Source organism: Xenopus tropicalis, chromosome 5, assembly GCF_000004195.4.
Source record: "Xenopus tropicalis strain Nigerian chromosome 5, UCB_Xtro_10.0, whole genome shotgun sequence".
NCBI classification, from domain to species: domain Eukaryota; kingdom Metazoa; phylum Chordata; class Amphibia; order Anura; family Pipidae; genus Xenopus; species Xenopus tropicalis.
Genome location: NC_030681.2, coordinates 13,717,120 through 13,861,298, shown reverse-complemented (window position 1 = coordinate 13,861,298; position 144,179 = coordinate 13,717,120). Strand labels below are relative to the sequence as shown.

Sequence of the window (144,179 nt, the reverse complement as noted above, 5' to 3'; positions counted from 1 at the left end):
TCAAACCAATCAGCAGGTAATGTTTAATAGCCTTATAGAAAAGCAAGAACTTGTGGTTCCCAAACTGTGGGTCTGCCCTTCCTAAGGAGGCACAAAACATTAGTTTATAGTTGGTTTATATATGTCTGAGGGCCAATGAAATGCTTAACCAAAAATAGGCCTCAACCCAAAATGCCGGAAGACCTTCAGTGTTCAGAGGATGGTAACACAAATGTCAGAGGCATCACAATTTACCATCACTAGTGCCCATTTGAATTCCCACACCTTGTGTCTCAACCCTTTCTCCTTGTAGATTGTAAGCTCTTTTGGGCAGGGCCCTCTTCACCTCGTGTATCGGTTATTGATTGCTTTATATGTTACTCTGTATGCCCAATGTATGTAACCCACTTATTGTACAGCGCTGCGGAATATGTTGGCGCTTTATAAATAAATGTTAATAATAATAATAATAATAATAATAATCAGAGGCTGTAAGTAACATCTGTCCCAACTGCTTCACTCAATCAGCCCCTATGGTTCCAGCAACTGTAAAACTGGAGTTTTTAAACATAATAAAAATACCTGTGCATTTCCACCGCTCAGCCCTGACAAATGTGGCCATGTTGGCTATTGCCTACAACTGTATATTTAGTATAAATATATTTATTGTCCATTATTGCGACACAATGACGGCTCCCTTGGCAGCGAAGGAGTAAAAAAAATATTCTGTCTGGTTCTCAGACAATTGCTCCCACGGTCAGTGAAGTTCATGCCGTTGGCTGGGGGGGAATGAAGCAGAAGCTAAAATGGCACTTCAAATGCTCTCCTCGCCCTTAGGTAATTTATTTTGTACATCTGTGTTTTTACAGAAGATCTTGTGTGTTCTTTTTATTTCAGACTATTATCACAGTGCGCAGAAGGGTCAAGAATGTCAACATTTGTAGTGATCTTCCCCTAATCAATTGTCTTTCCAGCCGGTGGGCTGAGAATCCATCTTCCCTGCACACTTATTGTACTGGTGATGTCTACATAACTTGGCAATGACTGACGGGCAGTGAAAACAAATAAGCGTTGTGCTTTCAGCTGTAGTCTTGACTTATTTGCACCATAGGATTCGTCCCAATTCATGTTACTACTACAGGTATGAGATCCCTTGTCCAGAAACCAATTACCCAGAAAGCTCCGAATTACGGAAAGGCCATCTCCCATAGACTCCGTTATAACAAAACATTCACATTTTTAAAAATGACTTCATTTTTCTCTGTAATAATAAAACAGTACCTGTACTTGATCCCAACTAAGCTATAATTACCCCTTATTGGGGGCAGAACAGCCCTATTGGGTTTATTTAATGGTTAAATGATTCCCTTTTCTCTGTAATAATAAAACAGTACCTGTACTTGATCCCAACTAAGATATAATTACCCCTTATTGGGGCAGAACAGCCCTATTGGGTTTATTTAATGGTTAAATGATTCCCTTTTCTCTGTAATAATAAAACAGTACCTGTACTTGATCCCAACTAAGATATAATTACCCCTTATTGGGGGCAGAACAGCCCTATTGGGTTTATTTCATGGTTAAATGATTCCCTTTTCTCTGTAATAATAAAACAGTACCTGTACTTGATCCCAACTAAGATATAATTACCCCTTATTGGGAGCAAAACAAGCCAATTGGGTTTATTCAATATTTGAATGATTTTTAGAAGACTTAAGTTATGGAGATCCAAATTAAGGAAAAATCCCTTATCCGGAAAACCCCAGGTCCTGAGCATTTTGGATAACAGGTCCCATACCTGTACTCATATTTTTTACTTATAAGAAGTCTATTAACTTCCTAAATCATACATGTTTAAGAATGAACCTTTACCATCCTGTTGACTGCAACTTGGCCACTTCTTTTTGTAAGAGCCCAACTTACCTATATCCATTTAAGGCACTTCCTTGCATTGGCGCTCAGCAGTCTGTTTATATGAATTGTGAGCAGAAGCACCAGTTGTGGGCAGTATCAAAATGCACAGTATAATTGTGCCAAAAAAAATCTAATGTATCCTAAATTATGTTTTTTTACCCATTATGCAGCAACCCCCATCCCCCCCATAATACCAACTTGCGCTTTGGTGTAAATCAGGCTCAATAGCACTGAAAGTCCAGATAGTATTATTTCAGAAGCTCAGCATGGAATTGGCAACTACACTGTGCCAATGGACACAGAGCAATGCAGGAATCCCCTTTAAGACAGGGCTGGCATTCCTTTTATCAGATCAGTGATCCCAAACCAGTGGTTCACCAACAACGTTCAACAACAACAGTTTTGGAGTCATAAAGACCATGGTACTGCCATACAGAGCCTCCTGCTGTCTGACAGTCCACATTGGGCTACTGAATAACCAATTACAGCCCTTACTGGGCACTCCCTAGGACCATTTTCATGTTTGCTCCTCAACTTTTTTTAATATTCAAAATTTTGTTCATGGATAAAATAGGTTGGGGACCCCTGCCTTATATCAGGCTTTAGGTGGTTGGACATTGTTCATTTCAGCATCATCAGAAACCCATTTGGCCTGGTGGAGGCCGCATAAAGGTAGGATGTGAATGTTCAGAAGATGAACTGATACACACTATGGTGGGGCCTATTGGTCAGTCTAGTTTGCCTTGTTGGCTACATGATGCTGGTACAATTTAACCAAATACGTCTGCTATGGCTTCAGTCATGTTTTGTGGTCCATTTATTTCCAAAAAACATTTCAAAATATCTTGAATTAGTGCCCTACATTATCTTGTTCCAGCACTGTGGTCAGTTTAATGCACTGCAGAAGTGTTTAGTACCCAGTTACTATGCAGATTGGACTCATCCAGACATATTTAGATATATATACAATCAGGCACAACAGAGGAGAGTTTACTGTAAGTTAGTGATCCCCAACCGGTGGCTGAGTAACATGTTGCTCACCAACCCCTTTGATGTTGCTCCCAATAGCCTCAAAGTAGGAGCCATTTTTACATTTCTGGCTTGGAGACAAGTTTTGGAAGCCCAGAGACACAGTTTTACCCCAAGCAGAGCCTCCTGCAGGCCACATGGGGCTACCAAATAGCCAATCACAGCCTTTATTTGGCCCCCAAAGAACTTTTCCCATGCTCATGTGGCTCCCCAAAACTTTGTCGGCTGTAAGCAGACAGGACCATATTTTGAAACCCATATCTGTATGAAACATTTAATGTATCATTGAGGTTATAGGGGTTATTCAACTTCAAATTAACTTTTAGTATGTTATAGAGAGTGTTATCCTGAAACAATTTGCAGTTGGTCTTCAGTTTTTATTATAAGTGGTTTTTGAATTATTTAGCTTTTTATTTAGTATCTCTCCAATTTGGGATTTTAGCATATATTTGGTTGCTAGGGTCCAAATTAACCTAGCAACCAGGTAGTTATTTGAATGACAAACTGGAATACGAATAGGAGAGGGTCTGAATACAAAGGTAAGTATTAAAACGTAAGAGAACAATGAAAGTAAGAGAACAATGAAATTGTAGCCTCAAAGATCAATCCTTTGGTTGCTGTTGGGGTCAGTTACCCCCTTCGGAAAGAGTTAAAAAAAGGAGAGCAAATAATTCAGAAACGATTAAAAAAAATCAACACCAATTGAAAAGTTGCTAAGAACTGGCCATTTTATAACATACTAAAAGTTAACCTAAAGGTGAGCCGCCCCTTTAAGGCCCTTCCCCTTTGTGTTGCTTTGAATTTTATACACAGACGTGATTTCCCAAGAAGGAAACTTGTGAGTAAGCAGGTCCCATTGTGCGCTGTTTGCTTGGAACAGCAGATACTTTTCAAAGAATCATCACCAATGGCTTTTGCTAACTCTCACTGTGCTGCTATAACTTTAAGAGAACAAAAGAACAGCTCGGCCTCATCTCTATCCATAAGAACAAGCAGGGATCAGGAGCTCTCAATTCTGAATGCAGAGGCTTTAAACCTCAAATGGCCCTCCTCTGTTACATTATGTAGAACAATGGGTGTGGGAGCGGGGAAAGAAAGGGCAGAGCCAAAAGTGTGCAAAATATTGTGTACTGGTATGGGATCCCTTATCCAGAAACCCGTTATGCAGAAAGCTCCAAATTATGGAAAGCCTGTCTCCCATAGACTCCATTTTAATCAAATAATTTAGATTTTTAAAATTGATTTCCTTTTTCTCTATAAAAATAAAACATTTCCTTGTATTTGATCCCAACTAAGATATAATTACCCCTTATTGGGGGCAGAACAGCCCTATTGGGTTTATTTCATGGTTAAATGATTCCCTTTTCTCTGTAATAATAAAACAGTACCTGTACTTGATCCCAACTAAGATATAATTACCCCTTATTGGGGGCAGAACAGCCCTATTGGGTTTATTTAATGGTTAAATGATTCCCTTTTCTCTGTAATAATAAAACAGTACCTGTACTTGATCCCAACTAAGATATAATTACCCCTTATTGGGGGCAGAACAGCCCTATTGGGTTTATTTCATGGTTAAATGATTCCCTTTTCTCTGTAATAATAAAACAGTACCTGTACTTGATCCCAACTAAGATATAATTACCCCTTATTGGGGGCAGAACAGCCCTATTGGGTTTATTTAAGGGTTAAATGATTCCTTTTTCTCTGTAATAATAAAACAGTACCTGTACTTGATCCCAACTAAGATATAATTACCCCTTATTGGGGGCAGAACAGCCCTATTGGGTTTATTTCATGTTTTATTGATTTTTTAGTAGACTTATGGTATGAAGATCCAAATTATGGAAAGATCCCTTATCCGGAAAACCCTTGGTCCTGAGCATGCTGGATAACAGGTCCTATACCTGTACTTACATACCAATAACGTATAAAAAGCACATTACCATTCAGCTATCATGGATGTTACAGACTGTGATATGAGGAGGCCCAGGAGGCCAGTAACAACACTTCCATAGTTGTTTCAACAAATGGTACAAAAGGGGTCAGGCAGAGGCGCCATCAGAGTCAGGCAAAGGGTCAAAGGGCAGGCAGCAAAGATTTGGTGTAAAAAAACCAGGTGAAGAGTCAAAACCAGCGGAACAAACAAAGACAAGGCCTAACTAGGGTCTAGAAACACAGAGCCAGCTCGGGCAATGAAAACAGGCAAAGGCATGATATTTAAGTTTGAATTTGGCTCCAAAGTGAGGTCAGCGCGTCTGCTGACATCACAACGCTTCACTAATACACACATCAAGGTGTGGCCCTGCCCCAGGATGAGTCCAGGTCTCCCAGCACTTTTAACAGTGGGCTCACCATACTTTGCTTCATCAGGGATGGACACTACCAATGCAGTTGAGGAATTCCCAGAAAGCACTGCTCAACTGAAAACATGATGGGGTCACTGTGATAGTGATGTGTTTGTAACATGTTTTAATACAAATCAGCTATTTTCTATTTGGTTGCAAGTTGCAACTCATGGCCAACAAGCACAACTCTGAGTTGGTGTCCAAGAGTGGTGTCTGGGAAATTCATGTTCATCACTACAGACAAAAGCATGATCTAAAGCCTCATATGGCCTTTGTACATAGAGTTCCATAATGTCATGTAATCATCATAAATATCTGTGGTGTTATATGATCATGTGTAGGACTATCCTTCATCTCTGGGATAAACTGCACCTAAAATGATGGTTTGTGGTATACTGCAAAGTGCTAAAGAGCCAAGGAAAGAGGGTCTTCAGTTGAATTAGGTGTTCTATGATCATTCACCTATGCCCTGTAAGAGAAAGGTTTCCTTATTGGCCCAGGGATTTAGTGACTCTTTCCTGCTCTTAGTTTATATAAGGGATTGAGAATATTACTCTTTCTCTCTTCCTGGACTCCATCCTCGTAGAAAGTGAATCTACTAGAAAGCCTGAGGAGACGGTAGGCCTCAGTAGGAGCCCAAGTGAGCCTAAGGAAACCCAAGTCAGATAACAGGTGAAACAAGGTGAAGTCAGTGGATAGCAGATTTTGTCTAAACACCCTCTTAGGAGAAAGTAATTACTCTACTACTTTAGCGCGAGCAGCTCTTGACTCCAGCTCTTCCAGGCAATACCTTGTCTAAGGGTATGGGGACTCAGCTGCAAATGGAGTCAGATTTGTTCTACACCCTAAGAAGATACTGTCCACTAAAGGTCTCTCTTTACTGTTGATCTTACACCTTATTTCCTTATGGACAGTGGCACATACAGTATTTGTATCTTGCTTAACCTGTACTTATAATTCTGCTCTGTTAGTCAGAAGCTGAGGTCAAAGAAGGGACTTTATCCTACCCCAACATATTGTTTCTACCGGTACATATCCAAAAGCCCCCTGCAACATTACAAATACTATTTCTACCTTTTATTAGACAATTTAATATCAATATCAGCTGCAAAGCTAAAAGATCTAAAGTCTAAAGTTTTCTACCCTGGTTTAAATAATACTGTCATAATACTATCAAGTCCCAACCTTCGGCCAACAGTTGGAATTCTGGGTGACCATACTTTGGTCTTTAGTTATTTTGACCAGTATACTCAATTTGGTTTCCTCTCATTATAATCTCACTCACAATAACGCTTCTCAGAAAGGAGATCCATATTTGATTTTCCCAGTTATAGATACCGTATATACTCGAGTATAAGCCCATCCGAATATAAGCTGAGGTACCTAATTTTACCTAAGAAAACTGGAAAAACTTATTGACTCGAGTATAAGCCTAGGGTGGGAACTGCAGCAGCAACTGCTAAGTTTCATCAAAATAAATACCAATAAAATTACATTAAATGAGGCATCAGTGGGATATATGTTTTTAAATATTTATTTCAAATAAAAACTGTAAACTAGCTCTGTAAGTGGAGGGTCAACAAAAACAATTGTTTTATCAACAATGATACCTTAAGAGTACACAGCAACCAAGCTAAAACACAAAGAGTTAAAATCCTTCAAAACTTTATATAGTTTATATAGAATATAAAGTGAAATGTCTAGTCCAGAATGGGTCTAGTACAGAATGGAAGATGAAGATGAATTTGGGAGCGGGCCAGGGCACTGGAGGGTCTGGTTGCGGGAGGCCTAATTTGCACCCAAAGGAGAGAGGGTGCTAGTCTGGAGGGACTCATGGCACCCGACTCGAGTATAAGCCGAGGGTGACTTTTTGAGCACATTTTGGGTGCTGAAAAACTAGGCTTATACTCGAGTATATACAGTAAATGAATATATATTCCCAAATATTTATGATAAAGGCTACCGGCCTAGTGACGAGGAAACTTCAGCGCTCACAATATTCATTTTCCCCTGTAGAAAACATAATTTGCCAATTATTTTTCAATTAAACAGTTCATACAATCAAATTCATGGAAGCTTCTGAATAGACAAGAGTGATCATTAGGGTTCCTTGTTTCCCCACAAAGAAGGAAGAAGATCTCGTATTCTGCCCGTTCCGGATGCAGAGAGACAACAGGATGATCTTTCTCAACATTTTCGCTGGGATATCAACAGAGCGCGCAAACCCGGGCAGTTTATACACACAAAAAAATTGGTCTGCTTTATAAAAGATTATCCTTTTGTAAACATGCTACAGAATACATAAAAGCAAACAGAGAAGAGCACATACAACAGGAAAGATGCTGTTAGCCGGGAGATTAATGCTGAATGGGCTGCAATGAATGGCGCTTACCAAAACGAGGTCCAGATACTTTGGCTGCAGTGAAACATAAATAATGGGCACGACACATTGTTTATTCGGGATAAAATAGGACAAGAGATTAAAGATTAAATATCCATCTACTGATGAATTATCTGTAGCAAACTTTAACCTGTTCCTTCCAAACGCACATTTCCTTTTTAGGGGGTTTTGACCAGTGAAAAAAGAAAAACTTCATTTGGAAACCCTGTATTTATTTTTTTTCCTGAAATAAATTCATATGAAATAAATCATTAGCCGTCATTTCTTACAAAATGCAATAACAAACTTTATCTTTTTTTTTTTTATAGATAAAATACCTATTTTTTAAAAAAATTGGTTGTACAAAGTTAATGTATAATTTCATTATATTAAAATTATATACACCATTTTTTTTAAACCAGCAAAAATATATATTTTAGAAATTTTTAATTTATTTTCTATTATTTTCTACATGGAAATTATTAAAATTTTTTAATTAGCAAAAATTCAGATTTTTCTATTTTTTTTATGCTTTATTTTGGGTTCTACATGGTTAGGTAATGTATTTTTTATTATTAAAATTACGGATAGAATTAAAAATTATTTTTAAATAATTCTACCTGGTTAGCTAATAGATTATTAATAGTGAGGGGCAAAATAATTTGGCAGACATGGATTCGCGGCGAATTTCCGTGTTTTGTCATTGGCAGACAAAATTCAACGCAAAAAAAATACAAAAACTCTACATTTTCGACCTTTCACGAATTTTTCGCCGTTTCGCAAATCTTTTCAAAGATTTAAATAAATTCAACACGGGAAAATTTTCCACGTGACAAATAATTGTCACCCGCATAAAAAAATTGTCGCCCACGTCAAAAAAAAAATTGTCGTACGCGTAAAAAAAAGATGCACAGCAAAAAAAAAAAGATCATAAAAAAGACGCACGTGAAATTTTTTTTGCCGCTCTACATTTTGGACCTTTCACAAATTTTTCGCCATTTCGCAAATTTTTTCAAAGATTCAAAAAATTCAGCACTGGAAAATTTTCCACGTGACAAATAATTGTCACCCGTGTCAAAAAAATTGTCAACCGCATAAAAAAAATTGTCGCCCACGTCAAAAAAAAAAAATTTGTCGTACGCTGTCGCACAGCAAAAACAAAAGATGCACAAAAAAGACGCACGTGAAAATTTTTTTTGCCGCTCTACATTTTCGACCTTTCCCAATTTTTTTGCCATTTCGCGAATCTTTTCAAAGATTCAAAAAGTTTGCCATGGAAAAATTCGCCAGGACAAATAATCGCTGCCCGTATGCGTAAAAAAAAAGTGCAAAAAAAGCGCGCAACTATTTTTCTTGCCGCACAAACAGGACAGATTCGCTCATTACTAATTGTTCATTATTAAAATTACCAAAAGTATTTTTTTAAAAACAGTAAAAAAAAATTGTAATTTTTTTAAATGGCTGGTTTTGGGTTCAGCATGGATAGGTGATGTATTTTTAATTACATTTTTAAAAAACCCAAAAGGTTGGCTGTGTATTTTGCTCGGTGTATAAAGTATAGCGCAGTGTGTAATTAATAATGAGGAGCCACATAAAAATGATGAGCGCAATAATAACGGTTCCTAATGCAGGAAATGGCGTCGTATAGATATACATGGCCCTTATTTCCTTATGGTTCTCTGCCGCAATATAAAACAAAAAGGGGCCACAAAAATGATTTCAAGGCTCCTCTAAAACCGGTTGACAAGACAGTTCAATCGCTACACAGGGACTAATTAAACTGCAGAATTGGCAACCAAAAGCTGAAGGCTAAATTGTAACTTTTCTATAGAGAATTAACATCGCGGGTTCACGATAAATTGGCTGAAATTTGAATTACTTGAATCAAAACACCATTCAGCCCCGTTATTACGGCGGATAATTTTGCAAATGACATGCATATTTACATTAAAGAAACGGAGGCATCAATCGCTGGCAGAAACGGTAATAAATGGCGTGATTTTTATTTCATAGCTGCAAAAGGCGAAACAATTGGAGGTTTCTATGAGAAGCTGCCGACTATAGCCAATCAGTATCAGGGGGTCCTGCACATACAATAAATGTAATCTTGCTCCTCTATTAACTAATGGAAAGGAGGAAACACAATTTTGTCTTTTCTATTATATGCCTTAATATGAATTGGGTGTTTCTTTTAATTATCTTGATTAAAAAAAGTCAAAATCTCTATGGAAAACCAGCAGGCCAGCTGAACATAGTAAAGGCCTCAGCCCTGACTAAGTCCTTAATGCAATCTAAAGTTCTTCACCTATTTCCTTCCTTCTCCTTCAGAAAGATGCACAAGTCTGGGCAAATCTGCACCTGGGCAGTAACCCATGGCAACCAATCAAATGTTAGCTTACATTGTTTTACTTGCAGCTGGCTGAAAATAGCTAATTACTGACTGGTTGCTATTGGCTATGGCCCAAGTGCAAATATGTCCAGTGAAGATAAAAGACCCCACTGACTAAAGGTGGCCATACATGTGAAGATCCGCTCACTTGGTAAGGTCACCAAGTGAGCAGATCTTTTCCCAATATCCCCACCTACGGGTGGGCGATATCGGGTAAATGTAGACCACAAGTCGATGCGGTCCCCAATCCAGCTAAATCTTTTAATCTGCCCGATCGATATCTGGCCAATTTCAGGCCAGATGTCGGTCAGGCAGGCCCCTCGTTCTTGCCCCTACACGGGCCGATAAGCTGGCGAATCAGTCCAAGGGACTGATATCGTCAGCTACAATCGGCCCGTGTATGGGCACCTTTAAGCTCCACCTTAGCCCTTTATGCTTCTCAAAAAAGTCACTTGATTTTCTATCTGATACAGTATATACTTAAACCCCTGGGGATACTCTAATAACAAACTCTAAGGGCCACCAATCATGAGGCCCTGGGTTCTCCCCCCAGAAGTTCCCAGTTATTAGCCCATTGGTCATCTGGGACCCCTGGCCATGGGCCCTACTAGCAGGTAGAATGGAGCCCCAGTGGGAAAAATACCAAATCCATACATGGCCACACCCCAGAACTGCCTTGATCATTCCCCATAATGACAAAATCCTGCTCATAATCTACCCAACGCCTTTACACTCCCTGTAAGAGTGGCCATACACGGGCCAATTCTAGCTGCCGATATTGGTCCCTTAGACCGATTTGGCAGCTTATCGGCCCGTGTATGGTCACTACCGACTGGCCTGCCCGACCGATATCTGGCCTGAAATTGGGCAGATCTCGATCAGTCAGGCTTAAAAATTAGTCGGATTGAGGACCTCATGGGCTCGTTGATGCAGTCCCCAAACCAACAGACGCCTATACCCATCGTTCTAATTCTAAATCGAATTACCACAATATTGCCCACCCGTAGGTGGAGAGGATCTGCTCACTTGGTGACCTCACCAATCTCCAGTCTACTAAAAATAATTTGAACATGAAATAAACCCAATAGGACTGTTCTGCCCCCAATAAGGGGTAATTATATCTTAGTTGGGATCAAGTACAAGTACTGTTTTATTATTACAGAGAAAAGGGAATCATTTAACCATTAAATAAACCCAATAGGGCTGTTCTGCCCCCAATAAGGGATAATTATATCTTAGTTGGGATCAAGTACAGGTACTGTTTTATTATTACAGAGAAAAGGGAATCATTTAACCATGAAATAAACCCAATAGGGCTGTTCTGCCCCAATAAGGGGTAATTATATCTTAGTTGGGATCAAGTACAGGTACTGTTTTATTATTACAGAGAAAAGGGAATCATTTAACCATTAAATAAACCCAATAGGGCTGTTCTGCCCCCAATAAGGGGTAATTATATCTTAGTTGGGATCAAGTACAGGACTGTTTTATTATTACAGAGAAAAGGGAATCATTTAACCATGAAATAAACCCAATAGGGCTGTTCTGCCCCAATAAGGGGTAATTATATCTTAGTTGGGATCAAGTACAGGTACTGTTTTATTATTACAGAGAAAAGGGAATCATTTAACCATTAAATAAACCCAATAGGGCTGTTCTGCCCCCAATAAGGGGTAATTATATCTTAGTTGGGATCAAGTACAGGTACTGTTTTATTATTACAGAGAAAAGGGATTCTCTCTCCATGCTTATAATGGAGTTTATGGGAAATGGCCTCTCTGGATAATGAGTTTCCGAACAATGGATCCCATACCTAATCCTATGTAAAATTATAAGAAATGATTGATTAAATATCCTATTTAAAGGCCTAGCACTGCTATAATCTATGGATACGGCCATGGAGCTTCAGGAAAATTAGCTTCACTGTAAAACTGCAAGCAAAGGTAAATAAAAGATGCAATGGAACAAGACAGTCTATCTGTATTCAAGCATAAATGACATTACACACAGGATTCCTAACACATTGTGTGTGTGTGTGTTGCCTGAAACTTGGAAAAGAACAGCTGTGCAGATTTATTTATCCAATCCGCACAAAGATGTATTATCCCCATGATGGAACGAGGAGGATACACTTGAATGGCAAATTACATTATGATGCCTGAGAGAGTATCCCAGTAGGCAAAGCATTTGTCTTTGAGGTGAGAAATTCCCATTGGGGATTCCCTTCCAAATCACATTTATCTTGAGATGTAATATTAAAACACATAAAACCAAGGGAGGCTTTTCAATATTTAAATAAATAGGCAGATAAATAGGCCATTTTTCAGCACCAAAGGGGGTAATAATATAATAATGAGGTCAAAGTTTACATCATTAATAGCAATAAATAACAAGCTTATTAGAATACCATAAAAGTTTTACGGGTTAGTTTCCCAACCAATCAGATACTGCAAATGTTACACTCTAAATGGTTGCTGTGGGTTACAAACTTTCCCCCTGCCTCTGGATAGACAGGGGGATACAGGTAGGAACAAGGTATTACTGGGCCGGTGGGACACCAGGAAAAAACAGCCTCTGATGGGCCCCACCAACCCGGTCCCAATCCTGACCTGCCAATCCTTGCCACTCCCTGCTGCTGCTCCCCCACTGCTCTCCCACCCTCGATTGAGGCAAATTATAAGGTACACACACTGGGGGGAGAACAGGCTGGCCTGTAGGTGGCCCCTGAGAGAGTGTGGGGGGCCCCTGGAGTAGCGTCCCCAGTGGGCCTAGCAAACCCCGGTATGACTGTGGGTAGGAAGCAAATAACATGGCTAGGAGGAAGCATGAAGCGGTACCAGGTTCTGGGGGAGGAGAAGGTCAGTGTCGGACTGGCCCACCAGGTTACCAGGAAAACTCCCGGTGGGCCCCAGGTGTCAGTGGGCCCTCCTGCTCCTGACCATTTGGCCTGTTTCATGGTCATGACCTATTTCTGTATGGGGACAAAGAGAAGAAATAGATGGAGGAATAGATGCTAGCATGTAAATAAAAGAGACTAGGAGAATAAAGAGGTTGGGGGAGGAAAGGAGGAAAAATAGTTTGGAGAGTGGGCCTGTAGTCTATGGTTTTCTGGTGGGCCCCTGGGGTCCCAGTCCGACACTGGAGTTATTGGCTCCTGATAAAACTGTAAAAATGTTATAGGGACCATTGTAAGCTCCACTGGGGCAGGGACTGATGGGAATAATCTCTGTAAAGCGCTGCAGAATATGTTAGCACTATATAAATAAAGGAGAATATGGATCCATGCTTAGAGTGAATTTTACTTAACAATAAAACTTGAGTTTTTGTTATTAATTCCAATGCAGATAGAAAAATAATGTAATACCAAAGCTCACTCATAGGCCTGCCTTTATTATGGGACACCATATTATTATTATTATTATTATTATTAATAACATTTATTTATAAAGCGCCAACATATTCCGCAGCGCTGTACAATAAGTAGGCAAGCAGTTGGCCCCCCACCCAAGCACAAGTGTAGGGCTGCCGTTCCATTCCATGGATAAGCGCCGAGGCTGCTCTAGACTCCGTTGAAAGGCTGATTAAATGGTAATTATAGCAGATGAAAGTTTGTGTTTTTTCTCGCGTACATGTATTATTCTGAGTTTTGACAGATACCGCTGGTTTTGCCACATAACAGATGACACATTTTGTTCACCCTCTTGAAGTGTGTGTATGTGGAACAGACACAAGCCTTTCTTATTAATCCGAGTAGGCACACAATGTAGGTTCTGTTACAATCTGGCACTGTGATTATTGAAGAAAATACGCCGCGTTGTTTCTTGTTTGAATCCCATGTGGCTCTCTTCTCTGGTGCCAATAAATGAATGGCCAGATAGAGAACAGGGTCCCGGATTCCAACAGAAGGCTGTTAGGAACTAAACATTTACAATATTTTCCTCTATATTAAAGCCTTTCATGGAGCCGAGTTAAAGAGAGCCTATTGCAGCTCAGAATTAGAGATAAATCGGTTCTCTGGGAGATTGTTTGGGCAATGGGAATAGTAATATGTTTTTATTAAATACTTAGCTAGTGCTCCCACTCTTCCCTGTGCATCTATCTCTAAATAACAGGCAACTATCTAGTGTTACCCATCCGCATTCCTGTAGGGAAATTAAATCAGGGCAGTAAATGACCTTCCCAACACTTTCCCCTTGTCTCTGTCTCTACCAGATTGTAAGCTCTATGGGGCAGGGACCTCCATCCTCTTGTGTCTTTGGCTCTTACCCTCCCATATAGATTGTAAGCTCTATGGGGCAGGGACCTCCATCCTCTTGTGTCTTTGGCTCTTACCCTCCCATATAGATTGTAAGCTCTACGGGGCAGGGACCTCCATCCTCTTGTGTCTTTGGCTCTTACCCTCCCATATAGATTGTAAGCTCTACGGGGCAGGGACCTCCATCCTCTTGTGTCTTTGGCTCTTACCCTCCCATATAGATTGTAAGCTCTACGGGGCAGGGACCTCCATCCTCTTGTGTCTTTGACTCTTAACTTATTGCAACTGTATCTTGTATTTATTTGTATTTATTGTTATACTGTGTATTTATCTATTATTATCTTAATAACCCCCTGTCTGTATTAATGTATTCTACTGTACAGCGCTGCGTACATAAGTAGCACTTTATAAATAAACATATACATATATACATACTCCCTGTGTCTGCAGGTAAAAGTAAAGTCAAGCAAGTAGTAAGGGTCACGTAAGAATACACCCCTGCTAACAGTTGCCAATGCTTCCATCCTACCTCTTTTGAGGATGCTGGGAAACCCTGTAACCAGTGCCGGGCCAAGCTGAATGGGCATCCTAGGCAACCTGGCCAGGCACCTCGCTTATAGCACAACCCCCCTTGCACACATGGTGCAGTGGAGGGGCACACACATGATGACTACATGCTGGGGGACAAGGACCGGTGTTATGCCAATGGTGGGGGGGTGCTGGAAGTTTGGAAAAGGGTGCTGCATTATGGGTAAAAAAACATGGCAACCTTTTTATGCTGCACGTCCTTTGGTCTCACCAACATGTGTCCTTTGGTCTCACCAACATGTGTCCTTTGGTCTCACCAACATGTGTCCTTTGGTCTCACCAACATGTGTCCTTTGGTCTCACCAACATGTGTCCTTTGGTCTCACCCTCATTATTTCTTGGTGTTTCAACTTACTCTTTACAGCAGAATAGGTCTAACAGGTCTGGGAGGTCAATACTATTTGAACCAGGATTCAAAATAGGCCCTGGCATTTCAACCCTACCCACCTCCCTAAGCAGGACTGGGATTCAAAGTAGGCCCCGGCATTTCAATTACATAGAGGCTAAACAGCCCCCCCCCAGCCCAATAAATAGTGACTGTCTGTGGCACCTTACAGCCCCCCTGGCATTCCCAGTACCCAGAGGCCCAAACAGCCCCCCCCCCAGCCTAATAAATAGTGACTGTCTGTGGCACCTTACAGCCCCCTGGCATTCCCAGTACCCAGAGACACAAACAGCCCCCCCCCAGCCCAATAAATAGTGACTGTCTGTGGCACCTTACAGCCCCCCTGGCATTCCCAGTACCCAGAGGCACAAACAGCCCCCCCCCCAGCCCAATAAATAGTGACTGTCTGTGGCACCTTACAGCCCCCCTGGCATTCCCAGTACCCAGAGGCACAAACAGCCCCCCAGCCCAATAAATAGTGACTGTCTGTGGCACCTTACAGCCCCTCTGGCATTCCCAGTACCCAGAGGCACAAACAGCCCCCCAGCCCAATAAATAGTGACTGTCTGTGGCACCTTACAGCCCCCCTGGCATTCCCAGTACCCAGAGGCACAAACAGCCCCCCCAGCCCAATAAATAGTGACTGTCTGTGGCACCTTACAGCCCCCCTGGCATTCCCAGTACCCAGAGGCACAAACAGCCCCCCCAGCCCAATAAATAGTGACTGTCTGTGGCACCTTACAGCCCCCCTGGCATTCCCAGTACCCAGAGGCACAAACAGCCCCCCCAGCCCAATAAATAGTGACTGTCTGTGGCACATTACAGCCCCCCTGGCATTCCCAGTACCCAGAGGCACAAACAGCGTCCCAGCCCAATAAATAGTGACTGTCTGTGGCACATTACAGCCCCCCTGGCATTCCCAGTACCCAGAGGCACAAACAGCCCCCCCAGCCCAATAAATAGTGACTGTCTGTGGCACATTACAGCCCCCTGGCATTCCCAGTACCCAGAGGCACAAACAGCCCCCCCAGCCCAATAAATAGTGACTGTCTGTGGCACCTTACAGCCCCCCTGGCATTCCCAGTACCCACAGGCACAAACAGCCCCCCCAGCCCAATAAATAGTGACTGTCTGTGGCACCTTACAGCCCCCCTGGCATTCCCAGTACCCAGAGGCACAAACAGCCCCCCCAGCCCAATAAATAGTGACTGTCTGTGGCACCTTACAGCCCCCCTGGCATTCCCAGTACCCAGAGGCCCAAACAGCCCCCCCCAGCCCAATAAATAGTGACTGTCTGTGGCACCTTACAGCCCCCCTGGCATTCCCAGTACCCAGAGGCACAAACAGCCCCCCCAGCCCAATAAATAGTGACTGTCTGTGGCACCTTACAGCCCCCCTGGCATTCCCAGTACCCAGAGGCCCAAACAGCCCCCCCCAGCCCAATAAATAGTGACTGTCTGTGGCACCTTACAGCAGCCCCTCTGGCATTTGCCTGAACCCACAGATTGCTAGTCCAGACCTACTTTTTACTGTAGCAAATCATAGACATGTAGCACTGAGGATAAGGGATATAATCCTAATTTGTTTTGCACTCTGGGAGAAGCATGGATTGTGGGCTGAGAAGGAAAAAGGGCAAAGATGAACAAGGGCATTTAACGTGGGACAATGAGCAGAGAGGGGAGGAAATAGGGAAAGGGAAGAAGGGAAGGAAACAGGAATGTAAGTGGTACAAGAGGAAGGCCAAGTACATGTGAGCTCATAAAGGAGAGTAAATAAAGGTGATCATAAAGCACATCCAACTCCATTCCATTAATGCTTGGGCCTTTTATTGGCATTTGGAACCAACATGTGAGTCACTGGGGACCTTTTGAACCAAAGGCAAAGGGGCATTGCCCTCTGTGACACTAATCACAATTACTTGCAAGTTATAGCTATTGGTGAAGGCAGAAGGTTCACTGGCTGCTTCCACCATGGGCAGCCAATCATATTTATTATATTTATCTTGAATTCCTATAGTTGGCAAAGCAGACCGGACTAGCAGTTCCACCCTAGGGTGCGTCTTGTCATATATTGGTTGATTTTTCCTTGGTAGTGAACCACAGCATGTAGCTCATGTGGCTGCCATCTATCTGAGGGAACTTCTAAGGCCATTAATGAAAATAGATACCTGGATTGCACTGGATTTTCTCCTCTAATAGCTACTGCTAAGGTTCCCAAGTACAACAGCAATATACTGTACAACAAGGGCTGAATTTCCCATAAAGTCCTCTTGTGGATCCATGTTAGGAACTGTCTTTCTACTCTGGCGCCTAGTGTAACGGTGCCCATACACATTAAGATCTGCTGGCTTGGCAAGGTCGCCAAGTGAGCCCATCTTCTCCCGATATCCCCACCTACGGGTGGGTGATATCGGGCAAATGTAGGCTAATTTGATCGAATTCTAACAGCGGCAATGGGTGCAGTCGGTTCGGATCCGACTAAATCTTTTAACCTGCCCGATCAATATCTGGCCAATTTCAGGCCAGATATCGGTCGGGCATGGCCGTTGTTTCTGCCCCTACTCGGGCCGATAAGCTGCAGAATCTTTAGTTTCCGCCAGTGTGTTGCTTGGTGTTGCAAGATGCCGGTATCTATGGTCAACTACTGATCAAGGTGCACAGACCATGGCTACTAAGGGTGGCCACTAAAACACCTGGACCTGAAAAGTCAACAGAGAGGTAAATGTTAGGCAAATGCTATACAGGATTTATGTACCTGGGTTCACAAAAATTTGCAAATGAGATTGCGGTTTGCGTGTTTTTTGTGCATGAATATAATGCCAATTTTCGCTTTGTGAATAGAATTTTGCAACTTGCGAAATAATTTTAGCAAACATTTTATCCACCACCAAAGTTATGGTGCAATTTGGACGCTGAGTGTGCAGATAAATATTCCCAACTTGCGAATATACCAGATTTTAAAACTTTTGCACTGTGAATAAATAATTTGCAATTATGTTTGCACATTAAATGCTCCAGTTATGTCCAGCTTTATAAATATAAACATGGGTTTACATATGTTCACTGTGCAAATAATTGTGCAATGCACAAATTTTATAAATGATCCCCAGAGTCTACTTGACTTCATGGTCTTCCACCCTACAAGTGTGTATATTGCTTTATGGGGACTTATGTACTATGTGTAGTATAGCAACCTCTAAAGCAGGGATCCCCAACCTTTCTTACTCATGAGCCACAGTCAAATGTAAAAAGACTTGGGGAGCAACACAAGCACCATAAAAGTTCATGGAGGAGCCAAATAAGGGCTGTGATTGGCTATTAGGCAGCCTCTATGCACCCTATCAGCTTACAGGGGCTTTATTTGGTAGGAAATCTTGTTTTTATTCAACCAAAACTTGCCCCCAAGTCAGGAATTCAAAAATAACTCCCTGGTTTGGGGGCACTGAGAGCAACACCCAAGGGGTTGGGGAGCAACATGTTGCCCCGAGCCACTGGTTGGGGATCACTGCTCTAAAGATAAGTCTTTCTGTATCTCTGGGATGGAATAATGGGGAGTCAAATAGTACAATTATGCCCGGGCCCCATTTTGTCTTAATCCATCTCTAAGCAGTGGTAGGGAATTTATTTCAAATAAAAGCCCTGTGTGCTGCATGCCTATCTCATGAATAATATTCTTTGATGTCTTAGAAAATCAATGTCCGGCACTTTGATTCGACTCCAATGAATATGTGACCCCGGCCAAAACAATCCTTTAGTGTTTCACCTGTGATGTTAAGCGCAAACGCCTGGAAAATAATTCCCATTTCAGAACTTTTCCACATTACCGAGTGGCAGGAGTGGATGGCGCTTTGTGATTCTCATTGACTTCCTTCAGCTCTGAGAATTCACGCAGAACAGGATGTTATGATTTATTTCATGCCGATATGAGGCTAAGTACAAAGTAAAGCGTGCCCTTATGTAGAGTGCTTCGTAATATATTACCGTAAGCACATAATTCCTCCTTGGGGACCATCTAATTGGCAGCCCCCTCTGGAAATCATTTGAATCTTTAAACCGAGCAGTTGCTGCGCTCGCTGGAACTATGTCTACAAGTAAACGGCTGTGAGATCCAATTAATCAACTTCATTTATGGGATTCCACCAATTATTCCAGTGCCCAAAAAACAGAATACGTTTGTGGCTGGATCTTCATGGTTATTGTTATTATAAATCATGATATTGGGGACTCAGTAGCTCAGCAGCTATTGTCGGTGCCAGGGTCGTGAGTTTGAGTCCGACTTGGGCAAGGAGTTTTTATGTTCTATAATGTGTAAATAAAGGCTAATACTTTTTTAAATTCATTTGTAATGGTGGCCAGTTTGTGCCATTCTGACCCAAATCTGCAGAGCTCTGCTGGCCGAGCTGGGAATGTGCCCTCCTGCTTTGGACAAGCGCCGGGAAGGTTGAAGATCACTAGTGTAGAAAGAGCTCCTTACACAGGAAATACATGGCAATTAATATTACACATTCAGGTAACTCTCCCTACAAGTGGCTTTTTGCCTCCCCCTAAGAAACACAGTGTGAAGCAAAGCTAGAAGCTGCCTCTTTCTATGAGTATAAATTAAGGGTGAAGACACATGGAGCTACTTAGTAGCAGCTACTAAACACCAGAAAATCCCCTAAGGGGTAATTATATCTTAGTTGGGATCAAGTACAGGTACTGTTTTATTATTACAGATAAAAGGGAATCATTTAACCATGAAATAAACCCAATAGGGCTGTTCTGCCCCCAATAAGGGGTAATTATATCTTAGTTGGGATCAAGTACAGGTACTGTTTTATTATTACAGATAAAAGGGAATCATTTAACCATGAAATAAACCCAATAGGGCTGTTCTGCCCCCAATAAGGGGTAATTATATCTTAGTTGGGATCAAGTACAGGTACTGTTTTATTATTACAGAGAAAAGGGAATCATTTAACCATGAAATAAACCCAATAGGGCTGTTCTGCCCCCAATAAGGGGTAATTATATCTTAGTTGGGATCAAGTACAGGTACTGTTTTATTATTACAGAGAAAAGGGAATCATTTAACCATGAAATAAACCCAATAGGGCTGTTCTGCCCCCAATAAGGGGTAATTATATCTTAGTTGGGATCAAGTACAGGTACTGTTTTATTATTACAGAGAAAAAGGAAATCACTTTTAAAAATCAGAATTATTTGCTTATAATGGAGTCTATAGGAAATTGCCTTTCCGTAATTCGGAACTTTCTGGATAATGGGTTTCTGGATAAGGGATCCCATACCTGTATTAAAACTTTTGTCCCCCTCAATTCACATCCATTATACTCAAGTCACAAATAACCTGTAAAATATATCCTTATAGTGAGTGCCTAGTAATGTCACCTGTGTCACATGATTCTATGAACTGTCTAAAAGGGCCTGCAGTCCTTTGTCTTTATATGGCCATGGTGGAATCCCTTAGTGAATTTTATAGTTTTTTTTTGCTAAACTCAAATGTTTGCTTATTTATTAGAAAATTTGAATATAAAAACTTGATCAAATTAAACCGTATTCTACTTGGCATTGTCAATGGCTCTACAAACTCAAAATCTGGAATTGAAAAACTGTAATATACCTAGGGCCTAGGGCAACTCCCCTTGATTTCTACATGCAAGTTTTTAGATGTCAAAGTTTTACAGTTTTGTTTTGAGTTTTTCAGATTTTTTTGCACTTGAATTTGGGAGTTTTTGCACAAAAAAGTCAGATTGTGGTGAAAATTCAAATTCAATGATATATCAGCCCCATTATATTCTTATATTTTACCACAGCTGTATACAATTTCCATAGTTTATTGCTTGCAGTTGTTTAATAAGACAGGGATCAATAGGATTAAATAATATTAAGTAACTATGAATTTAAACTGGATAAGTTATACTCACAAATGATCTGTCTATTCGCCACTAGTAACGAGGGACGGGGCCCCAGTTTGCAGTGTTGGAATTGAGGCGGTTTGGAAGCATGAAACAAACAAGCCTTATTAGTTTGATACTTTGGGTTTCTATACCCAGAAGCAACGCCGCGCTGAGCGCTATCATGATTGTCCAACTTCAGAATGGGCCCAGGATTTCATGCTTCCGCCATAGCTGGGAGCTTTTATCTTCAAGGCTACTTCTAAATGGTGTCTAATTTGTATCTTCAGCACAGATCTGTCCTTCAGAAGCCTTCTTGTCAAAGACGCTCAGTGAAATAGCATGTACTCGGCTCGCCCCGTGGGAATCAATGTTCACTTTTAATTCTTGTCACGACCCAAAGGCCCCTCGGTGACTTGTCTGACTTGTATCTAAAGGAATTCCGGCACCTGGGAGCCGGGCATAAACATCATTCATTTGCCCAAAGTGCCCATGGAATGTCTACCTAAAGTCACTTTGTTTGAGTCCTTCTCATTCTAATTCGGCTTTTTAGGTTACATAGTGTTTAAGGGGATACTACTATATTACTATATATATACTATCATCCCACAACTTTCTCTCTTCTGTACCATTCACATTAGGTCAGGTTTTGGACCCTTTAGCCCTGCTGTAACCAAGTGTTTTGATTGGTGATCAAATCACAGAGGATCACAGTAAAGGTCCCCATACACCAGGGATCCCCAACCTTTTTTACCAGTGAGCAATATTTCAATGAAAAAAAAAGCTGGGGAGCAACACAGGCACAAAATGTTTCCTAGTATGTGACAAATAAGGACTCAAATTGGCAGGCCCGGATTTGTGGCGAGGCCACAAAGGCCCGGGCCTAGGGCGGCAAACATTTAGGGCCGGCATGCCGCCCCTCCGCACCGAAGTTCTGCTCCCATACGGAGCAGCGGGGACCTCTCCCCGCTGCTCTGTATGTGTTCATATCGGCGCCCGCAAAAATGCGCATGCGTGCGCTGAGGGGGGTGAGTTGCACATGCGTGCTCTGGGCGAGTTGCGCATGCGCGGGGGGGGCGTCTGAGTTGGGTGGCCTCCGGGCGCTCGGATTTTAAATCCGGCGCTGCAAATTGGTTAATTAGTAGCCCACACATGGTCTTCATGCCTCCATAACTTGCCTCCAAGTCAGAAATTCAAAAATGGGCACCAACTTTGAGGCCTCTGGGAGCAACATCCAAGGGGTTGGGGAGCAACATGTTGCCCCTGAGCCACTGGTTGGGGATCACTGCCATACACGGTAAGATCCGCTCGCTTGGCGAAATCGCCAAGCAAGCGGATCTTCCCCCGATATCCCCACCTACGGGTGGACGATATCGGGGAGCTTAAAGTTAAAAAAAAAATAATCCGATCGTTTGGCCCTGAGGCCAAACGACCGGATTATGTAGGCGGCAATGGGGCAGTCGGTTCGGGGACCGCATCAACGAGCCGTTGCGGCCCCCGATCCAACTGAATCTTTTAACCTGGCCGATCGATATCTGGCCAATTTCAGGCCAGATATCGGTCGGCCAGCCCGCTCGTTTCTCCCCCTACACGGGCAGATAAGCTGCCGAGTCGGTCCAAGGGACCGACATCGGCAGCTTCTATTGGCCCGTGTATGGGGGCCTTAAGTCCTAGCAATGAGGAGCTACACAAGTAGCCTTAACTCCACTAAACTTCTCTCTGCACTCTCTCTAAATTATACCTTTAGAGATAAAACACCTGCCAAGGCCAGTGCAGTTGTTGCAATGTGGTTGTTGGTAATCCCTTGGCCCTTAAGCCCCTGATCCACCCAGAACCCACCCCAAAATTACCCTTCCTCTTCCTTTTCCTCCTTCCCCAATCCTCCTCACAACGTCTGTCCGTAGCCCTACTCCCTCCTACATCACAAACCACCCCCTCCGTCTCTGCCCCCTGCTGGCCAGTCAGAATGTTGGCAACCCTAAACAAAACTCAACCTACATATTATCCAAAAGGTCTTTCAGACCATTGCCTTTCCCTTGGCCCTTAAGCCCCTGATCCACCCAGAACCCACCCCAAAATTACCCTTCCTCTTCCTTTTTCTCCTTCCCTGATCCTCCTCACAACGTCCGTCCGTAGCCCCACTCCCTCCTACATCACAAACCACCCCCTCTGTCTCTGCCCCCTGCTGGCCAGTCAGAATGTTGGCAACCCTAAACAAAACTCAACCTACATATTATCCTAACGGTCTTTCAGACCATTGCCTTTCCCTTGGCCCTTAAGCCCCTGATCCACCCAGAACCCGACCCTTGCTCTTCCTTTTTCTCCTTCCCCGATCCTCCTCACAACGTCCGTCCGTAGCCCCACTCCCTCCTACATCACAAACCACCCCCTCTGTCTCTGCCCCCTGCTGGCCAGTAAATTTATTCTAAAGTTGGCAATCCTACACAGAACTCACCCTACATATTATCCTAACGGTCTTTCAGATTTGGCTCCTTGGTTTTGGACACCTAGGGCAGGAATCCTCGTTGGGAGCTGGGGACTTAGTGTAATAAATTGTCTTAGAAAGATTTGCTTCTCCAGATAATGAATTGGCCGGCTGACTAGTGGTTAACTGACTTTAAAGAGAAATAAAACAATTGGATTGAGTAGCAATAATGATCCGTGACATTGTTTTATCCGCGTATAACTGCATCTTGGAAACGCGCTGCATGTCGAGCAGTTCCGATGTTCAAAGTTAGAGGCTTAATAGGATCAAATTTTATGTGGCCATTATGTATGCATAAAGGAAACAATCTTAGAGTCTTAACTGGATAGCAATTACCAGAAATTAAATGCTGGGGAATTCCAAATCTTTTTTTAATCTATGATATGTCTGGATGACTTTTGTTTTTTTTCTTTCTGTAATTACATACATGTTTTACATGGTACTTAGGACTCAATTATATTGCAATTAATGTAATTAACTTCAGTCATCCATTAGAAGTCAGTAGGAGGTCTATTCTAGCTAGAAAAGGAGATGGCTTTGGACTATGGAGGTGTTATTAACCTACACGGAATTTCACAAGACATTCTCTTTCCTTGAAACAGATAGCTGTTAGGCACGGTGTCATTATGATTCAGCCAGAACAATGGTCCATTAGTTTCCTTTATTTACAATTCTTATTCAGGTCTTCAGCTTCTCTGTTAAAAAGAAATCCAATTTTCATACAGAATATGATGATGGCTGCACTAATAATAATGGGTCAGCGCTCGAGTACTAGAAAATGAATATAACACTTTGTAAAAAGATGTTTTCTTTTGTAAGATATACTTTTAATTCGAGAACAATGGTTTCCATGGGGGAAGGCTCAGAGCTTTGGTGGTGTGGGCCCAGTCTGAAAGGCAGTTATTTATATATTTAATATATTTAGGGAGAATGTCTACTTGTCCTAGATACTTCTTCTGGAAGACCAGCTTGAAGGTCGATTAGAGCAAGATTTGGGTGGAACATATATATTGTTGAATTGATGGCTGCACGGGCGATACAAAAATATCCAGAAACCCATTGAAATCAATCAATCATGAGGTACCCAGTGACGCAACCCATCTTCGCTAGGTTTAGGGTGGCAGTAACTCCAGGCTTCCCCTAATGCACTGCGCCAATGTGCATTCTCCATTGCATTGGTTCTAGATCTCCTGCACTTGTGGCTGTATTCATAAATTAATAAATTACCCCTAATCCCCCCCAGTGAAATAAATGGTGGGATGTTTAAGAGGTGACATGATAACTATGTATAAATATATAAGGGGATCATATAATAACCTCTCTAATGCTTTAGAGAGGCTTCAGATGGGGTTTTTGCCTTCCTCTGGATCAACTAGCAGTTAGGCAGGTTATATATAGGCATTATGGTTGAATGTGATGGACGTATGTCTTTTTTCAACCTAACTTACTATGTAGTGTTTATGAATTTATGTTTTCTATATCCAATCTAGAACATTAACGGAAAGTTAATGGTTACAAGAAAATGATCCGAGGCATCTTGCACAGCAACACTGATTTAAAGATCTTCTTTATCATGGATTTAACTCACAGCGCCATCAATCCGCGGGCTCATTTCTAAGGACGGTTCTTGTCTTAAGAGATTTACAGATTGGAGCTTGTGTTGTGACAAGGAACAGATGTACTTTCTGATGGGGCAGATGACTCTAATCAAGAAAATAAAAAGAATTAGAGCTCAGAAAGGGAACGTTTCCTACGAGAAAATAATCAGCCATATTCTTTAACAGACCGTCAATCTGCATCATATCGTATTATGTTAAATATTCCTTCAGTCTAAGGTACCAGGAACGCTGAAACGATGAATCAAGTCTTATCAGAATTAATTACTAATTCAGAAACATAAACAACAGCTAGAAGGGACCAAGCTGAGCGTCGGCCCATGAAATGCCCCTTTTTTCAATCTCTGTTTTTAGATACACAGGATAAGATTTTTTACTTTTTGGTTACATTTTTTTCCAAGATAATAAAAATATTTTATCCTAATCGTTTGCAGGACACTGCGCCGTTTGAGAATAGGTTTATGCACAAACATGAGGAATGGAAACAAAGTAACAGCCAGGAATGGGTGGGCAAAAAAGTTGGAGCTTTAAAACCTTCTGTAATCTAAAAAGCTATAGAAAAAGAGATAGGGGCATTTACAGTTTCTGCAGAAATTCTTCAGACATATACCATGTTTTTGTTTTGCCCCATATTCAGCACCCCCCCCCCCATTCCAATGTAAATTAATACATTATAACACGTGTATTTTGACAAACTGGACAAACTTGCTGCCTAAAATTGTCGAGTGGGGATTGTGTATTTCCGCCCTGGCCATTAAAATGACATTTGTGCGTGATTCTTTACTTGTGTGGTGCTTACTGGTGTAGCCCATAGTGAGAACCATGGAATTATTGCCATTGTTGGGGTGGTGGTAGCTCAACTTAAGCCTAATTCATCAGGACAGACTGGAAAGACACTTAAGATGGCCATACATGCTAAGATCTGCTTGCTTAGCGAGGTACCAAGCCAGCTTTTCCCGATATCCCCACCTACGGGTGGGGGATATCAGCTAATTCGGTCGTTTGGCCCTGGGGCAAAATTATCGAATTAGAATGAGGGGTATAGGCGTCCGTCGGTTGCGGCTGATGTGGCCCCCGATCTGACTAAATTTCAAACCTGCCCAATCGAGATCTGCAGGTCAGATATCGGTCGGGCAGGCCCCTCGTAAGTGCCCATACACGGGCCAATAAGCTGCCGAATCAGTCTAAGGGACCAATACCGGCAGCTAGAATTGGCCTGTGTATGGCCACCTTTCGGGGGCCATTTACAAACCGTTTTTTCTATTCGGATTTTTATTGCCAATTTTTCAGCTGAAACTTGCCAAGAACATGTAACAATGGCAGATATCCCTTCCCTCTCCTGAAAGATCCTTCTTTTGCCTCGAAACGACAATACGAAAAATTCAAGTTTTCGGAGGGTAACAATTCGAAAAAACTTTTTCCAGCACTGACAGTTTGGATTTTTGAGTAAATGACACTTGTAAATGAGTTTAGTCATTTTAGTGTTTGGGTACTGCCTCCAGTGAATGGCATCAGTACACACAATAATTGCAGCCATTGTAAAGCCACCACACTTGTGACTGCGATTGTACATGAGCCCCATGGAAACTTTAGTGCTGTGAATTAAATAGAACGACAGCTCCTTCTAGCCATCCAGCCAGGGCCACAGTCATTGCCAAATAGTAATTGTGTGAATTTTTTTACATACTCGATGAAGAAGTTGATTCCAGCAGCAGAATGAGTAGTTTCAGCACTGGGGTTAAGGAAGCAGACTAATAGACCATTTGTATTAACAAATCTCTAACACTCAAGGAGATGCCTCTTAACCTATCCTGAGTAAATTAGCTTGGCCTTTGTAATATTTGTCCTTTATTATTCCTCATTGGCTGTTTTTTGGGGCAATATTTGCCCAGTTTAAGCATTTATAATAGCTAAGATATTGCTGGACATTTAAGCAGCAGCCACCTTGTATTTATTGCATGTTGCAGTATTGGGTAATAGAACAACAAGACATTATAGGGGTCATTTAATAAAAGTATGTGCAGCATTGCACCCATTATAGCACCATGCTGTGATGTCCCTGTACCAGTAGGCATTACATGCAGGGCTCCCTTATGTTGTGCCCACAGTCACTTGCTCTTGCACCTAGTGAATGGAGCCGCAGTAAGAAACATACAGGTGGATGCCCAGGTTCTTCATAGAGAGCAAAAATTGGACTCTGTTCACTACCTGTTTCCTCTAGACGCTGTGAAGGAATAATGCACTCGGGGATGTAATTCTCTATTCCCCAGGACGCAAGTACTAGTGCAGTGTTGGACTGAGACCCCAGGGGCCCACCAGAAAACCTTGGACCATAGGCCCTTTATCTAAACTATTATTCCTCCTATCTTCTCTCAATCTCTTTATTATCCAAGTCTCTATCCTTCAATCTCTTTTCCCCATACAGAAATAGGGAATGGCCATGCAATTGGCCAAATAGAATCAAGAGGGCCCACTGACACCTGGGCTCACCGGGAGTTTCCCTGGTATCCTGGGGGTGGGCCAGTCCCACACTGTACTAGTGCCCTAAGGGGTGCAAGAACACAGTCTAAATGCTCATCTGACAAGCACTTTTGCTCCAGGGTAAGTGCACTCCATTTTTCAATGAAGAACAGAGGTACTGCCTTTGGCTTTATGCATCCGGGGCCCTGTTTTTGTGTATCTGAATGATGTACCAGTTAGGAGGCAGGTATATGGCAGGAGAGGGGATACTTATATGCCCCCCTACCTGCCCACCCCTAACCCAGGCAGTCAGTTGGCTGCAAGTCTCCACTCTTGGAAACAAAACAATGAGGCCTATGGCCATTTGGCAAACTACCAGTTATGGTGGGGAAAGACAATGCACTTATAGGGGTCGGCAGCTATTAGGCAAAGGTAGAATGCATTGTGCAAAGTGCAAAAACAAGTCAAATTGTTGCACACTGCGTTCTGCATAGAAAATGACCCCTTGTGTGTGAAAACATTGAGATTTGCCCTTTGCACTGTGCGTCCCTCTGATAAATGAGCCCTGATGTCTTGCTCCTTTAGAATGCTCTATAAAAGCCCCGAGAGATGGGGCCTGTGTGATTTTAACATTTTCAAAAGGGCCGGTGGCATTGAGGCTTATCGGCAGAGGATCATTTGCTTACAGATTTGTCAGTTAACATTACTTCTGATTTAGCAGCAAGAAAACTCAAGGTAATCTTCCAGCGTGTGACACAGAGCCCAATGCTGTCTCACAGTCTCACAAGAGAGCAGTTATTTCACGCTGCAATCACAAGCGGCATTCCAACAGCTTAGGCTGAAACAACACTCACTTCCAGGATGGGAACGGCTCTCCCACCCCAGTCTTGAGTCTCACCAGTCCATTCCCAAGCGCCATATTGATCCTGTCGCTTTAACTGCCAACCCATAAATGTCTCCAACACAGCCAGAACCAACAGAACATACCCTGGCAATACCCATCTGTTCTACAATGGAGACATTTTATTGGATAACAAAAGACAGCTAGCAGAATATTTCTTTAGTCCGTTAAGCCAAAGCATGTATTTTTATCATGTATTTTTTTAGATGTAATATTTATTAAGTTTTTTTTTCCCTGAGAGCCTAGAGGAGACATTAAGAACTTCTACCCAATTCCAAGCATACCTGTAAACACAGATATATAGTGAGTAGGAGAGAAGGGAAGATAGACAATGATAGATAGATAGATAGATAGATAGATAGATAGATAGATAGATGATAGATAGAGAGATAGATAGATAGATAGATAGATAGATGATAGATAGATAGATAGATAGATAGATGATAGATAGAGAGATAGATAGATAGATGGTTAGATAGAAAGATAGATCATCATTAGATACTTAGATAGATAGATAACAGATAGATAGATCATCATTAGATAGATAGATAGATAGATAGATAGATAGATAGATAGATAGACAGATGATAGATAGATAGATAGATAGATAGATGATAGATAGACAGAAAGATGGTTAGATAGATGATAGATAGATGATAGATAGATAGATAGATGATAGATAGATAGATAGATAGATATATAGATAGATAGATAGATGATAGATAGATAGATAGATAGATAGATAATAGATAGATAGACAGATGATTACCCTTAGCCCTTATCACCATCCTACTCACTATCAATGAAAAGTATCTATTTCCCTGTACCATAGCAACTCTTGTTGATGACTGATATTTATTTTTCAGAAATTGTTTTTTATTTTTATTAATTTTTGAGATAAAGCTGTGACTATGCAGGTTCTCACTCATCCTGGTCAAGATATACAGTATCTGGTATTGATAGGGCTACAGTAAATCCAGTTGCTTTAGACATCAGTACTAGATACTAAGATGGTTCACTTAGCCTTACATTTGCTGCTGCAAATAACTTTAACCATTAAATAAACCCAATAGGGCTGTTCTGCCTCCAATAAGGGGTAATTATATCTTAGTTGGGATCAAGTACAGGTACTGTTTTATTATTACAGAGAAAAGGGAAATCATTTAACCATGAAATAAACCCAATAGGGCTGTTCTGCCCCAATAAGGGGTAATTATATCTTAGTTGGGATCAAGTACAGGTACTGTTTTATTATTACAGAGAAAAGGGAATAATTTAACCATGAAATAAACCCAATAGGGCTGTTCTGCCCCAATAAGGGGTAATTATATCTTAGTTGGGATCAAGTACAGGTACTGTTTTATTATTACAGAGAAAAGGGAATCATTTAACCATTAAATAAACCCAATAGGGCTGTTCTGCCCCCAATAAGGGGTAATTATACCTTAGTTGGGATCAAGTACAGGTACTGTTTTATTATTACAGAGAAAAGGGAATCATTTAACCATTAAATAAACCCAATAGGGCTGTTCTGCCCCCAATAAGGGGTAATTATATCTTAGTTGGGATCAAGTACAGGGACTGTTTTATTATTACAGAGAAAAGGGAATCATTTAACCATTAAATAAACCCAATAGGGCTGTTCTGCCCCCAATAAGGGGTAATTATATCTTAGTTGGGATCAAGTACAGGTACTGTTTTATTATTACAGAGAAAAGGGAATCATTTAACCATTAAATAAACCCAATAGGGCTGTTCTGCCCCCAATAAGGGGTAATTATATCTTAGTTGGGATCAAGTACAGGTACTGTTTTATTATTACAGAGAAAAAAGGAAATCATTTTTAAAGATTAGAATTATTAACTTATAATGGAGTCTATGGGAGATGGCCTTTCCGTAATTCGGAACTTTCTGGATAACAAGTTTCCGGATAAGGGATCCCATACCTGTACTAACAACAGCTCCCTTTTAAGTAGGCTGACATTGCAAGCATTTTTGGGCGGAAAAAGCTCTCACCCCTGAAATTCCCAGCGTTTTCCATGTAAGTGTATGGGAACCAGGAGAGATGAGGGCAGCCTCTTTTAATCTGAAAATCCCCCTTTCTGAATTTCTTTTACTGGGCATTTATTTGTACAGTGTATATTGGGCAGCAAACAGGGAACACTATATATAATGTCATAAAATGAGCAAGTTATTTTGGCATCACAGATCCCATGAATGGCTCCCCGGCTGTATAATCTTTTCTACACATATTCAGATTGCAAATATTTGTTCAAGAAGCCCATTATTTTTTATGGAAAATTCTGATGCTCTTATCTGCGGCCGGGTACCTATGCACTGAGATAGGCAAACCCTCTCTATCAGGGGATCAGGGCAGCCGAAAGCTAAATATAGGGATGTTTTATGGTGGGTGTTTTCTGAAAACAAAGAAGCTTGGAGCCGAGCTCCTACTGCTCTGACGTCATGTAAGTGCCTCGTTATGTGATTAATGCTGCCCCCGTTATCGAACAGGTATGAAATGTATTATGAGAGAGCAGCCTCGTTGTAAATGTAAATCATCATCAAGATTGCATGTAAATTACAGTTATATCCCCATATGTAATAAAAGGCCCCAGAGCAGTAATTCATAGCAACCAATAAGATGTTTGCTTTTAAACAGATGATCAGTAAATTCTACTTCCTGATTGGTTGCTACTATGGGTTACTGCTCCTGAGCAAACTTTTATTACATGACCCCCTTAATGTAATAAATTCCCTATATATCTTTACTGTTCCCCCATTGACCCATATAGAGATAGTAGCCACCAAAGTACTCCATGAACATATAAAGCTGCATATCCGCATAACAGCCTCCTGTTCTGCAAACAATGGTGAAATATTACTTTTATAATGCACAAATATTAATGTCATGTGACAAAAGTGATATCACTGAGAAGTGGTTATAACTGGTAATTTCAGTAAGCACTATATATATATATATATATATATATATATATATAGTGGCCGTTTTTTTGCGCCATTTTGTGTGGTGGGGGTATTTACTGTGGGTGTTGGGATATGGTCTGTTGGTTTGTCCCTGAGGAAGAGCACAGATTGTGCTCGAAACATTGGAATTTTTTCAATAAAACCCCTTTTTCTTTTGTATCAAGTCCCTATGTGTGCGGCACTCTTTCTATTATATTTCTGTTTTTGACCTGCACCAAGGGCATTTGGACTTGTATAGGGTGTGCTCCTCCCCGTATACTATATATATATATATATATATATATATACTGTATATATATCCAAAAAAAGACCAGCAACACTGAGTTATATTCCAAAAAAATCAATTGTGTATTAAAAACGCATGAACAGCCAACGTTACGTTTCGGTCCCCATCGGAACCTTTCTCAAGGCAACCATGCTAACCAACCCCATGTTCTATTTTTCCATAGTGAACCAGCAAATAGGAAGTGACATCAGTGCACACATGCCATAAAGTGACTGTTGCAGTAAAGCATGTAACTAATGCTGCATATATATACTGTATATATTGTATTTTACAGGTTATTCGTGGATCTTATGTATAAAGTATATGTGTATATACTGTGGGAATCCACTCATATTATCATAAGTGATAATAATGTTTCCAAAGTAAAAGCTCCCAGGGTAACATTAAGCAGGTAACCGTGTTTTATTCACAGCAGGGTTTTCCCACAATTGCACATAATATATGCAACAAGCAAATTAAAGTTTATTGCTCTGACTCCCACTATCCACTATTACGGCAAAGTAATACTTCAGGGGCAAAGTAATAGTTAATTATCTGTCCATATCTGGTTGTTTTACTTTATTCTCACAATAACTGCACAAGCTCCTTCTGCTCTTCCTAATTCCTGAACAGAGCTTGATCCTAGCCCCTCCCCTTTTCCACAGGGTCTGAGTGAACACAGCCCCTGATATTCTCTCATAGAGCATTCTTGAAGAGACATACTGTACCTATCTACTAGATTGGATGTAGGTGTTGTCGCGGGGTTCTGCACAGCAACTGGGTGCAAACTCTGTGTGAATTGCAAGCAATGTTGCGTCCATTGGTGGATATAGCATTTGCACCCAGCAATAATAAATCACCCCTGAAGTGTTCACTTCTGCCAAGGCCAGCTATTGGCAAATAATAACCTTCTGTTCCAGTTATAGATAAATCATCCTTCACCGAAAGGCCGTCATTCCCACACTAATCAATAGGATTTTCTAGGGAAGAAGTTCTTCTGTTGCCATTGAGGCCTGAGATGTGATTGTGAAGTTGAGCGAATAACCCAACTGCAAATGAGTGTAATTATCTGAGAAACCAGGGGCTCTGCTTCAGATGCACGCAATCTATATTTGTGGTTATTTAACAGGTAGAAGGAGGGGTCAAATTAAATCATTGTTACAGGGTGCAATTTGTTTATATGCAAGGCATCATACAATCATGTGGATACTCTAAGCTCCTATTGAGGGAGAAATATAGGTAGAAGGGAAAACTATTGTGGGTGATCAAAAGATTTGCCCCAAGATATAATCTCAACCAATGGAAACAATTCTGCTATAGATGGAGCTGGGGGTACTGCAGATATTCACATGCCCCAAAATAAAAATCTCAACCACTGGAAAACAATTCTACTACAGCTGGAGCCAGGGGTACTTCAGATATTCACATACCCCAAGATACAATCTCAACCATTTGAAACAATTCTGCTACAGATGGAGCTGGGGGTACTGCAGATATCCACATGCCCCAAGATATAATCTCAATCATTGGAAAACAATTATACTATAGATGGAGCTGGGGTTACTAATATTCACATGCTCCAAGATTTAACCTCAATGATTGGAAGCAATTCTGTTACAGATGGAGTTGGGGGTACTGCAGATATTCACATGCCCAAAAATTTAACCTCAACCATTTGAAACAATTCTACTATAGATGGAGCTGGGGGTACTGCAGATATTCACATGCCCCAAGATATAACCTCAACGATTGGAAACAATTCTGCTACAAATGGAGCCGGGGGTACTGCAGATATTCACAAGCCCCAAGTTAATATTTAAACCATTGAAAACAATTCTGCTACAGATGGAGTCGGGGGTACTGCAGATATTCATATGCCCCACAACAAAATCTTGTCCAATGGAAACAATTCTGCTACAGATGGAGCTGGGGGTACTGCAGTTTATCACATGCCCCAAGATAAAATCTCAACCATTGGAAACAATGAACAAATCCATTCCCCATGGATATCTGCCTTGGGGCACTCATGCCCAAACCCTGGCTCCATTTTGCCTAAAAAGAATAACAACAAAAAGCAAACTATCTTGCCTGCAATGCCTGCTTCCTATTACCCAGGATGGCACAGAGTTAAAAGAGGTAGAAAGTCTTTCGAGCCCCCCCTCCCTCCCAGTAAATATCATTTTCCACGCAAAGCCCTTTCCAAGCCAACCAGTTTTTTTTCTTTGTCATTGAATGCAGAGAATAGTTTTCTCTGTGATAAGCAGAAAGAGCAGGCAAATTTAGACAGATCGTCCAAAACACAAAATGGCATCTGCCATCTGGTGCCGCATATAAAAACAATGGGTAGTCCAACTCCATTCAGGACTTTGGCAACTAAAATGAACTTTTTTTTTAACGGCATCTTAAAAGAAACCTGCCATGGCCGTGCCTTAGGCGACGTTTAATGGCCGTGCCCAACAACACAAGGTGCTTACATGAGCCGTACTGTATGGGCCCCCGGCTGGGACCCTTCCTCTCCTCTTCCTCGCCCGTCGCCGAAGAGCCGACCCCTCTCTCTCCCGAAAGAATTAGGAATCTGGCAAAGGCAAGAAGACATGTGCGACTTACTTGCATCTGTGTCTGATTACAAAGCCGCTCCTCGTTTAATTGCAAGATTTTCGGCTGTAATTAAAAACTTTGTTTAATAATTATCATTAACCGTGTAATTAACTTTAATTACCATTACAATGCCGCTTTACCCATAAACAAAATAAACATTTTTTTTGCTGTTGTTGTTGTTGCTGTGTTGTATTAAAAACGTTTTCCTTCTATATTATGTGCGGCATGTAGGGAAAATGCACAAGTAAGGAGATTGTACGGAGATTTACCAAAATGCGGGCAGGTGGTGCCCATTGTCACTAGGTTACTGCAAGGTTAGATACAATGTGCATCTATAATTGATATGAAATATGGGGGAATCTTTAATTATGCAATGCAATATACAGTTCTAAATATGATATTGCGTACTCACACTGTAAATTACTAGGGTATGAGAAATTTTGGGCTATACAGGTTTTACATATATTATCAGGGATAATGTACCCCCTACTGTAAATGATAAGGATATTAGAAGTCACTGAGGGGTTCTGTGCCCATATAAAGGCACAAGGCTGCAGGCTGAGTTATACAGGGAACTCTGAGTATCACTCATGTATTATAAGGGATAATGTACCCCCTACTGTAAATGATAAGGATATTAGCAGTCACTGAGGGGTTCTGTGCCCATATAAAGGCACAAGGCTGCAGGCTGAGTTATACAGGGAACTCTGAGTATCACTCATGTATTATAAGGGATAATGTACCCCCTACTGTAAATGATAAGGATATTAGCAGTCACTGAGGGGTTCTGTGCCCATATAAAGGCACAAGGCTGCAGGCTGAGTTATACAGGGAACTCTGAGTATCACTCATGTATTATAAGGGATAATGTACCCCCTACTGTAAATGATAAGGATATTAGCAGTCACTGAGGGGTTCTGTGCCCATATAAAGGCACAAGGCTGCAGGCTGAGTTATACAGGGAACTCTGAGTATCACTCATGTATTATAAGGAGTAATGTACCCCCTACTGTAAATGATAAGGATATTAGCAGTCACTGAGGGGTTCTGTGCCCATATAAAGGCACAAGGCTGCAGGCTGAGTTATACAGGGAACTCTGAGTATCACTCATGTATTATAAGGGATAATGTACCCCCTACTGTAAATGATAAGGATATTAGCAGTCACTGAGGGGTTCTGTGCCCATATAAAGGCACAAGGCTGCAGGCTGAGTTATACAGGGAACTCTGAGTATATATATTTCCTGGCTAGGAATTCTTCAAGATTTAGGGAATATTATGTAAGGTTCTTTACTATGGAATGAGAAAACCATAAAGAACAGTAACACACAGACACACAGTAATGCTGCCATAGATGCGGAGAAGATGGTAACTCTGTGTCAGCGGTGTAGATTATACAATGCGCGGCACAAAAGACATTAAAGGATATCATAGTGTGAATGTACAAATAATATAATTTCATATAAAAGTAGTGAAGTGAAGCCTTTTAAAATAGGTTGCAGCAGGGAAAGCTGTATCTGTAACAGTGATGCACATTCAGTAATGGCTAGGGGGTGCACATTCAGTAATGGCTAGGGGGTGCCCATTCAGTAATGGCTAGGGGGTGCACATTCAGTAATGGCTAGGGGGTGCACATTCAGTAATGGCTAGGGGGTGCACATTCAGTAATGGCTAGGGGGTGCACATTCAGTAATGGCTAGGGGGTGCACATTCAGTAATGGCTAGGGGGTGCACATTCAGTAATGGCTAGGGGGTGCACATTCAGTAATGGCTAGGGGGTGCACATTCAGTAATGGCTAGGGGGCGCACATTCAGTAATGGCTAGGGGGCGCACATTCAGTAATGGCTAGGGGGCGCACATTCAGTAATGGCTAGGGGGCGCACATTCAGTAATGGCTAGGGGGCGCACATTCAGTAATGGCTAGGGGGTGCACATTCAGTAATGGCTAGGGGGTGCACATTCAGTAATGGCTAGGGGGTGCACATTCAGTAATGGCTAGGGGGTGCACATTCAGTAATGGCTAGGGGGCGCACATTCAGTAATGGCTAGGGGGCGCACATTCAGTAATGGCTAGGGGGCACACATTCAGTAATGGCTAGGGGGCACACATTCAGTAATGGCTAGGGGGCACACATTCAGTAATGGCTAGGGGGCGCACATTCAGTAATGGCTAGGGGGCGCACATTCAGTAATGGCTAGGGGGCGCACATTCAGTAATGGCTAGGGGGCACACATTCAGTAATGGCTAGGGGGTACACATTCAGTAATGGCTAGGGGGTACACATTCAGTAATGGCTAGGGGGCGCACATTCAGTAATGGCTAGGGGGCGCACATTCAGTAATGGCTAGGGGGCGCACATTCAGTAATGGCTAGGGGGCGCACATTCAGTAATGGCTAGGGGGCGCACATTCAGTAATGGCTAGGGGGTGCACATTCAGTAATGGCTAGGGGGCGCACATTCAGTAATGGCTAGGGGGCGCACATTCAGTAATGGCTAGGGGGCGCACATTCAGTAATGGCTAGGGGGCGCACATTCAGTAATGGCTAGGGGGTGCACATTCAGTAATGGCTAGGGGGCGCACATTCAGTAATGGCTAGGGGGTGCACATTCAGTAATGGCTAGGGGGCGCACATTCAGTAATGGCTAGGGGGTGCACATTCAGTAATGGCTAGGGGGCGCACATTCAGTAATGGCTAGGGGGCGCACATTCAGTAATGGCTAGGGGGCGCACATTCAGTAAAATGGCTAGGGGGCGCACATTCAGTAATGGCTAGGGGTGCACATTCAGTAATGGCTAGGGGGCGCACATTCAGTAATGGCTAGGGGGTGCACATTCAGTAATGGCTAGGGGCGCACATTCAGTAATGGCTAGGGGGTGCACATTCAGTATGGCTAGGGGGCGCACATTCAGTAATGGCTAGAGGGCGCACATTCAGTAATGGCTAGGGGGATGCACATTCAGTAATGGCTAGAGGGCGCACATTCAGTAATGGCTAGGGGTGCACATTCAGTAATGGCTAGAGGGCGCACATTCAGTAATGGCTAGGGGCGCACATTCAGTATGGCTAGGGGGTGCACATTCAGTAATGGCTAGGGGGCGCACATTCAGTAATGGCTAGGGGGCCACATTCAGTAATGGCTAGGGGATGCACATTCAGTAATGGCTAGGGGGCGCACATTCAGTAATGGCTAGGGGCGCACCATTAGTAATGGCTAGGGGGTACACATTCAGTAATGGCTAGGGGGCGCACATTCAGTAATGGCTAGAGGGCGCACATTCAGTAATGGCTAGGGGGTACACATTCAGTAATGGCTAGGGGGCGCACATTCAGTAATGGCTAGGGGGCGCACATTCAGTAATGGCTAGAGGGCGCACATTCAGTAATGGCTAGGGGGTACACATTCAGTAATGGCTAGGGGGCGCACATTCAGTAATGCAGGCTGAGGCTAGGGGATGCACTGAGTGGGACAGAAACAGTGCTGGAAACCAGTTACAGGCAAATGGGGCAATTCCAGGGGGCACGGGGCACTGGGGCAGGTTGGCGAGGGAGATATGGGATGTGGGTCGGGGACATGTAGGCCTGGGTTTTGGTGGAATTGTTGGGGAAAGATTATAAGACGGGGATAATAAGGGGCAAATTGTTAGAGAAATGAAGGATTAGTGAAGTGGTTAGTTAGGGGTAAGTGAAGGGAGGGTAAAAATGAGATGAAGCATTGTTACTGAGGGCAAAACTGAGGGCAAGTTCTTGGGGCTCACTGGCACAAGTTGGGTGTGTTGGCACCATTCATTAAAGCTAGTCCAGTTGCATTGTGCGACCATCAGGTGTATTCAATTAAAGGGGTTGTTCTTCTTTGCGTTAACTTTAAGTATGATGTAGAGAGTATTATCCTTAGACAGTTTGCAATTGGTCTCCAGTTTGGAGTTTTAGCACCTATCTGGTTTCTGGGGTCCAAATTACCTTAGCAACCAGGGAGTGGTTGGAATGAGAGACTTTCTGGCTGCTGGAGTCAGTGACCCCCATTTGAAAGTAGCAAGGAGTTAGAAGAAAGCAGCAAATATTTAAAAAACTATAACAAATAAATAGTGAAGACCTATTGAAGAGTTGCTTAGAATTGGCCATTCTGTAACATACTAACATACTTTGAAGGATTAACACCTTCATCAATGAGAATCTTGGTACCATTGTGATTGGATCATACCTTCTTACACCTGTCAGTTTCAGCCAACACCTAACTGAACAAGTTCAATGGAACCATTGTGATTGGATGTCTGTGACTCTACTACCATCAAGAGTTTAAATACCGGGGAATTCCCTACCAGTCATTTGAACTGAAGAAGCCACTTGGATGAGTGGTGAAACGTTTTCAAGAAAAAACTCAGAAAAGTCCAGTTGTTTTAGACTTAATTCTACTAGATACTGTATATCATGGCCTGGATGAATGAGAATCTTCATAGACAACATACTAAAAGTTAACTTAAAGACGAACTACCCCTTTATGGGCAAGTTGATGCCGGGGCACCATGACGCTACCATTACCTTAAACAAGATGGTGGTAACTCCAGCGTTCCCTTAGTGTCAGATTCTCTACTTGTTTCCATTCTACTCAACCCTAACTCATATGATCCAATTGGAGGGAAACATAATAAGAAAAAAGCCTGCCACAGATCTAGTAACCCATAGCAACCAATCAGCAGGTAGCATTTACCAGTAAGTTATTTGAAAGCAACCCCCTAATTGGGTATTATGTGTTACTGGGCCGACTATGGCTTTTATTACATCTCCCTATTACAGATTGCACGCTAAGCCAAACAAACCCATATGTGATAAACTTAAATACCACATAAGCTAAACAGAGAATTTAATTTATATAAAATATACTTGATTAGATATGAGTATAATTATGCACAGTCCATGACAGATCTGCTGTAATTGCAAAGAATGGCATATTATAAATATGAGGCAGCTACGGAAAGCAAGAACGGCTTGGGCGGACATAAGGCTTTCCTGTGGATTAAATAAGTCTGAGCTTCATAAGTAGATATGAGAATGGCCAGGCTAGATGGGTCAATTGCTTCTTATGTGCCATCAGAATCTATTTTATTTTAATTTATATGCTTTAATAATAGAAGAGCCATACAGCTCATACAGTACTTGGCCTTTTATTTTTTTTATTTGAAACTCATAGCACAGGAGACCCACAATGCCTTGTTGTAATAAGAGCAGCTTTTTATTCTGGATGGAAACAGATCTGGAGTAAAATAATGTATCCTTCTAAATCTCCAGGTCATTATCGGCCAATATATGTGACTACTGGATGACTCACTGGGGTTATTCTGTATACAGATGAGTGATTTTTTTGTATATACAGGTATGGGATCCCTTATCCGGAAACCTGTTATGCAGAAACTTCCGAATTACAGAAAGGCCATCTCCCATAGACTCCATTATAAGCAAATAATTCTAATTTTTAAAAATGATTTCCTTTTCTCTGTAATAATAAAACAGTACCTGTACTTGATCCCAACTAAGATATAATTACCCCTTATTGGGGCAGAACAGCCCTATTGGGTTTATTTCATGGTTAAATGATTCCCTTTTCTCTGTAATAATAAAACAGTACCTGTACTTGATCCCAACTAAGATATAATTACCCCTTATTGGGGCAGAACAGCCCTATTGGGTTTATTTAATGGTTAAATGATTCCCTTTTCTCTGTAATAATAAAACAGTACCTGTACTTGATCCCAACTAAGATATAATTACCCCTTATTGGGGCAGAACAGCCCTATTGGGTTTATTTCATGGTTAAATGATTCCCTTTTCTCTGTAATAATAAAACAGTACCTGTACTTGATCCCAACTAAGATATAATTACCCCTTATTGGGGCAGAACAGCCCTATTGGGTTTATTTCATGGTTAAATGATTCCCTTTTCTCTGTAATAATAAAACAGTACCTGTACTTGATCCCAACTAAGATATAATTACCCCTTATTGGGGCAGAACAGCCCTATTGGGTTTATTTAATATTCAAATGATATTTAGCAGACTTAAGTTATGGAGATCCAAATTACAGAAAGATCCCTTATCCAAAAAGCCCCAGGTCCCAAGCATTCTGGATAACAGGTCCCATACCTGTACAATCAATAAGGCAAATTGCTAGCTGCCAGCTCTTGACCCCACCTTTCTTTTCATAGTTGGTCAACTGTTACCTTTGCTAACCCCTTAAATCATGGAATTTTGGGGATGGAAAGGAGTTCCTGCAGGGCTAGTCACATGACATGGGCACGTGTTAACCCTAACCACTCCCTCCTTTGCTTGCATTCCTCTGCCGGCACAGCCTAGAACCCAAAGCAGGAAGGGTTCCCCCAAAAACTCAGTTGAGGTTGATTTCATCCCTGCCTAAATGCTGCAGGCCATGGGGTCTGCTAGCAAGAGGCAAAAGCCCTGCCATGGCATCACAGGTGGTCCTGACATACAAACCAGCCTCCGGCCGCCATCTTTGTTGCCCCAGGCCAGGTGTCCCCCTCTGAAACCATATACCTCTGCTTAAGTCAGCAGACAGAATTAGACCATCATTAGAATTGGACGCAACTGCACAAAAAATTTGTAGTTGGCATCATTTCCGGTGTTCTGTGTGAGAGTGATGTGTATGGCTGTCACTTTTGGTGCAACTGTCACTATTAGTGTTACCACCCGGCCAGTATCTGCCCGACCCTGCAAGTAAATCACCAGCCAGGGCCGGAATTACAAATTTATCAGCAATGTCATTATAATGTAATCACTTCCCTGACCCGCTGCATTAAAGGATTACTCCTTGTTAGCAATGAGCGAAATGCTTCGCCAGACATGGATTCCGCATTTCGGCATTGGCGAATTGTTTCGTGAAACTTCCGTGAAAACTCGGAGCGGAAAAATTTGGCACATGGAAATTTTTTTTTGTTGCGTGTCAAATTGGGCACGGTCGCGTAAAGAAAAAAATAGACGTGGGCGACAAAAAATAGACACGGGTGACAAAAAATAGACATGGGTGACAAAAAATAGACATGGGTGACAAAAAAAAACATGCGAGAAATGCGTTTCGCGAATTTTTTGCTGTTTTGCGAATTTTTCGCTGTTTTGCGAATTTTCTTGCCATTTCGCGAATTTTATGGGGAAGCAAAAAGGGACATATTCGCTCATCACTATTTGCCATGCGTCGTCCAAACATTGTCGCAAGAATAGTAGCGGGCGTCAAAAGAATAGTCATGCATCAAAAAAATTGTCGCGAGCGACCCTGCCCATTTCCCCAAACACTCCACCCATTTCCCAGCCCTGTGACATTATTGCCCCGCCCCATGTTACGCCTCCACCAACTCAACCGACACAAAGGCCAGAATTACAAGAAAAAAAAAGTGGCGACCCTAGTTACTATGGGAACCCTAAAGCTACCACCTGGATGAGCCGGAGGGGTTCCCATGGAGGCCAATAGGTGCACCTTGGCTTAATATGAAACAAGAGACAAGAGGAGGGCACTGGCGCCAAGTGCAATTACACATTACAGGTATAGCATCTGTTATCCGGAATGCTTGGGACCTGGGATTTTCCAGATAAAGGATCTTTCCTTAATTTGGATCGCCATATTTTAATTGCACTAAAAAAATCATTCACAAATGTGGATAACAGATCCTTTATGTGTATTAAAAATTGCCCCCTTCCAAAAATGATCATCTGCCCCAAACAAAAGGGAAAACTAAGATGTTTCCCTTTCAACCGATCTCTGCAACAAAAGTACAGTGTATAATGTTCTTACGTGATCTTACCCAGAAGAATATTTTATTGAAAAAAAAACCACAACAATTAACATTAATATAACACGACTAACTATTCTGCATTTAATATGTACAATTTAATGCTACAGCCAGCATTATTTAAAATACAATTTGCAAGGCTGCTTGGACTAAGGCTGCGGTAATTACGGAGGTGCTTTATCATAAATATAGAAAGTTCTAAAGAATAATAAAGTACTATGATGTTTTGTTGTACTCTGGGAAAGCTCTGAGTGCATATATTAATTGCTTGAGCTAAACTAACAGAAATTATTTTTAAAGGTTGCCTGAGATATCTTTTTATTCTCCAAAATGAAACATTTTGCATAGATCCCGTTATCCAGAAAGCTCCGAATTACGGAAGCCCATCTCCCATAGACTCCATTTTAATCAAATAATTCAGAATTTTAAAACTGATTTCTTTTTCTCTGTAATAATAAAACAGTACCTGTACTTGATCCCAACTAAGATATAATTACCCCTTATTGGGGGCAGAACAGCCCTATTGGGTTTATTTCATGGTTAAATGATTCCCTTTTCTCTGTAATAATAAAACAGTACCTGTACTTGATCCCAACTAAGATATAATTACCCCTTATTGGGGGCAGAACAGCCCTATTGGGTTTATTTAATGGTTAAATGATTCCCTTTTCTCTGTAATAATAAAACAGTACCTGCACTTGATCCCAACTAAGATATAATTACCCCTTATTGGGGGCAGAACAGCCCTATTGGGTTTATTTAATGGTTAAATGATTCCCTTTTCTCTGTAATAATAAAACAGTACCTGTACTTGATCCCAACTAAGATATAATTACCCCTTATTGGGGGCAGAACAGCCCTATTGGGTTTATTTAATGGTTAAATGATTCCCTTTTCTCTGTAATAATAAAACAGTACCTGTACTTGATCCCAACTAAGATATAATTGATCTTTATTGGGGGCAGAACAGCCCTATTGGGTTTATTTAATGGTTAAATGATTCCCTTTTCTCTGTAATAATAAAACAGTACCTGTACTTGATCCCAACTAAGATATAATTACCCCTTATTGGGGGCAGAACAGCCCTATTGGGTTTATTTAATGGTTAAATGATTCCCTTTTCTCTGTAATAATAAAACAGTACCTGTACTTGATCCCAACTAAGATATAATTACCCCTTATTGGGGGCAGAACAGCCCTATTGGGTTTATTCAATATTTAAATCATTTTTAGCAGACTTAAGTTATGGAGATCCAAATTACGGAAAGATCCCTTATCCGGAAAACCCCAGGTCCCGAGCATTCTGGATAACAGGTCCCATACCTGTATTTACAAGACCACTTGGGGCATAATATGAAGAAAAAGATTTGCGGTAAGGTCAACATCCCATTTAAAGATATCAGTGTCACAAATAAAGACATTGGGAAGTGTATTCATAACAGTTGTTGATCTCCAAGGTAACATACGGCATTCTTATTAAATATAAAAGCAAATACTACATTCCTATAATATATTCAAGCGCTTTGCGTTTATCCAACAGGAAAAGATTTTTGCCATCACTTTACAAAACTGATGAGACTGATGGGATTTATTACATGGTTAACATGTAACATGGTATTACAAGTAGCAATGGACTCCTGTGCTATTTATTATTTGTATAATATTAAAGAGAGTAGGCCTTGGAGTTGAGTAATGCCTGGAAGGTAAACATGTGAGGGATCTTTAATGCCAACCAATGAAGGACGTGCTTATTCTAAGACTATGAATGGATCTCTGATCCCAGTACCCAGTACCAAAAACTGTCATCTGGAAATAGGGCTGTCACATTGCTCGTATTATACTAACCTGGCTAGTATTATTAATGATGCTCGATGCTAATGGTATCTTTCCACCCTTTCTGCCCCCATTCATCTCTTTGTTTCCCAACATATCATACGTTCTTGGCTTGCCCTACTTATGGTGCATCTAACACCCTCCTTATGGTGCATTTGTACTGGGGTAAGAAAGGTATCTTTCCACCCTTTCTGCCCCCCATTCATCTCTTTGTTTCCCAACATATCATATGTTCTTGGCTTGCCCTACTTATGGTGCATCTAACACCCTCCTTATGGTGCATTTGTACTGGGGTAAGAAAGGTATCTTTCCACCCTTTCTGCCCCCATTCATCTCGTTGTTTCCCAACATATCGCATGTTCTTGGCTTGCCCTACTTATGTTGCAACTAACACCCTCCTTATGGTGCATTTGTACTGGGGTAGGAATGGTATCTTTCCACCCTTTCTGCTCCCATTCATCTCTTTGTTTCCCAACATATCCTACATTCTTGGCTTGCCCTACTTATGGTGCATCTAACACCTTCGTTATGGTGCATTTGTACTGGGGTAGGAATGGCATCTTTCCAGCCTTTCTACCCCCATTCATCTCTTTGTTCTACATGGTTTAGGCTTCCTGTCAAGCAACCAATTACCCTTTTTCTAACTCATCCAACCTACATTGTTTTACACACCTCCTCTTTGCCTTCATTACTATTTTATGGGGGCATTTACCATTTTCGTGTTTTGTGACTTCAAAACTCAATTTTGTTATGTGACAAAACTGCAACAAATCTGAATAGGAAAATATGCCGTCTAAAACCTGTTGAAGTAGAAGAGAATGGTAGATATCCTTTTTACAAGTGGAAGATCTTTCTATTCTTCATTGTTTTAGAAGTTTTTTTGGGGGGGGGGTCACGCTAGCTTTTGTGCAAAAATAAAAAAAGTTGCGGTTTACTTTATTTTGTTTGTGCTTTTTCAGTTCAGATCTTTTTGATAAATGACTGCCATTTGTGGAAATGAGTTTATTCGTGTTTTCTAAAAACTAAAAACCCACGAAAATCTGAATGTAAACAAATCCCCCCTCCCCCGGAACAAATAACTCATTAATTCATTATTCAGCCAATGATGAATAGCGATATCAAAACATGTCTCTATGCACAAATAAAAGCTCATAAAAAAAGTCTGGTCGCTTTAATTCTAGAGTCAACTCTACAAAACATCATTAATTTCAATAAAAAGACTTTCTGTCATTCTATAAAAAAAACTCCTAACTGCCATTTAGTTACAATTACAAAACATCTTCATTGACAAGCACAACAATAATGGGGAAACCACTTTATACCCAGAAACAAAGTCAGTTCTGACTTTCTAAGCTGCCTAAGTGCTACATTTAGTTTGCAGCAAGGTCTCTGTGCATTTCCCCAGTACTTTGTGAGCCCGGGCAGTGCAAAAGGACAATTTAAGATTGCTCATCAGATATCAAGCATCAAATTAAAATGACATTGTGAGACTTTAGGGTCTGGGTGGTTGTTGCTCTTACAGAAGTTGCTGTAGGCCAATCCTTGGAGTGTCACTTACATTAGCTCTGAGGTAATCTGCTTCCCACACATTGAGCAATGGATGAGAAGCCATGATCAGTTAATCAAAAGTGACAGGAGAGGAGGCCTCAACCTGATGTTTTGGAGGGAATTTCAAGATTATAATGCCTTTATTCTTCCTCTAAACGCCAGATTTCATGCGTGTTGAAAGCATTGTGCCCATCAAAAATTAATGTTGTTTAACCCCATCCCATGCTTGAGGAGACTCCATAGAACCAACTGAAGGTCCTTTCAGCCCTAAAGTGATTAAAGACATTCCCATTATTATGTTATTCTAGTGGAAACACCAAAATGACAGCATCATTGTATATATACAGCTATTACAGGTGCCTGGAAGAGACTGAGTGTAAGTGAGGCAAAGAGATTATTTATTCCGGAAAAATACAAAGAAGCACGACGCTATGTAATGAGCAGGGATAAAATCAAATGGAAAAAAATAAATAAATCAGCCACATAAAATGAAAATATAATGGTTCCGAATGTAAACAAGAGAATAACAGAACAACAAATGTTTCCTGGAAAGAAAGAGACCAAATAAAGTCGTATGGGTCATCTTGAGAAATGTTTGTTGAGTAACAGAATATTTAGCAAACCCTACTGAGCCCTCTGGTTAGGTGCCTGGGACAACACAAGGACTTAATGAAGCAGTTTTCATTGTTTCCATGAAAAACAAGCCAGCATTAACCCTATAAAAGCCAAGAACATTGATGGTGCACATTGGCTGTGAGCAGGCTTGATATTATTATTATTATTATTATTATTATTATTATTATTAACATTTATTTATAAAGCGCCAACATATCCCGCAGCGCTGTACAATAAGTGGGTTCCATACATGGGACATACAGAGTAACATATAAAGCAATCAATAACCGATACAGGAGGTGAAGAGAGCCCTGCCCAAAAGAGCTTACAGTCTACAAGGAGAAAGGGTTGAGACACAAGGTGAATTTTCTAATGGTGAAAAAAATTATGGGGAGGCCCATTTATCAACAGTCTCATTTTAGTGGTTTTAGAGTTTTTGAAACCACAAATAAAACCATTTTCAAAAACCATGATGATTTATTAAAACAGCCTTTTAAAAAAAGCTTTGCGCAAAGTTTGGCACACAAATGAAAGAGTCAAAAACCTGCAAAAACCTCTGAAACCACGAAGCAAAGAAAGATTAGGCAACTGGAAAAGACAGCTGCCGTTGACTTGTAGATGACCTTGACAGCTTTTAGATGGGGTATTTTTACTTTTTTTGTTGTATTTTTGTGCAAAAAAAAAATCAACTGAGAAAAAGAAAGCACGGCCTTTAGTAAATGGGCCCCATAGAGTTATATTGGGCATACAGGGGCTGATAAAAGCTGCTGATTCAATTCCTGAAGACCAAGACAGTGGAATATTTGTCTGTGTATAAGGTTCATCGACTGGCTGGTCTGATTGATTTCTGGTAGAAAATCATCCAGATATCTATTGGATTAGTGTATTGATTTGGCTCTCGACCAATGGATCTCCATAGGCTCCACCATGTTATCAATTGGCCCGGCTCATCTTGCCTGCTAGGAGTTCTACTTCTACTTCTACCATCTGTGGTCTGGTCAATATAGGCCGGATTCAGTTCTTGGACCTACAGAGTCCTTTAGATGAGGACCACATCAACAGGGCCCCCCTCATGGAATTTTTTAAACATACTCAGGGTATTGACTAAGTCTGAAGGAACTGAGTTGGCAGCTGTAATAGGCTCAAGTATGTCCAGCTTTGGGAAAGCACCAATACAAGGATTTGGTTCTGGATTCTTTGTATTCCAAGTTGGCTATGAGCTTGTATAGGTTGTATCTATATCATTATGAGCATCATGTGGGTGGCATGAACATTTACCCCTACCACTGCATGATCTTAAGGTTATTGGATGAATGATGAGAACAGAGGTGAGTGAGATGATTATTTTCATAGTGGCCCGTTAGTGTGAGGTTCTTGGACCTTGAGTATTCTTGTCTGGCACAGCATAGAGAAAGCCTGTGCTCGTAATTATCTACTTCATACTTGTCAACCTATATCAACTGTTTTTTATTCTGAATAAGACCATTCTACCTTATGCAACAGTATAACGAGCCAAACATAATTCAATTAGATAGCAATGTAGAGACATAAGAGAGGTTAACGAGGGATATGACATGGGTGACTTCTCTCAGCATAATAAACCTCTGCAACCTTCCATCTCCAAGTCAAGTGGCAGAGTATGTTCTACAGAATTATCAATTCTTCTTAATGTAACATAAAATTCTATAGATTATTTTCAAAATGAAATCTCTCTGCCTTCAAGAGATCTCTGAAAACACATTTATTTAGAGAAGCTTACCCTAATCTAGTTTAACATAACCTCAGTAGGCTGCTAAAAGCAATACCCTGTGCCCCACCTCTCACAACTCTGGTCTTGCCCATTCCCACACCTTGGGGCCGATTTACTACGAAAGCGCCCAAATGCGTTTTTTTCGTAATGATCGGTATTTTGCGATTTTTTTCGTCGCCGTCACAACTTTTTCGTAGCCGTTACAGCTTGCGCGAATTGTCGCGACTTTTCCGTAGCCGTCGCAAAAAAATCAGAAAGATTGCCCGCCGTTTACTAGCGCTCAATACGAAAACGTCACGACAATTCGCGCAAGTCGTAACAGCTATAAAAAAGTCACGACAATTCTCGCAAGTCGTAACGGCTATGAAAAAGTTGCGACAATTCACGAGAAAGTCGCGACGGCAACGAAAAAATACGAAAAAGTCGCAAAATGTTCGTTTCCAATCCGATTTTTTCCCATTCGGGATTCAGATTCGTGGATTAGTAAATGTGCCCCCTTGTGTCTCAACCCTTTCTCCTTGTAGATTGTAAGCTCTTTTGGGCAGGGCTCTCTTCACCTCTTGTCCAGTGTATGAAACCCACTTATTGTACAGCGCTGCGGAATATGTTGGCGCTTTATAAATAAATGTTAATAATAATAACATGTTGCTCCCCAACCCCTTGGATGTTGCTCCCAGTGGCCTCAAAGTTGGTGCTTATTATTGAATTTCTGAATTGGAGGCATAAAGACCATGGTGCACATTTACTAATCCACGAACTTCCGAAAGCGTCCAAATGCATTTTTTTCGTAATGATCGGTATTCTTGCGATTTTTTCGTCGCCATCGCGATGTTTTAGTATTTTGCGCGACTTTTTTGCCGCCGTTACGACTTTATGGTATATTTTCCGCGCCTTTTTCGTCGCCGTCGCGAAAAATTCGGATTGGTTTTTCCGCCATTCACAATTGCTCGATACGAAAAAATCGCGACGGTGACGAAAAAGTCACGCAAAATCCGATAAAGTCGTGACGGCGACGAAAAAGTCGCGCAAAATACGAAACAATCATGACGGCGACGAAAAAATCGCAAAATTTTTGTTTCCAATCCGATTTTTTCCCATTCGGGATTCGGATTCGAGGATTAGTAAATGTGCCCCCATGTGTACTGCTAAACAGAGCCTCTAGTAATCTACCAGTCCACATTGGGCTACTAATTAACCAATCTGAGTCCTTATTGGTCACCGACTAGGAAAGTGTTTGTGCTTGTTGGGGATCCCTGATCTCGAGTATGGAATTGGAAAAAGTCGAAAATGTGAGTTTTAGCACAAAAATAGGCACCATTCGTAGATAAGTGTATGCATAAAATAGCGGCGGTGTAAAACTGCAAAGTCAAAGGCATATATTTATTCCAAGGCTGTAGTGTTTATACTTGCCATTTTTATTTGCACTTTTAGTCGGAAAGGAAGCGCCTTACAATGCGGTCCTGTTTAAGAGCCTTGGAATATCTTACGCTTGTGATTACACAGAGCCGCATTAGCAAGCAAATCAAGAGGAGTTTATTAAGTTCAACCTTGGCGTCCACAACAAACTTTTCTCCGGAGACCTTGTCATGTCAGTGTTTAAATGAATGCCACAAAGACCATTTGTCTAGTGGTTAATGCCACAACCTTGAAGTGGAAGAACCTTTTTTCTTTGAATCCCAGTGTCAGTTCCTTCGAGCCTTGGTCTTGTCATTTTTCTTTTTCTACAACATTGTGCTCCGGGGATCAAATATTAGCAGTGCGGCTCTTCGGCGGGGCTAATGCTTTTAGCTTGTGAATATGTTACTATTATTGACTTCAAGGCAAATGAGCATTCCGCTTTCCCGGCTAAGAAATTGCCGTTGATTAAATCAGGGAGGGGAAAAAAAAAATGAAGAAATTCTTAGTGCGTTACAGCTGGGACGCCACTTACTGTACAACGCCAGCCTGCTCATTCTATTTATAATATTCCGGCTTCCAATTAATCATTTATTATTAAGCATAGGATAAGCTTCTATCTACAGGTTGACTAGGAATTCCTTTGATTACAGGGTAATGATTTATACCAAGTGTTAGCAATAAAGCAAGCAACATAAACTCCCTCTGATATGTACTTGGCTTCCAGCTCACACTTCAAATAAAACCAAAAATATGTACTTAACCTCAACAATAAGGAACTCAAAATTTGTTAAAGAGCCCCACAGAACACAGAAACCCCTAATATCCCTATCGCTGTAATCTGTTCCTTCAAAAAGTAGGAATAAATACCATTTTATATGCTGAAATCCAGCTGCAAAACAGTTCTTCTCTTTCTGCATCATTTGAAATCCTGGCAGGGGAGGAGGGACTAAAACACTGATGTTACAAATTGTAGCAACTTCTCCACAGCTTACAGACAGCATGCAGGAACTACATAACCCACAATGCATTGCACGGTGATGTTTCTTTCCTTGTTGACATCACGTGGGCAGGGGATTATGGGACTGGGAGGATACAGGCTGAAGGCAGGATGAGGGTTGCCTCTTGCCTCAGGTGACAGTGGATACAGAGTCACCCCTGCCAGGCAGTTTGTTTAGAAAAAAAAAAAATGACTGTATGAATAGAATAATTACTGTATGAAAGGTCATGGTGGTGGGATATGTTTGTACTGCATTTGTGCCTCCTGACAAGGTCCCAGTGGGGGACTGAAACGCTGAGGTTTGAAATGTAGTGATGAGCGAATCTGTCCCGTGAAACGGCGAAAATGATGCACGCAAAAAAAATTTGACGTGCAACTATTCTTTGACGCCGCAACTATTTATTCTGGCGCCGCAACTATTTATTCTGGCGCCGCAACTATTTATTCTGACGCCGTGACTATTATTTTGAAGCCATGACTATTCATTCTGACGCTGCGACTATTTATTTTGATGAGCGACTATTTATTTTGACGCACAACTATTATTTTGACGCGCGACTATTTATTTTGAGGCTGCAACTATTCTTTGATGCCGCAACTATTCATTCTGACGCTGCGACTATTTATTTTGACACTGCAACTATTCATTCTGACGCTGCGACTATTCATTCTGATGCCGCAACTATTTATTTTGATGCTGCATCTATTCTTTGCCGCCGCGACTATTCATTCTGACGTTGCAACTATTTATTTTGACGTCGTGACTATTCATTTTTCTATGGCAAATTTTGTCATCCATTTTGCGAAACAATCCAACAATGGCGAAACGCGGAAATTCGCCGCAAATCCAGGCCTGGCGAAACATTTCGCCCATCACTAATTGAAATGTTCCTTTTTTCTATTTTTCAATAAAAATTTACTCTTTGTACATAAGAACATAAGATTTAAATCCTGTGAGTGCTGACATTACTTTTATATATATATATTATAGTTATTGCAGGATGTATAGGTACAGAATTCGTGTTGTTGTGTAATACTTATGTATATTCATATAACTTTTTCTCCAACTGCCATGATTTTAGAACCCTAGAAGTTTTGGCTGTAATCTTTTTCCTATGCTTGAGTGAAGAGGAAAGGTATGCAAGGCATTCTGGGAAGCAGTCATTAAAACTGCCTTTTTTCCAGCTGAGATGCCTTGACCTTTCTGGCTGATAATCCTTTATTTGCTTAGACATGGAAGGGCACCTAATGCTGGGCCATCCACAATTAATCAGCTTGTCTCAGCATAAGGATTTAACCATTTTAGGCTACTTTCTTAGTTATTACCATTTGCCTCGAACTCTGAGTGGGCATGCGCGGAAAATCTTCAGAGGCTGTGTAATCCCAAGTATTAGCAGTCAGTAGGCGTTACAGAGATGGCTGAGCATGGGAATGTGCAAATGTATGGGGTAAATACTTAGACAGGTATGGGATCCGTTATCCATAAAGCTCCGATTTACATGAAGACTATAAACTATAGACTCCAATTTTATCAAATAATTTTTAAAATGATTCCCTTTTCTCTGTAATAAAACAGTACCTGTACTTGATCCCAACTAAGATATAATTACCCCTTATTGGGGGCAGAACAGTCCTATTGGGTTTATTTAATGGTTAAATGATTCCCTTTTCTCTGTAATAATAAAACAGTACCTGTACTTGATCCCAACTAAGATATAATTACCCCTTATTGGGGGCAGAACAGCCCTTTTGGGTTTATTTAATGGTTAAATGATTCCCTTTTCTCTGTAATAATAAAACAGTACCTGTACTTGATCCCAACTAAGATATAATTACCCCTTATTGGGGGCAGAACAGCCCTATTGGGTTTATTTAATGGTTAAATGATTCCCTTTTCTCTGTAATAATAAAACAGTACCTGTACTTGATCCCAACTAAGATATAATTACCCCTTATTGGGGCAGAACAGCCCTATTGGGTTTATTTAATGGTTAAATGATTCCCTTTTCTCTGTAATAATAAAACAGTACCTGTACTTGATCCCAACTAAGATATAATTACCCCTTATTGGGGGCAGAACAATCCTATTGGGTTTATTTCATGGTTAAATGATTCCCTTTTCTCTGTAATAATAAAACAGTACCTGTACTTGATCCCAACTAAGATATAATTACCCCTTATTGGGGGCAGAACAGCCCTATTGGGTTTATTTCATGTTTAAATGATTCTTATGTCTGTGTGGGAAATAGTTGTGGAAAAGTCCCCCAAAAAATAGATTTTTTTTATTTGTTGCACAATAACTACGACTTGCCACTTAACCAGCATCAAAAATCCGAAACGCTTTGTGTAATGTCATTGGCCAGATGGGAGGCATGTGGTTTTTTTTTTAAAGAGCTGGCAAATTAAAGTACTGCACCTTTAAAAAACCTCTAGGTACATTTTTTCCTGCGCACCTTTACAGTTATGAGTAGTTCTGCTTTACTATGGAATTGATGCAATCTCATTGATTAGATGGGAGGTTTGTGAAATTGGGGTAGACATATAGTAACATTAAGCTCAGCAGTTTTGAAAGCAGGTTGTGTTTGGTCACACCCTATGGAAAACTGAATCTGATTGGTCTCGATAGAATGGGGGCGATTGTGGATGGGGGTATTTTACTCTACAGTAGAAAAGTGCACTTTGTTTCTGGCTTTAGATCTTATTCCCAGAAGTGTCTTTAATGGGAAAGAGGACCTTCCAACATTGTAATAATTCACCCAAGAACAGTCCTTACACCAGAATGTATACTGAGTCCATCAGAGGTAGATTAATACTGTCTATGGCCCTAAATAGTATTTAATTGGACTCATAGGCAAGTGATGTCTCCCATTGCCAACTGGGGAAGCCATGGAAGCCTGTTACTAGTCTGTAATATCATTAAATATTGCATATTATATGATTCTGAGCCCAACTGGATCTCTGGAACCTCGGATAACATCCCAACCACACATCATGGTTCTCCACTTCAGAAGTTAGCAAAGGAAAATTGGGCGATGCAAGAAGGCAGGGGCAAATATGACTTAAATAGTACAAGTAAAAGAAACCTCGTGTTTATTGCAGAGAGTGCTAAATTGCCATTTGAATATGTGCAAAGGAAAACTACTTTGGGGACAGGAACGGCACTTTCTACGGATGTGCTAATAAAAAAAGGAGTCAAAATAAAACCAGTTTGGGGGATATTGTTGGTTTCTGCAAGATGTATCAATGTATACCTGTCAAGGGATAACGGAAACTGAATAGTGTTCCGAGGATCTCAGGGGGGTCAGTAAAGTGACCTGCAAAATGTCACAACACAAAGTAAATATACAGACAAATGCTCTTTGGGATTCTTAGCCCTACTGCACTTTAATAGGTTTACATTGTCACTGCTGTAGGTAAAGCTCACAAGCACCCTGAGTGTTGGGACCGTGCCACCTTAGTGCTGAGTTGGGCAAGGTTTGAGTATACATGAGTAATATTTCTTTATTAAAATGACAAAGGAGGTGCAAAGCCCCCCAAAACATGTTCTTTTTGTGGCAAATCTGACTTAATAAAGAAATATTGTCTCCTCTTTCTGGTTCAGCCTTAAGCATATATAGGTTTTGACCATAAGACCCCCAGCCATTCTAAATCATTAATGAAGAGTAAATATTGTTGTGCCTAGTGACTGATCCATGAACATTAGTCAGGAAGCCGATCACGACAGAGTGCACCAAGGTCTGTCTTGTTAAGCTCACCAGTGTGAATATCCTCAAACAGGAAAGGTGCCAGCAGCTCTATTGTTCAAGGGGGTCACAGGATGCTTGCTCACCCTGAATCACAGTGATCTAACAGTCTAAAGGGCAGCAATAAGTATTCCACGACCAGGACTGGACATTATTTTTTTTTTTATATAAATGCTAGAAAATTCAGAAGCACCCCGGAGCTTGATGTGTGCACTTTTCAGAAGTGTTATTGGCAATTGAGCAAGTAGAGGCAGTGCTCAAGGTCCAACACGTTGTGCAAACCCCTGACTATGTGAATTATTATTATTTTTATTATTAACATTTATTTATAAAGCGCCAACATATTCTGCAGCGCTGTACAATAAGTGAATGAAGAACATCCATTGTCTTCAACATAGTGATCTTTGGATTTGCAAGACAATAATGTGCATCAAAACAAATCTAGAAAATATGCTTTTGGAAAGTACTAAAGGGCTACCTTCATGGCAATACACTATGTTGTTTGTCTACAAAGAACCTGGACCATGAGTTTTGGCACCTACCATTGTGGGTGATAGTTCTTTCACCTTCAGTATGGAGAACAAAGATTTAAGCTTCACAATGAATGGTATTCTGGCAGGCTTAACTCTTGTACCCCATGTAAGGGCAGGTCCCAGGGCTCCCACATGCATGACCCTCACCTCACATATCATTATTGAGGCACATAAAGCAGCAGATGTGGCCAGAAAGAGTATCAGAAGCCTGGTACTAACACGTGGCAGGTATTAAGTACAGGGTACCCTTGCACTTGGTGCTTCTGCTTGATGTGGCAAACAAGGACCTACATGGGTGCAAGTCCTAATTTTGTGCCCCTTTTGAGGGCCATCAGCAATTGCAATTAAAAGTAAACAAGCCATTATACAGTGGCACTAGATCTTTAGATATTTTGCACCCAAGGAAGGTATCAAGTCTCTTTTAATATGATGTAGACCAGTAGTTCGTAACTAATTTTAAGGTTATAGATACAAAAAACATCTTACCACTTAGTCTTCTGTAGTTGCCTGGACATCACAAAATGTCATGGAAAGCAAAATAATATATATTTTTAAAAAGTTTGCATTTTTGAAAACAAACTAATGTACGCATGTATGCCAAATAAATGATCACTTACATGATATATGGTACAGTGGATATTTAATAATTGTTGACATTGGGAGGGAGAGTTGACCAGTGTCAGAATAAGGAATAAGAGTCAATTAAGGTATTTGAGCACCTTCTCTCATATGCTACTACTTGGAGGAATCCTTCTGCATAACACATCTTACACATTTCGCTTTCTCCAGCCTACCCATTGTTTTAAGTCTTAAGGAGGTCATAGAGTTCAGAGTAATTATTTTGAATTGAACAATTCTATCCCTAGTGGATTTTAGGGAGCTGTAGAGGTTATCAGTGACTTTCTTCTATTGGCCCCCCTATTAGTGCTGACCATTGGTCAGACTGGAGTGTACTATGCAGACTAGAGAGCAATGCTGAGGGGTCTGGGTCCCAGAGTCTGACCTCACAGGAGGGGAGCATTGGTGCAACAATATAGGAATTAAATTGGGCATAAAATGTGTATCCTAGGTGGAAATAGCAAAACAATTTGACTTTTTGGCAAATAAATGTGGCTTTTAATTGATCCAGCAACACTAAAGAATCCTTTATCAGTAGGTCATAAAGCACTTTAAAACCCAAATGCGGCTAATAGTGAAATATCAGTCAGATTTCTCAAATGTGGGAGGTTGCAGTTAAAAAGCAAAACAATATTTACCCCAAATATCACCCTAAATGGCTTACAGGCAGGGTCTCCATCCATAGCTTTGGAGCTCCTATGGAGACCATTCTTTAAATATTTGGCAAAAACATTTTTTTTTTTCTGATTAGGATCTGAAGAACCATGTTAGGACATAGATCTGATCACCTTCTCATTGAGTCTATCCCTTATAATTTGACTTTTCATTTAACAGCCCCATTTGGCCCACCACTTGGGTGATCAAATTGGGAAAATATCCATTCGAAGACCCTGCAAAAGAACCGGATCTATCTTTTTAGAGTAGCGTGACTTGGCCAACAGTTTCATAGAGGTTGTTGGGTAACAAATCGAATAAAGGTAATTATCTCATTATTTTCCAGAAAAAGTGTTGATGCATTATCGTTAGGTGACAATAATTTCCCAACAATAAAACAAAATCGTTGCTTAAAAAAACATTTGGAATCTGTCCAGCACACAGCAATAAACGTTATTCGCTCGTTTCTATTCAATAATTATTAGTTGCATGTACTTTCCAAATTATTCTCTTAACTGATGGCCATAAATATATTGTTTGTTGACGCTGAGGTTACGGCTTCCAGGCTTGTTTTTTTATTGAACACTAAAACGACACTAAGTTGGTGACACAGTTTAACCCCTATTGGCATAAAATGTGAATCACTGAAGGGTGATCCATCTGGAATAGAGTGAGATAAGAGGTGTCCTGTGTTAATAAACAGGCTTCCTCTACACCTCAGCAGTGCTTTCCTTTTCTAAACAAGCTTCCTTTAATGTTTCTAGACTGTTTTTCCATTAACTCAACCATCATGCCTTGGGGGAGGAAGAAAAAAAAAAAAAGGCTGGACGCAGAGCACGTTTCAAAATAAAGCTGGACACCTGCTTTGCAAAAGAAAACCAGGGGCCCTGTAGTATTAACTTCCTTTGCCCCTGAACCCAGAGCTTACACTCCGTTACCCCGTTCTAACCATGTGTGAGTGCAGGGGGTATGCAGTCATACTGTAAAAACTGATCATAAAAACAGAATTCATGCTTAATTATTTTATTATTTTGATTTTGTTGTTTAAATTTGTTGTAAATTGTACATTTGTATAAATTTGCAAAATTATATAGACCTCTACAGTGAGCACTAAATGTCTACACTATTATTAAATTGTATTTGGAAATTAATTCTTACTAAATCATTTTTAATATCAATGTTAATGCATTATTAGTATCTTTTTTGTGCTAGCATTGATAATTTTCTCTCCCATTATTAGTAATTCAATTTTGTCCTGTAGCTTGGATTGTCTTACTTATGTTTTGTTGGCAGTTATCAGATAATTGTTACTAGTACAGGTATGGGACCTGTTATCCAGAATGATCGGGACCGGGGGTTTTCTGGATAAGGGATCTTTCTGTAATTTGGATCTCCATAACTTAAGTCTGCTAAAAATCATTTAAATATTGAATAAACCCAATAGGCTTTTGATAAGGATTAATTATATCTTAGTTGGAATCAAGTACAAGGTACTGTTTTATTATTACAGAGAAAAGGGAATCATTTAACCATTAAATAAACCCAATAGGGCTGTTCTGCCCCAATAAGGGGTAATTATATCTTAGTTGGGATCAAGTACAGGTACTGTTTTATTATTACAGAGAAAAGGGAATCATTTAACCATTAAATAAACCCAATAGGGCTGTTCTGCCCCCAATAAGGGGTAATTATATCTTAGTTGGGATCAAGTACAGGTACTGTTTTATTATTACAGAGAAAAGGGAATCATTTAACCATTAAATAAACCCAATAGGATTGTTCTGCCCCCAATAAGGGGTAATTATATCTTAGTTGGGATCAAGTACAGGTACTGTTTTATTATTACAGAGAAAAGGGAATCATTTAACCATTAAATAAACCCAATAGGGCTGTTCTGCCCCCAATAAGGGGTAATTATATCTTAGTTGGGATCAAGTACAGGTACTGTTTTATTATTACAGAGAAAAGGGAATCATTTAACCATGAAATAAACCCAATAGGACTGTTCTGCCCCCAATAAGGGGTAATTATATCTTAGTTAGGATCAAGTACAGGTACTGTTTTATTATTACAGAGAAAAGGGAATTATTTAACCATTAAATAAACCCAATAGGGCTGTTCTGCCCCCAATAAGGGGTAATTATATCTTAGATGGGATCAAGTACAGGTACTGTTTTATTATTACAGAGAAAAGGGAATCATTTAACCATTAAATAAACCCAATAGGGCTGTTCTGCCCCCAATAAGGGGTAATTATATCTTAGTTGGGATCAAGTACAGGTACTGTTTTATTATTACAGAGAAAAGAGAATCATTTTTAAAACTTGGAATTATTTGCTTATAATGAAGTCTATGGGAGATGGCCTTTCCATAATTCTGAACTTTCTGGATAACGGGATTCCAGGTAAGGGATCCCATACCTGTAATATAAATGTCAAAAATGTAGTACAAATTATTTATATATTTAAAAAAATAATACAAATTTTGTGCTCATATAACTTAATAAATGGTGAACAAAAATCATAAAAGGTTTATTTAGGCAACAATTTGGTCCTTTAGGGGAACCTTCCATGTTTGTCATAAGGAAGGCTCCCCTGAAGAACCAAAAATGTAGATTAAATAAATTTTTTATTTTTTCATAATTTATTATGCCCCATGAGAACTCCACGGGACTCCCAGAACTCCATTCAATTTTATTTTTGTTTAATCAAGCTTATTTTCATGGTACCACTGGGGCCATTGAATTTGATGGACATGGAGTGCAATATATATTAACAAAAAATGTTCATTCCAATTTGTCAGTATTTTGGTCTAGGTTCTGGGACATTTTTCAAGTCAGAAATTCATATATATTCATATATATTTGTGTGTTGTAGTTGAAGACCCAAAGATGACTTTATGTCATAATGAAGATCGGATAAATATGAACATTAACTTGTTGAATAAAATATATGTTTTATTTTATTATTTCCAAAACGTTATCTTATTTTGGTTTCTTATTTGAATTATGTTTTACATTTATCGTATGCCTATTTTCAATTCAAACATGCAAGAGAAATTAGGCACCCTGAGAAAATGCACTGAGACTCAGCCGCATCTACAGAGCAATAATGTGAGAGATAGATGTGTTAACACTTGAAGGAGACGTTAAGGATTAAGATTGGAATACAGCGATGGAAAGTAATGCAGAGAGGAAACGGTGGTAAATACGCCTGTACATCAGCTAGTCATCGGCTAACAAGCTGTAAAGATTTCCACTGACAACTTGTCACATTAGTTTAGTGAAACTAAAGCAGCACTTATCCCCTTTCCTGTGTTTAATCTCTCCCTGCGCCTCACAGAAACATGCTACCGCGCTTAATAGGATTAGTTAGGTTCACTTTCTCCCTCTCTCCGTTTTTTTTCTCTTTTTTTGGTTTATACAATTCTATTTCCATCAATCCGAGGTCCTTAGGGAAGAAAATGTCTCCTGCTGTGCCACCTAAGCGCCACATTGAAATGGATCCTTCGCCACATTTTCTTAGTAGCAGCTTGGGATTTCCTTAATTTGATTTGCTTGCAGACAGTCCGTCTTGCATCCATCACATTTACTGCTGCCAAGATGCAATATTGGTGCTTGCAAACATATAATACACTTGGTAACATTATTAGGATTCTAATCAGGCCCGGATTTGTGGAGAGGCCACAAAGGCCCGGGCCTAGGGCGGCAGAAGTTTAGGGGCGGCATGCCGCCCTGCCGCAAGAACATTTTTTAATTTTGCTCCCATACGGAGCAGTCGGGACCTCTCCCCACTGCTCCGTATGGGAGTTAAAAAGAGCGTTCGCGCATGCGCTGGCGCTTTGCGCATGCGCAATGGGGAGCTGGCGCTTTGTGCATGCGCACTGGGGGCGCGCTTGCACATGCGCACCGGGGGCGCGTTTGCGCATGCGCACTGGGGTGCGCGTTCGCGCATGCGCATGGGGGACTCCCACAGGGGCGGCCTCGGGGCGCACCAAAGACAAATCCGGCCCTGATTCTAATACTTTGTCTTCAAAGAAATGCAGGTTCCGAGCCATAGAAAACAATTACTAATAGCACCAGATACAGACATACTCAGGTACTTAGTAACCTTTTCCCAATGGTTAATGGCTAGGACAGGTTTGCACTGATGGCATTCATGGCACAAAGGATTGACCACATAGTCAACTACATAGCCATGATGGCTAATTTTTGAAGTGTTCCACATAATGCTGGCAAGGGTTGTGCCATCAGGCAATGTCCCCTTAGATGCCACCACTCACAAAGATTAGCAGCAGGCCCTGAGCCTTCTTGGCTTCACAACAATATATTGAGATGCTTCCAAAATTTGGCAACAGGAGTGTGCAAAACAGACTATAGTGGGGAATAAACTTAAAATCTCAGCATTTCCCCAGAAGTTATCAAGTATCACTGGTAAAGGCCAACATACAGCCTTTAGTGGCAAATAAATCCAATACATAGGTTTAGGCAGATAATCACAAAACAGCCACGTGCCCAGCATTTCAGCTGCTTTGCTGCAGCTGCAGGAAAGGTGCACATACAACCCCAAACTATGTATAGAAAATGGGGCTCGGAAAAAAGTCAATTTTGTACCTTAATAAGAGGTAGCGTAGCCACTTACCATGGCTCTGGCAAAAATCAGTACATTTTTGCTTTTTGGGGAGATGGAAAGGACTTTTTATACTGTATATCAGCTTTAATACAATGATCATCATCTTCTTAATGGCTTCTTAAACCTTCTTAGCAACGAATGATTGGTACAAGTGAATGTACCCCTGTTTTGTGGATGTTGGTATCTTGGGAGTAGGTATGTTATGGCTACTAATCTGTTGAGCAGTTTTCTGATCACCATTCAGGGTACATAAAGTGCTGATTGGAACGTGTACACGTGGCATCTAAAAGTGGCCAGCTTATTGCAGAACATGCTCTGAGCTGCAGACACAACTAGGAAGAAGCCTATATATACAATATATATATACAATGTATATATAGTAATACATTTCATACAAAGTTTTAAGTTTTAATTTTCTTTGGAAACAAAACTGGAATTCCCTTTCGACCAAGTAGAGTTTTGCCTAATTTGACCAGCTATGTGGTGGGCTCTATTAGACTGATTCAGTCTTATATCTTTAAACCAACAGTTGGATGACAATAAAGACCCTTACGGACTCAACCTTATGTACAACCCAATGTGGTCCTAAGCCAACAAGGTCAATTGGCTGCAGACTCAAGATCTAGAGTGGCAGAGTTGACAGCCAATATCGGCCCATGGTCACCTTAGATTTTTTATATTTATGTTGTGACTGGAGCCTTAAGCTTCAGGATTCCACTTGGAAGCAAGTGAAGGAAGAAAGAGCTGAAATGTTACTAAGAAGATAGAGAATATTTGTGAGCTGCAGATTAAAGGGGGGGCTGTGTACAGAACCTGTGTTGTTTGCTTGTGATGTGTGAATGCCTTGCATCTGTCCCTATGAGAAGCATCTGAATGGCAGGCGAAGCAAAGGAACGGTGCTGACCCTTGCTAACCCTCACCTCCCCAATGTCATTATCTCATCCTGCTCACACACACAGTACCTGATGTAGCTTGTCAGCAGATCAGATGCTGGAGAAGAAAAGGAGAGATTTATCCAGGATGTGAATTGTCAACTCTCCTAAAATCAGCTGTGGCCTGTCTGAAGAGAGAAAAACAGAGAAAGGTCTATAACTAAAGCCTTTTGTCGCTGACGTCCTTTCTTTTTATTCCAGGAACAAAGCTTATTTGTTAATTTTCAGAATATGTTAAGCAAGCAGAAAACAAACAGTGTCACACAAGCCTTGATGTCTAGGAGCCATTTTATATTCCTTGAAAGAAGTAATTACCTTGTTAGCCCAACGCCACATTGGGAAACACTCACGCTATCAAAACCATAGGGATATTGGCCAAATTATATGACCACTTAGCAAAAAGGCACATGAGCAAGATGCACTAAGTGGATATTCTTAGCAAGATTTGCAGCCTATGGAATCAACTAGTGACTCTTCTTCTGTATCTAATATTTCCCAGAATGCAAAGCTGAAGTGCAGATAATAAGCTGATCCTATTGTAGGGGTAGGAATATATATCCATCTGTCCATCCATAGGGTAGCAGTGTGCAATTAAAGATGTGTTAACATATCTGCATGGACAGTAAGAGAGCCTAATTATTTGTGAATTGAGCAGAATATGCACATTTTTAACTAAATAGGAAATACCGGAGCTGCTGAAATATACGTACTTTCCCTTTAGAGGAAGGGAGGAAAATGTAAATGGCATCACACACTAGAGATATCCAGCTGGCTTAAGACAATAAAGTCTATGTATTTCCGTATATTAAAAATAGCAAACACTTCTATATCCATTACTCCCAGGGGAAGCAGATTCACGAGAGGAGAAAGTATTAGCAGGAAACATGCTTTTGTCAAAATGTTTATGGTCCAGCAAAGGGTAGATAGATAGAGACAGAACTTTCCTCAAATAGACATAAAAACAACTCTACCTGTAGTGCAATGGGATGGGCATGGGTGGAGAAGGTCATGACTAGACCCAAGGCATAGGGTCAGATAACATTATTGGACTGACGCTTAGAATGAGCCATTTGAAGAAAGGCCTCCATGTTTGAATTGACTCATTACCAATCCAGGAGATCTCGTTAGGCTTTAGTTGGCCTATCATAATTCTCTCAACCCAAGTTACATTAGAAGTTCCAAATATTTACCTTCTATAACCCACTTTGCACGTGACCATAGACACTATCAGAAATCCCATTTCAAGGGTACTTTAGAAGTAGGACACCATGAGCACCACCTTCAATGTATGTTTTTATAATTCTTTTTGGGGCTCACAAAATGATGGGAACTTTACACAAGTACCCTGCACAACCCGATTATGGCTTTTTTGTTTAGGAATCATGGGGTAATTATGTATGACAGAGATGGGAGAAATTGATGGGGGCAACCAACCAATTTTGACACTGTAGGTTTCCTGGAATGATGGTTTTGTTCCTATAATGTTTTTTTCCTATCAACATTTATGCATGAAGTTTGCTTGCTCTGGATGCCGTTTATGTAAAAGTAGCCTTTACTGGAACCTGCACACTGTGTGTTGGCACGCAGTTCTTTTGGTATTTGTAGTCAAACTTGCATAAGCATATTCTACATATAAATTACATGCTACTATGGTATAATTACCATAGTAGCATGTAATTTATATGTAGAATATGCTTATGCTGTATGTGTTTAAGATTGGCTCTGCTGAAATTTGGCTAAACTCGAACGGTTAATTTCAAGTGTAGTTCTCTTGGCCAGTGAAATCTATACGGTTATGATCTCAACTGATAAATTGGACACTATTGTATGATTAGATTGTAATTTGTTTTGAGGTGATCAAACACAGACCCTTCTTGAACCAACTAACAACCTACTTGCATGTGTATTTCCTGACTGGCATCTTCATTTTAACTAGTGTGCGTGAAAAATAAAAGACATTCAACAGGGCTTATAGGCCGGAACAAGCAGTCTTTGGTCTGTGCAATTCACAAGAGATCTTGTGTAATCCAATCCAATCAAGGCTGAATGCTTGGATCAGCCCAATTCAGCCCACCACATACTGTAGGTAGCTTTATATTGGCAGTGCCATGAAACATCAAAGTGTTTGTGTATATTACCTGCATTGTTTTTGTTGTAAGAAATGGAATGGTGCTGGTTTTAGAACTTAGCCTCTGAGCTGGAATAAAATCCACCCAGGAGCATTTTCATAAGGTTTCAGTTCAGACTTATTAATTGTCATCCTAGACTCATCAATTCCAATCAGTCCCTTACAATTTTGGGGGTTTATCAAGGTCATTTGGCTCAGTTTAGAAAGAATCATTCTTAATCATCACATTTGAATCAGTCAGTAGTAAAGCATTTTCACACTTCCCAGAAAAGTGGATTCTATCAATATATTAGTCCAAAATTATCCACAGGGACTACTGCAATCAAGTGTTATATAATAGCTCTCTACACAGTGGTATGGGGTCGCCACCTCCAAAATAATGGATCAAAATGTCTGGTGCAGAGGAAGGGCCCATGTGGTCCGAAACATGTAGTGCTATGCATCTCTAATAAAGTGGATTCCTTTTACATTTTGATGCTATCAATATTGATACTGCTCCAGTCTTTGATATATCTGCCCTATAATATTCGATAACCAAAAGCTCAGTAATCCATAGGTGGTTCTGTGTACTGGAAGTCTATGAAAAGCCAAGGAACAGATCCCGGGGGTCTTCTCACATTTCTCAGACACAAAGGAGTTGCTAGCAGTTAAACCTGTATGTTATGTTCCCATGCCCTGTGTGGCTTATTGCCTCAAACTACAAACTTGATATCCCTTTATACCGAGATAGTCCTGCATCTATAAAATGAATATTTGGATTCTCTTATTGTCACACTGGGATATTTCTCACAGGCCCAATGGAAAATTCATCAGAAATTTTGCCCATAAATTTGCCAAAAGCTTGTGTGGGCATAACCCCTGCCAGTCATGATCATGAAGCTGCTGCCAGGAAATATCCAAGCAATAAATTGTCCCACAGTGATCCATTCGTTGCATTTACTCTAAGATTACAGGATCCCATGAAAAATCAGGGACCAGTCTAATAATAAATGCAGTGCAAATTCAATGCAACCTGTGTTGCCCTTCTAGTTGCCTTGCCCACAAGATCTGGTAACTGTATTTATTCCACATTATTATCTGTGGATACACTAAATTCCATACTATTTTGGATGCCCCCCCACTAAATCTATACACATGAAGGTTTGACATTTGTAGAAGAAACAAAGGCAGGCAAATTTCTGTGAATCACAATGTACAGACTTCTAAAAATTTGAATCAGTGTCAGAGTCACTCCTTCTTCCCAGAGTCAGACTGGGCCGATGGGACAACAGAAAAAAAGCCTGGTGGGCCTCACCAACCCAGACCCGATCCCTGCCAATGCTCTCCCACTGACCTTCCCCGATGGAGCCTAGTTAAGTATGAGATATGTATGGTCGGGGGGTAGTGGCGGGGGCGGTGTGTGTGCGGCGGCAGGGGCCCCTGGGAGGGTGTGGGAGGCCCTGGGTGGCAGCCCTGTTGGGCCCCGCATACCCCGGTCCTACCCTGGTTTTTTAGTATAACCAATATGGTTTATAGGTACACATACCCTGAATTAATGTCATGGTGCTTGGTCCCCTAGGCCTATGGCGACATCCCAGGTCACCAATCTGACCCATATAAGATAAATTATAGATGTCTGCGACGCTCCAGATGGTGCTGAACCCAAACTCCCAGATTTGGCCACTGTAGCAAAAGTGTATGAATATCTTGCAGCTATCAGGATCTGTTATCCAGTATACTTGGGAATGCAAATCAAGATTTTTTTTTTAACCCATTCATTGCAACACTAGGATAGTGTGTTGCTGCATCAGATCCTGACGCAGAACAGAGGGGCCTACGGTAATTCTGATATAGTTGCAAGGTATTCATACACTTTTGCTACAGTGTTGGCCAATTCTGGGAGTTTGAGTTCAGCACCATCTGGTGGGTCGCAGACATCTATCATTTATGTTAGATTCCTCTGAATGAGCCTTATGGCGTTAAATAGGAAGCAGTGGGAAATAGCATTGCTTTATTTTCATACTTTCTGCAGATTGGTTTTCGCTAATACATTTGGGGTCCTATGTTCAGAACCACGAGCACACTACTTCCAAGGAGCCTGCGTTGGTTTCCTCCAGGTACGGCATTTTCTTCCCACACTCCAAAAACATACAGGCAGGTTAATTGGCTCCTGGCCCACTGACCATAGTGTGCATGAATGTGATAGGGACCTTAGAATGTTATAGGGGCATTAGATTGTAAGCTCCACTGAGGCAGGGACTGATGGGAATGTGATAGGGACCTTAGATTGTAAGCTCCACTGGGGCAGGGACTGATGGGAATGTGATAGGGACCTTAGATTGTAAGCTCCACTGAGGCAGGGACTGATGGGAATGTGATAGGGACCTTAGATTGTAAGCTCCACTGGGGCAGGGACTGATGGGAATGTGATAGGGACCTTAGATTGTAAGCTCACTGGGGCAGGGGCTGATGGGAATGTGATAGGGACCTTAGATTGTAAGCTCACTGGGGCAGGGACTGATGGGAATGTGATAGGGACCTTAGATTGTAAGCTCCACTGAGGCAGGGGCTGATGGGAATGTGATAGGGACCTTAGATTGTAAGCTCCACTGGGGCAGGGACTGATAGGAATGTGATAGGGACCTTAGATTGTAAGCTCACTGGGGCAGGGACTGATGGGAATGTGATAGGGACCTTAGATTGTAAGCTCACTGGGGCAGGGACTGATGGGAATGTGATAGGGACCTTAGATTGTAAGCTCACTGGGACAGGGACTGATGGGAATGTGATAGGGACCTTAGATTGTAAGCTCACTGGGGCAGGGACTGATGGGAATGTGATAGGGACCTTAGATTGTAAGCTCACTGGGGCAGGGACTGATGGGAATGTGATAGGGACCTTAGATTGTAAGCTCCACTGGGGCAGGGACTGATGGGAATGTGATAGGGACCTTAGATTGTAAGCTCACTGGGGCATGGACTGATGGGAATGTGATAGGGACCTTAGATTGTAAGCTCACTGGGACAGGGACTGATGGGAATGTGATAGGGACCTTAGATTGTAAGCTCACTAGGGCAGGGACTGATGGGAATGTGATAGGGACCTTAGATTGTAAGCTCACTGGGGCAGGGACTGATGGGAATGTGATAGGGACCTTAGATTGTAAGCTCCACTGGGGCAGGGACTGATGGGAATGTGATAGGGACCTTAGATTGTAAGCTCACTGGGGCAGGGACTGATGGGAATGTGATAGGGACCTTAGATTGTAAGCTCACTGGGGCAGGGACTGATGGGAATGGGATAGGGACCTTAGATTGTAAGCTCACTGGGACAGAGACTGATGGGAATGTGATAGGGACCTTAGATTGTAAGCTCACTGGGGCAGGGACTGATGGGAATGTGATAGGGACCTTAGATTGTAAGCTCACTGGGGCAGGGACTGATGGGAATGTGATAGGGACCCCCCCCCCCCCCCCCGCCTGTCAGTCAGCAATTTGCATCTCTTTAGAAATGCCCAAAACAGAAAGGAAAAACAAGGAATATATTGTTGTAAATAATGCAAAATTTCGATATTTTATTGTTTGATGACATATTTATTGCATTAAAGCAAATTCCTTCACACACAGTTACAGCCGCGTTTGTGCGGATCGGGAAGCGTCTGTTCTGTGAGAGAGAGCCCTCTACTGTCTGCAGCGGCTCACTGCATCTGGCTGCGTGTAGTCCCAGGCATTCACCCTCGGCAGGGACATACTACAGGCCTTTTATTCAAAGGAACGGGCAGTTTCAGTGAAGGCACGGTGGGCTGATACTGAACTATAAGTCTCTGCTTGATGGTGCACTTCAGTAACAGACGGGGCTTCAGATTTTTCTCAAGAACATTTGCTTTCTGTGAAACAATTTATATCTAGGATATTCAGGGTATTGTCACTGGAACTTTCCCTCTCAGCCATGCAGGGTATGTAGGCCTGCTGAGAGCTATGAGGGATTCCTCCTGCCTCAGGTAATGAGATTGTTATGGAAACAGGGGGCTATATACTCTCACCAGTTGGGGAACTACCGTTCAGAAGTTTATGGGGGGGGCTGCTATATGGTAGTGCCTCGCCCCAGCCCCTCATTGAACTTTATGTGCGCCCCCCCCCAAGATGTGTTTTGGAAGGGGCCAGCCATTATAAGTTACCTCACCAAGTCTCAACTTTCCTCCTGTCTGGGCAGGTACATTTGGTTTGTAGGCAGAACTCACCTTGCCCCTTACCTTTATCTGGGCAGGTACATGTGTGGTTACTCAGTGCCCTCAGTCTGGGCAGGTACATCTGTGGTTACTCAGTGCCCTCAGTCTGGGCAGGTACATCTGTGGTTACTCAGTGCCCTCAGTCTGGGCAGGTACATCTGTGGTTACTCAGTGCCCTCAGTCTGGGCAGGTACATCTGTGGTTACTCAGTGCCCTCAGTCTGGGCAGGTACATGTGTGGTTACTCAGTGCCCTCAGTCTGGGCAGGTACATGTGTGGTTACTCAGTGCCCTCAGTCTGGGCAGGTACATCTGTGGTTACTCAGTGCCCTCAGTCTGGGCAGGTACATCTGTGGTTACTCAGTGCCCTCAGTCTGGGCAGGTACATGTGTGGTTACTCAGTGCCCTCAGTCTGGGCAGGTACATGTGTGGTTACTCAGTGCCCTCAGTCTGGGCAGGTACATGTGTGGTTACTCAGTGCCCTCAGTCTGGGCAGGTACATGTGTGGTTACTCAGTGCCCTCAGTCTGGGCAGGTACATGTGTGGTTACTCAGTGCCCTCAGTCTGGGCAGGTACATGTGTGGTTACTCAGTGCCCTCAGTCTGGGCAGGTACATCTGTGGTTACTCAGTGCCCTCAGTCTGGGCAGGTACATCTGTGGTTACTCAGTGCCCTCAGTCTGGGCAGGTACATCTGTGGTTACTCAGTGCCCTCAGTCTGGGCAGGTACATGTGTGGTTACTCAGTGCCCTCAGTCTGGGCAGGTACATGTGTGGTTACTCAGTGCCCTCAGTCTGGGCAGGTACATCTGTGGTTACTCAGTGCCCTCAGTCTGGGCAGGTACATGTGTGGTTACTCAGTGCCCTCAGTCTGGGCAGGTACATCTGTGGTTACTCAGTGCCCTCAGTCTGGGCAGGTACATGTGTGGTTACTCAGTGCCCTCAGTCTGGGCAGGTACATCTGTGGTTACTCAGTGCCCTCAGTCTGGGCAGGTACATCTGTGGTTACTCAGTGCCCTCAGTCTGGGCAGGTACATGTGTGGTTACTCAGTGCCCTCAGTCTGGGCAGGTACATGTGTGGTTACTCAGTGCCCTCAGTCTGGGCAGGTACATCTGTGGTTACTCAGTGCCCTCAGTATGGGCAGGTACATCTGTGGTTACTCAGTGCCCTCAGTCTGGGCAGGTACATCTGTGGTTACTCAGTGCCCTCAGTCTGGGCAGGTACATCTGTGGTTACTCAGTGCCCTCAGTCTGGGCAGGTACATCTGTGGTTACTCAGTGCCCTCAGTCTGGGCAGGTACATGTGTGGTTACTCAGTGCCCTCAGTCTGGGCAGGTACATCTGTGGTTACTCAGTGCCCTCAGTCTGGGCAGGTACATGTGTGGTTACTCAGTGCCCTCAGTCTGGGCAGGTACATCTGTGGTTACTCAGTGCCCTCAGTCTGGGCAGGTACATGTGTGGTTACTCAGTGCCCTCAGTCTGGGGCAGGTACATCTGTGGTTACTCAGTGCCCTCAGTCTGGGCAGGGGTTACCATGCCTGTGGGTGGTTACTCAGTGCCCTCAGTCTGGGCAGGTACATCTGTGGTTACTCAGTGCCCTCAGTCTGGGCAGGTACATCTGTGGTTACTCAGTGCCCTCAGTCTGGGCAGGTACATGTGTGGTTACTCAGTGCCCTCAGTCTGGGCAGGTACATGTGTGGTTACTCAGTGCCCTCAGTCTGGGCAGGTACATCTGTGGTTACTCAGTGCCCTCAGTCTGGGCAGGTACATCTGTGGTTACTCAGTGCCCTCAGTCTGGGCAGGTACATGTGTGGTTACTCAGTGCCCTCAGTCTGGGCAGGTACATCTGTGGTTACTCAGTGCCCTCAGTCTGGGCAGGTACATCTGTGGTTACTCAGTGCCCTCAGTCTGGGCAGGTACATCTGTGGTTACTCAGTGCCCTCAGTCTGGGCAGGTACATGTGTGGTTACTCAGTGCCCTCAGTCTGGGCAGGTACATCTGTGGTTACTCAGTGCCCTCAGTCTGGGCAGGTACATCTGTGGTTACTCAGTGCCCTCAGTCTGGGCAGGTACATCTGTGGTTACTCAGTGCCCTCAGTCTGGGCAAAGTACATATCTGGTTACTTGGACTGTAAGTGCCACTAACTTTGCCCAGTCTGGGCAGGGTACATCTGTGGTTACTGTATAGAGTAGTACTAACCATGGCCTCAGTCTGGGCAGGGTACATCTGTGGTTACTGTATAGAGTAGTACTAACCATGGCCTCAGTCTGGGCAGGGTACATCTGTGGTTACTGTATAGAGTAGTACTAACCATGGCCTCAGTCTGGGCAGGGTACATCTGTGGTTACTGTATAGAGTAGTACTATCTGTGGTTACTGTATAGAGTAGTACTAACCATGGCCTCAGTCTGGGCAGGGTACATCTGTGGTTACTGTATAGAGTAGTACTAACCATGGCCTCAGTCTGGGCAGGGTACATCTGTGGTTACTGTATAGAGTAGTACTAACCATGGCCTCAGTCTGGGCAGGGTACATCTGTAGTTACTGTATAGAGTAGTACTAACCATGCCCTCAGTCTGGGCAGGGTACATCTGTAGTTACTGTATAGAGTAGTACTAACCATGGCCTCAGTCTGGGCAGGGTACATCTGTAGTTACTGTATAGAGTAGTACTAACCATGGCCTCAGTCTGGGCAGGGTACATCTGTAGTTACTGTATAGAGTAGTACTAACCATGCCCTCAGTCTGGGCAGGGTACATCTGTGGTTACTGTATAGAGTAGTACTAACCATGCCCTCAGTCTGGGCAGGGTACATCTGTGGTTACTGTATAGAGTAGTACTAACCATGCCCTCAGTCTGGGCAGGGTACATCTGTAGTTACTGTATAGAGTAGTACTAACCATGCCCTCAGTCTGGGCAGGGTACATCTGTGGTTACTGTATAGAGTAGTACTAACCATGCCCTCAGTCTGGGCAGGGTACATCTGTGGTTACTGTATAGAGTAGTACTAACCATGCCCTCAGTCTGGGCAGGGTACATCTGTGGTTACTGTATAGAGTAGTACTAACCATGCCCTCTGTCCAGGCAGGGTACATCTGTGGTTATTTTATATATGTGTAGTACTAACAGGGTCGGGCTGGGCTGTTGGGGCACCAGGAAAAAACCCAGTGGGCCCCAGCGGCCCAGACCCGGCCTCTGACGGTGCTCCCCCGGCTGATGGTGTCCCTCCCCTGATGTGTCACTTATGTGCGCTCAGGGGAAGAAGTCGGAACAGGGGCCCCTGTGGGGGTTTAGGGATGCTCTGTGGGGGCCCATGCAGGGGAAGCGGCCAAGGGCACCCAGGGGGGTGTGGGGCCCCTGGGGCAGCAGCCCAGTCCAACCCTTAATAATAGCCATTCCCTCTGTCTGGGCAGGGTACAACTGTGGTTACTGTGTATATATGAGTAGTACTAACCATGCCCTCAGTCTGGGCAGGGTACAACTGTGGTTACTGTATATATGAGTAGTACTAACCATGCCCTCAGTCTGGGCAGGGTACATCTGTGGTTACTGTATATATGAGTAGTACTAACCATGCCCTCAGTCTGGGAAGGGTACATCTGTAGTTAGTGTATATGAGTAGTACTACCCAATGCTTCTGTTTGGGCAGGGTACATCTGTAGTTAGTGTATGAGTAGTACTACCCAATGCTTCTGTCTGGGCAGGGTACATCTGTAGTTAGTGTATGAGTAGTACTACCCAATGCTTCTGTTTGGGCAGGGTACATCTGTAGTTAGTGTATGAGTAGTACTACCCAATGCTTCTGTCTGGGCAGGGTACATCTGTAGTTAGTGTATATGAGTAGTACTAACCATGCCCTCAGTCTGGGCAGGGTACATCTGTAGTTAGTGTATATGAGTAGTACTACCCAATGCTTCTGTTTGGGCAGGGTACATCTGTAGTTAGTGTATATGAGTAGTACTACCCAATGCTTCTGTTTGGGCAGGGTACATCTGTAGTTAGTGTATATGAGTAGTACTACCCAATGCTTCTGTTTGGGCAGGGTACATCTGTAGTTAGTGTATATGAGTAGTACTACCCAATGCTTCTGTTTGGGCAGGGTACATCTGTAGTTAGTGTATATGTGTAGTACTAACCATTCCCTCAGTCTTGGCAGGGTACATCTGTGGTTAGTGTATATGAGTAGTACTAACCATGCCCTCAGTCTGGGCAGGGTACATCTGTAGTTAGTGTATATGAGTAGTACTAACCATTCCCTCAGTCTGGGCAGGGTACATCTGTGGTTACTGTATATATGAGTAGTACTAACCATGCCCTCAGTCTGGGCAGGGTACATCTGTGGTTACTGTGTATATGAGTAGTACTAACCATGCCCTCAGTCTGGGCAGGGTACATCTGTAGTTAGTGTATATGAGTAGTACTACCCAATGCTTCTGTTTGGGCAGGGTACATCTGTAGTTACTGTATAGAGTAATACTAACCATGCCCTCAGTCTGGGCAGGGTACATCTGTAGTTACTGTATATATGAGTAGTACTAACCATTCCCTCAGTCTGGGCAGGGTACATCTGTAGTTACTGTATATATGAGTAGTACTAACCATTCCCTCAGTCTGGGCAGGGTACATCTGTGGTTGCTGTATAGAGTAGTACTAACCATGCCCTCAGTCTGGGCAGGGTACATCTGTGGTTGCTGATCCTTCATTTACCACTGGCCTTGCCTTCTGCCTGGGCTGCGTATACTTGTGATTAGCACTTGCCTTGCCCTCAGGTTACTTAGTCTGTATGTAGGGGTAACCTTGTGTCTGGGCAGGGTCCATCTGTGGTTATTCAGTCTGTAGTAAGGATCACCTTGCCCTCTGTATGGGTAGGGGACACAGATTTATGTATTGATCTTTAATGAATGCTGACAGGTTCATGAGCAGGAGTCTGGACAACACAGCAATGGGACACCGCGGAAATATAATACAGAAGCCTGCAGGGGGTTGGAGTAGTATTGCTGTAAGCCCGTCAGTATAGAGATTTTAAGCACAAAAAATGTGAGGTTCTCTTTAAATGAATTTTACCATTTATTACAGCCTCAAGATGTTGCTGAACTGAAACACTCAACAGATTGCCAACATGTCTATTTTAATTACATTATAATAATAATATTTGAATATAACCATACATGTTCACCGAATTTCAAATGAATTCTATAATCTACAGGAACTTTTACATCAATTTTCATCTTCAGAAGCTGCCATCGTACTCTAATGTAAAACACTTCCCCACACTCACTTTTTCCGTCTGTTTTTTTTTTTTAATGCAAAGATTAAATCAGTGCCATCAGAAAACAAATCAAGAAGTTAAGTTGCCTAATTGAATTGGTTTTTTTTTTTAAATTCCCCCCTACCACATCCATTCTCAGGTTTTACAGAACAATAAACATATTATTGAATGCAAATATTTTGTGTAATATTTCCTCCCCATTTTTTTTTTTTTGGCATCTCTCTCTTCCCCAAGGACATTTCCTGAGAATCGATGTCCAGCAAACACAACATTAAGCTCTTCTGTCGTTTGTTTTGGGCTCCCTTTATTTTAATGGGCCCTTTATTATATTTTTCTTTACATTTTTAAAAGTTTTTCTATTCAAAGGTGACCAGAAAAATGAACAGCACATTGTATAAGTGAACTGGGAAATTATGAGCAATACATAGTACATGAAATGCTTTTGGTTCATTTAATGTGATTATATTGTCTCTAAAATCATGTAAATATTAGACTTGAACATTGCAGTATATTCTTTAGACATAGGAAAGAGAGAGAAGTGTTTCTGATATGACACGATGATAATATAGAGCAATCTATATATATAGTATTGCTGGCATTTCCATAATCCTAAGAGCTATGTCATAGTTCCTATTAGGTTTCCCTGGTGGTTAATAAATAGTGGCTGGGCCATTGCATGTAGGAGACAATAGGAGGAACCTATGGTCCAGTCGTATATAGCAGCCTGCGATACATGAAGCTGAGAATCTGCTTAGTAAAGTTTCTAGAAACATTATATTATTCATATTTCAGGCTACTTAGCTCTGGCTACCAATATGTCTACAGTTGTGCCTATTTATTCAAATAAATTAACCACTATAATAAATATAAGACATTGTCCAAGAGATTGATTTAAAAAAAAAAAAAAAAAAATGGCTGCAGAATCATGCCCCCCCACGTAGATTATTATTTGGGTAACACACATCCCAGCTCAACACGGAACCCTACGTATAATATACACCACAAGCACATAATCACACTAAAACATAAATATCACAATTCCACAATAAGAAAGAAAAATATATATATATAAATGTTAATACGACGCTTATCGTGTGTCCGGTACTGGTGCCTTTAACCCATTCCCTTCTGGCGCTGCCGGATCCAGCATCGCCCATGCCCCTTGATTCCGATAAGGATGCTTTATGCATATTCTTGTTGAATTTTTAAAAAATAGCAGAAAAAAAAAATATTGAATTTTAAAAAAATCTATGAATAAAAGTCCAAGATGCCATGTGATTTTATTTTTATTATTTGATAGTTGACAGCAAAAATTCTACCAAAAAAAATCCTTTGCCTTGATAATGGGGCTTGGCTTGGACTTTCCTCCTCCTTCCCTGTCTCCCTTTCTGATTTCCCCCTTTTTTTTTTTTTCTCAACTCTCTTTTCCAAGTTAACTCTCCCACCTTGCATGTGGAGGGGCCTCCTGATTGGTGTGCATTCCCTCTGTGACGTCACTCAGACTGTGACGTCCATTCTTCCTGTTTCCTCCAGCTGTGTCTTAAAGTAAATCTTGTTGTAGTGCGGAGTCTCAGCTGAGCTCTGCTCTGCAGAAATAATACAATCCCAGGCAGGCAAACGGGAGCCACACAAAAGGGGTCTCTTCTCATTCTCTGCCTCTTTCTCCCTCTGTGTCTGTCTCTCTGCACTCTGCCTGCTGCTTCTCTCTGGCACACACACACTTAGTCACTCACTCACACACTCACACACACTCTCCCTCCCTTGTCAAATTGTACTATTCATCAGCAGATATCCCAGCCTCTGTGTTTTCTGTCTTTCACCGGCAAAGCGGATCAGTTTCATTGCTTCCCCTGAGTAAGTACCCTGGCTTTTTGAAATAACTTCTTTGCATTACAGCCTAACGAAGGTTCTGTTCCGACCGTTTTCACTGTTTGGAAACTTTGCCGATATAATTGCATGGACTTGATGAGTTGATTTTATTTGAGCTCCTTATTGTAATGAGTACCAATGTGAGAAATGCCCATGTTGCACGCTGCTTATCTTCGACCTTCGCTTGCCTTTACATTGGTCACTGTTGTTAGAAAATGTTTATATTTCTTAGTATTATCAGTGCCTGTCTTTGTCTTGCTTTGTACAGCTGCCCTCTTCTTCTTCTCCTTACCTGTGAAATTTGTATTTTATTTGCATGAAAACTTCCCCTATTTTGTTTTCTTCCCCCTGTTCCTATTTTCTAACTTTTTTGAAATGTGACTTCTATTTTCACTTATTGGAAATGTTTATATAGACAGATAAAGCACAGCAAATCCCAGGCAGCTACATGGGATGCTTAGGGGAAGATTCAGTTGTCCATCAGTCGAGGTGACTTCACACCTTGCCAAATATTGTTAGATCCGGGGTATAGATTATTTAACACCTTCTCATGTTGCATGGGGCACTTACCACAACATGGGGGGGGGGTCATGCAGTCTACAGACCCCCAGCTTGAAAAGGGTTAAACTGCGAATGTTTCCATGTAAATGTAAATCAGTATTTGGACAGTCCCTGTATGTTGTATAAATGTGTAAGTAGGGGGGCACCTCTAGGTCTTGATGATAAGATAAGTGTAGAGCTTCTAAGATCTCCACTTATGATACTTAAGACCAATCTGAATTTTTCTTTAGAAAGTTTGGAGGACGCAGTCGCTCTCCTGGGTTCATGTGTTTCCAGCAGCCCCCGAGCCATTGTCAGTGGGTGTTTTTTTCCCCCTGTTGCTTTTTGCATGAACGTCGGTGCAGTGAAAGGCAACACAACGATGACTAATTTGCTATGAAAGATTTTCTTCTTTTAATTCCTCTCCATCTAAACCCCCCCCCCCTCCTTCTTCTTCTTCTTTCTTTTTTCCCCCCTCTCTCCGTCTGGAAAGCTATTGTAAGACCATAACAAGGCGCGCATGGGCAAAAAAAAAAACAGACAGGTGCGTTGTGTCAAGAAAGACAGGTGCACTTTGCGTTGTGCCGAATCTTAGCAGGCTGTCTATTGTTGAGAGCTTTATGAATTTATGGTCAGCTTTGAGATAAGGCGTGCCAGAACAACAGGAACTATCATATTGTGCCGGGTGAGATATGGATTCTGTCAAGCCTATTTGCATGCTAAATGCAGGTTTCTTTAAACAGTCGTTTTTTACTTAAAGTAAAGGGGGGGCTATTATTTTCGCGAGGTTGCAGGATTTTACTGAAACCATATGTTTTGTATTGGGAGCTGTCACTTTACCTGCTCGTCACGGCTGAAAAGTGCAGCTGTTCCCTCATTTTTTCTCTCTCTCTCTCTCCGACTAAAAAAAATAGAAAAAAACCCCCATCTTTAGGGTTGATTCTGATTCCTGCCTTCTTTTCATTTAACGTTTCCCATCCTAATTGTGCCGCTCGTTCTCCTCTTTCCTAAGGCAAATCCGAGGCATGGGTTATTGCTCATTATTCATCAATGGGAAACAGGCGTTCAGCACAAATCACTGTAAAATCCTCCTGTTATTCCGAATGAAACGATCCATTTGCCCCAGAACGGCTGAACACATTTGCCTTAGGAAACGTGGCCTCGGGGGCTGTTAATTAAAAACCTGACTTTCTGGTGCGCTCAGTGACTTCTCTTAAGTTTTTCTCTGGAAAGATGACATTTGTATTGGCTTGGCTGCACAGGTCTAACCCCCGCTAACTATCACTGAACAGGGGGTCTTAATTGGAAATGTACGACTGGCTACTGAGTGAAGCAGTAGCTGTCCCTATAATCCACATAGCCTTGCTGATTTTTTATATTATAGAGGGATACATGGCTTGCGTGTAGTATGAGGGATACCGAAATTGAAAGTTTATTTTTTATTTAGGCTAAGATTTGATTATTTTTTGTCCGTTAGAAAATAAATAGAATTAAGGAACAACCTTAAATCCCCTACGTTGTTACTGATGCACATTGGCCTTTCTTAGTTTACACGGAACCTGTTTGCCCGGCGCCTACACCTATTCCTTTACATGACAAAAGCGTCTCGGTGACAGTTCCACCTTTCCACTTCCAACCCGTTTTTGTACTTCTGCTTTTTTTTATTAATCATCAACGGAGGATCTTTAGATTGAGAACCAGGTTCCACTTTAGCTCCATTTTCAGGCATTTCGGTGGGACGGGGACTTGTTTAGTTTCACTCTTTCTGTTTTGCAGCTTTTAGAATTTCTGGAGTTTGCCCTCAAAAAAAAAGTCAAATTTTTAAGAGTACGTACCTGCCCTCGTCACATCAAAGTGCAGGAGATGTTATAAAGCTAGTTTGATTTATGGAATTGGGCCGGTGATTGATTGTATTCATTTGTAATATGGGGGACGATTTGTTTTGGCCACTGGGATCTCGTACTTTCACTGTCGCCCTTATTTGCCCTAGTTCTGATGATCATACATGTAGTGAGTATTCTAACTTGAAATTCGAACTCGAGTATTTTCTTTCCATCACTTGATAGTCACTTCTAATTGAACCTCAGTCAGTACCCCCCCCCCCCCCCCCACAGCTTGCATGGGGTTCGAGGACACAGGTTGGAAATTCAGTTATGAAACCCACAGAGGAAAGATAAGTGCCAAATAATCACCCCAAGCCAGGTAGGTATATACATTAATAGGGAATGCATGAAACATATAAAATAGCATTGCAAGGCATCCAACCCACCCAAAAAATATAACGATGTAGACTTAAAAATACAAATACACATGAGCACTTACACTTACACTTACACATTTTTTTAGCCAATCAAAAAGTAACTCAAATATTTTATATTATATATATCTAGGCGACTGCGCCTGGGGATAGTTCTTGAAGACACTAACCCTGCCCTATTCTAAGATATTCACTATGTTTTAAAGTATTGTAAAACATAATAAAAGTAGCAGCACTTGTCCTTAAGAAATGACCCCAAATGCATCAAAATAAAACCTAATTTATCATGTAGAACATTGTAAATGTGTGTTAATGGACAGTTTAGGTATTGGCTAGAAAATAAAATGTCTTTAGGCAGAGGAAATCTTAACTGTAAAAATAGATACAAGTATGGGATGTGTTATCTGGAATGTTGGTACTGTTGGGTTTTCTGTAATTTGTTAAACGACTAATATAGGCTTATTCTGCTTAGTGACCAGCAAGAACAAGGCACTATCTTATTATAAGAGAGAAAAAGACAGAAATCAGCAAAGAATACAAATTATTTGCTTAAATTGAGGACTATACGGAAAACAGCTGCCTGGATAATGGGTTTCCGGATAGCAGATCCCATCATTTTTATGCACCAAATGCTGCGTTTCCTGATAAATTATTAATCGCTTTGCAGTGTTTAATCCCCTAAAATCAATCTGAAGTTTACCACCCCCCCACCCCAAATATAATTCTTGCCTGTTCAAGGCTACGGGCAGACTTTTCACAAACAGTTGGAATGGCTGTAATAGGTCAGAGTCCAATTAAACAAACTTTCTGTTTTTAGGACGATGTTCCTGTAAGAAATGTGGCTTATTTGTCTAAGAGAGAATCAGGTTCAGTGTTGAAAGTCCTTATTTTGCTCTTTGACTCTTTCCCTTGGGATTCTGTTTCTGTGAGGTGAAAACTTTATCGTCTCCTTCCCCTCACTCCATCCCCTCGCTCCATCCCCTCACTCCATCCCCTCGCTCCATCCCCTGGAAAGGGAAATTGAAAATGTCTCTGGCACCCTAGCCCTTATCTCAGGCTGGTGATGCCTTTCTGCACACACAAGAGCTTGGAGTGACCAATTAAAGAAGGGGATGACTTGATTTATTATGAATATAGATTAAGCAAAGTTGGAACTTCTGAATATCCCCAACTTATTACCCAATTAGAATTGAAAAGTATTCCTTAATTGTGCAAAATAAGAGTACGACTTCCATAAAAACACTTTCGTTTGATGGCCTTCAGTAATTTAGATCAGTTGAAATATGTTTAATATATATATATGGAGAAGGTGACCAGGTTTTAAAGTTTTATTGTGTAGGCTGAGATGTAATGGAAATAAAATATTGTGATATCTATACACTTTGTGATATATATTAGGTGTCAGTAGACTTAAGGATCAAATTAGAATTAAAATGGGGTGGAATAATAATATGAAAAATGATTTTGAAGAAAAAACAAACAACATTTTCACAAGGTATCTTGTTTCTCACTGCATTAATGAAAGTGTCTATTTAGTACCAAGTTCAGCAACACAATATTCAGATATTCTGGAGAAAACCAAATGCTTGTTTATGAGATGATGTGGGGGGTTTCTGTTCTTTACTAGTATTTTGCCACTGGAATTTGTAAATTGAAATTATATATTTTTTTATTTTTTACTTTACTAGTATTTTGCTATTGGGATTCGTAAATATATGGTTTATATATGGGTTTTTCTTCTTTATTTTGTTAGTATTTTGGCTGTTGTTCATGGGATCATAATCAGACATCTAAATCAGGTGCTTGTGCAAATAAGGAAATGTACAAAAATATTGAGAAATAGGCAGGAAGACAAAATAACAATAAACAGGGAGTTAAATAGATAGACTTACGCAGTAAGTATAGTAGAAAGGAGATAGATAGATAGATAGATGACAGATTGATGGATAGATAGAAAACAGACAGATAGATAGATAGATAGATAGATAGATAGATAGATAGATAGATGATAGATAGATAGATAGATAGACTGAGAGAAAACAGAGAGAGAGATAGATAGAAAGAAAGAAAAAAGGGTGGAACAAGACAGAAGATAAATGATAGACAGAAAGAGATAGAGAGATAACCAGCTAGAGACAGACTAACAGAATGATCAACAAACAGAAAGTCCTATAGGTAGATACCATGGATAGAAAGTTTCAGTTTATATAAAACATATAATTATAATCATGTATAATAATAATCCCACCAGTTAAATAGCAACTGGGCTTGGGGCTCTCGTTCTTAGTTATGAGGTTAAAAAAGCACTGCCGAAAAGAAAGTTTAGTATCTTCTAACAGTATTTTATGGCAGCCCCTTACCATGGTGGCTCAGAGGGCCTGCAGGAATAATGAAAGAATTTTAGAGATTTCTTTAGCTAAAGTGCTTTTTTTCTGCAAAAGCTCCTCGTGGTGTATGTCTACGAGCTAGAGCTCCTAGTGGTGTATGTCTATGATTTAGAAGGATAAGAGGGCACAAGGGTATTTCTTTTATAATAGATCGGTTTAGGGAATAGGTTGTATTAAAGTTAGGTCATAACTGACCTAATATGTAATATTTAACGTATTACTGGCCTCTGCTTACATATAAAATAGGACTTTGTTATTTACTATAGGTACGAACTACAGAACTATGAGGACCATGCTTTATTTTGCATTGTGGTGAAATTCTATAGATCCCAAAAATAACAGGTGATTTACCCTTAATTTTCAGACTTTCTCTTAATATAGGGTATTTCTAATGACAAGATATGTATCTTTGTTTGTACATGCGTGTATCCGCGTTTGTGTCTGCATACGTGCATGTATGGACAAAGAGACAGAGATAGAGGCGTACTAGTATCTAGTCTTGCACACTCCGTCAACATGAGCCCTACTTTCTGTTATTTTGATGCAGGTTTCGTCATGCTGAAATTATCATGCCTATTTGCATGAATAGTCATCTTTTAAAACTAGCCACAGATGCAGTCCTAGCGAGCACATAGATGTTTTTACAGGTGAACCGAAAGAGATGGGACCAAGTCCAAAAAGTCTGCATGCCGCCTTTGGCAAAATACCCTGTGATTGCGAAGATGTGCTCTGTTAAGCAAATGCATAGTTTAATATTAGATAAACACTCCATGGAAATAGCCTCATTTTCCTAAGGAGAATTTTATCTCCAAAATGAAGGGAGGTCCTTCAAGAAACTGCAAACGAGACTTTGCAAGAGATCCATGTTGGGGTTGCTAAGCCTTAGTCCTAAAAGAAATTCAAACAATTTAGGCCAAACCATTTTCCTTTTACACATTTCATATCTGCTTTAAAGATATTTTGGTTTCTATGCATCCCAAAGGTAATGAAATGTAGGACTGAACAAAACGATGGCCAAAGAATAATGGCATTTGTCCTCGGCAGATATTTTTTTTGTTGGGGGGGGAATTATGAAAACAACAGGGGAAGTACAGAATTTAATTAAATGAATGCTGACATGCAAACCATTGGGTAGCTTGTATGTAAGCAAACAAAAAAATAACCCCCTCCAACCTAATGAATTGGCGTTGGCTCCAAGACGTTGCTAAAATATGACAATATTGGAAATCCCGTCACCCAACTAGAGAAGAATAGAACATCTCAATGGGTTCACCTTTTATTTTGGTGTAATAATGTGGTTATATTTTTATGGCGTATCCTGCCCTTACTGTATTTTATTATCTTTTAATTTCTCCTTCCTATTACTTTCAACGTAAGCGGCTGCCTGCCATTTGCAGTCGATTCCTAAGCCACTATATCTATTAGAGATGAACTGTATTGTTTTAAGCATTTCTGCAAAAGAATCCTATTATTGTTGCTTAAGCAGTTTTTCATTTTGTTTAGTTTTTTTTTTTTTTATTATTATTCCTTTTCTTCTTAAATCTTAATCCATCTTAAACCGGTGAAGCAGAAATATTTAAAAATGTTTCATTTCGAGCAGAGTGCATAATAAATTGCAATAATTGTAATGTGCCATAAATCCCATAGCCTATGCATTTTGCATTTTGTTGAGGATTGAGGTCAGGAAATTTGGAGAAATTTAAAGAAAATGATTCATCAGTCCTTTTGTTCTGTTGGCCAGGGTCCCAGGATTCTCGAGCTGTGCCCAGCTGACAAGCTTTTGAAGATGGCACAATAACAGTCCAGTGATGCCTGACCATGACAGCACAGCCCTCTTAAGCAGGCAGACCAAGAGAAGAAGAGTTGACATTGGAGTGAAAAGGACAGTAGGGACAGCATCTGCATTTTTTGCTAAAGCCAGAGCCACATTTTTCAGTGCCATGAATCCCCAAGGTTCCGAACACGACGTTGAGTATTCGGTAGTACAACATACAGATGGGGAAAAGTCAAATGTGCTCCGCAAGCTGCTGAAGAGGGCAAACTCCTATGAAGATGCCATGATGCCTTTTCCAGGAGCAACCATCATTTCCCAGCTGTTGAAAAATAACATGAACAAAAATTGTGGCACCGAGCCCAGTTTCCAAGCCAGTGGCCTTTCTAGCGCCGGCTCAGAAATACATCAGGAGGATGCATGTAGCAACTCTTCAAGAGACAGCCCCCAAGAGTGTCTTTCCCCATTTGGCAGGCCTACCATGAACCAATATGATATGGATCGCTTGTGCGATGAGCACCTGAGAGCAAAACGTGCCCGGGTTGAGAATATAATTAGAGGTATGAGCCATTCCCCCAACGTGGCATTAAGGGGCAATGAAAATGATAGAGATGGAGCCCCTCGGTCAGTAAGCCCCAGAGAAAGCTATAGAGAAAACAAGCGCAAACAAAAACTGCCTCAGCAGCAGCAACAGAGTTTCCAGCAGCTGGTTTCAGCTCGAAAAGAGCAGAAGAGAGAAGAGCGCCGACAGCTGAAACAGCAGCTGGAGGACATGCAGAAACAGCTGCGCCAGCTGCAGGAGAAGTTCTACCAGATCTATGATAGCACTGACTCCGAAAACAACGAAGATGGCAACCTGTCTGAGGACAGCATGCATTCGGAGATCATAGAGGCTAGAGCTCGTGATTCCATGGGCAGATCAGATCATGAAATGTTTGACTTAGATCCTGCTCAGTTTATTGACCGCGCTCGAGCCCTCATCAGGGAACATGAAATAGCATCAGATAATCACCCCAAAAAAGATGGTCCTAAAGATAAAGATAATTTGCATCACAATTTTCAGCCTGAAAGTAAGCACTTGGCAGAAGCACTAAAGCAAGAACTAAATACTGCCATGTCACAGGTAGTGGACACTGTGGTCAAGGTTTTTTCTGCTAAGCCCATACGCCAACTTCCTCAGGTCTTCCCACCTATCCAGATGCCTCAGGCAAGATTTGCAATCAGTGGGGAAAACCACAACTTCCACACCACCAACCAACGTCTGCAGTGCTTTGGTGATGTCATCATTCCAAATCCCCTGGACACATTTAGCAATGTTCCATTGCCTAGTTCCACAGACCAAACCGAAGCATTGCCTTTAGTTGTTCGCAAAAATTCAAATGACCAGTCTGCCTCTGGACCTCCACCTGGTAGTCACCATCCTGTACTGCACCAGTCCCCTCTGTCAGCAGCTGCCAGTTTCTCATCATCATCTTTCCGTCACCCTTTCCCTCTTCCTCTCATGGCTTACCCATTTCAAAATCCCTTGGGGGCTCCCTCATCAGCTTTTCAAGGAAAGGACAGGTCCTCCCCAGAATCTCTAGACTTAACTAGAGAAACCACAAGTCTGAGGACCAAGATGTCATCACACCACATGAACCATCATCCTTGCTCTCCAGCTCATCCACCCAGCTCAACAGAAGGCCTTTCATTGTCCTTCATCAAGTCGGAGTGCGGAGACATGCAAGATATGTCTGATATCTCACCTTATTCGGGAAGTGCAATATCCTTTTTTAAGTTGGCTGATCTACAAGACAAGGTATAAGACAACTGATGAAAGGTGGTAGGTCAGAGCATAGTGTGATTAGCAGTTAAGGGTCCAGTCTAAAAGAAAGACAACAACAATTATGTACCTAAGTCATGCAAAGGTTTATTTTTTAACCCTAGGTTCCCAGTTATTGCTGGACTTCAGTATTCAACATTCTTTATATTTTAGCTTTATGGTGAAGGACACAGGCTGGGCACTTAAGGTTAAGAAATGCTGCTCTCTAAAATATATAAGAGCTCATTTAAGAAGAGGGGACATGGTGTAAAGTGTCATTTTTACCCACAATGCACCCTGCTCCTTTGTTGTGCTTTCAGTAGAGACACATGAGATGTGCCTGTCTGTAAGCACCACCCTAACAAGAGCAGTTTGCAATTGGAGAGGATATTGGGCATTTTTAGTAAGGAAAGACTGCACCATCAGATGCCACCACATATGCCCTAGATGTTGGTAGGCATTGTCTTCACTGCTTAAGAATATCCTAAGAACTATTATAGTTTTGTTGGTATTGGTATTATATTTCAGCATGCATTAAAAGGAACCAACTGTATGAGATATATGTGCAAACCAATTATAGTGCAACAGTGAGGACAGAATTAGAAAAAATATTAGATTGAACATTTCTAGTAGCAATGGATGAGGGTCTGTGGTGTATACTCTACTGTGCATTGTAATAAAAGTCACAGGTCTAGCAACTCATAGCAACCAAGTAGCCATTGTCAGTATCTGATCTGCCATTGAAATCATTTGCCTTTTATTTCTCAACAGAAAAGCAAAAGTGCAACTGGTTCCCCATGGGCCATTATGAGCTAAATTAAACCAATCTTTTCCATGTGGGTGGAGAAATCCCACTAATCCAATGGGTCAGCCTTTGGGAGGGTGGGTGGAGAAAAGTGGCCTGAGGCCTCCATCTTAATGGGGATCACATTTCATCAGTTTGGAATGTCCCACCTGTGACACTCCAGCTGCTGTTGCCCAGAGGTTACAGGTCCATTGTATATACAGGTATAGGACCTGTTATCCAGAATGCTCGGCACCTGGGGCTTTACGGATAAGGGATCTTTCCGTAATTTGGATCTCCATACCTTAAGTCTACTAAAAAATCATTTAAACTCAATAGGATTGTTTAACCTCCAATAAGGATTAATTATATAGTAGAAGATTCTGTTTTATTATTACAGAGAAAAAGGAAATCATTTTTAAAAATTAGAATTATTTGCTTATAATGGAGTCTATGGGAGATGACCTTTCTGTAATTCGGAACTTTCTGGATAACGGGTTTCCTGGATAAGAGATCCTATACCTGTACTGAAAATACCTGATAATTATTACACAGCAGAACATGTTATTTGTACTTTTATCTGTATTCCCCCATAAGGGGATCCTGTGATGCTAGGCCCCCATAGCAAATGCCATTTCTGCCCTGCCCTTAATTGGCCAAGTGCTAAAAGCGGCGACATGTGGCCAATAATCCAACATGTACACTAAAAGCACCCACTGGTCCATTCAGTTATCCTTTTGAAACATCAGCTTTGGCTTGATTGCACTGTAGGTGGATCCGCCAAACATAGTCAATCCAATCACACACAGCTTTGACCAAATTGTATTAAAATAAATCCCGATGTCTATGGGCAGCTCGGCACCAACAAATTTCCTTCATTTCTCTTGTGTCTTGGCTTTTTACCCTAAAGTAGGAATACAAAATCCCATCCAGATAAAGGCAGAGGAAGTGTGAGTCAACAGCTGACCTTCGTCAGATGGAAATCGTAGGATAGGTTAATTATTATTGGGAAAAAAACAATGATTTTTTTTTGTGTGTGTCGAAGTGAGTAAACATGAAGATGCAGGTACTGATTTATTCCGACTGCCTAAAGTTCTGCCCTCCACCCAGAAGTCTGTTCTGCCTGCTCATGCAGCTGCTTGCTATGCATCATTAACCTCTGTTGAGCCTTACATAGAAATCTTTTGTCCTTACGTACACAAAGCAAATTATTTTGGAAGGCCACTGAGCACAATTAAACACAAAATTCAGCTGCATTAGGATCCAGATAGCTGACTCCACAACCGCTCTTTTATCCGCCCTGCCTTGGGCTTTCATTTCTCCTGCAATCTGATATCATTTTTGCATTGTTTCATGTCAAATTCAAAATGTATATATATATTATAGAAATATTTAGAAAACATGTTATCATTTTCAGATTTAAAAAATCTATACAGTATTCTTTTAGATGTTATATATTTAAGATTTTTACTACTTTTTCAGTCTAAAAAAACATGGAGGGCTGATATGATTGGGTATGGGCCATATTAATTCTAAGAGGAGCCAGGAATCAGTATTTTTGATATTTTTTTTAGGCTAAAGGAATAACTTTTAATGACTTTATATTACATTTACTGAGTTTTTACCCCCCCACACACTTTTTTTTTTTAAATAAAATTGTTTTTTTGTATGAGGTGAGAGGGAACCATGAGTGGCCCCCAAAACGCCTTGTTGGCAAGGAGATCTAGAATATAAGTTAACATATAAAATATAAATGTAGAATCATACACAGACAGATATACTGGTCACCTGTTTAAAAGCAAAAATCTTATTGGTTGCTATGGGTTACTGGGCCTGGATAAACCTAGTGCGTTTTATTACATATGGGGGTTTATACTAATATTGGGTAAGGATTTAAAGGGGAAGTTCTCCTGGCCTAAGCTAAGCAGCTTTTGAAATGGACATTTTTTTATGCCTGTTTCCAGTTTGCAATTTTAAGTGCTATCTGGCTGTTAGGGGACACTGACACCCCAGCAACCAAACAAAAATGTTGTTTGTGTAGCTACAATTTTAATGTAATTTCTTATTGTTTAACCTGAGAAAGTGGCCTGCTCCTAATTATCTTCCATTCCCAAACAGCTGCCTGGTTGCTAGGGGTTATTAAGCCATAGCAACCAGATAGCTGTTCAAAGTGCAAGCTACACACTTTTCATTGTGGTCAAACATATTGTTATTTAAGTTATTATGAAATTTGAGAGATTTCTTAAGCTTTTTTCCTAGGTCACATTCTAATCATGGGGGTCATGGTGACCCCACACAAAAAAGATGAGCGGCCAAACTGTACGTGGGCATCCTTTGGGAGCTAAAGCAGAGAAATGGCAGGGATATGTTTCTCATCGGTTCCCATTATGGCAACATGAACAATTGGCAGTGTTGTTATCAGTCGACAGTTAGCTACTTATCCAGTGCAGTTAGTACAATGAAGGGTGAGTAATGGTTGTAGGGTTGTCCTTTTAATTTGTATTTTTACTACAGGGCTGCATGGTTCCTTAAGATCAGATATTATGAATAGGAATATTAGTTTGTGGGCCATGGCACAAATGGCTCTTCTATCTACTTCTCTTATTGCCCATCAAATTTCTAGGAAGCCCAGTTAGTAGCCCCTGGTGCAAGGTTATCATTAAAAATGTCTACTGATGGGTTATGGAACCTCCTGTCCTGGCATTTGGTTGTATATTGAATAAGCATAGCACTGATGGGAGGAGCCACAGATCTGGTGCACAACAAATATGGCTACCAGAGAGGCGGGAAATCAGGAGATAATATGAATTCTAACTGTCCACTCAAGGCAATAACCAGAATGCATCTGATATACCAATGAACTGACCTGCTAAGATGCAGACGATAAAATAAAAATACCATATATATATATATATATATATATGTACTAAGTGTGAACTTGCCACGGCCTAATTGGCTTGCTGAAATGCAATGTAAAACAATCATTCCCCCATTGATTAGAATTTCTATTAAGTTCCGCGTAGATGTAAAATCATAACGTGATTCACTTTCGCAATCAACGCGGGTAATTCCAAGAGAAGCGACGGGAAGTTTTAGTGTTTCCAGATTCTGCCTGGCGCTTCATCAGACTTGGTAAATACTTCCCAGATTAAAGAGGCTGATTTTATACACGGAATAAAACGCCGACTAAGGTACATAATTTTAAATATTTTAGTATTATTTTCCCATTTCCTTGAAACTTGAGACGGATGGAAAGGGCAGGAAAGTCTAGTATCCCGTAGCAACCAATAAGATGTTTTCTTTCAGACAGTTAAGTGTTGCCTGTTAATTGTTTGCTAAGATATAATAGAGCTTGTTCTAAAATTAGAACTAATGGAGTGGTGTGGGGCTTTTATGTGTGGTGCAGTTGTCCTTTCATTTATGGCTGCTGAATGCAAATATCCTGAGCTGAAAGGGACCTGTTTTTCTTAAGATGCAAAAAAGATGCTTCTGTTTCTTTCTGCATTTGAATAAAACTTAATATTTGATTAAAGAGATTCATTTGCAAAGGTGCAAAGGGCGCATTCATATTGTGGTGTTGGCTTCCAGGTGCAGTGTAGGAGCAATTACATGCAATGCCTAGTATTTGTATATACAATAATGGCTGCTGGGGCTGCTGCTACAGCTTATGTTCTTAGCAGTTTATGTAAAATTAGTAAAAAAAAAGCAAAAAGTAATATAAGAAAAGTTTATCCTGGTCTAGTAACCCCTGGCAACAGTTGGCTTTTAGCAGCCTATGCAATTAAATACATGCAATGAAGCATCCATTTGGTTGCGTTAGCTAAAGTGGGGCAGATATTGTTAATTTTATCACCTAACTGAAATGCAGTTGTTTCATATTATTCAGTGGAACACATTATCTGTATGTGAATAAGTGTTAGTGTGGCCCCTTAAAACCAAAGGGCACTCAGCCCGTAGTGCAGGGGTGGGCAAACTACGGCCCGCGGGCCACATCCGGCCCCTTGGCCTTTTTAATCCGGCCCGCCGACGACGCCAAGTCTCATCATCACGCGAGACTTGGTGTCATTGGCGGGCCGGAATTAAAGAGACGAAGGGGGCGTAACGCTGGCCTGGCCCTGCCCGCCCTGGCCCGGTCCGGCTCGGGGGTAAGTAAATGTGGCCCGTGAGCCAAAAAGTTTGCCCACCCCTGCTGTAGTGTGATGGTACCAAAGTTGCCTGGCTACAGTGGGTAACTAGAGCAAATACCCAGGTCAGTTTATATGTTGGGTCATTATGAGTGCTCTGCAGCCAAGAATATCCTGTAAACTTGGTGTACTTCATGATATCATCAATAATAATCTTTGCTTGATGATGTGATTTTTTTACCCCATGATATTTGAAATCACCTGAGTTCCCTGACCTGTATAACTCAGCCTGCAGCCTTGTGCCTTTATATGGGCACAGAACCCCTCAGTGACTGCTAATATCCTTATCATTTACAGTAGGGGGTACATTATCCCTTATAATACATGAGTGATACTCAGAGTTCCCTGTATAACTCAGCCTGCAGCCTTGTGCCTTTATATGGGCACAGAACCCCTCAGTGACTGCTAATATCCTTATCATTTACAGTAGGGGGTACAGTATCCCTTATAATACATGAGTGATACTCAGAGTTCCCTGTATAACTCAGCCTGCAGCCTTGTGCCTTTATATGGGCACAGAACCCCTCAGTGACTGCTAATATCCTTATCATTTACAGTAGGGGGTACATTATCCCTTATAATACATGAGTGATACTCAGAGTTCCCTGTATAACTCAGCCTGCAGCCTTGTGCCTTTATATGGGCACAGAACCCCTCAGTGACTGCTAATATCCTTATCATTTACAGTAGGGGGTACATTATCCCTTATAATACATGAGTGATACTCAGAGTTCCCTGTATAACTCAGCCTGCAGCCTTGTGCCTTTATATGGGCACAGAACCCCTCAGTGACTGCTAATATCCTTATCATTTACAGTAGGGGGTACAGTATCCCTTATAATACATGAGTGATACTCAGAGTTCCCTGTATAACTCAGCCTGCAGCCTTGTGCCTTTATATGGGCACAGAACCCCTCAGTGACTGCTAATATCCTTATCATTTACAGTAGGGGGTACATTATCCCTTATAATACATGAGTGATACTCAGAGTTCCCTGTATAACTCAGCCTGCAGCCTTGTGCCTTTATATGGGCACAGAACCCCTCAGTGACTGCTAATATCCTTATCATTTACAGTAGGGGGTACATTACCCCTTATAATACATGAGTGATACTCAGAGTTCCCTGTATAACTCAGCCTGCAGCCTTGTGCCTTTATATGGTCACCGAACCCCTCAGTGACTTCTAATATCCTTATCATTTACAGTAGGGGGTACATTATCCTTTATGTTTATGTATATCCTCAACCATATTAGATGTTTATGACATAAGTAGATCAAACTATTTTCATTCTGCCGGCGATCCTGTCTGCCCCCCCAGCGCAGGCCGGAGCCTCCCCTCACCTTTGTGTGTTGCTGTTGTTTAGTTAAGGCCAATACATTGTACTTTGCAAACACACAACACACAAGTCTGAGGTTGTTTGAACACGGCTCCAGGTTCAGCTGCAGAACACTGCTCCTCTGATCTTTTATGTTCCCGAGCAGATGTCTTTCATTAATTTATGGATTTATCATCTTTTCCTTTTTTTTTTTTTTTTTCTTTTTTTACACCTGGCAGCTGGCTCAAGTTTCAGCAGTTATTGTCTATTTTGCATCGGGCATAGAACTGAATGTCATCTGTCTTCACAAAGCTAAGGCTAAGGGAAGGGAGGCAGGCGACCGGGAACTTCGGGGATGGAGCTTGTTTGCGCACGGAGCACACTTACCCCCCTTAACTCCTTAATATTTATTTGTGCTCATTTTCTTTCCTGGCCTTGAATGGGGCTTAGCCGGCGCTCGCTACAGCTGTATGTTTACTGAATCTATTCCATCGTGAGTCATTGTGCGTGTGGAAGTATCCTGGAAACAGCCAGGGCTTTCTTGGAACCACTGTTTTTTTCAGAGCTTCCACTTCAAAAGGGAAATTCGCCCATTGGATTGGGCGCATACACCCCTCTGAGACTTACCCCTAATAGATAGATAGATGCCTTACTGCTGCGCGTGGGGGTATTAGTGGCGCCTGATGCCAGTGTGTAACTCACCGGAGAGGTTCAGGGATTTAGCTATTGGCTAAAGGGTTAATTTCTTCGAAACCAGTGAGTGAGTTTGACGTCACCGGGGTTTAAGGTATTAGAATGGTGACCGTGAGTTTATAGGATAGATCTGTATGTGGGATTATAAAGATTTTCTTACCTTCTACGAAGTAATTTAAATTCTGCCCCATTTCTATAGATAAACAGAGAAGTCAGATAGGTAGTACAGAGAATGACTGAGGTCTACATAGATTAGATAGATAGATAGATGATAGATAGATAGATAGATAGATAGATAGATAGATAGAAAGAAAGAAATATAGAAAAATAGTTGATATATAGTTGGATTGATAGATAATGGATAGATGGATAGATAGATATATAGATAATAGATAGACAATATATTGTTGCATAAATAGATGATAAATAAAAGATAGATAGATTGATAGTTGACTATATATATATATATATATATATATATATATATATATATATAGTTGGATCAATACAAAATAGATAGTTGGATAGATTGAAAGATAGATGATAGTTGGATGGATAGATAGATAAATAAATAAATAGATAGACAAAAAGATGATAGTTGGAAGGATGGATGTTAGATGATAGTTGGATAGATAGATGATAGATAGATAGATAGATAGACAGACAGACAGAAACGTGATGATAGATAGATAGATATATAGATAGATAGATAGATAGATGATAGATAGATAGATAGATAGATAGGTAGGGAGATAGTTGATATAGTTGGATCAATAGATAGATAGTTAATATAAAGTGATAGTTGGATAGATTGATAGATAGATGATAGTTGGATGGATAGATAGATATATAGATAGATAGACAGAAAGATGATAGTTGGATAGATAGATAGATAGATAGATAGACAGACAGAAAGGTGATGGATAGATAGATAGATTAATAGGTAGGGGGATAGTTGATATAGTTGGATAAATAGATAGATAGTTAATATAAAGTGATAGTTGGATAGATTGATAGATAGATGATAGTTGGATAGATAGATGAATAGGTAGGGAGATAGTTGATATAGTTGGATCAGTAGATAGATAGTTAATATAAAGTGATAGTTGGAGTTGCATAGATTGATAGATCAAGAGATGGATGATAGATAAATCCATTGTAATGCCTTTTCCTTCAGTCATTATTAACCCTTGGGTGCCAAGATGAATAGCTAGAGTGGCGCTGCCATACGCCTTTATTTGAGAGGATGGGGAGAAAAGGCTGGGCATATCTGCAAAAGAGCAGCCCCCGTTCCTCGCAGCCACTCACGGAAGCACCTCACACTGCTGCTAAACAAGTAGGTGGCAAACGGCACTCGGCTGCTCCTGTTTAGCAGATAAAAACCTCCTCCTTGCGAGCAAATCAGCTGCAATATGAGGAAATGGCAGCATAAAGGCTCCTTTCTAGAGCAGGGAAGTCCCACTAAAACTCTTATCGGCCAGGCATAGGTGACAGCTTGCTGCGGCTGCGGCTGATTTTTTTTTTCCCTTTATCCATTTTGACAGATGGCACTGGCAAATCTAATGCACTTTTAGGCTTCTCTATCAGTCTAATGGAGGTAACCAAAGGTTCTTTTAGTTCTTCTCTTGGCACAGGAATGATTTCACTTCCATCATCTCCCTTAGTAATGAGCAAAAGGAGAAAGTCTTAAATAAGCTCCAAATGAAATGATCTTTAGGAATATTCTCAGATCAATTTAGGATATGGAATATCTATGGCATCAGACAAACTAACCTTTAATAAAACATTTTGAAGCTGTTGGGGGGGGGGGTCTGCGAAATAGTTCTGACAAATCATATAGCAATTAATTTGCTGAGGAAATCAGCAGCACAGATGTGCCCATCTCTCACCCACTCACTGCTCGCTGTAGGGTGCCAAGGCCAGGGCCGGAACTGGGTGGGTTGTTTTATTGCACATATAGAATTAGCTATTATCATCTTGTACATCTACTTGACTCTTCACTCCCTTCCTGTGTAAGGTGGTTTATTTCTAAGGGTGTCCTGATGTGGTGGAACTGTAATAGGGAGCAATTTTACCCTGCTTACCATGGGTGCTAAAGTTTCTAGACTCTGGTAGTGTTGGACTCCATCAGTAATTATGGGGCCCTATACTACTAAGCAGTGCTGTCCCCCCTTGGGGCTTCAATTATTAGCTTACGATTACCTGGACCCCTTGGGATGTGGGCCCAGGTAACAAGTAAAATCAGCAATAGTAGAAAATAAATTCTCTTTGTATATGTGGCCACACCCAGGTCCACCCTAGCCAGCCCCCAATTATGCCAAAGCCTCATTCCTGCAAAACCAGGTCCCTTTCGTGATCCATGAATTGCTCTTTTCCATCTCTGGCCACCCTTCTGCCATAGGGCATCTGAGTGCACTACCTCTTTTACCCCACTGATGGCAGCCCTGGTTGGACTGGCCTACCAGAGGATCTCCTAGTAGGCACCAGTCTAGAAGAATTCCCATCAACTAATCCTTATCCAAGATTCCATGCTATTTAGAAGTATCTATACCCAGGGTGTCACATTCTCTGCTGGGTTCCAGGAGGCCCAGTCCAAAACTGTCTCTCAGCAAATCATCTGTTGTTGGAAATACAAAGGCACCTCTCTGAGCCTTAAGGGTGGTCGACCTATAGGACAACCAGGGACACTAGGAACTGAATGGTTATAATCCAGATTGTGAGGGTATTACTTATTCTATAAATATCATTAAGCTCATTTTAACGATGATGGTAGCCCTCATCACTGGGTGAAGATGTCCATATCTACATTTAAAAACCAACCATCAGGGATGTGTCTTTTAATGCATTGAATGTTAATTACAATGTTTAAGAAACTTTTTTCCTTGACTAGCACAATTATACATGCAGGAGGGGCTTTCTCCAAATCACTTGAAAAAGGCCAAACTCATGTTTTTCTACACGAGGTATCCGAGTTCCAACATGCTGAAAACCTTCTTCTCTGATGTTAAGGTAAGTTCTCTTTTCTTCTTCATCATGGTCAGTGCTATGTGCTGGTTTGCAGTATATTTTGGTATTCATCTTGGTTGGGCAGAGACATTATCATTAGGCAGCTGTAGGACAGCACCTCTAGTGGCCATGAACTTGTGGTGCTCTTGCTGTTCCTAATAATAAAACTTCTACCCAATGGAATAGCTGCGTATGAAATCTAGGTAAGAATGAGCCTTGGAGGCATGTTTGTTTTCTTCTTGGGTTGAACAGTGAATGAACTCAGGCACAGAGTGATTGCTCATTTTCATTCCATTAGCCTGACGAAGAGAGCTCATCTGTAGGGCTCTTAAAGGAAATCTATAACGTCTAGCAAAGCAGAATTACTAGCAATGTGGGGGCTACAGAAACACCGCTCTGGTATTATGGACAAATAATGAGTAAATATTTTGACAAAAGAAAATTCTAAAAATAACAAACGTCACCTCTGGGTTCTTAAAGACTCAGGAAGGGATATTCATAAACATGACAGATGTTGTTATGGTTGACCCCCTGGGGGAGCTCATAAACATGGATGATGGGCCTAGTCTCATAGATAGGGTGAGATTTAGCTGAATGCTTATTTGCTGCCTTGATATCTTATATATTTCATGTACTTGTTTCTAATGTCTCTAAACTTGTTATGGGCCAAGGGGCCCACCTCACAAAGACAATTACAGTGAGATTGTGGGTGAGTGCTTATTTACTGACCCCATAGTGGTAGGGTGACTGTTACTCTAATGTTTCTATACATCTGTAACCTTGTTATGATCGAAGGGGGCCCAGCCTGAAGGCCAGTTAGGGGGGTTTTGGGGTGAGTGCTTATTTGTGCCCTGGGTACCCCTGGAACTATAGCAGGGTGACTGTTAACCCAATGTTTCTATAGATATGTAACCTTGTTATGGGCTAAGGGGGCCCAGCCTGAAGGCCAGTTAGGGGGGGATTTGGGGTGAGTGCTTATTTGTGCCCTGGGTACCCCTGGAACTATAGCAGGGTGACTGTTAACCCAATGTTTCTATAGATATGTAACCTTGTTATGGGCTAAGGGGGCCCAGCCTGAAGGCCAGTTAGGGGGAGATTTGGGGTGAGTGCTTATTTGTGCCCTGGGTACCCCTGGAACTATAGCAGGGTGACTGATACCCCAATGTTTCTATATATCTGTAACCTTGTTATGGGCTAAGGGGACCCAGCCTGAAGGCCAGTTAGGGGGAGATTTGGGGTGAGTGCTTATTTGTGCCCTGGGTACCCCTGGAACTATAGCAGGGTGACTGTTACCCCAATGTTTCTATATATCTGTAACCTTGTTATGGGCTAAGGGGGCCCAGCCTGAAGGCCAGTTAGGGGGGATTTGGGGTGAGTGCTTATTTGTGCCCTGGGTACCCCTGGAACTATAGCAGGGTGACTGTTACCCCAATGTTTCTATAGATATGTAACCTTGTTATGGGCTAAGGGGGCCCAGCCTGAAGGCCAGTTAGGGGGAGATTTGGGGTGAGTGCTTATTTGTGCCCTGGGTACCCCTGGAACTATAGCAGGGTGACTGATACCCCAATGTTTCTATATATCTGTAACCTTGTTATGGGCTAAGGGGGCCCAGCCTGAAGGCCAGTTAGGGGGAGATTTGGGGTGAGTGCTTATTTGTGCCCTGGGTACCCCTGGAACTATAGCAGGGTGACTGTTACCCCAATTTTTCTATACATCTGTAACCTTGTTATGAGCTAAGGGGGCCCAGCCTGAAGGCCAGTTAGGGGGGGATTTGGGGTGAGTGCTTATTTGTGCCCTGGGTACCCCTGGAACTATAGCAGGGTGACTGTTACCCCAATGTTTCTATAGATATGTAACCTTGTTATGGGCTAAGGGGGCCCAGCCTGAAGGCCAGTTAGGGGGAGATTTGGGGTGAGTGCTTATTTGTGCCCTGGGTACCCCTGGAACTATAGCAGGGTGACTGTTACCCCAGTGTTTCTATATATCTGTAACCTTGTTATGGGCTAAGGGGGCCCAGCCTGAAGGCCAGTTAGGGGGAGATTTTGGGTGAGTGCTTATTTGTGCCCTGGGTACCCCTGGAACTATAGCAGGGTGACTGTTACCCCAATGTTTCTATATATCTGTAACCTTGTTATGGGCTAAGGGGGCCCAGCCTGAAGGCCAGTTAGGGGGGGATTTGGGGTGAGGGCTTATTTGTGCCCTGGGTACCCCTGGAACTATAGCAGGGTGACTGTTACCCCAATGTTTCTATATATCTGTAACCTTGTTATGGGCTAAGGGGGCCCAGCCTGAAGGCCAGTTAGGGGGGGATTTGGGGTGAGTGCTTATTTGTGCCCTGGGTACCCCTGGAACTATAGCAGGGTGACTGTTACCCCTATGTTTCTATATATCTTTAACCTTGTTTTGAGCTAAGGGGAGGTTATTTAGTTGGAATTTGCGGTCTACATGAACTGTGTGCATCCCACCTACAACTCTGTTGATGTTTTTTAGGGTCCCCAAAACAAAATTCATAGCTGGGCCTCCATTTAAATGTACTCTTCCCCCAACTACATTGGGTTAGTCTAAGGGGCTCTGCCGGATCCCTATATCCCTGATCCTACATTAATACACCACTCAGAGAACCTTTTTTTCTACTAAACACACACACAAGAAGTGTGGGACAGTAACATAACAACTTGCCTAATAGTCTGTCAGGTAGTGGAACACTTGGGGGGGTTACGTAATTGAAAGCACTAAGTTTGCCCAGGAGCAGTAACCCATACAATCAGCAGGTCAGTGGCGTAACTAAATTCATTTTAGGCCCTCAAAACATTGGTAAATCGACCTATTTCACCAAGATATATTAAAGTTGCTTACTAATTAGGGCTTTACTGGGCCCCCCTGCAACCACCGGGTCTGCTTTCTCTGTAATTACGCCCCTGTTGCAGGTCGAATTTACTGATCACCTGTTTAAAAGCAAACATCTTATTGGTCGCTCCTGGGCAAACCTTAGTGCCTTTTATTACATATGAGGGCATTAAGTCTGGTAGATGTTTCGATGGGACATCCTGGCCATGGAGATGCCCCTCATTGTCCCTGGGTGTGTGCTTTCCCATACTTCTGCTGACACAAGCAAGCTGGAGCATCCCATTCTTCTCTCTTTGTGCACTGACGTTCCCCCCGTGCTCCAGCCGCTTAAAAAAACAAAAGTGATGATTGTGTCTTATTTACAACTTAATTTGTTGTTGGTGCCGTCTACACACACAGCATAAGGAGAATGAATAAACTGACAGATTCAGGCCACATTATTCAAATCAGGCCATGAAAGCTGTTGACTCCCAGCTGCATCCTCCCTCATTCTACAGAATATTGGGACCCTCCTTTTTTCCCCCCTTCTTTTTAACGCGAGCAATTATTTCTTCGCATCAACTTGATTTTATGTTAATAACTTTAAGTTTTTTTGTTTTTTTTTGTAAAGCTCTGATAGGATTTTAATTAGGGGCCCGGGGTAGGCACGGTATTATTATCCATGTAACGCAATAAACGTCGGCTTAGTTGAAAACAAACAGAACGGAGGGATTTGGGATAATAATGTGAAACCGACAGCGGTAGCTAAGTGCCGGTATTTGGTGGGAACGGTCAAATGGGTTGGTCATTGGGGGTTCGTGGCGGCACTTCTATGGGAGTCACGTAGGCTCCAGGCAGGATAGAAAAAAAAAAACCAGCAGAAGTAGCACCTGTCGCCTCATGGAAAAAAGGCAGAGAAAACAGCTAAAGGCGACACTTGAAGAAAATCCTTAGCACCTGTAGAGCATTATTTATTTATTTCTTCTCCATTGCTAGGTCTATGGAAATCATTTTCTTTATCATCATCAGTTTATAGAGTTCTGTATGTTGCCCCCTCCGAGAATCAACTATAATTCCAGTCCAGGTCCATAAAAATTCTAAAATTCTCATATTATACATTGTCATGTATAATCACTGGGCAATAACTAATAGCAACCAATTAGATGTTTGCTTTTTCTTTTGTTCTACCTATAGCTGGTTGAAAAAGGCTAATCACTGATTGGTTGCTATGGGCTATTGCCCAGGTGCAAAGTTAGCCAGTGTTTATAAATGAGCCCCTCTATATTTTATTATAGACAAGTATCAGTGAACCATGTGACTCATTACCTCTTTGAAGCCAGTGACATCACAAAGAACCATTTATAAGATTCCACATTTGAAACTGTTTATGGTTCCTGTGTATTATAGCGTGAATAAAGAACCCCCATTTGGAAAATGTAAGGATGTTACAAGTTACTGAGGAGTTCCATGACCAAAGGCCAGGAGCATTTATAGAGGTCATGGAACTCTGAGGTGACTTCTAATATCCTTATATTTTACACCAGGGGGTGCATAATTTATTATAAAACACAAGTTTCAGTGAGTCACATGACAGAAGTTACTTCACTAATAAGGATAATAATAAGGATATTATTTACAGCGTTTTCATGGCTCTTGTGTATAATGCAATATAGACACTAAGGGGCCTGTTTGTTATTCTTTGTAAGTTTGTTGAATAAAAAGCTGTGTAAAGTCAGTTCCAGCAGAAGTCACTCGAATTAATACTGTGTAAAAATTTATCTTTTATGCAACAAAGCCTGATTATATGCGGCAAATCTTGTCCCCATTTTTTACACTGCTTTGTAGATCTGCCCCTTAATGAATATCCCACCAAGATTCCAGGGAATAAACCAAGGAAAAGGCATAATTATACATATGATATTGTGCCCTATATAATGCCTACATGCCACTCATTCCACCAAAATAACTTAATTGAAATCTCCTAGAAATCAAAAAGTGACAAGAGTGGGTGCTTATGGGATGTAAGTGGGCCAGCATGTTCCGCGGGGGTGGGCCTTCCTGTAGGCGACTCCATATTATACCTTGTAACAATTGGTAGATACTTATACATCAGAGATGTCTGTTTGTCCCTTACATGGTTCCCATGGTTTTTCCCAGTGTCCTCACCCTGTAATTGGTCTGCCCCAAAGTAGGAAGCACAGATCTGTGAAAAAGTTCAATTACACTGACAATGTAGCAAATGGGAAGCAGAGGGTTAAAATAACATAAATATGCATTTAGGAGATTAAGGAGAGTGAGTTAATACTTATCATCTCTGATAACAGCGAGTAACGGTGTCCTGTCCTTGACTTGACTCGATGTATTGTGGGAAGGGACAGGATGGGGTTAAACTTACAATTAAGCTGATGAGGTTTAATATCTATTGGGAAGTGACATAGAGACAGTAGAACAGTTAACTCTACAATGAGCAGAGGGGATAAATGGGTTAAATACACAGCACAGGGTTAAATTCCTTTTTAAAAAGTCAGGTCATCATTATTCCTAATATTTATTCGATAAAGGGTAAGTAAATATCCAAGTAGAAACAGCAGCAAACAAACAGTTGCACCGAGACACAAACATGGACGGCAGGTACTTGCGCAATTAACCCCATACACGGCCCTCTCGCTGCCATTGGTGAGAGCAGGCTGGCATACAAACAGTTAACCACTGCCTGACCCTGCAGCATGTAGCAGGATTATCCATCTATCAATGGGCCCGGTTCTCTAATAGCTCCCTTTAATCTGCTTTGGACAAGATTAGATTGATTCACTCTATAGAGAAATATATATATTTATTTATTTAGAAATTCAGGATTTATTCACCCTCCACCCCCACCCCGGACTCTTAAGTCTCAAACTCTTTGCTTTGCACCCCATGCCACCAACCAGGGCAGGAACGACAACTCCACATACGGGTTATAAAAGGGGGGGGTTACAAAATGGCACAGATTGCATTTGCCTCCTTGTTAGCGGAAATCCTTCTGCTGTTTGGGAGCGGAGCATATGCTTAAAGCGGCGCGACGTGGAAGATTCAATTCGCGTTAAGCACAAAATGTAACAGTCGGGCCGAAGCCAACAGAAAAGAAATCAGTCAAACCTTGAAATTGGAAATAGCTTTTTTTTTTTAAATCTGTTTAGCTGCTATATTTATTCTCCAACAAAATCTGGTAGATAATATATATATATATATACAGTATATCTATCACAATGGTAGTTATTGTATTTATCTAAGATTGGGGGCTTATATCAGGGATATGGAACTTACACAGGATATGGCCTTACACGGGCAGATTTCAGATGCAGATATGGGTCCTTCAGAGCTTATCTGCCTGTTTATTTGCACCCCTGACAGGCCTGATTGATCTCGATCGGGCAGGCTTGATTTTCCGTCAGATCAGGGACCCCATTGGCACGTTGATATGGTCCTCGATCCAAAGGCCTTTATACCCATGGCCAAGCGATCAAATTAGTCCGATATCGCCCAGTTGTAACTATCTAATGCTCTGATTGGTTAATGGGTGTCCTAGCCCTTTGAACATTCTAATTCAAGTTGATTTCCAGTTCAATTCCATTAAAAAGGTGTCAAAAATGGTTATTTTATCACAAATCAAAAGGGCCGTGGTCTAATCTCTAATGAACAGCGGAATGGGCTGCACACCTGTTGTTTCAAACTACAAGTCCCAGCAGCCTCAGCATGAAATTATACAATCAATAATTAATGGATCCGTAAAAGATAATTATTTTAAAATGTAATTTGCCCTTCATTAATTTTTTTATACATATTTTGCTCCCAGTTTGCACCTCCTTACCTCCATATCTGTATAAACAGTAAAACAGAGGGGATAACTAAAGGCAATTTTGTATTCATTTCAACATAGGCCCATTTTAAAAACACTCCCCCCCCCCCCTTGTATCAGTACAAAGCTGTGGGAATCCTCCCTCCGAAATAGAAAATGATTAAAACCCCCAACAGACGGACACCCCTGCCATTTAGGGCTACTCGGTTCTGGTGCTTTCCTCCCATCATTAACCAGAGCAGAGCTACAGCCGCTTATAAATTATGGATATAAAATTAATTTTTTCCAGGCTGATTATGTGGCACCTTTGCCAACGGCTCTGGGCATAAGATAAGAATTCCCCCCCCCCCTACTATTAATATGAAAGTTTATTCACCGACATTTCCATTTCTACTTAAAATAATACTTCTCCGTGCTGTGCTTATTTTGCTTCCCTTTATAGCGCCCCACAGGGAATAGTTAGCCTTGACCTCATTAGGTCTTTATAGGAAGCCACCGAGGGGTCAAGCATAAAGAATCCATTTATCCTGCATCTTGGTCTTTCTTGTAAACTTTCCCTGCACCCCTACGGCTCACAGAGTGTTAAGTACCCTCGGCGCTGTATAAATCTTGGGATTAAACGAGTCCCATTCGCACAAGCAGCTCACATCTCCTCAGTGGGTTTAAGAGAAAATAAAGGGTAAGTGCTCACATAGACAGCAAGCCAGTCTCTGAGCATTGGAAAATACCTGGAAAATTATTATTCTCCATTATTTATACAGCCCTGGCACTTTACAGATTATTCATGATTTACATCAGTCCCTGTGCAAGTGGAGCTTACAATCTAACACCCCTACTCCACTGGTAAAAGTGCAAATTAAATTATGACTTTAAAGGGGTGATTTGTCAACGTTCGAGTTCAATTTTTTTTCCACAATAACAGTTTTTTTTTAGCTAAAACTCCCAAAATTGGAATTATGGTTCAAAAACTTGAATGTCTGATATCTACTAAGTGCAAAAAAACCCGAAAACTTGAATGTAAAACTTCGGCATCTAAAATCTTACGAGTTAATGTAGGAGTCAATGGGAGTTGTCCTAGGCAATATCAAGCCATATTTGCGATTCAAGTTTTTTTTTTTAAATTTATAAATTTACAGATTTGAGGTATTTGAGTTTTTTTATTCAAACAAGTTTTCCATATTAACAAATGAGCAAACATTCAAGTTTTTTTTAAAAAAAGCAATTTTATTTGAATTAGAAAGAAACCCTCCAATTCCCAAACTCGAAAATTGCTAAATAAGCCCATAAGTTTTTGGATTGGGAAGATCACTCTAAATGCAAAATCAAACTTTACACACACACATATATATGTGTGTGTGTGGGTAAAGTTTGATTTTGGATTTAGAGTGATCTTATATATATATATACAGGTAACCCATTATCCAGAAAGTTCCAAATTACGGAAAGGCCATCTCCCATAGACACCATTATAAGCAAATAATTCAAATGTTTAAAAATTATTTCCTTTTTCTCTGTAATTATAAAAAAGAACCTTGTACTTGATCCCAACTAAGATATAATTACCCCTTATTGGGGGCAGAACAGCCCTATTGGGTTTATTTCATGTTTAAATGATTCCCTTTTCTCTGTAATAATAAAACAGTACCTGTACTTGATCCCAACTAAGATATAATTACCCCTTATTGGGGGCAGAACAGCCCTATTGGGTTTATTTAATGGTTAAATGATTCCCTTTTCTCTGTAATAATAAAACAGTACCTGTACTTGATCCCAACTAAGATATAATTACCCCTTATTGGGGGCAGAACAGCCCTATTGGGTTTATTTAATGGTTAAATGATTCCCTTTTCTCTGTAATAATAAAACAGTACCTGTACTTGATCCCAACTAAGATATAATTACCCCTTATTGGGGGCAGAACAGCCCTATTGGGTTTATTTCATGGTTAAATGATTCCCTTTTCTCTGTAATAATAAAACAGTACCTGTACTTGATCCCAACTAAGATATAATTACCCCTTATTGGGGGCAGAACAGCCCTATTGGGTTTATTTAATGGTTAAATGATTCCCTTTTCTCTGTAATAATAAAACAGTACCTGTACTTGATCCCAACTAAGATATAATTACCCCTTATTGGGGGCAGAACGGTCCTATTGGGTTTATTCAATATTTAAATGTTTTTTAGCAGAGCATAAGTTATGGAGATCCAAATTACAGAAACATCCCTTATCTGGAATACCCCAGGTCCCGAGCATTCTGGATAACAGGTCCCATACCTGTATATGTATATATATCGCTATATATAAGTATCGCTGAGCTGTAGGTCTGGCCCCCTTGACAGCCAAAGGCAGAACTGTGCATAGATACAGTAGAGACTGATAGATACATAGATAGGTACTGTAGATACGGGTAGGTACATGGATAGAAACTGTAGATACTGATAGATAGATAGATAGACAGACAGACAGACAGACAGACAGACAGACAGACAGATAGATAGATAGATAGATGATAGATAGAAAGAAATATACTGTAGATAGATATATACCACAAAGAGATATAGACACCTACTGTACAGGTATGGGACCCATTATCCAGAATGTTCGGGACCTGGGGTTTTTCTGATAAGGGATTCTTCCATAATTTGTATCTTCATACCTTAAGCCTGCTTAAAGGTCATTAAATAAACTCAATAGGACGGTTTTTAGTCCAAAAAGGATTAATTGTATCTTAGTTGGGGTCAAGTACAGGTACTGTTTTATTGTTACAGAGAAAAGGGAATCATTTAACCATTAAATAAACCCAATAGGGCTGTTCTGCCCCCAATAAGGGGTAATTATATCTTAGTTGGGATCAAGTACAGGTACTGTTTTATTATTACAGAGAAAAGGGAATCATTTAACCATTAAATAAACCCAATAGGGCTGTTCTGCCCCCAATAAGGGGTAATTATATCTTAGTTGGGATCAAGTACAGGTACTGTTTTATTATTACAGAGAAAAGGGAATCATTTAACCATGAAATAAACCCAATAGGGCTGTTCTGCCCCCAATAAGGGGTAATTATATCTTAGTTGGGATCAAGTACAGGTACTGTTTTATTATTACAGAGAAAAGGGAATCATTTAACCATGAAATAAACCCAATAGGGCTGTTCTGCCCCCAATAAGGGGCAATTATATCTTAGTTGGGATCAAATACAAGGTACTGTTTTATTTTTACAGAGAGAAAGGAAATCATCTTAATGGCGTCTATGGGAGATGGCCTTCCCATAATTCGGAGTTTTCTAGATAACGGGTTTCCGAATAACGGATCCCATACCTGTATAACTAAGGTTGGTGTGAGTGGATCCCAAGCCCTGGCTCTGCCAGATTAAAGTGGAAGATTAATTTGGCAGCTAATTCTTTTGTTGGGTATTTAGGAAGCCTCCCGTGCCCATACTGAGGCAATGCCATCCCGTGGGAAACATTAGCCAGCGAGCGCGGCTTTTCCTCGGCACAAACACTGGCCCCTTTTTAGCAGTGATTAGTTTTTGCACCAACACATTAGCGCCCTACAGATGTCTTCGCTTTTCTTTGCAGAACAATCCATCCTTCTTCCCCTCTTTTGTCAGGAAGACAAAGGAGATGGTAATAATAAATAATTATGAAAATGAAAACACAAACGTTTCCCTTGTTTACGTTGGGGGGGGGGGGGGTAAAATAAAGGGGCCAAGGAAACAAAAACAGTGTTCAGCACAAATCTGTTAAAATCACAATTTTCCCGCATCCGTATGTTTATGCAAATCATCGCCTTTGTCTTTTCTGCAAGTGACCTTATGTTGGAACGTCAAAACCTTCTCCCGCGGGGAGCAGTAATGTTAGAGTACAGCTGATATGTAAGGGCATGTAATACCAACCATGGGAAAATGTGTCTTTTTTAATAGTATAACGTATTGGTCTTCAGTTTTATCTGGAAGTTTTTGAATTATTCATATTTGCTTTTTTTGAAGCTCTTCACTTTGGCATTTCATCTAATATCTGGTTCCTAGGGTCACTAGCCCTAGCAACTGGGCCATGTAATAGTGTATAAGCCAACATTAGAGCTTTTTCTGAATTATTTTATTACTTTGAGGTGTTTAGTGAATGTACCATATATCTGAATCTCATTTCCTGGGTGAATATAATGGCTATGGAGTTGAAGAGGTTGAATATATTGCTGCATATACAGAAATCTTCTTTTTATGGTTGTTATGGTAGTTTTGCCTCACAAATTCCCTAACCCCAGTCTATTAGTGGAGGTTTCCATCAGAGTATTTTAGATCGACCCACTGAATGTATTAATGTAGCCCGTTCATTGAATAAAAGTCTTCCAACTCCATAACTGAATACTATAATATTAGTTGGGTGGCTATGGTGATCATAGTTTTTCCTCACAAATTCCCTAACCCCAGTCTATTAGTGGAGGATTCCATCAGAGAATTTTAGTTCAACCCACTGACTTAGTTCAAGACCTCTACTGCTATTCAGTATAGCCCACTGCTGGGAATAACATGGTTCCTCTGGAAGCTTCTATCACGTTATCACCATGAACTTTTTTATCAGAATGTATTAATGTAGCCCGTTCATTGAATAAAAGTCTCCCAACTCCATAACTGAATACTATAATATTAGTTGGGTGGCTACGGTGGTCATAGTTTTGCCTCACAAATTCCCTAACCCCAGTCTATTAGTGGAGGTTTCCATCAGAGTATTTTAGTTCAACCCACTGACTTAGTTGAAGACCTCTAGTGCTGTTCATAATAGCCCACTGCTGGGAATTAAGCCCCTTGGTTCCTCTGGAAGCTTCTGTCAAGTTATCGCCATGAACTTTTTTTTATCAGAAAATATAATAAAAGTCTCCCAACTCCATAACTGAATACTATAATATTAGTTGGGTGGCTACGGTGGTCATTGTATTGCCTCACAAATTCCCTAACCCCAGTTCATTAGTGGAGGTTTCCATCAGAGTATTTTAGTTAAGCCCACTGACTTAGTTCAAGACCTCTACTGCCGTTCAGTGTAGCCCACTGCTGGGAATAACACCTCTTGGTTCCTGTGGAAGCTTCTACCAAGTTATCGCCATGAACTTTTTTATCAGAATGTATTAATGTAGCCCGTTCATTGAATAAAAGTCTCCCAACTCCATAACTGAATACTATAATATTAGTTGGGTGGCTACGGTGGTCATTGTATTGCCTCACAAATTCCCTAACCCCAGTTCATTAGTGGAGGTTTCCATCAGAGTATTTTAGTTAAGCCCACTGACTTAGTTCAAGACCTCTACTGCCGTTCAGTGTAGCCCACTGCTGGGAATAACAACTCTTGGTTCCTGTGGAAGCTCCTACCAAGTTATCGCCATGAACTTTTTTATCAGAATGTATTAATGTAGCCCGTTCATTGAATAAAAGTCTCCCAACTCCATAACTGAATACTATAATATTAGTTGGGTGGCTACAGTGGTCATGTGTTTAAAGATTTCCAGCCTCCCACCCCCACTAAAAAGTTGCCATCAGTGTTTCTTTGCATTGACCAGTGCCCAGGGTTAAATTAAGGGGCTGATTTACTAATCCACGAATCTGAATCCGAATGAGAAAAATTCGGATTGGAAAGCGAACATTTTGCGACTTTTTTGTATTTTTTGCGATTTTGTCGTCACCGTTGCAACTTTTTCGTAAATTGTCGCGACTTTTTCGTAACCGTTACGACTTGCGCGAATAGTCACCACTTTTTCATAGCCAATACAAATTTTGTGAATTGTCGCGACTTTTTCATAGCCATTATGACTTTCATGAATTGTCGCAACTTTTTCGTAGCCATTATGACTTTCGCGAATTGTCGCGACTTTTTGTATAGCCATTACGACTTTCACGAATTGTCGCGACTTTTTCGTATTGAGCGCTCGAAAAATTTGCGACAATTCGCAAAAAAGTCCCAAAATACCGATCATTACGAAAAAAAACGCATTCGGACGCTTTTCGGACGTTTGTGGATTAGTAAATGTGCCCCTAAGACTTATGGAAAAGGACAGGAATTATTAGTTTACTAATACATTATTCCATGCTTTGCATTTAATAGCTTATTATTCCATCATCTTTTCCACTCTCCATGTGGAGGCTACCTTCTCATTGTTTCACTTTCCAACACTTTTTAATGGCTCCGTCCATCCCGGGACAGCCTGTAACATTTCACTTGACTTCTACAAGGGTTGCAATTGGTTGCTCCAAGAGAAAACCTCGCTGAAAGATCATCAAAGAGGTCATCAAAGCCCGTGATCCCAGTCTTTACACAACCCTCAAAATCAGTTCAGAACATTAAACACTCAGTATAGGCCAGTTATCCACCGGGTCGTTCCATTTTGTCACTTTGCATGTGATCTTTCTGTTAACCACCCCCATTGTTTTCTTTTTCTTTCTCTCTTTTTTTTTTTTAAATCGTTCAAACAAAACACTTTAAATCTCTCTTTATTATGCCCTGTTGCTAAATGATGGCATGCACACTTACTTTTTCTTGTTCTCATTAGGTCATTTCTTTCTAGAAAAATACCCTTTCTATTATTTTTTTTTTCTATTCTCTACAGTACTCTGGTCCATGTGAGACAATGTCTTGTAACAATACGAGCGCCTAATCTCCATGTCAAAGCAATTTTCATTCCTCAGTGCACAGCCTGCTATCATTTTGTAATGTTTTGTTTCTTATTCTAAAAAGAATAAAAAAAAAAGGGAACAGTAAACCGTCACGGGGGCCTGTTGTCCTTATCTCAGTGTCTGGAAATTTGGACAGTGTATTTTACTGCTTAGATAAAATGGAAAGGACTCCAAATTCAGCAAAACCGTAATGGCTTGACGTTCTATTGAGATCCGGCAAAGCAGAGGATCAGATAACTGGGGGGTTCGTCAGTTGTGTTTTTAATCAGGTTCCCCGCAAGGCTGAATAGAAACAGAACAGACACACTGAGAGAAAATATAATTCTTGGATAGGTTAAGTACATGTTTGAACTCTCGCAAGCAGAAGCGATTTGACGATGACTTAATCATTTTCTGGTCAATTATCTGCAAGGACTCTTGCAACTGCATGGCAATTATGATGCAAGATGGCCTTTTGGGAGGAACACCAGTCTCCCTGCTTCTGTTTCCTCAGATTCCCTGCCATGAATTTTCATTCACTTCATTATCTTCGTTAACATAGAAACAACTTTCTGTGCGGTAATTACAGCCCCCATGCACACTTTAGCTGTCATCTTGATGAGTCCTGCATGTTCTCATGGCCTGTGTTTGATAAGTGTTCTTTGTTGATTTTTGATTAACGTTCATCTCGTTCCGGGTCTTCAGAAGAGCGTATGCATCTAATGACAAAAGGCAGGGGTGCCTTTCGTATCAGTCGGCGAGATTTAAAGCTATGGGAGTCCCTCCTCTGTCTCGGAAATCTGAGAGATGCTTCCTGTAAAATATCGGACAGTCTGTAGCAAAATACTGTATATAAAGACGTTATTTTTGGGGTTTATGAAGTAAACAAGCTGTCAACTCAAATAAAGGAATTAAAAAGTCACACTAGTTATGGTTTAGGTAACAATGGGTCCTAACTTCTTATTTGTTCATAAAAGAATATTCAAATGGAAAAGTTATAGAAGCAGAACAGTCTAGACTGTCAAGGTTCGGGTTGTTTTCTCTGGAAAAATATGTAGGATATAACTCCCAGTTCTCATTAGGTTGCTTCTAAGGATCCTGAGATTTGTAGTGCAAACTACTAGGGAGTCACTGAGATTTTTTTATAAAGAATTCCATTTTTAGTGACCAAACAAAGAGACAAACTCTATCTTCTGGGTGAGGATTCATCTAAGATTTATTTGAGGTTATTGTCTGCACGGAGCGTGGTGTCCCATCCAACAGATTTCACTGTGGCTCATGTTTCCAAAATGTTTTCATTGTGCGTAAGTGATTATCTTCTATATAAAGGGTTTCTCAAGAGACCTGGTTAGGATAAACATGACTGCCTTTTTAGAGCAGAAGACTGCACTGCCAACCTTGTTTCTCCTTTGATGTTAAACAAAGCCTCCGTCAGAGCTGTGGGATATATCTTTAGAAAATATTATAGCTGATAATAATATTTCCTGAAGATACATCATACAGCTATCTTAGGAGGGGGTGCAAATAGGAGCAACTGGCCTGGGCCCATACATAGTAGGGCTACCTAGAACAGAACAGTTTTAGAGCAAGATGGTGACAGTAGGGTGTGAAGGAGACAGAAGGACAAGATGTCAATAGTAACACTATGTTTTGCTGAACAAGCCTGTGACCTTTGAGTGGGTGCTGGTAGTTTAAGAACTGCTGATGGGATATAGGTTGGGTGGTCCTACTTTATACAAATAATGGGCCCCCAAAAAGTTTGTTTTGTCTCAGGCTTTACCATAATTAAACAGTCGGTTTACCAACATGAGGCACATAAAGACCCATATGCTCAGGGTTGCTTTTGCTTTGGGGAAATGTGTAGAATTGGACCACACAGGTGAAGTTATAGGTGCTCCTACTGAAAACAGGAATTGGACATCATAGGCAACTAGGCTCTCTCCAAGGTGACAGAATGGCCTGGATTACCTATTAAATACATTTGACCCACTGTTATCCAGGTCAAGGAGAACATGCTATTACCCCAAACTATTTAAAACTTAACATGTCAGTAGTTCATACAACTTTAAGTGTCAATGGTCTAGATTCAACATTTTGGATCACCCTCACATAATAAGGGCATCTTATTAAATGCCTGTGCCACATGGCACTTTGCATGTTTATGGTGCATGAGTATTAATTTTGTTTCATTGTCTATTACAGTTCAACAGATGCATCACCTCCCAACTCATCAAGTGGTTTAGCAATTTCCGCGAGTTTTACTACATTCAGATGGAGAAGTATGCCCGGCAAGCCATTAACGATGGCATCACCAGCACTGAAGAGCTGTGCATCACCCGAGATTGTGAGCTGTACCGAGCTTTGAACATGCACTACAATAAAGCCAACGACTTTGAGGTACGCTCATCTGTGGCGCTGGGGATAAGCGCTGTATTGGCTTTAACAGCCTGCATATCAATGTCATGCATTGCCCTAAAAGGCGTAACTATGGAATGGCATACATGGGGTTTGGAAAATGAAACACTAGGCCACTGTTGTTGCTAATTACCATTAATGACTTAGGTTAAATGAAAATGCTTTACATATTTGCAGAAGGTTCTTCGTTTGCCTTTGCCTCCATTGTGAATTTGGCTGTATTCTGCTTCTGTTGGTATTGAATAACATGAAATGGTGCTCTATAAACAAATGGGGCTGATGTTAATGATGATGATGATAATACAGTTATATAGAGTTTGTAGCCAGAGCTTAAATGTTTGGAGACTTATAATAGCATGTAATGCTAAGAACAGCAGCAGTCCCAACACCTTTGACCCACAATCATCTCTTCTCATTGAGAAAAGGTGGGATACCGTATATCTGGCAGATGGTGGCAGCAACAGGGAGGCAGCCATTGGGAAAGCTTGCTTGGCCTGTCACTATCAGCACCTACCATAGGCAGCTTCATTTTAATTAGTTCAATGTGAAGAGGTAACAGACGATTATATGTGACTTGACTACCACATTTCTCCATGAGAGAACCATAGTGGTCAAAACACCACATGTGCATTAGTCCTTAGGGTAGAAAGAAGAATTCTAGAAGCCGGTAGATCATTTCAAGTCAACTCTTCCCTACCCTAGATAACTCTTCAGAGTATTCAACACCTCTATACCCTACTACACCTTTTACATTGTACACTGCCCATTCCAGCAAGCTTGTTTAGCAATCTAATGGCTATTTCAGCAGAAGCAGCAGATAGTTCTGCCACAGGGTTATGATTGTTGAACTCCTGTGACATGCCCTGCTGAAGATTTTATGGGGTCTTCTTTTCTAACCATTGATAATGCTTAAAAAAAGAACTCCCCTAGGTTATTCTTTTGTAGGTAGAAGATGCCATACTGCTTGTTGTGCCAAAGTAAAATTCAATATCATTTATATATTGCGTTGGCCCATCAACCTTAGCTGACAAATTATTAGTACAAATAATAATATGCTTGTGTGGCATTAGAATACTCTTATTTTGCTCAACGAGGAAAACCATAAATTGCATAAAACCAGTTATTCAAACATTTCCCTACATGATATAAGTATCAATGCATTAATTCCTAGCTTCCAAACTAGACTTCTGTCAGTATGTGCCATCACTGTTCCAGGTTGCAATCATGGCAAGGTCAAGGTTAGGAGTTTAAATAAATTGTATTAATCAAGTCCAACCTGTGACCCATTAGCTGTTATTGAACTAACTAAGAGCCTTTGTTTTTGGTAGGGTGTGGGATTGTACTTCATCAACAGCTGGAGAACCTCAATTTGGACATGTTTGATGCCAATGCTGAAAATCCAGGGTTTACCTTTTACATTAAAATAGGCAATCTTGTGGTGAAACTGGATCTGAAATGGTTTTAGCAAGCACAGCATTTGCTTTATATAGCATTAGTTCCTCTCAGACACAGTTTGCTGATCTTTCAATGTGATTAACGTCCGATATGATGCTGTTCCTTCTGAAATCACAGCTTGAGCGCTACATGGTGGTGCCACCCTAGCGTGTCTTGAAATGTACTTGACTTTCACATTCACTTGTTAGATAGGTACACACGGGAGATGATTAAGCACCGAACTCGTCCCCTCATAAAGCGTGTCGCTGACTGGCCATTCCCCGTAGTGTGCCCTGCTATAAGCCATTAAGAGCAAAGTCAAAGTAGACAATGAAGATTTTCGCCCCGTCAGTTTAACTGCGGCATTATGGGCAAGGCCCAGAGGTGCTTACAGAAGCAGAATGCACATTCAGTTATTCTGTTGATGACTAACATTTCAGATGAACTTCCCATGTTAATATTCAAATTCTCACCCTGGTAAAATAAAAGCAGAATAGCAGAAAGCATGGCGGTGGATAAGAATCCATAAGTGTGCCTGGTTATTACTATTCCCTTTATTTATATAGCGCTGACATATTCCACAGCGCTATACAGAGGTTATTCCTCATTCACATTGGCCCATGCCCAAGTGGAGCTTGCAATCTAAGGTTAAGACTCACTGGAAGCCATGCTTTTTTTGTGCATTTGAGACAGGACCAGTTATATTCTGTAAGTTCAGAGGAATATGGTCTTTAGCTATAGTTTTTCTACATAGGCCTTGCTACAAATATCAGGAATGTATTTAAGCTCACTATTTATTATTGTTATTCATGGTGGCTTGTTATACTGTATATGCTGGTGATCAATGAATATGTCTGACAGACCATGAGTCCAGGTCATTTAGCATCAAATCTCCACAATGGGGTTCCTTTTTTTTTACCTGGGGGATCTGTTATAAAGATAAACGTCAAAGCCCTTCTCAAAGGGTCAACATCTCTTCAAGCCACCCACATCCACTATCATGCCCCACCTTATATATTCCGCTCTTTCTATTCCTACCATGGGAATTCCATCCCTGGATTCCTTCAGATCTTCGATGTAAACTCAAATTATTGTAGCACAAGGCTTGACCCAGTCTTGGCACTTGTGGGACAATTATTGAATCAAATGTGAACGTCTGAACTTATTATCCTCCTCTTTATGTTTGTAAATTACTCATTCACTTAGAAGGCGAAGGGACCCCCTTCCTCCTATTGTATTATAAGATTCACAGCAGTAGGAATACAAGAAGTGCTTTATAAATCTAGATATACGGTACATTGAGATAGAGCACTGGTATCCCAAATGACTTTTGGGGTTTTGGTTATCTGAAATAGATTCCTAAGGGATATATTGAGTAAATGGCTCAAAATATTGTGAATTCTTGGAGTATCCCAAGAGAGTTAATATTACCAGTATGCACTTGAATTACATTTACTGCTGATAAATGTAGCTATAAAAGTGTAACTCACTGGGGTTGGCCTTAGAAACCATTTGGTATGGCCAGGGTCCCATCTGTACATACAAACTTGGGAGTTAGCTTCATCAAGGAAAACAAATACTTTTGATTAGTTACTAATAAAGGTCCCCCATACACGTGAAGATTCGCTCGCTTGGCGAGGTCGCCAAGCGAGCGGATCTTCGCATGATATCCCCACCTACGGGTGGGCAATATCGGGGAACATGTAGGCTAATTATTATAATGGCGGCAATTGGGCAGTCGGTTTGGGGACCACATCAAGGAGCCGATGCATTCCTCGATCCGACTGAATCGATATCTGCCCAATTTCAGGCCAGATATCGGTCGGGTATGGCCGTCGTTTCTGCCCCCCCATTGTCCTTTAATAGACTTATTTTAAGTCTATTAAAGGACCATGGAGATCAATGCTGAACAGCAAAGGCACCATTTTTGGTAGATTACGAAAAACATGAACATTGCTTCTTCTCGTAGAGTCAAACCCTACGCGTTTCGCTTGATCCCAGATATAGGGAAACAAACTGCAGACATTTTCCTTTCTTTTTTCTGCTGTTCAGCTCCATAATGATTATTCTTAGCAACTCTTCCCTGTGCAGTAGCTGTTCATCGATACCAGGAAGCGTTTTGTAACCTCCGTTTCAATGTCCATCAGTACGACGGCGGCTCCCTCTAGTCTTATAGTGGTTCCAGCGGCAGCCCCCGCGAGCTATACTTTAAACCGACTTAGTCAACAGCTCTATTAGTCCTACCAAATCGTGACCTTTTTTCAACATCCTTTAAGAAAAAAAAGATACAGTGTAACGTGGCTTTACTTTTTCCTTATTGTTCTTTGTTGAGATGAACAAAGCATTTTCTACAGTGGGTATAGCACATAATTATACAGCTTTCAATAGCGGTGCCTTGGCACATATCAAAGTTCAGAAGAGCCTTTGGAAAAAAAAAAAAAAAAAAAGAAAGATGTTTTGTGGCAGCGTACGGAGGGTCTCATCTTTCCTTCAGAAAATAGTTCAAGGCTCTTCTGTCAGGCTCCCCTACTTAGAGCTTTTTCTCCTCCTGCTTCATAAAGTTTAAAGGGGGGATTCAGTGGAGTCCTGTGATCTAGTTCCTTTGAAAGATTGTGCACAGAGAAGTCCTTTGACTTCAAGAGTTCACAGATTCATGTCTTTAGGTATCATATGTCTGACCTTATCAGTTACTCTATTTAATGTAGGAGAAAAAGTCTAAACTCTTTTGTGTTGGCCTGTTTTGCATCTGTGAAATGATTTGGTGAAAAAGACCATCCGTTTTGATACGCCACAGAGAGAAGTCAATTCTGGCTGTAACCTACCCTGTGGATCGTTCTTTTTTTTTTTCTTTCTCCTCCTTCCCCCCCCTTGTGTTTTGTGTATGGACGATTTCACATTTAGAATGGAATTATGCAATAACAGCGCCATACAATACCAACCTTTTCCTCGCTGCTTCGCCACCTCCACTTGATGCATTGTGCCGGCCTATTTTTTTTTTAATTTGCCTTTTTTTTTTTTGTAAAAGTGACTGCTCCTTCCGTCACCAGGCTCAGATAGAGTCTCGGCCAGCGGTAGGCTTTCCCTTGCTGTGACCTACCCTAAGGCCCTCATAATTAATTGTCCTTCCGAGATGAGGAAAGTTCAAAGACAGTGCGTGCGGTTGATGTCTATTGTCTGACATTCAGATCTCCTTCATGCTACAAGAAGAAAAGTTATCAATAGACACACACACACACAAAAAGTGGAGCTTAATCTAACAGCTGCTAGTAGTTATTAAAGCTCCCAGTGCAACAGATCAATACCTTTGTCCATTTATAGATTGAAAAAAAAAAAAAAGTTTTGGGGGCAAGCTATTCCTATTAAGCATTGATTTAGCTCTCTTACATAACCTTGGGCTTAACCCTTTGATGCCAACAGCATGGTACAAACAAGATCATATTGGTGTCAGTACACCATAATAATTCAGAATAAATCATCATAAGTGGCCATAAATTTTCCTACCATACCATAAAACAGTACCTGTACTTGATCCCAACCAAGATATAATTACCCCTTATTGGGGGCAGAACAGCCCTATTGGGTTTATTTAATGGTTAAATGATTCCCTTTTCTCTGTAATAATAAAACAGTACCTGTACTTGATCCCAACTAAGATATAATTACCCCTTATTGGGGGCAGAACAATCCTATTGGGTTTATTTAATAGTTAAATGATTCCCTTTTCTCTGTAATAATAAAACAGTACCTGTACTTAATCCCAACCAAGATATAATTACCCCTTATTGGGGGCAGAACAGCCCTATTGGATTTATTTCATGGTTAAATGATTCCCTTTTCTCTGTAATAATAAAACAGTACCTGTACTTGATCCCAACTAAGATATAATTACCCCTTATTGGGACAGAACAGCCCTATTGGGTTTATTTAATGGTTAAATGATTCCCTTTTCTCTGTAATAATAAAACAGTACCTGTACTTGATCCCAACTAAGATATAATTACCCCTTATTGGGGGCAGAACAGCCCTATTGGGTTTATTTCATGGTTAAATGATTCCCTTTTCTCTGTAATAATAAAACAGTACCTGTACTTGATCCCAACTAAGATATAATTACCCCTTATTGGGGGCAGAACAGCCCTATTGGGTTTATTTCATGTTTAATTGATTTATTTAGTAGACTTAAGGTAAATTACGTAATTTCCCTTATCTGGAAAACCCCAGGTCCCAAGCATTCTGGATAACAGGTCCCATACTGTAAGCAAATTCACATCTGATCAGTCAAATATTTTCTATTTAATAAAAGGGAATACTCATGCAGAAATGACTAATTCGGCCATATGACTTTTCTCTTCTTTACTAGGCAGATTGCTATTAGGGATGAAAACAACCAAACTGGAATGGGAAGTCGCCAGCTCCTTGAAAAGCTGGTTCTATGTGGGATGTAGGACTCGTTTACATGTAGATTCCTTCTGCACTTCTTGTCTTAAATCTAAGGAGCATCTGAATTTTTCTGCTGGTTCTTTTCTATATAAGGGCTCCTTAAGCAGTCAAATCTCATTTTTGAGCTAACCTGTACCAATTCTAAAAATACAGTGCTTGGGTAAAAAAGAAAAAATAGAAAACCAGTGTCAGTTTTAGACTAGTAATTCCAGCCACCTATTAGTCCTCCATCCATGAGTCCTTGGCATCAATCTAACTGTAAGAGGCCAAAACCAATGATGCTAGAATATACATTTCCAGGGACATGATAGGGGTCACTGCAACGAGCCCTTGGGGCCTGTTGTGTTGGGGATACCGGCTGCAGTTCGGAGCTACCATAGTGCTTGGATAACTAAACAGAGCCAGGTTTTTCCACTCAAGCTGAATGCTTGCCGGCGCCCCATTAGAGCGGATGAGATGGAACTGCTCTTTGCTAAACAGCAAGCATGCAACAGGTTCCCTGTACTTAAGAAGAAACCGTAGATACTATCGTACGTAGACACAGCTAATACGGCCTTGAAAAAAAAAGCACTCATCAAAAATTAAAGTTATTCTTATGAATCTTTAATTGGAAGCAATGAAAAGGGACACTGGCAAAGCCAAGCGCTTTGTTTCCAGATTCTCGTCGGGGTTGCGAGCTATTGTTTTCTTCACTTTCTCAAGCAGTCATTTGCTTTCAACTGACACAAGTCACTTAGGAGAACAGTTAGGAGACTGCCCTAGGACAGACACCTTGCGTATTCACTGCCAGCCGCTGACAAGGGTCACTTAGCAGAAGTCGGGCTCACTGCTTCCAGCTATCTCGGCACACTACTCGGCGCAATATATCCTACTGTTGTTACTTTAAAGTGAAAGAAATGATAGAATACACCTAGATGTCAAAAACAAAGCAATCCACTTCAGTTGGAAGCATTTTACCATGGTTCATGACAGCATGTCCAGATAAATTAGGCTTCAGGATTAGTATAAATCATTTATTAGGTGCAAAGAGCAAAAACATAGGAGCATTCCGCCATGTTTTTTGCACGTCTTTGCACATAGAAGAATTGGCACAGGTCACCTAGCTCCAAAACATTCTCACTGATTAATACAGTGCTGCCCATGATCAGCAGCTCTGTATCCATGAGGGGCAGATGGGGGCAGACATGTAGGCGCCGCACCACCTGTCATTCAGCTATAGGCTGCAATGGAGCCCTATACTGCTCTCTCACCTAGTGCTACATTTCAAATGTAACTTTATGCCCCACTACTGTTTCCAGATTTGGTTGGGCAATTCGGCTGATTTCGACCATACTTCTAGTTCATTTGGACGTAAATGCATAATTCCCTCCCTGAATCAGTTGTGCTGACTGATAGATTAGGTACAAGAAGGGGCTGGATCGTTTCTTAGCAAGTGAGGGAATACAGGGTTATGGGAGATAGCTCTTAGTGCCAGTTGATCCAGGGACTGGTCCGATTGCCATCTTGGAGTCAGGAAGGAATTTTTTCCCCTCTGCGGCAAATTGGAGAGGCTTCAGATGGGTTTTTTTGCTTTCCTCTGGATCAACTGGCAGGTTATATATAGGCATTATGGTTGAACGTGATGGGTGTACGTCTTTTTTAAACCTAACTTACTATGTTACTATGATGACAAATGCCTTGTGCACTGTTAGGGCTCTGGCACACGGGGGAGATTAGTCGCCCGCGATTAACTCCCTGTTCGCGGGCGACTAATCTCCCCGAGTTGCCTACCCCTGCCATCCCACCGGCGAACATGTAAGTCGCCGGCGGGATGGCAGACGCGACGGGGCGATTTCCGGAAATCGCCGAAAAAGACTCACGAGTCTTTTTCGGCGATTTGCGCGAAATCGCGCCGCCGTGTGCCAGAGCCCTTAACTCCTCTTTAGTTCATGCTACTCTAATGCTATCTCCCCCGTGTGCCAGAGCCCTTAACTCCTCTTTAGTTCATGCTACTCTAATGGTTTGGGCTGGGTCAACTCAACGGAAGAATGGAAAGGTGGCCATACACATTCAACCAACAGACCAACTGGATGAATATTGCAAAGGATTGGCCAGTGTATGGCAACCTTTAGGGGTAGAAAAAAAAATCCCCACTCATAATCCAATATTTATTTTGTCTTATATTCAGTATATAAATATATTATCATAAAGCTCCAACCCATACTCTAGCGCTACTATGATTATTTTTATGCTCCTCTAAATCCATCTCCCAAGATCACAGGCATTTCACACCCTCAGCCAACGTGGCATCGAGTGTTTTTTGAGTTCTAATACAAGTGGCAAATGGCACAAAGCGAATGCGCTCCCCCCCCCCCCCTCTCCCCGTACAAGTCAATAGCTTGGAAGTGCTCCCTTGTGCTGAACACTTTAGCCGAGCCGGAGAAATAAATGTTGAGCGCGGGGGATATAAAGCGCCCGTGTAAAGCAAATCTCTAACCTCCCGCTCTATTTATTATAGGCAGGAATAAGAGGGCGAGATTCTCCTCCGCAAAGCTTGTAAAGATTTATTTATTTTCTCCCGTTTCACCTTGCGTACAGTCTGGTCTGTGACACTGATGGTGATTATGTCATTATTTCCCTCTAGGGCTTTGGCACATCTGCAGAGCTGATGCCCATCTTCTTTGTTGCGCTGGCATACGTCCCATATCACCAATGCTTCATTAGCCTTAGTGACTGCCTCCTAGCCAGACAAGAATGCCCAAATCTAAAGCTTCCTTTGTGAAGCCTTGTTCATTTATTCATCTTTGCATTTCTTCCGCGCTCTCCCTCTCTCCTTTTTATCTCCTTGTATTTCTAAAGAACAGATGTCTAGGTCCCCCTTCTCGTATCTCTTAAAAGTCGCACGGGCCAAAACACAAAGTGACTCTTTAACCCCTGTGGGACTGCGCTGACCGAGTATGACCTTTAACCGCATTTTTACCCCAATATGAAAAAAGAAAACCCCCCACAGTCACAAAAAAATATAAATATATATAAACCTGGTTGTCTTGGAAGCCACCAAGGCCGTGCCAATGAGAAAGAATTTAATCTTAGAAGGTGCTATTGTTTGTAGAGCGATTATAACGTTGAACTCTCCCTTTTCAGCAGGGGGTTTTCTACCATAAATAAAACGCTAATCTTTCCAGAACCGGCCTTATCACTTTAAAGTGTGTTTGTCCAGCTTTTGCAGTAGATGTAGGCAGCCTGTTTGAAGGCCACATAGCTGGTTGCAACACACTGACCCGTTCAGAAAACCAACTTTATCTGGCTGAGAAAGCTCAGTTCTGTTTGACAAAGTGCCTTGCCAACTGGTTTACCTTGTCACAGACCTTTAGCTTACAGATTATTGATTATCTTCCGTGTCTGAAATCTGCCCCTGAATTCAAAGGACTGCTTGTTTTTTATGTTAAAGGGATTCTGTCGCTGGGATAAAAAATGGTTTACTTGTACTTGGCCTGTAATGTTGGATATAGAGATGCTGGGAAGAAACACTAGGACTTCTTTTCACAAATAGAACCAGACTGGCAATCTGTGAATTGAGGCAAATGCCAGAGGGGCTGCTGTGAGATGCCATAGACAGTCACTATTTATTGGGCTGGGGGGGCTGTTTGGGCCTCTGTGTACTTGAAATGCCAGGGGGCTGCTGTAAGATGCCACAGACAGTCACTATGTATTGGGCTGGGGGGGGGGCTGTTTGGGCCTCTGGGTACTGGGAATGCCAGGGGGGCTGTAATGTGCCACAGACAGTCACTATTTATTGGGCTGGGGGGGCTGTTTGTACCTCTGGGTACTGGGAATGCCAGGGGGGCTGTAAGGTGCCACAGACAGTCACTATTTATTGGGCTGGGGGCGCTGTTTGTGCCTCTGGGTACTGGGAATGCCAGGGGGACTGTAAGGTGCCACAGACAGTCACTATTTATTGGGCTGGGGGGGCTGTTTGTACCTCTGGGTACTGGGAATGCCAGGGGGGCTGTGAGATGCCATAGACAGTCACTATTTATTGGGCTGGGGGGGCTGTTTGGGCCTCTGTGTACTGGGAATGCCAGGGGGGCTGTAAGGTGCCACACACAGTCACTATTTATTGGGCTGGGGGGGCTGTTTGTGCCTCTGGGTACTGGAAATGCCAGGGGGGCTGTAAGGTGCCACAGACAGTCACTATTTATTGGGCTGGGGGGGGGGGCTGTTTGTGCCTCTGGGTACTGGGAATGCCAGGGGGGGCTGTAAGATGCCACAGACAGTCACTATTTATTGGGCTGGGGGGGCTGTTTGGGCCTCTGGGTACTGGGAATGCCAGGGGGGCTGTAAGGTGCCACAGACAGTCACTATTTATTGGGCTGGGGGGGGGCTGTTTGTACCTCTGGGTACTGGGAATGCCAGGGGGGCTGCTGTGAGATGCCATAGACAGTCACTATTTATTGGGCCGGGGGGGCTGTTTGGGCCTCTGTGTACTTGAAATGCCAGGGGGCTGCTGTAAGATGCCACAGACAGTCACTATTTATTGGGCTGGGGGGGCTGTTTGTGCCTCTGGGTATTGGGAATGCCAGGGGGGCTGTAAGGTGCCACAGACAGTCACTATTTATTGGGCTGGGGGGGCTGTTTGTGCCTCTGGGTACTGAGAATGCCAGGGGGGCTGTAAGGTGCCACAGACAGTCACTATTTATTGGGCTGGGGGGGCTGTTTGTACCTCTGGGTACTGGGAATGCCAGGGGGACTGTAAGGTGCCACAGACAGTCACTATTTATTGGGCTGGGGGGGCTGTTTGTGCCTCTGGGTACTGGGAATGCCAGGGGGGCTGCTGTGAGATGCCATAGACAGTCACTATTTATTGGGCTGGGGGGGCTGTTTGGGCCTCTGGGTACTGGGAATGCCAGGGGGACTGTAAGGTGCCACAGACAGTCACTATTTATTGGGCTGGGGGGGCTGTTTGTGCCTCTGGGTACTGGGAATGCCAGGGGGGCTGCTGTGAGATGCCATAGACAGTCACTATTTATTGGGCTGGGGGGGCTGTTTGGGCCTCTGTGTACTTGAAATGCCAGGGGGCTGCTGTAAGATGCCACAGACAGTCACTATTTATTGGGCTGGGGGGGCTGTTTGTGCCTCTGGGTACTGGGAATGCCAGGGGGGGCTGTAAGGTGCCACAGACAGTCACTATTTATTGGGCTGGGGGGCTGTTTGTGCCTCTGGGTACTGGGAATGCCAGGGGGGCTGTAAGGTGCCACAGACAGTCACTATTTATTGGGCTGGGGGGGGGGGCTGTTTGTGCCTCTGGGTACTGGGAATGCCAGAGGGGCTGTAAGGTGCCATAGACAGTCACTATTTATTGGGCTGGGGGGGCTGTTGGTGCCTCTGGGTACTGGGAATGCCAGGGGGGCTGTAAGGTGCCATAGACAGTCACTATTTATTGGGCTGGGGGGGCTGTTTGTGCCTCTGGGTACTGGGAATGCCAGGGGGGCTGTAAGTTGCCACAGACAGTCACTATTTATTGGTCTGGGGGGGCTGTTTGTGCCTCTGGGTACTTGAAATGCCAGGGACTATTATGAATCCCATTCCAGACCTGAATAGGGCAATGTGTGTAGTACGGAAAGTGCTAACTCGGCGCAAAGAGTTGAGCTTTTCTCTTTAAGTGGCACAGCCTTTGTTAGTCAGAGCTGCACCTATGGGGGGCTGGACTGGGTACTGCAAGGGTGTCCAGGGAAACCCCCATTGTGCACCGTGGGACACAAGGCATTAGGAAATAGGGAATTAGCTTAACCTAACATATCCGCTCTTAACCTTGGTCCTGAAGGTTCTGATGGGACTACCCATGCCCAATCCACTCTCTAGTGTGACATCATAGATGATGTCATGACAATACGACCCTATCAGGGGGGCAAAGAAACAAACTGCAGTGTATAAGTAAAAGGTACAGTGTGCTGCACCCAAACCCTAGATACATATGAAGGCTTCAGACTGGTAACGGGTATTGGGGGCATCTCGAGAGTTCTGTAGTTACAACCTGTATTTGGTAAGGGCTCCCTATGGAAATCAGACTTCCATATTTAGACTAAACACAAGATATACATATAGTATACACTTTGGTCATTTCCCTATGGGACCAAATTAAATCTTTATAAACGTTGCTTAGTGATGTCATCAGTTATAATCGGAGCTTAGTGATGTAATTTCTGTCACATGACTCATTAAAACATGTATATTATAATGAATAAAGCACCCCCTGTTGTAAAATATGAGGATATTATAAGTCAAAGAGGATTTCCACTATTGCTTATAATACCCCTATAAAGTGTACTTTATTCACTATATAGAAAAAATAGAAAAACATAGGCTTCCTCTATATAGAAAATAGAACACAGGCTACTACTATATAGAAAATAGAACACAGGCTACCACTATATAGGAAATAGAACATAGGCTACCACTATATAGAGAATAGAACATAGGCTACCACTATATAGAAAATAGAACACAGGCTACCACTATATAGAAAATAGAACACAGGCTACCACTATATAGAGAATAGAACATAGGCTACCACTATATAGAAAATAGAACACAGGCTACCACTATATAGAGAATAGAACATAGGCTACCACTATATAGAGAATAGAACATATGCTACCACTATATAGAAAATAAAACATAGGCTACCACTATATAGGAAATAGAACATAGGCTACCACTATATATAGAATAGGACATAGGCTACCACTATATAGAGAATAGAACATATGCTACCACTATATAGAAAATAGAACATAGGCTACCACTATATAGAAAATAGAACATAGGCTACCACTATATATAGAATAGAACATAGGCTACCACTATATAGAAAATAGAACATAGGCTACCACTATATAGAAAATAGAACATAGGCTACCACTATATATAGAGAATAGAACATAGGCTACCACTTATAGAAAATAGAACATAGGCTACCACTATATATAGAATAGGACATAGGCTACCACTATATAGAACATGGGCTGCCACTATATAGAAAATAGAACATAGGCTACCACTATATATAGAATAGAACATAGGCTACCACTATATAGAACATAGGCTACCACTATATAGAAAATAGAACATAGGCTACCACTATATAGAAAATAGAACTTAGGTTACCACTATATAGAGAATAGAACATAGGCTACCACTATATAGAGAATAGAACATAGGCTACCACTATATAGAAAATAGAACATAGGCTACCACTATATATAGAATAGAACATAGGCTACCACTATATAGAACATAGGCTACCACTATATAGAAAATAGAACATAGGCTACTACTATATAGAGAATAGAACATAGGCTACCACTATATAGAGAATAGAACATAGGCTACCACTATATAGGGAATAGAACATAGGCTACCACTATATAGAGAATAGAACATAGGCTATCACTATATAGAGAATAGACTATAGACACTATATATAAAAGAGAACAGGCTATCACTATATATATAAAAGAGAACATAGGCTACAACTATTTATATAAAATAGAACATAGGCTACCACTATATAGAGAATAGAACATAGGCTACCACTATATAGTGAATAGACTATAGACACTATATATAGACACTATATAGAAAAGAGAACAGGCTATCACTATATATATAAAAGAGAACATAGGCTGCAACTATTTATATAAAATAGAACATAGGCTACCACTATATAGAAAAGAGAACATAGGCTACCACCACATATAACAGAATGTAATAATCCTAATGGGGGATTTATATAGGATTTATGTCCCATGAGCTTTAAGCGCTCTCCATCACAAATAATGTAGAGCAGAATATTCTCTTTATGCTTGCATTTATATCACATGAATTATTACTGTAAAATCTTTTTGGCCTCCATTAATAACATCAATGCAATTTGCCCTAAGAGCTGTGATTTTTTTAAAAAGAAATGTTGTGTACATGAGATTAAGCAGTATGGCATCTCCCACAGCTGCAATAATGCAGTGAAGGAACGTCTTTTCACACAATAAATCATCTCCACGCACATTTTGTGTTATTAAAATAAATGTAATAAAATCACAGTATTTCCCTATTGATGCCGGGAGTTGCATAATAACCGCTCCAGGGTCACAGGTCCGACATCTCTTGACTTGGGTATTTTAATCTTTAACAAATGTAAACACGTCGGGCAGTGATGAGACCTCATTGGAAACCCCCTAGAGTGGATGTTTCACATTTTTCAGAGGTAGCCGTGGAGGAAAAATCCTGCTAAAATGTATTGTTTGAAGGCCATTCACGAACCGAGTAAGGGGAAGTTTTTTGCAGATACAATGGGGCAGATTTATCAAAGGGGGAAATGAGAGTTCACCACAGTAAAATTCCCCCACTCTCCATATTTATGAGATTTCATAATAAGAAGTAGTGATTACTTAAGTTACAACTCTAAATACATATTTCTTTTACTTCTGACGTCACAGATTGAAAATATACTGTAAGGGTATATCTCAGCCTGCAGCCTTGTGCCTTTATATGGTCACAGAACCCCTCAGTGACTGCTAATATCCTTATCATTTACAGTAGGGGGTACATTATCCCTTATAATACATGAGTGATACTCAGAGTTCCCTGTATAACTCAGCCTGCAGCCTTGTGCCTTTATATGGTCAGAGAACCCCTCAGTGACTGCTAATATCCTTATCATTTACAGTAGGGGGTACATTATCCCTTATAATACATGAGTGATACTCAGAGTTCCCTGTATAACTCAGCCTGCAGCCTTGTGCCTTTATATGGGCACAGAACCCCTCAGTGACTGCTAATATCCTTATCATTTACAGTAGGGGGTACATTATCCCTTATAATACATGAGTGATACTCAGAGTTCCCTGTATAACTCAGCCTGCAGCCTTGTGCCTTTATATGGGCACAGAACCCCTCAGTGACTGCTAATATCCTTATCATTTACAGTAGGGGGTACATTATCCCTTATAATACATGAGTGATACTCAGAGTTCCCTGTATAACTCAGCCTGCAGCCTTGTGCCGTTATATGGGCACAGAACCCCTCAGTGACTGCTAATATCCTTATCATTTACAGTAGGGGGTACATTATCCCTTATAATACATGAGTGATACTCAGAGTTCCCTGTATAACTCAGCCTGCAGCCTTGGGAAGTCCCTATATCCTTATACTCCTGTCCCACTCATTGTAGGGCTAGTAAGCCAATGGACCGGTTCTAACAGAACCCAGTGGGTTGTGCAGAACTAATAACTATACTTCCCCATGTAACAGCGCTCATGCGTATGGGTGAGTGTTGCAGCTGTTGCTCTGTGCCCTGTGTGCGCCGCCCGTGGCTAAACGCTAATGATAGAGAGGTGGATCAGTTTTCCCCTCTATCTTTTCAGTGGATGAGCCTGATCTTAACGAGGCAAGTCCAGCAGAAGACAACGTGTGCCTTGGCTATCAGCAGGGAGATTTCTCCTCAGTCAATATTGACCTGACAAACAGCAGGGGCAGGAGAGTTTGTTCAGAGGAATCATGTGCACACAAGGGTGAATGAATTCCCGGTAAAGCACTTGAACTGGCCCAGTCCTTTCCTCAGGTATCAGGTTTTTTTATTTAGACTTTAGAGCTTTCCAGAAAGCTTGCTGGTACAGCCCATGGCCCATGTGTTTGTGGGCTAAATATATACATCTAATCTGTGTGCATGGATAATTCAACTCTACAGAGTCCTACAGCTTGGCTCTTATGCCTCTTGCACGGTTCTTCCTTGGTTCTTTAGGGTGAAGACACACTGAGCTACTAGTAGCAGCTACTTTTTCATGGCTACTAAACACCAGAAAATACCCTGCCTGCCTCTGCTAAAACACACATAGAGACAATTATCAGTAAATGATCAGCATTGTCTTTTTTAGTAGCCTCTACAAGTAGCTGTTACTAGTAGCTCAGTGTGTCTTCACCCTAACAGCAGAAATGTACCCTAAGCGTGAAGACACACTGAGCTAATAGTAGCAGCTACTTTTTTTTACGGCTACTAAACACCAGAAAATCCCCTGCCATAGACAATACTGAGAATTGCCTCTGCTAAAACACACATAGAGACAATTATCAGTAAATGATCAGCATTGTCTATTTTAGTAGCTACAACAGGTAGCTGCTACTAGTAGCTCTGTGTGTCTTCACCCTAACAGCAGAAATGTACCCTAAGGGTGAAGACACACAGAGCTACTAGTAGCAGCTACTTGTAGTGGCTACTAAAATAGACAATAGACAAACGACTCAGCTCCAGAAAATTCAATGCCATAGACAATACTGAGAATTTCCTCTGCTAAAACACATGTAGAGACAGTTATCAGTAAATGATCAGCATTGTCTATTTCTGTAGCTGTGACAAGTAGCTGCTACTAGTAGCTCTGTGTGTCTTTACCCTACAGGTTGGGGTGACACAGGTGGCTCAGTTGCCATAGTTGGTGCAATTAACCTTGAATAGGAGCTACTGTAATTGAAAGGGGCAGAGATGGTGCTAGTGTGGGCCCCATGGCTTCACCCTAACATTATGTCAAGACTTCCTTTATAGGCTGCACTGAAAAATATTGAGGTGCAGCCACCCCCTTAACTCAAGGTATTCATGCATTGGTTAGCCTTTAAGGTATCCAACCAATAAGATCAGATATATATTGTGATTTTGCCATCCATTAGGATGGCCAATGTAGTTGGATCTAACAGGAAGTGAGGACACAGTTCAGGAAAGACCTGATGTCATCCAATAGAATCGCAGGATGCACCCAAACTGCCTTCCCATCCCTGAGCACAGTTTAAAGGCCCCCAGGGTGCCCCCAAGACCACAGCTGAACTGTAATCTGCCCCTAAACTTAAACTGTTGCTGTATATAACTGTATCATTTTTGTATTTGGGGTTTCTCGTGTTTCTTTTTAAATGTTTCATTGCCTTGTTGCTAAGGAAAGTGGCACCATAACAACCAGAGAACTAAGTCAATTTCAGACTGAACTGATGCAGAGCAAAAGCCTTTTTTTCTATCCATTAAAAGGTGAAATTGCTTTTAAATCCTGCTCTTTCTAACCCAGTGAAAGTCTTCACCCCTAGTCTTCACCCCTAGTTGCCAGCTGCAACTGTCATTTTGCACCCCACCCAATAATGACAGATAAAAGCCCCACGTTGCTGATCCTGGAACTTCCCCTAGGTTTAAAGTCAAATCTGCAGAGGGGATGCTGGGAATTGTAGTTCCACCACAGGCTGGGAGCGGCCCATTCCTGCTGTAGCGCAAATTTAGTTTTTTTATAAATGCCAAAGGCAAAAATAAAAAACTTTCCTAATTAGCTAAATTGGAAGAGTAGCCCAGAATGGCTCGCAGGCAGCGCACACAGCTAGCCGCGGGGCATTGGGATGCGGAGTTAAAGAGGCTTCGCTTTTCTTTTTTTGGGTTCTGTTTTGTTTTGTGAATCAGAGTAGTAAAAGCCATCTGAAATATTCATGTTGAATTGTCTGAGAAGCAGTTTCTGTTTTATTTACTGCACAGTAGAACAGCCTCAGTGGATTAGTTGGACAATACCCGTAACAAAAGCCCGACAGCTGATGCCTGTGATGTTAGGAGGTGACAAAACAGTTAAAGTATGCTTTTGGCTACGGGCAGGCAGTCAGCAGATGCAGACAAAAGGATTTGTGACAAGAATAACTCTCTCCCTCTCTCTGTCTCTCTCCAAGCGGAGCAGTCAAGAGTATCCAAAATACCAATACCCTTTTCTCCTTCACATTGTCTTCTGCTTACCGTCAGCATTTCATTGTCCTTTTATAGTAAAGAAATCATAAACTCCGGCATTCCCAGGGAAACCCACCCAAATGCCACCCTCTATACCCTATACTCTGTAGTTAGGACCACTGATAAAGAGATTAAATAGAGAGTAAGAAAATAGTAACTGTTGGTGAGATGGCGCCTATAGTAGCAGTGGGATAATAGCCTCTGGGGAGGGACTGGGGCTGTGGGATAGCAGGTATAGTAGGGAGAGATGGCGCCTATAGTAGCAGTGGGATAATAGCCTCTGGGGAGGGACTGGGGCTGTGGGATAGCAGGTATAGTAGGGAGAGATGGCGCCTATAGTAGCAGTGGGATAATAGCCTCTGGGAAGGGACTGGGGCTGTGGGATAGCAGGTATAGTAGGGAGAGATGGTGCCTATAGTAGCAGTGGGGGGATAATAGCCTCTGGGAAGGGACTGGGGCTGTGGGATAGCAGGTATAGTAGGGAGAGATGGTGCCTATAGTAGCAGTGGGGGATAATAGCCTCTGGGAAGGGACTGGGGCTGTGGGATAGCAGGTATAGTAGCGAGAGATGGTGCCTATAGTAGCAGTGGGGGGATAATAGCCTCTGGGAAGGGACTGGGGTTGTGGGATAGCAGGTATAGTAGGGAGAGATGGTGCCTATAGTAGCAGTGGGATAATAGCCTCTGGGAAGGGACTGGGGCTGTGGGATAGCAGGTATAGTAGGGAGAGATGGTGCCTATAGTAGCAGTGGGGGGATAATAGCCTCTGGGAAGGGACTGGGGTTGTGGGATAGCAGGTATAGTAGGGAGAGATGGTGCCTATAGTAGCAGTGGGGGGATAATAGCCTCTGGGAAGGGACTGTGGCTGTGGGATAGCAGGTATAGTAGGGAGAGATGGTGCCTATAGTAGCAGTGGGGGGATAATAGCCTCTGGGAAGGGACTGGGGCTGTGGGATAGCAGGTATAGTAGGGAGAGATGGTGCCTATAGTAGCAGTGGGGGGGGGATAATAGCCTCTGGGAAGGGACTGGGGCTGTGGGATAGCAGGTATAGTAGGGAGAGATGGTGCCTATAGTAGCAGTGGGATAATAGCCTCTGGGAAGGGATTGGGGCTGTGGGATAGTAGGTATAGTAGGGAGAGATGGTGCCTATAGTAGCAGTGGGGGGATAATAGCCTCTGGGAAGGGACTGGGGCTGTGGGATAGCAGGTATAGTAGGGAGAGATGGTGCCTATAGTAGCAGTGGGATAATAGCCTCTGGGAAGGGACTGTGGCTGTGGGATAGCAGGTATAGTAGGGAGAGATGGTGCCTATAGTAGCAGTGGGGGGATAATAGCCTCTGGGAAGGGACTGGGGCTGTGGGATAGCAGGTATAGTAGGGAGAGATGGTGCCTATAGTAGCAGTGGGGGGATAATAGCCTCTGGGAAGGGATTGGGGCTGTGGGATAGCAGGTATAGTAGGGAGAGATGGTGCCTATAGTAGCAGTGGGGGGATAATAGCCTCTGGGAAGGGACTGGGGCTGTGGGATAGCAGGTATAGTAGGGAGAGATGGTGCTTATAGTAGCAGTGGGGGGATAATAGCCTCTGGGAAGGGACTGGGGCTGTGGGATAGCAGGTATAGTAGGGAGAGATGGTGCCTATAGTAGCAGTGGGATAATAGCCTCTGGGAAGGGACTGGGGCTGTGGGATAGCAGGTATAGTAGGGAGAGATGGTGCCTATAGTAGGAGTGGGGGGGATAATAGCCTCTGGGAAGGGACTGGGGCTGTCGGGTAGAAGGTGTCTGGGAAAAGCCATAGTACCAGGGTGGGGCAGAGGCCAATTTTAAGAAACGGGGCCTGTGCATGGACAGAACCAGGAGTGGCTGATTTCCTCTTAACCTTTGTAATTCCCGTCCATACTCCGTGACATTCATACAGTTGGCAAGAGTGCTTGGCAAGGCAAGGCCCGAGAGCGCTAAAGTGACCGCTAACCTTGGTATGTCCTGACACTTATGATGAGTATCTGCAGGACACAGAAGGCAGGCAGGCTGCTATGTCAGGCTTTTATTATGAGCTGCAGATGCCGGGGACAGTCCATTTCATAAAACAAATCATCCTTGAAGGTAAAGCAGCGAGAAGAGGAGAGAAGGGGGATCTTTGCTGCATTATTTCCAGCTACGCACAATTCTATAGGCACCACTCCCACCGCCGTATCCCATAGTCCTGCCCCGTGCTAGAATGTTTATTCACAGCCTGAATGTATTTGTGCTTTCCAGTAATAAAACCTGTCATTGGTTATTATTATTATATATTATTCATGGAACATTCCTTATCATATAAATGGGGTTGCCATACTGCTTGCTTCTGGCAAAAACAAGAACTACTTGTCAAAAGGATGATGTCTCTGTATATATAGATATATATGTATATATAAATACAGTCATACAGAGACAGTACACTTCACACTCTACTATTAAAGGGAAGCAATATGGCAGCTTCCAGTCACATGATACATGTGATTTTTAATCACATAAGGAGCGCTACCTGTTGGACTGCACTATGGAGCTGCCATAGACGAATGCTAGGGCCGTGATTAAGGGTACAGTGTATACCCAGCGCCCCCAGAACCACAGGATCTATATATATAAACAGATTGTTTGCTATTTTTAATATACATATATCCAAGAGGATGCTGGGAATTGCAGTTCAACAACAGCCCGGCAGCATTCCCTGACTTTGGTGCATCACCAGAGCCCCCTATTCTTCGCCGCGCAGCCTTACATTGCTTTTTCCGTTTTGCCGGGGCCCTCTGGGGTCTTTGGGGTTTATGATCATTTGTTCGGAGACCCACGGCAAACAGACCTGAAATGCATATTAACAATAACACGGCGCTCACGTTAAATATTCATGTTTGATAGCCGCGCATAAGCAACTCCCCGGTGCCGCCAATGTGTTCTAGAGCCCCATTCTCTCTCCCATAAAAACCTGTTAGTGCACAATCAGAGAGAGCAATCTGCCAGTGCAGAGCAGGCATAAACTTTTTATTCTTTTCCTTCCTAATGGGACTTTGCCAGCTGATACCGCTATCAAGAGTCCATACATGCCTGGGCCCTGCACGCAATGCCTTACAGTTATATATATATATATGTATACTGTTATAGCCAGAGTCTCTCCTCGCCGCTCCATACAGAGCAATGAACTCCGGCCAGAAAAGAGGCCAAAAGATTTGGAGCCTTCACCGGTTTAACTTCCTTTTCAAGAGGAACATGTGGCATTAAATACCTCTATAAATAGCCCCTTTAAATACATATGACAATAGACGTCTGCCATAATTAGAATATGCAGGTGCTGGATAAGCCCTCTCCTTGCTAGCAAAGAACCGTCTCAATCCCACCCCCCTTTGAAGAAACCAAAAACGTTTTTAATGCCATTGTCTCCTTGTTTCAGCAGGTTCCGGAGAGATTCCTAGAAGTGGCTCAGATCACGTTACGAGAGTTTTTCAATGCCATTATCGCAGGCAAAGACGTTGATCCTTCTTGGAAGAAGGCCATCTACAAGGTCATCTGCAAGCTGGACAGCGAGGTCCCGGACATCTTCCGGTCGCCCAACTGCCTCCAGGAACTTCTCCACGAGTAGATAAATTCCGCAGGGCTGGAGCCGAATGTATGAAAAGTACATTTCCCACCCACCCCTGACACACTCAAGCCCCCCCCCCACGTGCAAGGTCTACGTGTGAGTGCGCGTGTAAGTGCTATACTCGTGCGGATGGGAATGTGTACGTGCATACGAACTGTGCAATCTCTTTTATTTAATAGGATTTTTTCCAAGTAGAGAAATAACTGGATATTCTCCCTTTCCCAAACTATGGTGGAAGGAGATGCTTTTACATGTAAATATTATGGGAAAAAAATACTTTTCAATTATATTATTATTATTATTATTATTATTATTATCCTTCGGTGAGTTCCCAATATGCTTTTTCCTGCATTTTTTTGTAACTGTTTGTAACACTGATTGGGCAGTTCTATAGGATCAGGGACGGCCTTTGGGTTGTGCGACCTCTGCGGCCGCCATGGGTGCCATATGGAGAGGGAGAGGGGACAAACTGGACATTTCTGTATAAACACTTGAAACACACAGTAAAATATTTCTCAGCCCAGTATGCACTGAAGGCCTGGTGTGGCCCATGTTTCAAGCAGGTGATAGATCAAGGGAGCATTGTGCTCAGTGTCGGACTGGCCCACCAGAGAACCCTTACATCCACAGCCCAATTTCACAGTGATTTTCTGTAGATCTATAGTGGAAATAAGAAAGGGCTGATGGGAAATTTACCTTGGCTGGGGCCCACTAAGAGACCCCCTGGTACCATGGCAGGCCAGTCCGACCCTGCCCTGCTTTATCTCATTGCCAAGGGGCATCCAATGCACTATTTTGCACAGAGCACTATGTATCCGAAGGCCGGCCCTGGTCCAGATGCTGGATTCATTGAACCTGTTCATTTCCATTAACTCTAATTTACCGAAAATGTTTTGTTATTTTTTTTTTTAAAAAAAGTGGGTTTGAAGGAAAAATATGGCCCATTTCAATATAATTCTACAATATTTGTATATAAGTAACGGTGCCGGATTACCAGGTCACTGCCATTTGCAACGAATGAGCTCCTTAAATGGAAAATGCACAAGTAAAAGCAATGCAGGAGTTTGAAATCCATTCATATATTGTTTTTGGACAATTTTTTGCAAATGCCCTAAAAAATGATCGGTCTGGTAACCCTAAATCTAGGTTTGTGGATGATGAAATGTTTATATCATTTACCTCTGTCGAATGGGGGAAATGTAATAAAAGTCATTGGCGAATGGTTCATCTAACTTTACATTGTAAAATGTCCATTGACCTTCATTAGTTTTTCTACCGCAAATTACTTTTATTACAGTCTCCCAGAAGTCTGGAGCTGGTTGGGCCCAAAGAGTTAATTTTGGGTTGGGGTGGGGGGGGTACGTTGTCTTTGTAAAAGGGTATTTTGCTGGGGGAGAGAATTCACAGCACAAATCTACTGATAGTGGCAGAAGGCACAATAAAGGAGGGTATAACTGGAGTCAAGCTGATAGGATTCTGTCCTTTGCCGGAGAGGTTAGAGAGGGAGACAGGTGTTTCTGTCCTTTCATTGCGGCCGGTTTCAGGTGCACCCTTTAAAGGTGACACTACGGAAGCACCGATCAGGAATATCATGTGCCCATTACTCGTGATTGAAAGACCAGACTGTGCCTGAGATAAAGGTTGCCTGCGGCGTGAGAAGGGATAATGCACACAAGAAAAAAAACACTGAACCCCTCCAGGGATGGGGAGGTCTTAATCACTGTGAAATAGCTGAAGATTTATTACAATCCTCGTTATCACTGGAACATTTATTAAACCCTAAACTGAAGGAGATCGTTTGCTGCTAGCCCCTCCAAAAGGGAACTCTGAAGGTGCTATATTCCCACGCATTGTGCTTGGCACACACAGGCACCCAGGGGAGGAAGGGGTTAAAGTGACCACTGAATATCTATATTTATTTTATGCTATATGTATAGGTAAGGGATGAATACTCAGTGCACCCCACTTTGATAGAGTAGATATCAGGGGTCCTGGTTAGGATAGAAAGGTGAAAGAAGCTCTAACTTATCTCTAAGGGGCCCCGTAATGCAGGGGCCCAAACACAGTTCTGCCCTAACCTCTTTTTTTCATGGCACAGAAGAGCACAATGTAACCTAAAGAATTTTTTTAGATATAAATAAGGGCCCCATTTTTCAGTAGTAACTATACTTATTCTGTATTGCTTGACTGGCACTTTGACAACCCATAAGGATTATGATTATTTCACCCAAGTGCAAGTACCTTCCAAGTTAGAACCAACCAGCCAATCAGAGTTTAAAGATGGCCACTGCTAGGCTTTGTTTTGTTCAAAATGGCACTGGCACTGGCAGAATAGGGAAGAAGTGGGGCATTTCAGAGTTAGATCCATCTCACTAGCACCAGGTGTTGTTTGCTGCCAACCCCAGGGCACAGGCACACTCTGCTTGGGTGAGTTAGCCTTTAATCTTCCATTATAAATAAATCATTTTTGCCTATGGATCTGCAAAGGATCCCTTCCTTTTCCAAGCACCCAATCACAGTGCAGATAAAGGTGAAACCCTGTCTGAGGGTCATACCACCAGCTCCTAGCAAAAGTCCCACCAGGAACTTATTGGTGTACAAAGTCCAACAGAGCCATTTGCAGAAGTATCGCTGGTCATAACATCTGATTGCTCAGGGACGTAGACTTGCGATAAGATAATATAACCCTATAACTGCCAGCTATCACAATGACAACATTCCATTGCTGCCGCACTATCAGAGCACTTACTGGAATAAAATCATTTCTGTAGCAGTTTAATAACAGCAATCACCGGATTATATTTCCTTCTTGTTTGTATCGAGAGCCCCAAATAGGCCAAGACTGAGCCATAAATAAAACAATTTCCATTTAGAGAAATCCTTTGCTGGATGAGATTACTTTAGGTGTAAGACGGCTTTGTCTCCCTTATGAAGCTCTTTGGATATATAGTATTTTTTTTTTTTCCTAATGGAAGAACGTTTGATATAATATTTATAACACTGTAAAAAGAAAAACAACTAGTGCTGAAAAGAATTAGGATAAATCTTTAAGTTCCATTAGATGATTCCTCTAGCGTTTAGGCAATTTCGGTCGATGTTAGTTCTTTAATAACTTAACAAATCCAACTTTTTATGAAAATGGTGAAATTAATTTTTCAAAACAGATACGCACTTTAGCACCATTGCTGATGGAAACGATTTTATCGGGAATAAAAAAGGGACTATAGTCCCAAGATAATGAAGAAAAACTATAGGCATCAACTGCAGTTAAACCCAAAATAAATGGAGCTGAATAGAGAACAGGAGCCTTCAGCCCTAAAAGATAAAATAATATTGAAAAGAATAGAGGTTGCCGGAGATATGCTGGGTGGTATCTCAGGCGCTGCCATTGAATTCCATCTACAGGTATCCGCTAAGCTACATTCTTGTGCCTAATTAGAGTGAGAATCCTCAAGATAACATGAATTCCGTTTGCCCAAACCACTGTTGTCTCAGCAACCCCCTGCGCGGCTTTGCTTTGGCAAAATATTTCAAACTGTAAATCTTGAACCTGTAGTAAATGATCCGTTATTTGCCTTCTCAATGTGAACAGCCTCCCCCTATTTGACTTGATCGCCTCCATTTCCCATTTTGACTTTGAAGAGAGGGAGAGCGTATCCGCGTGACTACTTAGCTAACCTGATCTCTGCTTGCTCATTGACGACAATTTCTGCTGAGATATAGAAATGTATGAAAGCAATTATTGTCAGCACAATGCCTTAAAAAAAACCTGCTGACATCAAATTAACCAGGACAATCCTATGAAATCCTGTTATTATTCCCCAGCATTGGCAGTGTCTATGCACTTTAGAGGGAAAACGCAATTTCCAAGGATACGGAGCCAGTAGTTGTAGTTAGGTGGCAGAGTTCATATACTCTCTTCACTAATATTCTCCCTTCTATATCATAAAATCGTTCTGGTTTTGGATGACACAATCAGAGATGTCCGTGTTACCAAGGAGACCATTCTTGGTGTTTCAATATTAGCACCAAATGGTATCTTGGAATAATTGGCCAGATTCCATTTTTCTCCTTATTCAGTTCCAAGTTTGTCAAGATTTAAACCAGTAGACAACTTTGTCCAATCAAATTCAGGCCCAGTGTTTTTTAATTGGTTTAATATCTTCTTGGAGTTTTGGATGGAGTTTTTCTCTTCCACCTAATTCATTGACAAACAAATGAGTGTTTCTTACTGTTAAGGTTCCACAATAAACTTTAAAATTGTGCTTAGCAAAGGGAAATGATGATTATAGTATCCCTGTGCACCAATAATTGGAAAGTTGACCCTGACTTGGATTGTTCCACTTAAGGCTACAGCTCTTGGGTCAAAGTTAGGACCTTATTATTCAATAAGAATTCCAAAGGGATCGTATGGCCAGATAATCTTGAGGTTAGGTATGACCAAAACTGCAAGCTGAACCTTCTAAGAGGCTAAGGGTGCTCAATACATGTAGGGGAGGCTTCAGATCCCTTCGCTCTTTTTTGTCGGCACTTGATGCACCTCAACCACCCAACGTAGACGTAGAACATGGCCACATCGCTTACGGTTTATGAAATGATCTAATATCTGCTTAATGGCTCAGTGACAATAACAAACAATTGTTTAATATAAACAATACATTGGTCTAACTGCTGTGTTCACCCCAGACGGTAAAATATTTTACAATGAACGTAGAATCTGTGCCGTGCTTCTTGGCCTCTGGGGGTGTATTTTTAAACTCTAGATCTAAAGGCTCAGCTTGCAGTATTAGTCTTACCTAACTAACCACTGTCTTTACAATTGGTTGACCACAAACCTTTAGAAGAACTAGAAGCATTGCGGCCAACTCAACAATATTGGTGCTGCATGGACAAACCATACCCCGAATATCAACATATGGAAGGTATTCCCCTAAAGCAAGCTCAGTTCTGTAGGGAAATCTGAAGGTAATGAGTTCTTTAAAGCAGTTGTCCTAGATGTGAGGTAACTATAAATATAATATATAAAAATTGATTAAAATACACATTTAAAGTCACCTCCTGTGCCTCTCAGCCTTTTACACACCAGCAGATTATAAAGACATGTCGATGTTCCCAGTTCCTTCCCAAGCCCTATGCTCCGGCGCCTTCTCCGGTGGCAAGTTCTTCTCTCCTCTAGCTGCAATAAGCTCCAGCTTTTCCTTCTGGCTGTTTAATAGAAAGCTATGCATACTCTATGGCTTTTTAATAAAAACAAAAAAAAAAAACCAAACAAAACAGGAGTTTAATTCAGATAAAGTAATTTTTATTATTTCTCTAAAAAAATATCTTTATTATTTAAATTATGTTTCATTTGTATATTAAGGCTTTTTTGTTTTTTTTTTGCTCAGAGTAGAGGCACAATATTTCAACTTGGCATTTATATAGATATATAAAGAGATGAAAAGCACACAGGGAAGGTATAAAAGCACTCAGCTGATTTGTGAACAGTTGTAAAAAAAAAAGTTTGTTTCGGAGAGCTTTCCATCTTTATTCAAGTAGATGAGCTTCAGACTTTATCATTTACAAACCCAATGAGGGAAATTCCATTTATCCTACATTGGATAACACTTTTGGGAGATTAGTTAGGTCAAAAACACTGGACTTGACTTTCAGTCAATGTTTCACTACAAATACTAGCCTCTCTCAGTCAAGGAAAGTCTTAGTTGAGATGATGACCATGTAGATGGGACAATGCCACCCAATGTCCAAACAACGTTAGTTGGTGGAAGCACTGATCTGGTGTTCTGCCCCCTGAAGGTCCAAGGACCCTAAATCAGTGAGCAGGAACTTTGTTGCATAGGGTATACTGTATAGCATTATTTTGAATGTCTCTCAGAGGAACTAGGCAAGGTTGTCCTCAACATACGCTGCTTATGAACAGACATGTTTCCAGGTTATGGTCATCGTGTGAGATAAGTTCAGTTGTAGTTATTATATAATCACGTGCCCCTGAGGTTAAATTTGTGCCTCTGCGTATTATTTAAACACAGTTTTCCTTTTTTTTTTTTTTTTCAAATGTTTTGTAAGTATTTTGTTATTACGCCCTGTACGTGGGTAAAAATATACAAAATAGAGGCGGAACTTTTATAAAGCAATGTAAATATTTGATAATGTAGTTTGACAGATAATTGAAAAAAAAATACAAGTACATTCACGTTTGTTAAAATTTGTATGAAATAAAAACAAGAAACTCTGTAAGAAAATAAAATACATTCTCGAGAAATATTTGTGTTTTACATTTTGACAAAAAAATGAACATGATTCTTTCAATACGCATCGATAACGAATATAAACGATGAAGGGTCTTTTTCTTTTTCTCCCTCTCTGTATATAGTGAAATAAGGGTGAAAAAGTTTTTATATAAAAAAATGAATTGGCCGTTTGGTGATTCTGACGTCTGCACCGATGGCAATTCTCTTTGTTACAAATAGGTTGTTTTTTTTCACCAGCAGCAATGTGATACACATGCAACTGAAAGATGTTTATGAAATGCTGATAGAAACACTATGAAAAAAAAAAAATAGATGAATATAAAAATGTATTTGTATAATATGTTGTACACAGTATATGAAATTCATCTCATACTTTATGCCTTTTTTAGTTTGCTGTTTTGGGAATGGTCCCCCTTTTTTAAATAAAATCTACTACATTTTTGGGAAAATTATTGTATTGCACTTAACCCAATCTCTTGACTGTCAGATTCTAGGATAAAAAAAAAAAAAAACAGGTCTCCTGCTTATGTGTACCTACTCTATCTCCCCTAGGGCTAGATTTACTACAACTTGGGGCCACGTTTTATTTCCACAGTGGATAAAAAGTAGAATATGAATCATTAAACAGTACATTTATATTTTTATATTTAGCGAATCAGATTAAAGACGCATAAAAAAATAAAATAGGGCTATTTTAGATTTTTTTTTATTAGTTTTAAGATTAAACACCTTAAAAGCCCAACTTTGGGTTTTTGTAAATCTCCATAATTAATAGGGATGCACCAAATCCATCACTTTTGGATTCAGCTGAATCCCGCATTCTCCACCAAATAGAATCTGAATTCAAATCTGTTCTCTCTGCATTACATATACAATTTTTTATTTTTTTTTTTTATAAAAGTTTGAATCAATTGTGAACAAAACAACTGCCGATTTATTGTCAGGAGATTTAATGTTATGTGATCCGAATCCTACAAAAGGTTTTAGGACTCAACCAAATCCCAGACTGGATTTAGCATCCCAAATAGTTTATTTAGCCCACGAGCTGCTAAAATGGGCTACAATACATTGCAGGACCTCACCATTGAAGTGATAAAAATTTTGGTGGCATCAGGAGACCTTTACCGATGACCTCATCTCGGCCACCGATGTCATAACCGTCACTGCCAATCGTTTGTTGAGCTTACATTTTGAATCAGATGTGTATATGAAACCATTCAACCCGGCGTTTGTTATGGTAAAAAATAAAATCCGATATTACACGAAAGAGTGACAGGTTGAGAAGCAAATGATTTTCCCCCGAGTCTTTCTGTGGGTGTGTGTGTAAATAATTATGAAATGTGATAAAACACTGCCTTTATATTATTTAGCAATATGTTGTAAATAGCATTATTATGCTCTTTTTTTGTAACAAAGACCATTTAATTTCAAAATTTATGACTGTTTTTTGGGTTTTTTTTTCCTTCTCAAAAATAGCGACTTTGATAGTGGAAATTTTTTTTTTTTTTTTTTGGTCAACTGTTTTCTGAAAACTTTGCGTAATTTATTGGTTTAATTTATCCTAATTTATTTGATGAAGGTGTACAATATTTTGTATTGCCAAGGATGTACTGTAATAATAACTGATGATATGATCTACAAATGACACTCACGTTCCATACAAGTAAGACAAAAAAAAAAAACAAAAATAATAAAAGGTGCCGTGGACAATTGATTTCCAAATTTGTTGCTTGGCAGCTACTAAATTATATAAAAAAAAAAAATAAAGCAGATGGAGGGGGGAGGGGGAACGGAATTGGGGACTTTTATTTAGTGTGTTTAAAGCTTTTGTATACTCTCCAGACTTTTACCTTTTCGCTTTGTACCACTTAAAAATTTCAGTAGTTCAATTGCCTTGTGTGCCTTCCATCTTCTCTAAACTGAATGTATGTGCAGTATATATGCAAGCTTGTGCAAAATAAAACATAAATTACAAGCTCATCGTTATTGTCTAGATATTTCTTCTAAGTGAATGTTCAAACCAGACTTGGCAGGGAACCATATTACTGCTATTATGGAGTGATATTAGACACGCATGTAGTGGAAAGTGTTTCATTTGGTACAATACTTAGGCCAATTCGGCAGCTTATCGGCCCGCGTAGGGGCACAAACGACTGGCCTGCCCAACTGAAATTGGGCAGATCTCCATCGGGCAGGTTAAAAAATTTAGTCGGATCGGGGACTGCATTGGCTCGTTGATGCAGTCCCTGAACCAACTGCGCCTATTCCGGAGCTCTAATTCGAATTAGCCTAAATTCCCCCAATATTGCCCACCCGTAGGTGGGGATATCGGGAGAAGATCCGCTCGCTTGGCAACCTCACCATCTTCATGTGTATGGGCACCTTTAGGGTGCACCTAGTGGAAAATATTCCATTGAGGTTCATAGATACCATTTTAGGATACATAGGCCGAACTTATTGAATAATGTTCTATTTGAGGTTCTTAGATGCAATTTTACAAAGTAAAGCTGGCCATACACGCTAAGATCCGCCAAGCAAGCAGATCTTGTCCCAATATCCCCACCTACAGGTGGGCGATATCGGGCCAAACGGCAGGTATAGACATTACTCAGTTTGGGGACCGCATCAATGAAAGTCTGACTGATCCAACAAAAAATCAAACCTGCCTGATAGAGATCTGCCCGATTTCAGGCCTGATGTTGGTCGGGCAGGCCTGTCTGTAGTGCCCATACACAGGCCAATAAGTTGCTAAATCGGTCTAAGGGACTGATATCGGCAGCTAGAATCGGCCCGTGTATGGCCACCTTAAAAGAGCCAGGTAGGACCTGTTGGAAAATGTTCCATTTGGGGTGGTCAAATACTGTTCAAGAGATACAAAGGCCACACGTAGACCAACATGTTCCATTTGGGGTGTTTACACACAATTTCAGGCTACAATGGCCAGTAGCTAGGCAGCCCACACTGGTATTTTCCTGGTTACTCAGGCTTATTGGTGTGGATCCAAATTTATAAAACAAAAACCCAAGCCATAGAGAATAGTAATGTTCTGAAAATAGAAATGTACTTTATATACTCAGTCTTATCATATGGAAAACTTTAGAAATCATCGGCCAGGGACCCATCCATGCCATGATATAACCCACAGCTGACGGCATATTCGACCTCACTAGCCTGCTGACTAGTTTGAGAGATGCCAATGTGTGCCCTCATATTGGCACCTTATGCCCATTGCAAATGCTAAAAATCAGGACAATTGAACAATATGAACAATTTATCAAGGCTGATCAGTTCTGGTGGGTGGGTGCCCTTGGTGGATCAGGGCAGTGAGAAGTATTATATGCTCTCCGCTGTCCCATCCAAACCCTAACTTGCATGGCCTTCAGGCATCATTCTTAACATGGCTAGGGGTGCAGAAAGACCCTAGAACTGGTACCTCTGTCTGTGATTTTGCCCGTAAGTGGGTTGGGGCCCAGGAAATGCCCTTTGTGCCCTACCCTAAAACCAGCCGTGGAGTCACTGAAAGTGTCAACTTTATGTCATAATGGCCCCAACAGTGTCAGACTGGGACCTCAGGGGCCCACCCCTTAGAAAACCTTAGACCATAGGCCCACTATCCAAACTTTCCTCACCCAACCTCTTTATTCCCCTAGTCTCTTTTATTTACATGCTAGCATCTATTCTTCCATCTATTTCTCTCCTTTCTTTCCAGAAATAGGGAATGACCATGAAGTAGGCCAAATGGGCAGGAGCAAGAGGGCCCACTGACCCCTGGGCCCACTGGTAGTTTTCCTGGTATCCCGGTGGGCCAGTCCGACACTGGACCCCAATAAAACATACAATTCTCACAAACCCTGTCCATAATGCATCACTCGCCCCCGTGGCAATGAAAGGATTAATTCGGCCTCAAACACCCCGTGTCAATGAAATTTCCATTATGGCGGTCTATTTATGACCAATAATCACGCGAATGAACTTCGGGAAGTTAAGTGAGGAGCTCTAATAGATGATAAAGATCACCGCATCCACAGTTCAATAATCACGGACATTTTGATTAGGACGTGCTTAATTATGATAACTAACGGCCTAGCGACGAGGAGAAAACTGCTGTTGTCTTCATATAATGCGCTGGTTATTTCACAATTAACGTCTACACAGGAGGGCCCGGCTGAAGTAATCTCGCTCCGGAATAGCTGCGTCGGCGGTTTCTCTCTCTCTGTGCTTTCCATAAACTGTTTTTTTATGGTTTTTTCATGTGCGTAGTTTTGCCATGATATGTTACAAACACCCAATTAAAGAGATAGAGATCTCAGTAATACAATAAACTTATGGTTTGTACGAAGGTTCTTCGACATGACAAGTGCCGTTATATTCATCTCCATGAGGTTTGCGTAATAGCCAGCACTAATAGCGTAGGATGCAATAATATTATTGCCTAGGAGATGCTGATGGCTCGGTGATGGGATCAATCATTAGTCCAAATGAGGAGGTTTTGTGATTGGTGGATCCCATAAGCTATCGACTACCACTCATGATCTCTACTATACTATTAGCACAGATTGACCAAAGTCCTACAGGGTGGCATAACAATGTGCCATAGTTACTGGGGCCTCCACATTAGTGACGGCCAGGTTGCCCCAAACCTGTGGTACCGGTGGATTTACCTGCAGCTTTGGGCTAAGGAAGTTACCCCCAGGTGTGGCTTTGGGCTAAGGAAGTTACCCCCAGGTGTGGCTTTGGGCTAAGGAAGTTACCCCCAGGTGTGGCTTTGGGCTAAGGAAGTTACCCCCAGGTGTGGCTTTGGGCTAAGGAAGTTACCCCCAGGTGTGGCTTTGGGCTAAGGAAGTTACCCCCAGGTGTGGCTTTGGGCTAAGGAAGTTACCCCCAGGTGTGGCTTTGGGCTAAGGAAGTTACCCCCAGGTGTGGCTTTGGGCTAAGGAAGTTACCCCCAGGTGCGGCTTTGGGCTAAGGAAGTTACCCCCAGGTGTGGCTTTTGGCTAAGGAAGTTACCCCCAGGTGCGGCTTTGGGTGGGAACACACAGCCTATGGCAGAGCCCAGCACCTTCAGGTAGGGGTGGCACAAGGAATGCCAAAACAAGTGATCCTTGCCTAAAAAACTTTATTACATTTGAATATGAAGCGGCTGCGGACAAAGAGCTTTTTTAGGAATAAAAGAATAAATGGGTTACTTGGGAGCTGGTTTTTAAAGAAAATTCAAATAGCAGAGCAGGACATTCCTAAGGGAATTGCGTTGGCGTGGATCAAAATGCACTTGGATCCTGCTCATAGGAGACTTTATCCATTTGCCAGGGTTAGGCCAGCTATTGGGGGCTCTAAGAGACTACTGGGGAAACCTTGAACTTTTCATGATGATAATGTAGGGCTCTGCTGTGAGTTGAACCTGAAACCTCTTCAGGCTGATCTCTTTAAGCCTCACTGGTCGGATTGGTTCAGATAAAAAGGGCTGATTCTGCCATATTTAAACTAATCTCCCACCTCAGTACCTTTGCCTGAACATTGGCCTCTGTGAGCTTCAGCACTGTGGCACGGCCCTGGCTCCTGTTCTGTGCTTTTGTTCCAGTCTTGTTCCTAGACTTGTTCCAGTCCTGTCTGCTCCTAGTCCTGTTCCAGTCCTGTCTGGTTCTAGGCCTGTTCCAGTCCTGGTCCTGCCTCGGACTCTAAGCCTGCTTTGTCCCACACTTTCCTGTCGCTGGTTCTATGCCTGCATCACAGCATCATAAATAAACTCCATAATCTCATTAGAAGGAAATCAAAACAATTTCTCCACTGTTTTTCAGAGACCCGTCACACCTGCTCCATCCCGCCCCTTCCTGTCACTGGTTCGATGCCTGCTTGCCCCGCCCCTTCCTGTCACTGGTTTGATGCCTGCTTGTCCCACCCCTTCCTGTCACTGGTTTGATGCCTGCTTGTCCCGCCCCTTCCTGTCACTGGTTTGATGCTTGCTTGTCCCACCCCTTCCTGTCACTGGTTTGATGCCTGCTTGTCCCGCCCCTTCCTGTCACTGGTTTGATGCCTGCTTGTCCCACCCCTTCCTGTCACTGGTTTGATGCCTGCTTGTCCCACCCCTTCCTGTCACTGGTTTGATGCCTGCTTGTCCCACCCCTTCCTGTCACTGGTTTGATGCCTGCTTGTCCCACCCCTTCCTGTCACTGGTTTGATGCCTGCTTGTCCCACCCCTTCCTGTCACTGGTTTTATGCCCGCTCTGTCCCACTCTTTCCTGTCACCGGATTTTTGCCCTCTTCGTTCTTCATTTCAAACCTGTCTATCCTGCTCCAGTCACCCCTTTACTGTACCTGTCAGCACAATAATTAGTCCTCACCTAAAGGACTCATCCTCCACACATAGAAATTTCTTACAAACAACATATGTGCTACACCAACTGCAAGCAAAGTGGCACCATTTTGACACCACTAAATGACACTGTTACACAGCAAATAATTCCCTCTGCTATTTAACATTGTATTCTTGAACCAACAAATGTATTTGTAGCTGTAATACTGGTGTGTAGGCGCCATCTCAGTGCATTGTGCCTGAGTCTGAGCTTTCAGCCAGCGCTACTCATTAGAACTGCTTTCAGCTAACCTACTGTTTCTCCTACTCCCATGTAACTGGAGGAGTCCCAAGCCGGACTTGGATTTCTTACTATTGAGTGCTATTCTGATACCTACTGGGAGCTGCTATCTTGCTCCCTTCCCATTGTTCTGCTGATCGGCTGCTGGGGGGGGGGGGGGGGATATCACTCCAACTTGCAGCACGGCAGTAAAGTGTGACTGAAGTTTATCAGAGCACAGGTCACATGGCTGTGCCACCCTGGGAAATGAAGAATATGGCTAGCCCCATGTGACATTTAAACATTAAATATAAAAAATCTGTTTGTGTTTTTTAAAAACAGATTACAATGCAGAATTCTGCTGGAGAAGCTCTATTAACTGATGGGTTTTGAAAAAACATGACTTTAAGGTCCCAAAAAGTCACGAAAAAACTTTCTTCCCCCTGAAACCATGTCAATTTCTAAGCAAAAGCTTCTCCCCTTTTAAGGTTTCTGATTTAGTATGATTGTGTTTACAATTCCCCTGTAGAAATCAGGAGAAACAGCCTGTAAGTCTTCTTATAGCCTGATACCATAAAACTATGGCAGCATAGGTATTCCCCATAATTCAGCAGGAACAGCCCCCTAACCTGTACAGAGAGATACCATAAAA

General features: G+C 41.6%; 1 protein-coding gene across 5 annotated transcripts; it reads left to right on the top strand.

Annotated features, from left to right (window-relative positions):
- Positions 1–74,558: 74,558 nt before the first annotated feature.
- On the top strand, positions 74,559–138,938 carry prox1 (prospero homeobox 1). Of its 5 annotated transcripts, none has more exons than XM_004914779.4 (5): positions 74,559–74,968; positions 81,909–83,700; positions 93,620–93,727; positions 109,234–109,428; positions 130,519–138,938. In XM_004914779.4, the coding sequence occupies exons 2-5, from the start codon at positions 81,976–81,978 to the stop codon at positions 130,705–130,707; spliced, it is 2,217 nt and encodes a 738-aa protein (XP_004914836.1). In that variant the 5' UTR covers positions 74,559–74,968; positions 81,909–81,975; the 3' UTR covers positions 130,708–138,938. The 5 variants fall into 5 exon arrangements, with proteins under 5 accessions (XP_004914836.1, XP_012819403.1, XP_004914837.1 ...); XM_012963949.3 differs by having other exon boundaries at positions 93,614–93,727; XM_004914780.4 differs by having other exon boundaries at positions 74,560–74,968; positions 130,522–138,938.
- The last annotated feature ends 5,241 nt before the right edge of the window (positions 138,939–144,179 follow it).

Excerpts from the sequence above, each read along its gene's own strand:
- prox1 (XM_012963949.3), top strand. The coding sequence starts at position 81,976 with ATGCCTGACCATGACAGCACAGCCCTCTTAAGCAGGCAGACCAAGAGA. Across the intron at positions 83,701-93,613 it reads CACCTTATTCGGGAAGTGCA|TTATACATGCAGGAGGGGCT; the intron begins ATATCCTTTTTT and ends TGACTAGCACAA. Across the intron at positions 93,728-109,233 it reads CCTTCTTCTCTGATGTTAAG|TTCAACAGATGCATCACCTC; the intron begins GTAAGTTCTCTT and ends TGTCTATTACAG.